This window comes from Camelina sativa, chromosome 7 (genome assembly GCF_030686135.1).
Source record: "Camelina sativa cultivar CO46 ecotype springtype chromosome 7, ASM3068613v1".
Classification (NCBI taxonomy): domain Eukaryota; kingdom Viridiplantae; phylum Streptophyta; class Magnoliopsida; order Brassicales; family Brassicaceae; genus Camelina; species Camelina sativa.
Genome location: NC_141886.1, coordinates 13,999,058 through 14,115,051, shown reverse-complemented (window position 1 = coordinate 14,115,051; position 115,994 = coordinate 13,999,058). Strand labels below are relative to the sequence as shown.

The window sequence follows — 115,994 nt, the reverse complement described above, 5'->3', positions numbered from 1 at the left end:
TACAGTAACCCCTCACAGTTAGTCCAGGTATCCAAATGTACATGTTTTTGTTGATACCGTGACAATTGACAAGTACGATTGCTCAGCTCCTGTACCTTATTGATTCGCGGCTTAGTATAACATATATCCAAAACCATATCATATATCCACGTATATCCAGGTGGTCAGACATCTGTGGATATTCTTACTGCTTAACTAGTTACCAGTTTTCACTAGGCCTCAAACTTTATCTACAATGCAACAAAGCAATAGTTTACCTTTCATTAACAGCCCGTATCCAAATATACATGTTGTTGTGGATAACCTGAAAATCGATTTTCTTTAAAACAAGTATGATTGATCAGCTCCCCCACTTTGTTGATTCGAGAGTGTAGATTCAAAAAATGGTGTCACTGTCTACGTATCAATATTATATCCCAAACCTGGACTTTAGTTCCTTTTTATATCCACTTGGTCAATCACTTTCCGGTAAATAAAACTTGAACGTTGATCGATGATAGGACTAGAACATTGAATGTTATTTGTTTAAAAGATTACCCAACATATATGAATAAACAAAAACCCTAAGCCCTAAACCCTAACCCCTATAACCGAAAGCTTAAACCCTAAACCCTAAACACTAAACCCTAGACCCTAAACCCCAAACCCTAAACCCTAAACCCTAAACACTAAACCCTAACCCCTAAACCTTAACCCTACCCCATGAACCCTTAACAGTAAACCCTAAAACATGACATAACAAACTAAACCTTAGATCAGGAAATGTTAGAGTAAGGGCAAATGTTAATACGTATATACTACCAAAGTATATATTGGACCTCTAAACCTTTTAAAATACAGTCCACATATTTAGTATCCACATCCACCTATCAAATGGATGTCCACTTATTAACATCTATCCACCTATACCCACGTGGCCATACCTGTTTGGATATCCTTGCCCCTAATATTTTACTGTTAGCATTGACATTGGAGTACCATTGAAATAGTCATAAGATAGATACTGTTATCTGACATCAGGGTTAACCGAACCAAAAAATAGGTGGATTTCAGATTTCGACCTAATTAGGGAAACCGAACCAATATTAAGTGAGATTGTAGTCGAAACGTTGTCATCGTTTTGATAACTCTAAATTACTCTCAAACGTTGTATCGTTTAGCTTCCCCATAATTCATTGTATCGATTGGATCTGTCTAAATGCATTCAATCGTCTCATTCTCTTTATCTGCGTATTCGATCATGACCCCTATAAAACTCCTCTCCTTCCAGCAACGATTTCATTCCAATTTCATTGCAGCAATGGCCGGAGAGGGTTCAAGAGGACGTCCTAAACGCTTCGCAGAGGAGCCAACCGCAGGAGCCAGTTCGAGTAAACGCCCCAAACCGAATTCTGATTTCGAATGGGAAGGGGAGGTTCTGGAGGCCATGAGAGCCATGCTACCTAAGACACGAGTGGTGACCGACGAGAAGACTAGGGATCACTACATGGCAATAATTCATATGATGCATGATCATATGAAGAAAAAGGAAGAAAAAACAGCCCTCCTTCATCAAGTGGAAATAATCGATGCAAAACTCTCTCAACTCAATGAAATATTGTGTCAGGAAGTTGAAGATTTGGTGGGAGAGCTGCAGAGGATTGAGGAGATGCGAGAAGTGGTGGCCGCCGATGCCGTAGAGTGTCGGGTTCCTCCTCCAATTGATTGGTTGAAACTGAAAGTGAAATTCAAAGATGAGTAGTGTTATGTCATGTCTTTTTGTTCTCGTTTTTAATTTCGAACTCTGTAATCCACGTTCTTTCTCACCACATCCTCACAATTTATAACATTGTTCTCCGTTTTTAATTTACCTTTCCTCCATTTTTTACACAGAAGTTATACAGTCCCATTTTAGCAAACACTGAAATGGATACACAAACATGTCAACCGTCCATATGGATATATATATTTGGATACTGTTACATACATATCCATGTGGCCACGTACAATTAACCCCCGTTATCCTAAACTTCGCTCATCATATGGACAACATTTAAGAAATAACTTGTTGATACGATCATAAAAAAAATAAACACAGAATCCAATAAAAAAATATAGAGAATAATTAAGGGATTGGATTACATCTCCGGGCCACAATAACATCTCCTAACAGTCCACAACCACCAACCATATTACAACCTTCACGTAAAACATAATGTTTAGTTGAGTTTAAAAGGAGTATCCCAATACAAATTAAACAACCCTAGACGTTATATCATATAAGAAGCTGTTTCGCTCACCTAGAGGTGGAAATGATGAGAACATTCTGATGCATCTGAAAAATGATAGTTAGGACTCTTCGCTCCTGCACAACGGGGACATCTAGGACGACCCACTTCACACTTCTTCTTCGGTGGTGCTAATTTATGATCCACCATTACTGAAGGTACATCACTTGATCCCCCATTCACATATGAGAGAGACCAGTTTTGAGCACTATAACAAGCACGGACGAAATCTCTATAAACAAGTCCCTTGTTATTATTCGCCCACATTGCATACGGATTGTCGTTTTCAAGACATTTGGAAAAGAAGAAATAGTATTTCGAGTGTTGCTTTGACCACCACACGAGATCTTCGGACTTGTCGAGTCGCACGGTTGCAAGACATTCCTTGGATTAAACAGCATTCAAACCTTGTTTACCAGCAATTAACAAGTTCTTCAACGCGTCCACACCTTCTTCCCCCAAAAAAACAGCAACTTTGGCAAGCAGCTCGGGTGGCATGTCAAACTCGTTTTTGGAAGCAACCTAAACAGAATTAATGTGTCGTATATTAAAGTTAATAAGTAAGATGAATGTTATTTCCCAAGAACTAAAACGGAACTTACTATAACAGCTTCTTCATAACGCTGAGTATTTTCCATGACCAACAACAAATAATTTTCCTTCCACAAAGTTTGTGTCGCCTACGGAGGTTCATAAGCTTTAAATACAGTCACAACTTTAGGTAGGTGTTATTTTAAAGATGTGTATACCAGCGGAAATAAATTTAGGCACCACTTTAAACAATACTTTTTGCCACACAATACTCGTCCACGTGGATACGAACTTTGTTCTTGTAATCTTTCAAAAAGTCAGTGCCACTACGATATTAAAATCCGTGTGGTTAATCCCATGTGGATACCTAATTCCTAGTACTGTCGTTTTCCGTACACCATCTATAAATGCTTCCCGTACACCATTTTTTAAAGATTTGTCAGAACTTTAAACGTGTTCACAATATTCCCTCTCTCCCCTTACTGTCTCCTCTGTTACCTACCCATTAAATGCTCCTTTAAAAGCACTGTCGTGATGTAACATTTCAGGGCCTACAACCATAGGATCACTGATGTCTTCCTTGGAGTTCTCTGTCTGTTAGCTCAGCTTTTAAAGATGTCTACACCAACTGCAATAATTTTGTCACGACCATTAGCCTTCTAACAAATAATCGATAAGAAGTTATATGACCACAATATACTGTCCACGTGGATTAATTTGATTAGACCATGGTATGCTATTAAGGTTATATCTTTATAATCATGCAGATAATTTACAACTCTCCAACATATAAATCTACAACAAACCATCCACGTGAACAGTTTCAATCAGAAAATATTAGAGTATTGTATATTTGATATATAACACAACTATCACACATTCTAAAAACACTTTCCTTTCAAACATGTGGAATTGAACATTATCTACTATCCACTTAGATGCTTAGAAATAAAGTTTTCCCTGGATACGTCCACATGGTTAGGTTTTTGAAGTCAATTACAGTTACTATTTAGGGCTACGTGTTAGTGATTTCGTAGACTGATTCTATATAAACAGAGTATGTCTCTGTTATGAGATAGTTGAAAATGGTTCCGACGTACAAAATCGTATGTGAAAACTGCTCTCAGGGAAAATGCAGACATGGTCGAATTTTACCTAAAAGACATTTCCCTCGTCCTCACAGTGCACGGACACCGGTGACTGAACGCCAACTAGCGGAAGAACCTACCACCGAACCTCTGGTTCGCCTGAATCATGAGGTTTGTTTCCTTCTTTTTAGAGTACGAATCCAAATAGATTTTTAAGCATTGGGAGATATCATATTTCTACTTGTTCTCGCTATTACAGATCCCAACACGTAAAGATCTACACTTCTTAGCACCAATTCTGTCGAAAATTGTCAGCTTCGTAGCTCAGGATGGCATCAAACATTTGAGGAACTGGCTTGTCGCAGGGCGTGCAGGTATAGTAACAGTTCACTCGTTGGACACACTTTCATCGGTTAGGTTGGATCGCCATTCCAAATTCGTTAAGTGGTCAAGACCGGATTCTGTGTACTATGATTTTTTTGGGATGTGTTTATACGCTAAAAATCTTTACGCTTTGTATGTGAAAAGTTTATTCTTAGCTTTCCAATGTTGTGATCTGAAGAGGCAATCGCATTGGTGAGTACCATTAAACATGTTTACCCAGTTGCTGAGTTGTTCTGGATTATGTTGAAGAGCTGCGAAGGGACGTTGGATTCGGATTGTTACTGGACCTACAAGAAAAAGTATCGTTTTGGTGATGTTGATAGGATGGCTGACTCTTTAATGTACCACATCTGCACCATGCGGCCAAATCAATGGGGGACTTATTCTAATACTTGGCGCTTTGAAGATGTGCCAATGTGCTGTTTTGAACACGAAGCGCTGCAGGAATTCAATGGGGAAAGGTGTATGGACTGTATCTTTTACTATCTATCTAGAGATATAATGCTTATGTCTTAGGTTTATAATTGCTTTAAATTGTTCTCTGTATTTTGCATTTAAATCCTCTCAAACTCATGCCCTATAAGATCTGCTTTAGATGTGCTACTCTAGTATGAATCCTCCTTTCAGCATTTGAATCTTGTAAAATCAGCCGACCATCTAATGATGTCCATTTTAACTCGACTCAAACAAGGGTATCTAAACACCCATATCCACAGCAAACCTATCTACGCATATCCTCAGGGTATCTCTACCCACATATCCAATACTATCCATAGGTTATCTCTACTAACCTTTACACACCTATCCACAAGCTATCTCTACCTAGATTTCCTATAAAGACAAAGGTTTCTATCCACAATTTGATACGGGGTCTATATGGCCAAACTGGTTACTAGTTAAATAGCAAGAATATCCTAGCATGTCTGTCCATGTGGATACTAAATATATGTATTACAATTTGCTAGATCATACGTCTTTGAGTTTACTGCATTGACACATTATTCCACAAACTGTTAAGATTAATAGTCGGAAACAACAGCATAATAGTGTAACGATAATTAGTAAATGAAAGTGTTATCGACGAAAGTGTTAACAACATAATAGTGTTAACGAAAGTGTTAGAGTTTGACCATGTCACAAACAAGGGATCTCAGTTCAACTTTACCGACGAAAGTGTTTCGGGGGAAAAAACAGCTACTCTGCCCTCGTGACCAGCGAGTATCTAGTTTTTCAGCGCCATCAGGCCATCTTTAGATACCAAACTCACGATTTTGGCAAGTATAGGGGCTGGGATGTGCAGATCTCTTTGCTGAGGTACCTTCAAATAAATCCCAAAAAAAGGGGCTGAGATACATATTTATTCGCAGATCTGGAACAGTATATGTAAGAAAACGAACCTGTAAATTAAGTTGCTCAATAGCCTCGCCGATTGGCTCCTCTTCAATTTTACGGTCACTTATCCTTGTCAAAGCACTCATAGGGCGAGGGTCATGTCCACGGCTACTCAAACGTTTTCCAGCGTCGGCGGTGTTGTATGTTGGAACCATGTTCTCCCTTGCTTTGTGCTCTTTTTCCGAGCCCTTACAATTTACAACTTTTATGTTTCTACGTTTATAGTCAAAAAAACTTATCTATCCACATTATATTAACCACATGTTCGTGGTTAATTTATAGACAAAAAAACTGTTGTTAATTTCAATTAATTCCCTTCTATCATTATTGATGTAAAATATCGAATTGTTGACCCGATACCATAATCCATTTCAATTTAACAACGTCATTTCAAGTTAAGGTTAACTTCCACACCGTCTCTTCTTGCTCCAATTGATATTGCCAATGTATCCACCCCATGCCTAATTCAATTCTAGGTTCACCAACAAGTCCCCTTCATGCGACGCTAACCACGCCATTGTTCTCGGTAGATAGTAAATACATCCATCAATATTTTACCTGTCAGGATGACGAATACTTACATGATATTCAAATAGAAGGCACATTCGATTTTTGGGTAACTAACACAGATATCCTCATTTTACACGAAAATGTAAGTTCTGTCCACATAATATAATCCATGTGGATATTAAAATGTGGATATCTGTTCATCTCGATTACATCCACAGATATCCACATTTTAATATCCACATTGATTATATTCTGTGAACAAAACTCACATTATCGTGTAAAACCCTAACCTCAGCTTATTTTACTTTCATTTACACATCAAACCATAACAAACTAACCATGTGGTTACTAACCTTTCATCTCGACTACATTCCAATAGAGTTCACCACAAAAATCCGTTCATGTCGTCCAAAAAAAAAACCATATCCATAAAAACAAGATGGAATGGATACCTAATGTATTTTCTAAGATAGCAATGTAACCAATAGTGTTCCCAATTACATCCACAAAAAAAAAGCAAATCAGGACACATCCTATTGAATACTATCCGCTCCTAATCCGGTTAGCTTCACGCCAAGAATAACCCAAAATCAGTGCTCTCCCACACTACCACCCAACTGTCTACCTTCATCCTCATGGCAACGGGTTCGAACAACTTGTTCGATTGTATCCCGTCTCTTTGCACCTACCACAACGATTAACTTTTGTTTTCACGAGTCCATTATTCTACAAACAACATAACATATCCAAATAGAACGGGAACGTTACAAAAATGTTTATGTGGATACCAACACCAAACATAAAAAAAGAAAACACACATTGAGCCCACTTACACGAAATTCACCAACAGAAGGAACCCTGCTCTCTTTTGGACGGCCAGCTGGACGTCGCGCCTTAGGAGGGTATAAAACACGGTTCTTTATTTCAACAGGAACTTTAGCATCACAGATCTTAGGATTAATTATCCCTTCGTAAGTCTTTCTCCATGTTTCTGTCTTGTAACAGTCACCCACCAAAGTCCCATAAGGGATGCCTTGCGTATCAGCTGCTAGCAATGCATGCCCGCATGGTATTTTCAGCCTATCGTACTGCTTACAAGAACACTGCTTCATATCAAGGAAAACATGGTGCTTTCCGTTAAGTAAACCAACCATTTCATAACTCCAACTAGATAGACTGCCTACTTTGCTACCACAAACACCAACCACGTTCTTCTGCATCTGTTTATCAACCTCTGGCATAGTCAAACCTCTATGCTTTTCAGCTTTCTTACGCCTCGCACTAAACCACCTACTTAACATCGCACGAATGTACTTAAGTAGTTCAATAATATGACAGGATCTACCCTTTCCTAACACATTGTTCAAAGACTCTGCAGTGTTGGAGGTCATCAAATTGTAACGGTTCCCTTGGAAATAAGCCCTACTCCAATGAGCAGCTCCAATTTTATCTAGAAAAGCAGCACATTTGGCATTTTTAGCTTTGATTTGTCTATAGATTTCGAGGTAACCAGTTACCTTATAGGCAAACGCTGCATTCGTCACAAGTTTTGCAAGTCCTTTACTATGAAACTTCGATTAACATTCTGGGCTATATGTACTATGCAAGCTCCATGATGTTACAAAGGAAACACCGTCTTTTTCGCTGTGTATATTGAGCTGCACCTATATGAAATTATGGTCAGGCTCTTACTATCAGCAACGATTCGTTCTAATTTCTCAAAAAACCAAGTCCATGAGTCCTCGTTCTCACTGTCCACAACAGAAAAAGCAAGCGGCAACACCTGGAAATTAGCATCTTGTCCACTTTCTGTCAAAAGAACTCCATTATACTTCCCATTCAAATGAGTCCCATCCACAACAATAACATGCCTAAGCTTCTTAAAACCTTCTATGGAAGCCCCAAAAGCCAAAAACATATACAGAAACCTTTCTCTGCCATCTTCAACCACTTCAGTTTTAATATTGGTTATAGTACCAGGATTCGCTTCTTCTAGAACATGGAGATAACAGGGAAGATCCTTGTAAGACTCATCATCAGAACCAAATATTCCTTCTAGAGCCTTCCCCTTCGCCCTCCAACATTTGCGGTAGGACGCATCGACCCTCAATTCTTCTAATATCATCTGCTGGAGATCCAAAGGAGCCGGTCCTTTAGTAGGATCACTGTACTTCGATCTGTACACTGCTGCAATCACCCTCGAGGTCGCTTTCTTTAGGTAATTGTTCCTAGTCTCTATTGGGCATGTGTGTTCTAGATTAGCTTTCCTGATCACATAGTACCCGGATTCTTTCATTTCATAAGCTAGTATCCTCCAGTCACACCTCTCCCCAGAACAACTAACTACAAACGACTCTTTCTTGGTCGTCGTCTGCGTGAAGTGAAACCTGTTCTTGATGACGTATATAGCTAAAGCTATCTGGCAATCCTCTTTGTTTGCAAACACCTTACCCTTATAGATACCTTTCCATCATCCTCACAATCCATATCCGGTAATTCATCCCTAACATACTCTGTGTCGTCAAACATAGGAGGAATATCAAACTCCTCGTCATTTATATCTTCTAGTCTGCGACCATCCACTGCAGGTCCAAATGCCAGTCCACGACCACCTGACCACGTGGTTACATCAACATATTCGCCATCAACTACTCCGACCTGTTCCAACCCACCAGTTGTCCTCACTTTATTCTCCTCTTTTAAAGGAACAACTCCATTAACTAACACAGTGTGATCAAAACAGGAGTTTGTGTTACACATAACCTCCACCACGTTCACCTGATCAAACTGATCGCCAATGAAATTCCCCCAAAACTCTTTATCATAGCTCCTTGGGCTCACAGCTACATCGATTACTACAGATTCTTCTTCCTCGTCTACATCTTCAAAAATATCTTCCAATCCGTCAAATTTTTCAACACAACCTAATTGTGTACATGTCATCCCACGACCAATTCCAACTTCTACACCCTTACTGCCCTTCATCTTTCCCTCAATTTCTGTCAACTCAGCCATATATTCTTCATCAACCTGGCTTGTTTCAAAAACAAATGGCTTCGAACCGGCTGTTGATGCTTCCCCTAAAAACCCTTCTTCACTACCGTTGTTACTAAGGGCAAATGAAGACCCCGACCTACGTCTCTTCCGACTTTCCTCTCTGCAATCGGAATCCTCAGCGTCGTTACCCATTCCTCTCTTCTTAACCTCCTCAAATGTTACAAACAAATTCAACCCATAGTTCTTACTAAGCATATGAATATAATAAACAAGTCCTAAATTCGTTGTCACAACGACCGGAAGCGTCCTCACCCCCGTCGTCAATTCCATAAACGTTGGGATGCAGTAACTCAGATTAGCCTTCTTCTCCACTAAACCGAATTCACCAACAACAGAAACTTCTAACTCTCCTAACGTTGTGGTCGAAGACAGTGAAACAACACGCGAGAGAAGTTTATTGTCAACTTTGAATCCCCAAACGCCGTCGTCAGAACAGCTCCAGCTACCGGATATTACCACACAGAAACTCGGATCTTCACCCTGCATTACAAATCAAAGGAAAATATCACACCCATCCACGAACGACAAACAGAGTTGCATTTATACAAGCCTATCCACACAACATAAACCCTACCTGCGCAGCCATGTTTCGTTCACGGAGACACAAACCCTACACTCAACTTATGTCTCTTATCCACAAACAATCTTCAAATCTAATAAGGAGCACACATCCAACGGTGGAGAATAAAGAGAGGTAAGTAAGGTAAGTTTTTACTTGAGAAAGAGAGGTAAGTTGTATCAAAGGTCAATAATGTAAAAGGTAGATGGACACATAAGCCAAAAACTTGAGAAAGTATAGGGAGTGTGTAAAGTGGGTTTTGGTGAAACAACAGTGGGTTTTGGTGTCATTTACCCTAGTTTTATTTTTTTATATCACAACTGATGTACATGATTGTTCTCTACACATTTATTGATGGATGGTTGTTAATCCGTACACTCGATTGTTTTGATTAGTAAACATTTATGGTTGTATGGTTTTGATCTGTACACGTTTATGGCTGGATGGTTATTATACATGTTTTTTGTTGGAATTGATTTGTATACGTTTATGGCTGGATGGTTTTGTTGGAATTGATATATCTAACAATCCAGTGTACGGATTCTAAAATTATTTTCTACAATTTTTTTATAGTTTGATATGCATTTTGTATTATTTTATACCAAAAGTGGTATATATAATATAAAAAAATCATAGTTTTTTTTTATAATTTGATATGCATTTTGTTTTATTATTTTTAAGTTTTTTATATCACAACTAATGTATATGATTGTTCTCTACACATTTATTGTTGGATGGTTGTTAATTCGTACACTAGATTGTTTTGATTAGTAAACATTTATGGCTGTATTGTTTTGATCTGTATACGTTTATGGCTAGATGGTTATTATACATGTTTTTTGTTGGAATTGATTTGTATACGTTTATGGCTGGATGTTTTTGCTGGAATTGATATATCTAACAATCTAGTGTACGGATTAAAAACCATCCAACAATAAATATGTACAGAACAGTAATATATATTAGTTGTGTTATAAAAATATTTAAAATAATAATATAAAATGCATATCAAACTATAAAAAAAACATAGACAAAAATTTAGAAGAAAATATATCTTACCAAATATTTGTATCTCTCACAAGTGGTCCTACGTCTAATTATCCTATTATGAATAGTGAACATACAACTATATTCCTAAATAAATTTTGGAAACATACTAAAATTACAATTATTCCGAGAAATAAGTTTTGTAAAAAATATTTAATATTATCAAATAAAATCATCAAACAAAAAACATATCAAATTAAAAAAAACATAGGTTTTTTGCATCAGATAAATTGCATCAGATAAATTACATCAGTATACTTAATAATGTGTATAGACATTTATAAAGAACTATTGCATATATCACTTTTGATATGAAAATATATTTGAAATTACTAAAACAAAATGCATATCAAATTGTAAAGAATAAAATATAGATTTTTATGTAGTTGAAAATTTCAAAAAAAACCTAATTTATACTAGAATGTATTTCAAATTTAGATTAAGAGGTGTAATAGTAAAATGAAAGAAAAAAAAACAAAAAAAAAAAAGTAAAAGGGAAATTGGCAAAAATAACTAAGAAAACAACTATAATTAAATCCATAACTACTCTAACCATATAACTATAATATAGTGTATATAAACTACAATATATATAATCTTACCCTTCCACCATCACCCCTATCTACTCCTTTACCATCACCTCCAGCCACCACCTTTATCCCCTGCCACCACCATCACCACCACCTCTTTACCACCATTCCACTTTGGTTCTCAATGTAATTTTTAGGGTTTAGATTTCCTCCAGCCACCATCTCCGATCACCGTCACCTCCGATCTCCGGCCTCTGGCCACCGCCATTTCCGGCCTCCGGCCACCGCCACCTCCGGCGACCAATTCTGGCGAACTTCTCCAGCAACTTTCGCCGGCGACCTTCTCCGGCGACTTTCTCCGGTGACTTTCGCCGGCGGCCTGTCCGGCGACTATCTCCGCTGGCCACCTCCGCCGGCCATCCCGCCGGCCGGCCACCATCACCACCATCAACCAACCCTAAATTGGTAATTTTTTCTGCTCTTGATTCTAAATCCCTAATTTTTTCAAATAGTTGGTTATTTCCTTCTATAATTTTTTTGTTTTGGTCAGTGAGCCAATTCACCCAAAGTAAAATATGTCGATGGAAAAAAGAAGGAGAAAAAAAAAGTTGCTTCTGACCCTACATTGCCTTCTGCTTCTCACTCATCCACCTACATTTTTCTCTCTCACTCACGTCACTTTATTTTCTTTATCTAACAAAACAAAGTCAAATATACTACTTTTATAATTTTGAATAGTGAACGTATTAAAAACCTAATTTTTTTAACGTACTAAAATTACAAATACCTCTAAGAACAAATAGTTTATGTAGCAAAAACAAGAACTAAGAATTAAAGAGAACGAGAGTTACCCTTTATTATTTGCGAAACATGTAAAATCGAGATCCTTGCGAACATTGTTAGTAAAGATGATTGTATCATTCTGAATAAGTATATATGTATGAGTATGATCAGTCAGAAGAGAGAGAGAGAGTGTGTGTTAATGTGGAGACTGTTTTATGTTTTATGAAAAAAGTACAGTAAAAATCTCTATAAATTAAAGAACATGTATATATAAATTGAACCAAACGAGTATTAATTAATTTAATCTGAGTAGGGGCTATAGATTGTTATTATCTATTGTAGTGTTACCTGCCGATCGCTTCACTCATAGATGTATTAAGAGACGCACCCATCATGGCAGAATTTACCTCATACTGCGCATGCAACAACAAGTAAACTCTTCTCATTTGTTTGCCCATCAGAAGCAGCAAAGGTACGGTACGGTGTGTGTGTTTGAACCCGTGAATTGAACACAAGCCCCATTCACCACGCTATACACGTGGATAAGGCCTGCATGCCAACAAAAAGAGATAGCTAAAACGGATTGAAAACGCGAAACAAATGAATAAAAGAAAAAGAAAAAGAAAAAAAGAGCAAACACAAACAGTTAAAATCCCTTTCGAAGTAGTGAGTAATTTGTAAGACAGCTGTGTATTCCAAATCCTTTGCAACCATCAACAGCTGCCAAATAATTAAATTACAAACAAATGACATTTGGAACAAACTGAACCTTTTTTAAATACTAGAAAGAAAGAGAACCTACCTGGGCAATGTTAAGATTAGTAATGGAATCGTCATAGCCTGTAGAATTCGGGTCATAGTATGTAGAATTCGGGAATAGCGAGAGAAAATCTTTTAGAAAACCATCTCTCCACTGAAGGCAATATTAATAATCAATAAGAAGAGAATTAAGCATGATACAGAGTATAATCCTCAATTGTACGTGACTTAATTAGCATGCAAGTAACACCCTCTCTTACCTGAGGATCCATATCTGGAGTGGCAAGCGTGATCAAGATTTTGGGAGCAATTTCACCTCGCAGGATCCGATCATATGCCTCAAATTTTTCCAGAAGCTGCAAAAAATAAAAAATAAAAATAAATTAAAATAAAAAATAAAAAAAGATATTATAAAAATATAATGGGAAGACCTGTCCGAACCCAAGGAAAAAAAATAAAATAGACGAATTTAAATCACCACCGGTGTGACATCAGCCTACCTCTTCGTCACTGAAGACTCTGGTAAACGAACCCTTCCGGCGGCGTGCCTTATCAACAAGCACCTCGTTGTTGCCGTAGAATCTGTCAAATCTTCTCGCGGCGATTTCATTAGCTACTTTCGTGACAGCGGCGACGGCAGCTTCACTACCTACTTTCGCTGCGGTGGCTTCGGCTTTATGAGTCGTTTGGTTCACGCAATTCTCCTTGTTCGTCATCTCCCCCAATCTTTAGGGTTTCCCTCCGTATCCTCTCTCGCACGCAACTATATTATTAACAAACTGTACTTTGGTTTAACTAATTTAGTTTGTATTCGGTTTATAGTCTTAAACCGATCACAAAACATTTGGTAGTCGGTTCACCAAAACAATCTTTAGTAAAAAAAATTATTGATTAGAGAATTTGGTAGTCGGTTCACCAATACCAAAGTTTTGTTTAAACAAATTTTAAAATTAAAAGTCTAAAACATTTTTAAAAATATAAAACTATATAATTCTAAATTTCTAATACGTATATATATTAAACAATGTTGTACACACTACACACTAAATTGCATACTGTTGAGGTTGCGTTTGCTAAGGTTCGAGCTCGTTGGCAGATTCTTGATACGAAATGGAAACCAGAGACGATGGAGATTCTGCCGTTTGTCATAACTACGGGTTGCTTGTTGCATATATATATGCTTCTCCTTCGACACTCCGAGTCTCTTCCTCCTCATCTTTTTCATATTTCCTCATCCCATGCACCATTATCACCATTATTCACACATTCCTCCATTGAATCATCATCATCATCATCATCTTCAGATTTCACAATAAAATTATGCAACAAGCAACCCGCAGTTCTCATCTTGTAAAATATGGATTCTGCTAGTTTTTTTGCTGTGTACATCTGTTTTGATATGCAGCTTAGGGCTTAGAATGTCAACTAGATAACTTAGTGTTGATCGTTTATTAAATGGATTATGGTTATAGGTTCTTGGAACCTTTCTTATGAAGAAGAAACAGACATAATAAGAAGTTAAGCCTAATCCGTCTATACAGTAGAGAGTCTAATTCTTGGGAAATTGTTAATGTGGTTGGTTATATACCTCTATATAGAGAATCAATCATATTGATCACGTATCAATCACGTATCAATCACAATGATCACGTATCAATCCCAATGTCGTGATTTGATATCAATCTTCCTCCTATGTAAAGTTGTATATTTGTCTTTATTACACTTAGACATCCTGTATAAATACTTGTCTTCATCGATCAATATGAATCATCCTTCTCATTATTCTTACATGGTATCAAGAGCAAAGATCTGGAAAAAAAATCTCCTTTTTTCTTTTCACGCAAACACAGTCTCAGCATGAGTTCTTCCCCAAATATCTCTGCTGCCACTATCTCCGACATCATAGTCGCTGATGCCCATACCTACCTCAACATCAACATGAGTAATGTCTCCAAGCTTACTCCGTCAAACTATCTCATGTGGCTTCGTCAAGTCCATTCTCTCCTTGCTGGGTATGGTCTTGTCGGTCACCTTGACGGCACTACTGCCGCCCCACCCACCACCATCACCGTTGACAACGTCTCCGCTGACAATCCCGAGTATCAGATCTGGCTTTGTCAAGATCGCTTGATCTATAGCGCTCTTCTTGGCGCTATCTCTATCTCTCAACAACCCATTGTTACTCGCGCCAACACTGCCCACGAAGTCTGGCAAACCTTGGCCTCCACCTATGCGAATCCCAGCCGTGGCCATATCCGCCAATTGAAGACTCAACTTAAGCACTGGACCAAAGGTGACAAGTCGATTGAGACTTATCTTCAAGGTCTAGTTACCCGCTTTGATCAACTTGCCATTCTAGGCAGACCTGAGGAGCTTGAGGATCAGATCGAAAAGATCCTTGAGGGCCTTCCGGAGGACTACAAGCCTGTCATTGACCAAGTTGAGGGTCGAAACACACCGCCGTCCATCACCTACCTCCATGAAAGACTCATTAACCATGAGTCGAAACTCCTTGCTGCTGCCTCTCACTACTTGCCTCATGCTCCCACCTCTGCAAACGTTGCTCAGCATCAATCCTCAAACTCGCATCGCTCTTCGAACCGCAACAAAGCCGCTAACACCAACTAGAACTCCTCTTCCCAGTCCTCTCGTTCGTCTGCTCCACCGTCGTTCCCACCAAACAATCGTCCCTCTCGTCCTTACCTTGGCCGCTGTCAACTTTGTGGCACACAAGGCCACAGTGCTCGTCGTTGTCCTCAGCTACACACCGTTGCTCCACAATCCTCCCACAGTCCGTTCACGCCATGGCAACCACGTGCAAATCTAGCGGTTGGTGCTCCATACACCGCCAACAACTGGGTTCTCGACAGTGGTGCCACTCACCACATCACATCCGATCTCGAGAACTTAGCTCTCCATCAACCGTATATGGGGGTGATGATGTTATTGTTGCCGATGGCTCCACCATTTCGATAACACACACTGGTTCCCTTTTTCTACCTTCCTCTTGTCGTCTTTTAGAAATACATAAAGTGCTATGTGTTCCCAACATACAGAAGAATCTAATTTCTGTGTATCATTTTTGTAATGACAACCAAGTCTCAGTTCACTTTTTCCCTACTTATTTTCAGGTGAAGGATCTCAGCACGGGGTTCCGTTTCTGTAAGGCAAAACCAAGAATGAGTTATATGAATGGCCTATGACCGCTTCTCAGGCTTTGGCAATGTCGGCTTCCTCTACTTCAAAAGCAACTCTCTCTTCCTGGCACTCTCGTTTGGGTCATCCCTCTGCGTCAGTCCTAAATAAAATTGTTTCTCAATTTTCTCTTTCTGTTTCATCTCCTCTACTATCCAAACAGTGTCATGATTGTTTGCTCAATAATTGTCTCTACAAGACCTCTTGAATACCTTTTTACAGATGTCTGGAGTTCCCCACTCCTCTCTATAGACAATTTCAAATACTACCTTCTCATCTTTGATCACTTTACCCGATACACTTGGTTGTACCCTGTTAAACTCAAATCCCAAGTTAAATCAACCTTCATTGCCTTCGTCTCATTGGTGGAAAATAAATTTCAAACTCGTATTGGGACATTATATTCTGATAATGGAGGTGAATTTCTTGCATTAAAAGAGTTCTTAACGAGTCATGGCGTCTCTCATCTCACCACTCCTCCGCACACTCCAGAACATAATGGCTTATCTGAAAGGAAGCATCGACACATTATAGAAACTGGTCTTACTTTACTCTCGACGGCTTCGATCCCAGTCTCCTACTGGACTTATGCTTTTGCAACAGCGGTTTATCTAATAAATCGTATGCCCACGCCAGTCCTCTCCATGCTCTCACCGTTTCAAAAACTGTTTGGTACTCGACCACATTACGAGAAGCTCCGTGTATTTGGTTGCGAGTGTTACCCATGGCTTCGTCCCTATGCCAGTCACAAGCTTGATAGTCGATCTCTACCGTGTGTGTTTATTGGGTACTCACCAACTCAAAGCGCCTATCACTGTCTTCACCTGCCTACCGGTCGATTATATGTCTCCCGCCATGTCACGTTCGTTGAAGAGTCTTTTCCTTTTGCGGTCCCTGTCATCTCTCCACGAATCTCTACTCTGTCACCCGAATTCTCTGCTACGCCACATATAACTCCGATTCGAGGTCGGGTTTTGCCTGTTGCAGCGTCGCCACCATCCCCGTGCTCAGACCTTCACCGTGATTCCTCACCGTCACCAGATTCACAACCTCCGTCTCCAGCTCAGGTATGTCCTCGCACTCCTTCTTCCTCCTCTTCTTCTATGCTTCCGTCTGAGCCCACTGCTCCTAGAGAAAATGGGCCGCAGCCCACGGCCCAGCCACATTCCCCACAAATAAGCCCAGTTCGTATCAATAACTCTCCTCCTCACCCGACACCTTCAACAAACAACTCCCGTACGACTCACGAAAACCAGTCCCCCTCTCCTTCACAATCCCTAAATACGACCCCAACCGAAAACTCAACCAACTCCCAAAATACAAACCATTCACCCTCTACATCTTCCTCCTCTACGTCTTCGTCTTCTTCGACATCACAACAACAACCCGCACCTGTAGTGGTTCTTCCAGCGAATGCTCATCCGATGACGACAAGAGCCAAGTCCGGTGTTGCTAAACCAAATAAGAAGTACCTCCTTACCTCCACCATTGCCTCTTTCCGTGATTTTGAACCTCGAACCGTCCAACAAGCACTCACTGATGAACGATGGCGACGAGCCTTGTGCGGAGAGATGAATGCTCAACTTCATGAACATACATGGGATCTTGTCCCTCCACCACCACCCAATGTCTCTATAGTTGGCTGTCGATGGGTCTTTACAACAAAATATAATTCTGATGGGTCCATCAGTCGCCACAAAGCACGCCTGGTCGCTAAGGGGTATAATCAACAACATGGTTTAGACTATGAGGAGACGTTTAGCCCTGTCATCAAGTCCACCACCATTCGTATCGTTCTTGATGTCGCTATTCGCTGTGGCTGAACGATCCGTCAACTCAATGTCAACAATGCTTTTCTTCAAGGCACATTACAAGAAGAAGTTTATATGTCTCAGCCTCCTGGGTTCGTCGATGCAGACAGACCGGACTATGTGTGCAAGTTACGCAAAGCTATCTATGGTGGTATATGGAATTACGAAATTTTTTGTTAGCTGTTGGTTTTGTGAATTCCATTGCAGACACCTCTCTCTTCATCCTTCGTCGTGGTCGCGCCATTGTCTACATGCTTGTCTACGTTGATGATATACTGGTCACTGGTAACGACACATCTCTCTTGAATTACACTCTTGATGGTCTCGCAAAACGTTTCTCCGTCAAGGATCATGAGGAACTGCATTACTTCCTTGGTGTTGAAGCGGTCAGAGTTCCCACGGGCTTACATCTTCATCAACGGAAATACATATTGGACCTTCTGAGACGCACCAACATGCTTGATGCGAAACCAGTTCAAACACCCATGGTTACGTCACCAAAGCTTACACTCAAGTCTGGTAGTGCTCTACCCGATCCAACAGAGTATCGTAGTGTGGTTGGTAGTTTTCAATATCTTGCCTTTACACGTCCGGATATATCGTTTGTGGTTAATCGTCTCTCTCAGTATATGCATTCTCCGACTGATCTTCATTGGCAAGCGGCCAAGAGTTTATTACGTTACCTCAAGGGTACTACAACACATGGTATTTTCTTCAAACAGAACAATCATCTTTCCTTACATGCTTACTCTGACGCAGACTGGGCTGGAGACTCGGTTGATTATGTCTCTACCAACGGATATATTACTTATCTTGGTCATACACCGGTGTCTTGGTCGTCAAAGAAACAGAAAGGGGTCACACGATCTTCGACAGAGGCAAAGTATCGGTCTGTCGCTAACACTTCGTCGGAGCTTCGTTGGGTCTGTTCATTGTTACAAGAGCTTGGCATCACTTTACCGTCCATTCCTACCATTTATTGTGACAACATTGGAGCAACATACCTTTGTACAAACCCAGTTTTTCACTCGCGCATGAAACATATAGCTGTTGACTATCACTTTGTACGACAACAGGTACAATCCGGCGTGCTTCGTGTGGTTCATGTCACTACTAAGGACCAACTGGCTGATGCTCTAACCAAACCACTTTCCCGTATTCCATTCACTACATTCCTCCGCAAGATTGGAGTTACGTCAAGCCCCTCCATCTTAGGGGGCGTATAGAGAATCAATCATATTGATCACGTATCAATCACGTATCAATCACAATGATCACGTATCAATCCCAATGTCGTGATTTGATATCAATCTTCCTCCTACGTAAAGTTGTATATTTGTCTTTATTACACTTAGACATCCTGTATAAATACTTGTCTTCATCGATCAATATGAATCATCCTTCTCATTATTCTTACACTCTATACATGGGATTCCATTTGAATGTGAATCATGATATGGTATATAACCTACCACATTAACAATGAACAGTTTTCTTGAGCCCTACTCCACCACACAATGTTACAACATGATTACTAAATTGGACCCGGAAATTCCAATAGTTGCTGTCCAACAAAAGTAAAAGATTAATTAATGCACATAACCAAGTCTCGCCGGTCCATAAGGGAAGTAAAACATTTGCTTTAGGCCACACAATATAAACATAATCGAAAGACCATGTGTTGCAAAATTATATGTTTAGTCTAGTGGTAGATAGTCGTTTAATATGTATTAAGTATTGACTATTGAGAGTAGTCGTTTGATTATTCTTTTTTATTTGGCAAAACATCTTTCAATATTTGGTTTATATAAATAAGAGATTTGTTGTTTATTCAAAAAATAGCAAATCCTCGTAAAATCAATAAATTTGCTGCTAATACATTTGGAAGAGTTAATTTTCATAAGTAGTATTTTCATTCACTCTTAAATTTATGTCGTATTTTTCTTAAAATTCTTGTTAGCATTATTTAAAAGAAAAAGAATTTTCGTATTTTCAAACCTTTTCCACGTATTAAGTTTTTGATTTGATTAAGGGCAAGCAAAAGCTAAATATGGGAGAAATGATATATCATGGTTTTTAGGTATTTTTAGCCATGATAAAAATATTATTTATAGAGTTTTTTTAGGTGTTTTTGGAGTCTTTTTAAATCTTTGCAGGTTTAAGTACGCCTTGGACTTATTTGTAGAAGTTATACCGAGGAAACAAACTCAGAGACCAAAATTGATGTATGTATCGATCGATGCCACCTTGGTGTGAGTGACACATCATTCTAACAACAATTGAATTGCGACATGAGAGTGTTATTGATTTCTTGAAATAATCTTAGATGAGCAAAATTCCTATTTACAAAGAGATTTGGTTTAGAGATTTTGTGAACTTATCAAACTTGAATTTAATGCTAGTTTAATCATTAGGATTTACAAAGAGATTTGGAATTTTAGTTTTTAGAATTAGAAAATTTTCGCAGCGACAGCTGGTTAATTTTACCATTGTGATTTGAGTTCTAGAATTGTTCTTAATAAATCCTAACAATTGTTTAATTTGATTTTCTGAATTTTCTGAGAATTTTCCTGAACATATCTTCTCTCTTATTGAATTCACTCTTGTTTTTTATTGCTTTTCTTGCTCTTTTTATTTTAATACAAATTATTTGGTTTAGCATATATAATTAAATGGCTAATAATCTATTGGGTGAGTCTAGGCTCCTTGTGGATTTGATTCCTAAATACCACAATAATTTCTTAATTTGAGAGAGTAGTTCTAGGGTAAATTTGAGCTTATCAAAGGAATTGATTATATGAACGTGGATGGCTTGTACATAGCTACAAGTATTGTCATTTCAGAGGGTGTTGCCTCCAACGATACATGCAGTTCTGATCTTGTGATTTACTGTGGTGAATGTGACTATTTGAAGAAAAAGAATTTGAAAGCAGCAGAAGACCAGAAAATGAAAAAAAAAAGTAATCTTGCTTTAGCTAACAGCATGAGAGCACAGAGACATGTGGGAATGATCATTGGTTCGAAGAACCAAGGTGAAAAAGAATATATATATATATATATATATATATATATATATATATATATATGCAGGCTTATATTCAGTTGAGAAGCATTGGCATAAGAAAGGACCTCTAGGAAATAAGGTCTTTATGTTTAGAGCTTCTTAGACTTCATGGTCAAGCTTTTTTTAATTTGAATTATTAGATGTTCTTATATTGTTTCATCAATTTCACTAGTTGTGTATGCATCTGCTAAGGAACTGATTTTATGAGCCATATTTTGATAGAAGTTAGTAGTCACTAATGAGGATTTATGAAACTGATATTTTAAATTTTCTCAACATAGTCAATGATTTTGTTAATAATTTCTGATAAGTTTGATATAATTTATCAACTAGTTAAGGAATATTTTAAAAAAATCATTGATGTAATAACCAATAAAAATTGTAATTAAGAAATATTCGTCTATACAGTAGAGAGTCTAATTCTTGGGAAAATTGTTAATGTGGTTGGTTATATACCTCTATACATGGGATTCCTTTTGAATGTGAATCATGATATATGAATCATAATATGGTATATAACCTACCACATTAACAATGAACAATTTTCTTGAGACCTACTCCGCCACATAGTGTTGCAACATGATATGTTGCAACATGATTACTAAATTGGACCCGGAAATTCCAATCGTTGCTGTCCAACAAAAGTATAAGATTAATTAATGCACATAACCAAGTCTCGCCCGTCCATAAGTGAAGTAAAACACTTGCTTTAGGCCAAACAATATAAACATAATCTAAAAACCATGTTTGCAAAATTATATGTTTAGTCTAGTGGTAATTAGTCGTTTAATATGTATTGAGTATTGACTATTGAGAGTAGTCCTTTGATTATTCGTTTTTATTTGGCAAAACATCTTTCAATATTTGGTTTATATCAATAAGAGATTTATTGTTTATTCAAAAAATAGCAAATCCTCGTAAAATCAATAAATTTGCTGCTAATACATTTGGAAAAGTTAATTTTCATAAGTAGTATTTTCATTCACTCTTAAATTTATGTTGTATTTTTCTTAAAGTTCTTGTCAGCAGGCTCATTACAATTCCCGACCGTTCATAATCATAATAAAGCGCTAGAAAGGACAATTTTATTTTATTTATAGAAATTAAAAACATACAAGCGGGTAATTATCTCGATCCGTTCTTTTTGGCCTTAGATGAGTCTGAGGCTTTATAAATAGTTAGTATATGATTTTGATCACTTTGACCAGTTTACTAGTAGAGAGGGAACATCCGTAGACCTAACTTCTCAACCCGAGAAGTAGAAGTAGTAGCCGTAGTAGCATCATCCGCTGAATTTGACGACTAAAGTCTTAGCCATATCACTTTACGCATTACAATTAATTAAAATTTGCAAGGAACTGTATTCGCTTGTAGTTTAGCAGTTGAGGATTTCAAGAAAAGCTCTCCTATTTAGCTTTAAGGTAGCGGATACGCAGCTTGATAATGTCTTTTCCATTAAATTATTTTTTTTGTTTTGCTTTAGGAAACAAAATAATTAAGGGCCCGCCTGCTCACAATTCTCATGACCAGTAAGTGTCAAAACCGTTCGGCCTGCGTCCATCTGAGCTGTCCGTAGCTGGCAATTTCTATTTTTTGAACAGTAACGGACCGGTCTGCTAAACCCACGAATATAAAAGTTATGTTCAAACCTGTTTTACTAAGCCCAACGAATTAGCGGGCTAGTTCGCAAGTCTAAATTATATATTAAAAATAAAATAAAATTAATAAAAATATATTAAAATAAATTAAAAGTAATAAATAATAATTTTAAAAAACAACTTTAAATAAAATCAATGTTTATATTAATTTTTTTATAAATTTTTTCATTTTTTACATTAAATTATTTGTGTTATCACATATTTTTAAAAGATATATATTTAAAATTATATAAAAATAATTATGTATCTATATTATAAAATTATTTTTTATTTAATATTTGAAGACCGCGGGCTGATCCGCCAACCCGCGGATATAACCCGCTAAAACCTGCAATTCGTTTGGGCTAGGCAAGCAAGACCTGCTTTTTAACGGGCTTAATATTTAGTGTTCATGCCCGTCCCGCTAAGGTACTATTTGGTCTAGGTCCGCGGACATGGAGCCCGCTTGACACCTCTAGTGACCACTAAGTTTTTTCCTTATACGTAAAACACCTTTCATTAATCAATGAAAAATACTTAGGTTCAACCCTAGGGGTGAACCTTTGTATTCAGCCCTTTCCCTCTCAACCAATCAGAATGATCTATCTAATATTTTATATAAAAAATAAATCAAAATTAAATTAAAAAGCAAAAACTAATTATGGAAACAAATTTTGTATACTTTTATTTAAAGAAAGTTAAATATTGTCTTGGTTTAGATTTTACAATTAAACGAGGTTATATATCGATTTGGGTTTATAAATGAGAATTAGGATTTAGATTTTATAATTAAAACGAAATTATATGTCAATATCAATAAGACCTTCAAAGATACAAAAACTGTTTTGCAGTTAACCAAGCCACGAGATTATCGTAGAGGGCTTGTTTCTTCTATTGATGATTTTGCAGGACATAAAAGAAGACCCGTCCCTAAATTCCGCCCTGGTCTTGTTCCTCACATCCTTGGCAGACCTCATATACCTAAAGCTTATACACCACCTTGGATGATGAGACATTCCTTTCGGCAGCATTCACTGCCACTTTCCAATCCACCGGAAGCTTGAGCTTAAACACAGTCAAGCTAATGACTGAAAACAAGCGCTTAGTGAGAGGCAACCCACTCTTAGGTTTTTCTTTTCTACTTTAAATCATTTTTTTATTTTTGCTTTGAGTCAGTTTGAATTAGTGTTGAATTATGAACCTCCATCTATCATGTTGCGTTTAATCTTGTGTTTGAGTGATTCTTAGCAGTGCTACCATCCAAGGATCGAGAGGGACACAAATTAACAGCAACTAACATTGGGATTTCTGGACGTAACACACTGCAGATGCAGAGGGTGTCGATCGACACCATTCACATATGAGTTAATCCGATTTTGGTTCATACTTTTAATACTCATTCATTTTTGTTTATTTTTCTTTTTGCCTTTCCCTTGCTTGAAAACACTGGGGACAGTGTCGTGTAAGTCTGGAGGAGGTTAGTACTAACTGCTAACATAGTTTTTGTGTTTAGTGTGTCAAAGCCGTATTTTTGTTTTATTGAGTCAAATTTTTCAAAATTTTGTTGGAAACTATGATTTTTCTTTTTAGTGTATTGTCTTGGTTGATTAATGTTGCAGATTGAATCCACAAATCCGACTAATGAAAAATCCAATGGCTAACCAGTAAACCAGAGACGTCCAAATTTCCAACAGAACCCATAAAAGCCTGAGGTAACTTTTGAACTGTTCTTTTTACCTTATCAAGGAGATTGATGTTCATAGAGCTTGACTCATTGTTCATACCTGACAAGTAAGATTTCAGAAGAAAATGGTACTCCTCTCCCTTATTCAAGTAAAAAAAAAAAGATTTTCTGAGAGCTTTGTTTTTTTAAAAAAAAAAAAAGTGAATACAATATGAGATGATTTTGATCATTTTAGAGAAGTAGGTAAATTATCTGTGACCTCATTATTCTACTCTTGAGACAAATGATCACACAAAGCTTGAAAGCGAGGGGTAGGTAAATTACCGATGACCCCATTATTCGCCTACAACTTTGAGAAAAAAAGGATAGTAAAAAAAAAACAGCAAAGCAAAGCTCAAAGGAAGATAAGAATAGAATAAGTCTGTGGGAGAGAAAGAGTACCACATGTTGTACAAGTTATATCTTGCTTGTTATGGTATAGAATAGGAATGAGTCTAGAAGGTTCTTGACATTTATCAAATTGATGAGACCCACCGATGAAGGCTTAATGGAGGAAGTAGTGGAATTTGGTTTGAATTTGGGATGCTACTAATATTAACGGAGAAGTACATGGTGGTTCAATTTGGATTTGTCTGCTAAGCATATGAATTATGGTTTGAATGATCAAGGCTTTACCTTAGAAAGAAAATGAGTTTCTGTGTTTTCAAACCTCTTTCACAAGTCTAAGTTTCTGTTTTGCTTGAGGGCAAGCAAAGGCTAAGTCTGGGGGAGTTGATATATCATAGTTTTTACGATTTTAACCATGATATAAGTGTGCTTTTTTAGTCTTTAGATTTGTTTTCTATGTTGTTTTTGTGTCTTTATAGGTTTTCTAGGATTTTGGCACGGATGGAGCGAAATGGAGCAATTTGGATCATTTTGGAGCATTAATCCGGAGGAAATCAACTTGGAATCGATTTAAAGATATGGTGTCGATCGACACTGCCTTAGCATCGATCGACACCCCGTTTAGCCGAGATAGAAGCCAAGTTTTGGAAGATTTACAAAAGTTGCCCAAATTTTTCCATAATTGCAAGATTAGTCCCTGACGTGTTTTAGGATACATATATATATATATTGTTTTTGAGTTTAGAAACCCTTAAGTTTTATTCTAGCAAGTTCTTTTCTAAGTAGATTTTTGAGAGAGATATTGAAGGCTTTTGGGAGAGAGATATGAACTCCTTCGAGAGAAAAATTCATAAACTCCTTCTTTTTACTTTTAATATCTATTGCATGTTATTCATAATTATGTCTTGTTCTTGGTTAAACATATCTGAGTAATTTGCTTGTTAGGTTTAGGGTTTTTCACAGGGTTTTTATGACTTATTAGATCTGTTATTTTTAGGGTTCTTAATCTTTTATGATCTTCATCCTTGGTTGTTCTTCACAATAATTCTTGATTGATCACCTAGAAATATTATCATAGGGAAATAAATTGATATGAGAATAGAATTGTTTTCCTGATTAAAACCTTTGATGAGCAAAATTACTTTTTACAAAGAGATTTGATTTAGTAATTTTGTGAACTTATTTAAACCTGAATTTAAAGCTGATTTTTAACCTAGAATTTTACAAAGATATTTGGATTTTCTGGTTTTAAATTTAGATAATATTTGCAGTGAGAACTGGTTTATTTTACAAATTGTGTTTAGAGTTCTAGATCTGATTTTAAATTGCTTGAACCTTAATTAATTTACTGATTTAATATTTCATAATTTCCTGAGAAATTTTCAAGGCTTAACCTTTTGATTTTCTGATTTAACAACACTTTTATTTGAATATTTGATTGCTTTTTCAATAATTAAATTAACTTGTTTAGCCTAATAACAAAACTCTATAATCTATTGTGTTTGATCTTGAGTCTCTGTAGATTCGGCCCTTAAGTACTACAGTGATCTCTTGTTTAAGAGAGTAACTCCAAAAATTAATTTGAGCTTATCATCCGCCAACATTTTGAGGTTAGAATCTCAAATATTCTACTTAAGTTGTATTATTTCTATGAACACCATTTATATGTTAATGTAGGAAAGGATTGCAAAATATGTGGTAAAAAAAAAATCCAACGTTTGATAATTCAAATAATATGCAAGTATGCAGTCTGATTGCATACCAAATATTGTACTTATAGTTTGTTAAAAGATACAAAATTACAAATGCTCAATTTTGATAGATATATTAGTCACATCCAAAAATAACTAATCAATCAAAAATAGCCAAGGAAATTAAAATTTGGGAAATTCTTGGTTTGATTTGATAACCAAAATTTCCCACAACTAAAACAAATCCGGCAAAAACACAACCGATTGTGGTTTATCGACGAAATATTTATAAATCTGAAAACCGGATTTAATCCAGGTGAGTCTTTAACCAGATTTACTCTTTTGGTTCACGCAACTGTTTTAGTAACAAACTATTTTGGGCCAAGACCCAAACAATTTCTAGCCTACGATTTCATTTTGATCGGCTAGCAAAATAAAAATTTAAAGAAAATCAGAACTATGAGCTTCAATCAAACGTTAAAAGGTTAGAGACAAGTTGGTTGAAACGAAGAAACACAAAAATCACGTTTGTAACTACTTGACTTTTTCCTTTTCTCATGTCCTAACTAACTAAATTCTCGTCACAATGTTTCCCAGTATTTAAGCAAGTCTGGTATCAAGACCACTTCATCAATACAAGTAAACAAGCTTATAAGTGTTTTCTTTATACGTATAAACATCTTGTGATCAAAACAAGTAACCATTCAAAAAAGATGAAAGGAAAAACTATGATTTTCAGTTTGCTCATAATGAGTCTGCTCATGGCACAAATTCAAGTAGAAGCAAGGAGCTGCTGCCCGTCCACCAAAGCTAGAAATGTTTATAATATATGTCGTCTCAAACAGTCCAGGAAAAGGTGTGTTTCACTGAGTGGATGTCAAGAATCTGATACATGCCCTCCTGGCTGGGAAAACGACATTCTGGAAAACTCAGGTAAATGGGAACATGTCTTTGATATTATTTGTTAAAAGATCGATCAAGGTTTTATTTTTGATGCATATATATATATATATATATATTTTTTTTTTTTCTTGACTCAGGTGATGTTGTTAATGAGTACTGCAAGTTAGGTTGTGAAACTTCTGTTTGTGGTGCCATGAACACTCTCAAAAACTCTGGTAAAGCGAACTCCCCAAGTCATTTTTATTATTATCTCGTAAGAATAATGGACAAGAAACATTAATCCATTCTAATGTTTGTTTTGGTGACTAGATGCAAGTGAGATTGTGAAAGGAGCCCTTGAACAATGTGCTAAGGCATGTTCTACTTTCTGCACCAAGAGCTCTAAAGCCACACTTGTAACAGCCTAGACTGTTCTAATTGTCGTGTATGTGACAAAAATAATGCTAGCCTCTTTGAAGAATTTGTACTTCTGGTATGTGTGTGTGCATGTGTCGTAAAAGGCTGTCGATCTCTAGATTGTACATGCCCTCTACTTCCCTATCATCTTAATAAAGAATAACCTGTCTTTTATTAATCTTCTTCTCTCGAAACATTTTTATTTGCTTTCCACTAATTAATATTAACTATTCCACATAAACATTTTTAGTGCGGACTCCTTGGCACGCGAAGCGTGTACACAATTTTCCTCCCCATTGGCTGGTTTGAGCTGATATTTTGTTGACAAAAAAAAAAAAAAAAAAAAAAAAAAAAAAAAAAAAAAAAAAGGTGAGTATGAGATCTCACAAGACCAAGATTAATATTTACTAGCCTTCTTTGTTTTAGCCTCATCTTGAAAAATTGTGGATTCTGTTTGTTATTTTTGTGTACATCTGTTTTGATATGCGGTTTATGGCTTAGAATGTGAACTACACAGTGTATATGTTGATAGGTTACGGTTATAGGTTCTTGAAACCTTCCTATGTAAAAAAGAAATTGAACGAGTGCACAAAAGCCAAAACCATCTTTACAATAGGGTCAAACCAAATCCACAAACGCACACGAAACTAGTCAAACTGGAAGATGATAAAATATCAATCATCCTCCCAAGAAATCAAATTGAATGATAAGTTAAGTCATATCAGGTCAGTTAATAGATGATTTAGATCCATCGCTCTTGTTTCTGCAGTGTCTCCTTCAGACCTACCTTACGAGCATTGGTAAGCAAAACTCTGTGAGCTAACCTTCCTCTGCTTCCTATAGACAGCCTAACTCTCTCCATCCCGACATTAATGCCACCACCTCTTCTCAACGGTTGCTGCCTCGGGGAACATTTCATTTGCATTTTCTTTTGTATGCTTCGTCTCAGTAACGTCTTCCCGTTACTTCTATGTAGCTTGGGGCTGGTGCAGAGCACTTGGTTAGCGCCACTCTTTTCATCATGCGAGTTTGTAAAAGCTTGGCATGGTGGCAATAATGACAAAGCTGATGTTGATGTGGTTGGAATGAAAGGCATTGGAGCAAGAGTCTTCCTTCTTGGAGCTGGTGGAATACCACGTTTTGCGCAGTTAGAGGATCTTCTTGTTCTCTTAGGTATTTGCACTTGCTCAGCCAATTCTGGATTGTTCACCTTCTCAATGAGGTCACTGTACTTGAGGCCACCATTGGGTAAAGGAGGTAGATCATAGCTGGTGGTGCTCTCTGAGAGTGGTGGTCGGGTCAGATTCATCATTTCTTTCGAAGTTGATGTGGTTGGGGCAAGAGAACTTCTTCTTTGAGCTGGAGCTGATGGAATACGTTTTAAACAGATAGAGAATCTTCCTGTTCTATTAGGTATATGCACTTGATCAGCCATTTCTGGATTGTTCTCCTTCTCAGAGATGTCATTGTACTTTAGGCCACCATTAGGTAAAGGAGCTAGATCATAGCTGGAACACTCCAAGAGTGATGGTTGTGTTAGATTTACCATTTCTTTTGAAGCTGATCCCAACAGTATGTTTGCCAGCGGCGGCCTCTTTGATATATTCTTTTCATCTTCAGTCTGCTGTTTTGTCTGCTGTTCAGCAATCTTTGTGTCTACATGTTGACGTGCAAGCTTCCTCTCTACCAGCAGTTGCGATTCAAGTTCTTTAACCTAACCGGAGAAAGGTGATATGTAATGAATTCAGCAAGCTGAAATTATATAACATGTATTTTTGGTGTGGTTATGATGAATTAAGTATTGTTTACCTTGTCCTGAAGGGTTTTGTTCTTAGTGTCTCGTTCCTTAATCTTTGCTTCTAAACCGTACATTGTTTCCTCCATTTTCCTAATCTGTTCATCTTTTCCATTCATATCTTGCTTCCATTTCTCAACCTGATAAAGAATTGACACAGCTCAGAACACTAGATGAATGATTCGATAAACATACATGTGGACATGTAGCTTACCATTTGCTTGTATTTCAAGAGTTCGGTATTGTCTAGCTGCTTCTTAGCAGGTCCCAACTCTATCCCTCTCACTCTGCTAGCAAAATTGAGTGAGCATAGTGTCTCACTTTGGTCATTCTCGTTAGGACTGATTTGAACAAACATGAGGGTCTTTGAATCTCCTCCTGTCATATGCCAATCATTTTTCATCGTAAGCTCCATAATAGATTAACACAATAGTTAATGAAACATATATAAGCAAAAAGGAAGTGGTTGGCTTCAGTTTGTTGATGTTAGTCTATACCTAGAGAATCCTGAAGCAAGTGTGTGAGTTTTGAATTTCTGCAAAAGGTAATTAAACGTCAAGTTGGATAAAAAAAATGGTGACTGTAACTCAAGGTAAATAGATGTATCATATGAACCTGAAAGGAATGTGAGAGCTTTTGTTAGCGAGAGCGAATATGACATCCCCGAGAGCAGATAATGATTTGTTGATGCTTTGAGTCTCCTTGAGCCGTTCTCCTTGCACTTCTGTCTTTGCAACCCGTTCGCTTCCTGCTAAATCAACTAACCACAGTTTGCTCTTTGTGCATTCTCCATTCAACAAGTTCTCCCCTTTTACCATCACACAGTGAATGCTGGGCAAAGAAAGAAGAAAAAATACATTCAGATAGTTTCCAATTGTAAAAAAAGGATACTACTACAGATCAAATCAGATAAGCAGACCAGTGAGATCGGCTGCTGTGCTCATTAGCCGCCGTTTTCCCAACAGCCCTTGCATTACTTCCTGTTTTCAACACATCCCAGACCTCATCTAAGCTTTTTACAGGTGCTTCAACCAATCCTGGTACGTGGTGGTTTCCTTCACTCACTTGCCTTATTTCAAATCTGCAAAGAAAGGAGTATCGAGCTACAATTAGTGATAGCAGAAACCAATTAGCTGAATTTTAGCTCAAAAGCAGAAAGAAGTTACTTATAGTCCTAACTGAAGCTCCAAGTAATAAAGAACGAGTCTAAAGAACCATGGACCTTGCATGGTTAACTTCATAAAATAAAACACCAAGGAGGAAGGCATACAAAACTAGCCAGTACCTTTTAGGCGCAGATGCACTTTGTGAAGCTGGAACTAATAAATCTCTTATCTGCTCGTTGTAAACTTCCAAGACACTGACCGAGATCTCATAATTGTAGCGGTTTTCCCGTTCTTTTGTGATTTTAAACAGATTCTCCAATGTTCTATAATTTACACCACGATCATGTTGAGTTCCCTCCATGGTAAAAGTTTTCCCAGTACCAGTCTGGCCATAGGCAAAAATGCAAACGTTGTATCCATCAATGACCGACGTAGCAAAGGGAGCAGTATCTTCAAAAACATCAGCTGTAGAAGTATAAGAAACAACATGTCGATTGGTGAGATGAGATTTCCTACAAGGCAAGTACCAAAGGTGATAACTGTAACTGATGCCAAATATCACCTTGGGAAGCGTTTGGACCAAAAACAGAATCGAACTTGAAACTCTTTTTGGGAAACCCATTTGACATGACCATGACCTCCCCATTTTTCGCTGACTCAACATCAATTCCCATTGATACACCTGCTTCAATTTCTTCAAAGTTTAGAGGTCGACATCTGCAAAAGACCCTGATGTTACCTGTAGGAAAGAAATCAAAGAATGATCGCTGTAAGTTGTTAGGCTATCAATTTTTGCCAAGGAGATCCCTCTAGAAGTTGTATTGGATATAAACACAAACCTTTTAGCTCTAGTATCTTGTTGTATAGTTCTTTCCTCTCTTTTTCTCCAGCTACAAATTTGGCTTTGAGATTTTCATGCAGTTCTGCGTCCTGCTTTACTGTTGATTACAGATGTCAACGGATTAAAAGTCAGAGATACACGTTTTAGAAACCTTTCTAGTGCTAATGGTAAGTTCAGATGATAGCAAGACAAAGACTCACCTCTGGACTGTATGTGATAGCTGAACTCGTTGATATCTTGGGCTAGCAATTTATATGAGGATGCCTCCTCCAACAGCTTAATTTGCTCCAGTTTCATGATCTACGAATACGAATTAAAATGAGGCACAAGAGTTTGCGGTTGTTGATCGTATTTGAAGTTTGCTTCTCTGTACCTTCAATTTTCTTGTCAAATCTCTTAATGAAGAGAACCATCTGCTCTTCTCCTTGACTTGTCCCTCAACAGCAAACGCTAGATATGAACAAGCAACGCAATGTCAACTTTCCCGCTTGCAATGCAACACAAAACAGAAAGAAGGATGTACATACCCAAAGAACCAACATGCATCGACTTGCGCATTAGTTCATTTTGAATCTCACGGAGAGAATCCAATGCTTCTTCACATTCTCTACTCTTTTTATGGTTCTCCTGTTTAAGTTCCTCAATCATTCTCTTCATATCCTCCATCTCTCTCTTCTGCTGCCCACAACTTCTTATCCCTTCGGTCTCTTCTTCTGTCCTGCAGTCAACATTTTCCTAAAAAAAGCATGACAGTTTAACTATCTGCAGTATATGTAATTACCCCCAAAGTAAAGTAGAAATATCAAAATCTCTCACTTGAATTGGCCGAGACAAAACAGTGTCAGTTGTTCCTTTAACCGCTAGCATTCCAGTATCCTCAACATCTAAAAGAAGAAAAAGTGTGAATAGCTCCATGATTTTCAAATATCTCACAAGGAAGTGGAAAAAAAAAAAAAAAAAAACATACAAGTAGAAGTTGTCTCTTTTCTTATAGAAATGCCACATAGAATTGCAGTTCCTGTCACTCCTTCTAATAGTATAGACAACTCCCCTTCCCGTCCAACGAGCATTCTTAGATCAGCAATCACAAAAGGTGTGTTTGCTCCTACTTGCGAAAACAAATCAAGACCGGATATGACCTGCAAAATAGTTTTTTTTCAATTCAAATCATAATGGATATGTGATAAATAACAAGACAAGAAAAAAGAAAAGCTCAAAACGCAACGATATGCCTTGCCTTTGCTCCTTGAATAAATATATCGAAAACTCTAACTCCCGGAGGACCCTCAGTGAACTCAATTTCAGCAAAATGCAAGTCAATAAAGTAATCCCCAGGTTGCAACAACTGAAACTTGTAAGCGAAGTTACCAAGCCGAGCTGTTTGATACAAGAAAATCTCATCTTCATCACCAACAACAGCATCAGTGGTGATAGTTTCACCTCCACTGTAAAACTCATCCTTCAAGAAAGTTTCATCAGCGAGAGTCACATCCGTGGTTGTAGAACCAGAGTTAATACTAATAACAGGAGTTGTAGTCTCCCGAAAGTTTCCAGGTGGAGAAGGTAACTCGAAAGAAGACTCAGGAGACAACTCAAATCCAAACGTTTGACAGACTGCTGAGAACTTCACAACTTGGCTTTTACGTCCACCTCTTGTATTAGTAGTCGTAGTAGCAGTGGAACCATCGATTCCATTCTCTAGTGAAAGCTCAGTTGAGAATCTTATCTTCTTAGCAAATTCTGGAGAATCTTTGTAACAAACTCTCGGTAACTCTGGTGAAGCGCCACAGTTAACTAGATCAGGAGATGCTAATGGGAACCCTAACACAAGTTTGCCTGAAATCAAAAACCCAATGTGAACTAGAGTGAAGCAATTGATTTCTCAAAAGAGAGAGGAGAAAAAAAGAAAAGTTGGGTTACCATCTAAAGCTACGGGATCAGGATCACTAGATTGTTCCGATTTCATCAATTCGGGGCTTGATTGTTTCATATGAACATCTTCAAATTTAAAATCCAGAATCAATAAAGCGAAAAAGAGAAAACTCAAAACTCTTTCTTAAGATTTCGAATGACTTACCGTTACTCAGTTCGCAATTAGAATCCAGATCTACCAAATTCATAGCCGTTGAGCTCGATACAATAGCCTTTTCAGCTGCTCCTAAGGTTTCAGGTCGCGAAGAAGCATCCGTTGCGAGAATAACTGGATCACAACAATCCGCCATTAACAAAAAAAAAAAAAAAGGTTTCGCAGAGAAACGAGTAAAAGAGGAGGGGGAAGAGATTTCAAATTTTTGGTGAAGAGAAGAAAGAAAGAAGAAGAGGAGAATATTTCTTTTGTGGGGTTAATTAAGGTTAGTAAATAATAATAAGACCCGAATCGGATTCTCTTTTTTTCGCCGTTGCGGTTATTTTAACGTTTTATCAGTCGACCGTTGTTGATCCTTTTTTACTTACTGACTTTGAATTTTGAAATTGATTTCCCGGTCAGCCGGGCAATGATTAAATTTTAAAACCTTCTTTTTTACGGGCAGGGGGGGTTGTACTGACACGTGGCTATGTATGTAACCGCCGTATTCAGAGAGGACATAACTAAATCAAAAAAAAAGTAACGATGGGACACATAGACCAAGTATGGATACACATGGAGGATGTTTATCTGGTTAGTTACCAATCAGGTTATTATGACCAATTCTGAAAGGCAGAGGCGGCACTTAAGTGACTCAAGGGTTTGCAAGGTTGGTGAGGAAACTGTTATGCATGTCCTACGCGACTGTCCAGAGGGTTCTGTTTTTCAGCCAAACCTTATTGGAATGGATATATGGGAGTCTCAGGGATATGGGAGTGCAGTATAATGCTTCTTGGACTACGGTTTTTGGCATCACAGTTTGGTGGGAATGGAAGTGGTGGTGTGGGAATGTTTTTGGTGAGAATGAAAAGTGCAGAGACTGAGTAAAATTTGTGAAAACATGGCCAGTGAGGTATATCTTGCACATTCTCATTTAAATAATGAAGGCTCGCAGGTTGAACGAGAGGTACAACAGATAGCATGGACCCTGCCCTACGGTGGTTGGGTGAAACTTAACATTGATGGTGCATCTCGGGGTAATCCGGGGATGGCTACAGCGGGTGGAGTGCTGCGTGATGGAGAGGGACAGTGGATTTACGGGTTTGCTTTTAATATAGGATTTTGCTCTGCTTCGTTGGCTGAACTTTGGGGTATCTATTATGGTTTGGTTATTGTCTGGGAGAGGCATATTCCGTTTTTGGAGGTGGAGGTGGACTCTGAACTTGTGGTTGGTTTTCTCAAGACAGGAATTCAGGATACTCATCCCCTGTCATTTTTAGTACGTTTGTGCTATGGATTGCTTTCGAAGGATTAGTCTGTCCGGATTATCATGTGTATAGGGAAGCGAATCGTCTTGCAGATAGATTGGTTAACTATGCTTTTTCTTTACCGTTTAGTTTGCAGTTGTTAGATGTTTGTCCTATTGACGTTTCTTCTTTGTTGTCTGATGATGCGAACGGGTCTGCGTACCCTGTCGTGTTCGCATGTAATTTATTTTTACTTTAGTTTAATAATTTAAGAGAGTTTTTGCTTTCTTTTCACACAAAAAAAAACACAGAAGAATATTTATTTACTAAAAATAACCGGAGATTAGAGTTTTAAGAGCATTTTCATCCCTCATCTTATTGAAAGGGGTCTTCTCACAATTATAAAAACGAAAAATAGTATTTTAATGTATGAGTGTCTTTAAACTAAGACATGAGGTCTTTTAATGTCTTGTTGGAGACATTTTTTTGGAAAGATGTCTCCATTTTAAAACCATTCATAATTAAATACTAATATTTTTTGTAACTTGAATTTTTTAATATTGTTATAGACACTCACCAAATATATGGGATGGAGATGCCCTAATTGCTTGTCATTCATTGGGGTGGATAAATCCTATTTATTGTTTGTAAATTATATTGTACTAGTATTTGACCCCTGCTATAGCATGGGACAGTTTTATGTTATTAAATTTATTTTTTTTAAATTAAAATTATTTTTCTTCAAAATCTTACATAGACCTAAAAAAAATCCAAATTTAATTTGTAAATATGTAAACAATATTATTCTATCATCACAAAATAAAAAATGTATGAAAAACACTTACAAATTTATGATGCAACTAATTTCTGCAAAACTAAAATCTACATCTTTAATTAAACTACATACAATTTTCAGATTTTGTTCTCAGTGATTATTTCACATATACCATAAAAAATAGTACTCAACGTTAATTAGATTAAGTATAATGGTAGATTTCTGTATATAAAAAAATCATTACGTATAGCTTGTTAATATAATTTAAATGGATACACATTGGCATGTTTTCATTAGTAGTTATATATACACAGAATACATGCATAGTAATAATTTACTATAATATGACATTCTAAATTTTAATATTTTTAGTTAAAAGACGAAGTTTCCCACGAAGAAAGTTTTCTTGCTCTCTTGCCCAATATAAAGGATGATTACAATTATGTTATTTGGCATTGCAATCAAGAACAAACAATCTTATCAAATTCAATTTCTACAGAATCATTAGACTACAACCTTATCTAAATATATGGCAAGAGAGCAAAAAATAGAATCAAATGCTACAGAATCGGATGATTGAAACAAACTATATCATCCAAAGTTTTTTTTTTTTTTTTCAAATGTAGTACTTAATTAAAAAGAAATGGGAGTGAGTTATATACAGAGTAAATTAAGAAGAACGAAATATAGAGCATCACAACAAAATAATAATGTCTAGAAATACAGAGCCACACCTCTCGGTCGAAGATGGTTTTAGGGAGCAGTTGAAGCTTCTGGTTGGAGACGGTTGGAGAATGTGTATGAGTGTATGAGGCAAGTTTTCGATTGACAGTGTCCGCGATGAGTCTCGATGTACCGAAATGGGTGGCTGGATTGTTGACGTCGGACGTTCGTTTCGTGGCCAGAACCATGTCGAAACGATGAAAAGGTAATGACTATATTGAGGCTGTGAAGCGTGGTAGTCCACAATCCGGATTAGTTTTTGTGCCAACTAATTTGTCTTGGATTACATCCGGTTCACCACAAAGAGTACATGCCTAGACTTGACCCCATTGTCATGGGGAGGATCTTGCATAAGATATGTATAGAAGATTCAGAAACAGAACAAACTAATAAAAAGTAACAAAAGAACTAATAGGATATTAACACAAAATTGTGAATAACGATAATTTAAATGTAGACATATTCACTAACTAAAGAGTTATCGTTGTTTTACCTCGAGGAATTTGTTTGAGAGTTTCTCAACTAAAAAAGTCTAACGCAAGAAAAGACTGTACTACGACGTATATAATTGCGAGTATTTATAGAAGGTTAAACCTGTAACATGTCAGTTGAGTGGGGGAGTTAAGAAAGATCACGGAAAGAAGTTTTTTTTCATGATAGTGTAGGAGTTAAATTCGGAGTTTTTGAACATACAAATAAACGACTTGTGTATATGCATTTTTCAAGATAGCTTTAAATTAGAAGTTGTTAATTTCTCGTAATAACTATGTTAAATGGCAGTTACTTTTGTTTCTGTATTATTATTTATTTAATTTTCCAACTGAAGTTACTTTTGTAAAAAATGTTCAATTGGACTTTTTAGTTTTGTCCAACAGAATGAACGTGATCTTCCTTTTTTTTTGTTTTCCCCTTTCTTTTTAGCATTAAACGTGTTTTTTTGGAAAGAAATATTTTTTTTACATGTTACTTATTGATTTTGAAGAATAGATGTTTTTATAATAATTAATTAGTTTGAAGAAGTAAATAATTAATAACTCATAAATTTAAAATATATTTGTGGAATCTTGTTAAGAAAATATTTTCAAATTAAATGGTGGAAAACGTAAAATTAATAATCATGAGTTGTTAATTGAGAGTATTTTTAGGACTCTTTAATTAAAATCATGAGGTATGTTAAAGTATTAAGGGATTTATAGCAAAAATATTATATTTTTAATATTTATTTTTTTAGTAAAAGTATGTTTTAATATATGTTTGAAAACTAAAAATTACTAATATATATTTTTTACGGTAAATTAGATATTCATTTTTTTTGAATAATTCTTGGGTTCACTCCTAGGGTGAACCCATTCATTCACTTCTCCTTGTATTATCCAATGAAAACATGACATGTCACCTTGCATTTAAATTGTAAATATTTTGAAAGATCTAAAATAAAGGAAACAAAATAAACAAACAAAAACTAATAAAAAAAAATCATTAATAAACGTAACATTGCGTTAACGGCGTTGCAGTCTTTTCTTTTTAGGTTTTTGACGAACAATTATAATGGCCATTGATACATACTACCTTCTCTGCCTATGGGTATTAGCATGAACTTCTCCAATCTCTACCCTCCACTCTCTTTTCTGTGTGTATGTATAAAGAGGAGGACGATGGTGGTTCATTTAATTTGGATTCAGAGGACGAAACGTGAAGACATTCGTTGGGAACAGAAGAGATACGACGATCCCTTTTTAATTAGATAAACTCATACTGTGAAGTGTGAATTTCCCACTTGTGTACTCCAGATAGACACACATATGCATATATCAGTATTCACACCAAAAAAGAATTCAGAGATGATCGTTACCTACAATTAATTTCTTATTTGGTGTTGCTCTTAATTCTGAGTAAAGGCAGATATTAAATGATAAAAGTCAACCATATCCCATCGTGAAGTTTAAATGGTTCTTGTTTTGGGTTTATAATTATGTTAGCTTAACTCTCTCGTCATGTGTTAAAAAATGTGAAGCTTGCTGACTTCGTTACTCTTTTTTTTATTTTTTATAAGTTTTATGGAGATAGAAAGTGTTTTACAACAAGTGTTTTTTTTGCAGAGTTTTGATCTCTGGAACTAAAACATAGTTATAAAAACAGAGTATGAACTATTAGACTCTTGAAGCAAATGAAACTTGGAAGCCGGTCTCATAGCTCTTGTCTCCTATTTTCCAAATGGTAGATAGTTGATTTCAAACTTACTTGTCTATAAATTTGACTAGGCTAGCTGCTGGTTTCGGGTCCTCTTAAACCACATCGTGGAAGGCAACCAGACCACCACAAAATTCAAGCTCCAACCTGGTTGGTTTACTTAAACATATATAGGAACAAAAGAGTCTTGAGTTTTCTAATGGGTTTTCTTCTTCGGGCATATAATTTGATTAAAAGCTTCAAGATTCTGTTCTACTTAGCTATCTTGCAATTTTTTCATCTTGCTTTACGCTTGTACAGTGTCTAAAATGTGGAAACGAGTTTTAGATATTCAAGTAAGGATATAACAAAGTTGCAAAACCTTTTTTTAATAGAAAGCATAAACGTTAGCAAAACCAAAAGAGACAAATGAACTATCACCAAAATCACTCGTACAATTTCTTGGCCTAAAGAGTTCTGAGAGTTTTGGTTTGGTTCTTTGTAGCTTTCTCTTCATACTTTGTTATTTTCATCGGTATTCCTATCCTCTTGCTTGTCCTAAAAGAAAACAGGAAATGTCATATGGATTATAGGAAAGCAAAGCATAAGGATAAATCATTTACCTGCAACACTTGTGAGCCAAATGACGTATTATATAAGGTTGGACTAGTAGTAGCAACAGATAATTGAGTATCCAGAGTAAGACTTGAGTCCTGAAACATTTAATCAATTTAATCTTGTCATATTTGGATCAAAATTGGACATAAAAAACAAAGAAAATGATATATGAAATACCTGAAATGATAACTTTTTCTTTGTTGTAGCATTAGTTGATGTTTTTGATGTACTACGTTTTTTTGTTTCAAGAACATTCAAATATCGACCATGGGGTCCGACTGTTTTGTTCTTTGGCCGTCCAACAGTTGCTTTTCTTTTAATTCCGCGAGCATTTGAAACTTCCACGTCTTCTTCTTCTCCTTTCACAGGTTCAACATTTGAAGTTGGGAGCATCCATTCATTAGTTTTCACAAGTTCTTTTTTCTTTTCCTCCAGCTTTTTAAGCAATTGACATGCAGCTTCATTTGCACACATCGTCAATTCTACATGTTCAGCAGCAGCAGATGCAATCTCACGGAAGTTGCGACATAAATGGCTATAACGCTTTCCAATCGATTGTGTTATTGTTCCACTAGGTGCCTCTAAACGATAAGAAGAAATGCTTCATGATTTTGCCTCTTTACTCCATCGAGTCAAGATGTAGCTAGATGGGATTCTTCTAACATCCTTTTTATCCAACACTTTCAATGTATGACGACATAAGATTCCAGCAAAAGAAAAATTCATGCAACTACACTGTATCGTTTGGTTTGTAGCATCATAACTAACCAAATGTTCTCGCGGTCCACCACGATAAGATACTTTGTATTCATACACCATTTCAGACTTACTAACCTTTTTGGCAACGTAATCACCGATAACTATGTATTGCTTCTGAAACAACCTGAAAATTTCGGGTGTATACACTTCCTCTGCATGTTGCAACATCTCTACAGTAGCAAATAATACCGACGAGGTATGCATCATTTTGAAGTCAGTAGTTAATTCATTATATCTCCGATCATCCAACACTCTCTCATAGTGTTCAAAGAAGGACAATAAGTCATAACTACTCTTCAAGTATCTTTTCAAGATATTATTCATACTTTCACTACGCTGTGTGCTCACCATATCTGCTGTAAAACTATGACGTCCATATACCATAGCCCACTTTTCTCTCACCTCAAAAACATTTTTCAACCATTTATTCTCTGTCAAATTATGCTTCTTGAGCATATTACTCCATGCCAATAACCAATCTTCTTCTTCCTCATGGTCATATACACACTTCCCAAAGTCTATGGCAAACTGTCCTGGCCCATGAAATACATGGCTTAACTTCTTTGCAGCATTTTGGTATATATGCCAAACACATAACCTGTGTTTTGTGCCAGGGAACACCTTCACTATCGCATTCGCCATTGCTGCAGATTGGTCAGTAAAAATTGTTTTTGGTTGTTTTCTAGACATTGCTCCAAGAAAAGTCTCGAAAAGCCACTTATATGACTCATTGGTTTCATCATATAACAAAGCAGCACCGAACACAACAGTTTGCTTGTGATGATTAACCCCAACAAATGGAGCAAATGGTCTATCATATCTGTTGGTCTTATAAGTTGTGTCGAAGCAAACAACATCTCCGAAAAGATTGTAATCACTTATAGACCGATCATCTGCCCAAAAAATATTAGTGATCATATCTTCCTCATCAAGTTGCATTGAATAAAAAAAAGATGAATTCTCCTCTTTTTTTTTTTGAAAGTACTCTAAAACTGCTCCAGCATCTCCTTTTTCCATTTTTGTCATTCGCTTGCGGTATATGTAATTTCGATAGTCTTTCTCCATAAAACCCAGATTTCCTCGCCCCCCAACTTCTCTGCTCATCATTTCAACAGTTTGTTTTGCTGAAATTCCTGACATGTCGGCATCATGAGCATGTTGTTTTTGAGAGTCAGAGATTTCCCGATTGACCTTCAACAAATGCTTCATAGGTGTCCTCACTAAATTATGGTTATGGTTCGGCTCGAAAGACACAATCTTATATTTTTCGTTCTTCTGAAGGTAACAAGCCATATGAGCATTACAGCCACACCGTGTGACTGGGTGTGAATAAGATTTTTCAACCTCAAGTTCTTTCCTATACCCTTGTTTTGAGCAAACATAAACAAGCCTTACTACCTTATCTTTTTTCTTCTCTCTCCGTTGTTTCCTTACATCGAAACCATGATTGCCGCCATAGTTTTTATAAGCTATATATGCAGCCTCATCAGAACTAAACTCCATTCCAATACATATTTCATCTTTCTTCTCATTTTTTTCCTTTGCTTCCAAAGTAGCAACCTCTTCAGTTTGAACATAATCCTCTTTATTGGCTATGTCACATTCTTCTTCAAATTCATCATTTGTAGCTAAAAAGTCAATCGAATTCTGACTTAACAAACCAAAATCACCCGAGACTTGCAAACTAGATTCACGACCATCAAGAACAATTTCATGACCACTTAGTTGACTTTCCATTGCAATCTGCACTAACCATATATATATATAGATATTATGTCTACCGAACAATGGCAACGTCTTCCTTATATTTGAAGCAGTGAACACAAAAATTGATGTGGATGAATCCAAGATTGAACATATATATAATCATGATCATCGTACCTCTCTTGATGCAAGAACTTCTTCATTGTCTTTGTCATCCATGGATGTAGTTTTCATGTTAATGCTCGTGGAAAACTTAGTACCACAAATATCTTTTAGTTATTTAGATCTGCACATAAAAATCATTTATGAAAAAAGTCAAGCAAAAAAAAAAAGTTTGAACTCAATTAAAGTACTCATCGATGATCATAAAAATCTAACAAAAAAATCTTACTAACACTCCGATGCCTTACGAAAGTGTGTAGTAAGAGGACTACTTTAACTACCAAAAGAATCAGATTTTGGTTTCAAAATTCTATATGCATATGTACACTTTCTTTCTACAGCAAAATTTAATATAGTTTGATATAGTTTAGGTCAGCTAGGTTGACGATCAGCTATACACTTGACGAGGTTAAGATAACATAATTACAAACGAAAAACAAGAAGCACACATAATCCTATACAATTTGATTATGATCTCTTAATTCACGATGGGATATGGTTGAGTTTTATCATTTATAATCTGCCTTCAATCACATATAAAAGAAACATGTAAAGAACAAATATGAAACTAATTGCAGCTGATGAACATCTCTAATTTTTTTTTTTTTTTTTTTTTTGAGAAATTGAAATTTCATGTTTGGATATAGAGATATGCATATGTGGATATAGATTATAGAGTACGCAAGTGAGAAATTTACAGGAATTTGACTGAAAGTGATAGTAGTAGTCTCCTTCTCCGAACCCAATTGACCAAATCAACAATCGTCTGTTGTCGCCATTATAATTGTTCGTCAAAAACCTAAAAAGAAAAGACTGCAACGCCGTTAACGCAATGTTACGTTTATTAATGATTTTTTTTATTAGTTATTGTTTGTTTATTTTGTTTCCTTTATTTTAGATCTTTCAAAATATTTACAATTTAAATGCAAGGTGACATGTCGTGTTTTTATTGGATAATACAAGGAGAAGTGAATGAATGGGTTCACCCTAGGAGTGAACCCAAGAATTGTTCATTTTTTTTTCAGAAGTTGTCTAACCGATTTACTTTTACTTTTTTTTGTTAATTACTTAAATTATGAAAAGAAATCTATGTGGCAATATTTGATTGGTGAAGTGACTTGTGCTTTATAGTATAAAGGATTAGTTTATAGAGTAGTAAACTGAAAAAAAAATTAAGATGAATTATTTACAAACCGTTTTTACATTAAAAAAAACAAATTTGTTTTGTAATGAATTATTATTCGTTCTATGAAAAAAAAAAAATATTCTTCTTTAGTACTGGTTTAAATTTAGTCCTCTCAGTCTGCTATGAAATAAGAAATCAAAATGTACATTCAAATTCATAGTCTACGATGCCGTCTAAGGAAGAAATTAAAAAAAAAAAAAAAAAGTTAATGTAACTGGAATATTCATATGTCAAAGATTTTTATGCTAAGGTCACGAGAATAATACAATTCTCATTCTAGGCAAAAGCTGAAAAGCCTACACTAAAGGTCATAAGATAATATAATACAATTCTACCAAAAAAAAAAAAAAAAAGGGACCCCAAGCCCCACCCCAAAAACTACGGTTTTATTTCAAATTTTATTTGGCTGCATTACATTTGAGTCAACAGAAATTTAGATAAAAATTGGGTTAAATGTCGCAAAAAGTGGTGTATAATTAACGACGTTAGTATAAGTCCGATATATAAACTATGTCGTAAAATATGGAGAGAACAAAAAAGACAAAATAATCTTCAGTTCTAGGAAAATGACCATCTTCAATTCAAGAAACCTATAAGATCCAAATAAAACAAGATATGTGGACGTTTCTATCACTAATGGGAAATTTATGTATCTGGTGTTTTACGTAATCACTCACGTATTAAAAACCTAGGAATCTCAATTTATGCGTATATGTTTCTTCTTGCATTCTTTAAATATATAAGCTACATCTCTAAAATGACAAAAAAAATATTTAAAACATTTTATGAAAAGGTCATAAAAAGTTCCAAATTTTTTTGTTGGGCGGCCTCGTTAGTACTCAAGAGTAAAATGGATCAGGTGTGACGGTGCAATGTTTCTCTTGCTCCATAATTCATAAAATTTTGACTTGAAAATTTTGCAGTTAAAGAAAAAGTATGGGTCCTGAAATCGTCTTATTTTGCATCATTTGTTACAAGAGAAAGCTAGATTTCGGATCATACAGTATGTCACAAGGTATACTTAATTTGTTTTGTACACTCGATTATATTAATGCTTATCATTGACAACTACAGTTTAATGTGGAATAATAATAGGTCTTTAGTTTTGAACATATATAGCTAATAACATTAATTCATCAATGATTGCAGATTAATAATGTTCAAAGAAGTTTCACGGGACTTCATCGGTGTTCATACATAGTATTGGTATCTTCTATGTTCCAAGACGCGCACAACACATGCATTTATCTGACTGGATCAGTATCAAAACATTAGTAGTACGGCTTATTATAAAATCTGACCAGCTGTATATGTTAAATATGAAGTGAATCATATAATATGAAAGTACAACACGTCTTTGTCCTCTAACCGTACATTCACTCTGGCAACTATAGTAATAGTCAAGTGCCAGCCTATCTTGTCATGGCCCGACCCTTATGTGTTGCGCTTGTGCATTCTCTTCTCTTTCTTTTTCTATCATATATTAATTGTTAAGCAAATATTTTTTTTCTTTTCTTTGCTCATATATAATTATATATGCTGTTAAGAGAAAAGAATTGTAATTTTTTTAGAATAAAATAAATACCTATATCTTTAATTTATTTTATAAACATTTTCAAGTCATGCCATTATCATTTAATTAGTTAAAAAAAATTATACAAATAATTATTACTAATAAATTTAGAATTCTATACATTTTATTAAAAAATGAAACGTCAAAGAATGATTTGGTTTTCAACATTTAATAAGTGTTGATTCTAGCTAGAATAGTGTAACATAAAATTTTGAATGCATTGATCATTGAAGATGGTAGTTGTTTTACGCAATTAAGAACACATTTTAGTGGTAGCTAGTCCATATGAATTTAATCTCAAAAAGAAAATTGTCCACACAAATTTTGGACCAAGGACCATATATCAAGTTCGATCGTGAAATAATGTTTTATTTGATGTAACACCAAGGGTGAATTTTGAAATTTGATAAAATTGGAAAATGGTTTTTACAAAATTTACAAAAACAGATGCACCATCCATCATCATCAATATAATATTAATATACAGTCAGAGACTTGTGAGCAAATGTATGAAAAAAATCATTTTATTAACTTCTTTTATTTGGTGACGAACAATTTTAAAAATACAAATTTGTGGGTATAAAAAACTTATTGCATTTTTGGTTGATCTTCTGCATTGGCCGAGTGACCAAAAAAAAGTATAGAAGAATAATGAATTTTATAGAAAGTAGTAAGATGAATAAACAAACTATAGTATATGGAAATAAAATTAAGAACTAATCTACAATGGATCGGAGCAATAATCTGAACAAAAAGCTCTGTTTCTTCCCATCCTTCTTCTTCTCTCTATACCGATATTGCAAAGGAGACGAACAAGAAGAGACCGATGAAGAATAGTAGCAAGACGTGACCGAAGAGGACGAAGATGCTGATGAGCCGCAATACGTCGACGTTTCAGCTGGTTTTTTAGTGTAGTAGTAGTACTCTACAGACAGCTTAGAGAGCCGCTCGGTGAGACAGAGGGAACAGATTCCTGGAGACTGTCGATGTTTTGTGTGCTTCTTGCATGAGAAGTTATTGTCAGATGAACTCGTATTGGATTTGGAGTCTGATCTCTTCCCTTCATCTGTCTTTGATTTCACTGTTCTTCTTGTTCTTCTGTTGATGAGAAAATTCGCCATTGATGATAGATGAAGAGACTGTGTCGTGAGCTTTGGTGTTGAATTTTTTTACTTGTCTTGTGTTTTTTTCCAAACTCTTCGTGTTTGTATTTATATAAGTGCTTCGTGTAGTTAATGCTAAGCTGGTTTTAAATTTCCATGATGTTTCCGAGATCCTTCACTTAGTTTATTATTCTTTCTTTGTTGTTGTATTTTCGTAAAGACTTGAAAAGAGAGAGAGAAAAATCAATATGGAATAGACCCACAATTTGTATTTATTTTCTTTTAAAATGTCTTGTATCTAATTTAGTGAACACTTGTTAGTTTATGATTGGTGAACGTAACTTGTAAGTTTGTTTGAATTTTTATTTATATGTAACCCATTTTCAATTTCACAGTCTTACTAATTTTCCGATTAGTTAAGAACTTAGTATAAGTAGAATTTTTGTTTATGTCTGAATGACAAAAAGTTGGTAGGGTAGATGCAAACATTATTAATTTATACCAAACTTTTTGTTGTCTAGTTTTATGAGATCTTGGAGTGGTTACAGTATGTATTTTCTTAAACGGACGGCTGAGATGTATCAATATCTCCAGTGGGTCCACCTAATTAGGTAAGTCGGTGGGCCGGTGCTATTGGGCCTTTATACTCAAAATGTCCTCCAAGGTCAATGCCCGCCCATCTGGCAGTTGCTAATTACACTTGTCAATTCTTTCTTTATTAGAGACTTTCATAATTTCTTCAAGTGTTCATGGTTTTCACACTCATAAAATTATTGTAATCTCCAAAAGTTATATAGTTAGAAAATTTGATAAGAAAGGATCAAAATTGAAAATACACACCAAACAAAATAAAACTAATTATATTAAAACATTGAAAGAAAAGGGCAGAATTGCCATTTTCTTTACTTTAATTTGCTAGGTGTTAAGCACCATCAAACATAAAACGTACAGCTTATTAGTCAAATATGGATGGTGCTTTAATTTACTTTCTCAGTAAAGGCTTGTACCAATAAAGATTTATAATCATGAGAATGAAACGAAATACCAAGAAAAACATAGGACAAATCATGAGAGATAATTTATAAAAACAAGCACAGTATAATAGCACTGCCTCTAACCTGGTCCTTCAAACGACTCAAACCACAACAAAAACACCTCAGAACCCAACTAATTATGAGAGAGCAAAAGCATACAACAATGCAACTACACAAGTTACAACCAAAGAATCTAACGGCTTCAACACGGCTGTGGCCGAAGCAGAAGGACTAGCCTTTTTGCCTTCCGAAGGTGTAGTTCCGCCTTGTGCTGGCGTAGTTTTGTCAGTGGTACCATCTCCACTGCCGCCTGACGAGGCTTTCGCAACGGTGACAGAGAGCTTCATGCCGCCGGTGCAGTGGCCGGGGATACCACATATGAAGTAGCGAGGACCAGATGTCTTGAGAGCTATGCTTGTGGTTCCGCTACTGTCCGAAGAAATTGCGTTCCCCAGTGTGCAACTCTTGTAGTCACTTTCGCTTACCTCGTCCACCGTGTGACCCGCACCGTAGTTGAACACTATATATGCAAGGGATAAAACGTTTTGTTGGTTGCAAACAAAAACAGATTATAGTTCACACAAAAAAATATTACCAAAAAACTTTAAAAAAAAAAACGTTTTGCTTTTAAAATGTAAAAACTTATAACATGTTAATGCGAATGCATATATTAGTAGTTGAAAGTTGTAACAATTGCAGCATACGTATAAGAGAGACTATGTATATACACATACCGATGGTATCGCCGACAGCGTAGGGCTTTCCGGTAGCCAACGAGCTATAGTCCTTCCCGAGCGACCATTCGATGGGGTGACTGGCGGAAGAAGCAGGTTCAAACATATTGAGGAAGATAATGACAAGAAAACCAACAAGTGTAATCAAGTTTCCCATGTTTGTGTCTCGAGTGTAACAGTAAATATATTTTATTATTGTGTGACTAGTACTAAGGAAATTCCTTGTGAGTTATGAGCAAATATATAGAGAGATTGGAACCAAAAGGGTATGTTGTAGTTAGTAGAGACTGTAGAGTTAGGTCCACTTGCCCTCCAACTAAAGCTCTCATCATTTAAGTTTTGAAAACTTGAATTTCATGTTTAGGGATAAGGACTTGTTCCTCCTCTGCTCTAGCTTTAAACATACTCAACAAAGGGAAATATTTCTACACCTCAAGAAAATGGGTCATGACGTTTGGTGACACATCATAAAGTCACACACTCAATAACACTTTGTAAAAAGATAAATGATGATGCAAACGAAAGTAGTCACGATGTGTCATCAAAGTTCGCTTAATGATTCAATATAATGGACCAAACCAAAAGCAGATGAACTAACTTTTCTTACGAGCAATCACTGAGGCTCTGCAACAACCGAAACCGAGTATGTGACGTAAATTTGATTTGATTTAATTATTTTTTAAAACTAACAAATGTAAGTGGATATGTGACTATGCATGTCCTTAAGTCTAAGTCCTATAACTAATACTACTATTTAGCTATTTAGTATGGTAAAAGAACAAACAGTGGACGCTTCTCCTTTCAAAATCAATTTTCAGCCAAACATATACATTTCCATAAGTTGTACAATAATGCTTAAGACATACTAAATTTAGAATCTAAGTTATTAAAAAGGTGACAGAGTTGAGTTTGTTTGAAAAAACAAAAACTATCTCACCGAAAGATGCAAAACAAAGCATGCATATGATAGAGACGCTGCAACTAATTCTACTGGTCATCAGACTGTTCACAAAAAAGCAATACATTAACTAAATTATCTTGATGTTGACCATATTTGCCTTTAGCATTTGCCAGAAATTTATAGAAATCTCAAAATAATTTAATATCTTAGCAGATTATAGGCCTGTTTAAACAACGAAAATGGGCCTTAAACTAGGCCAATAAACATCTGATATTGACAATTGCTAAGGAAATAACGAAGCAAAGAAAACGATTACTCAAGTAAAGAGTTAATTAACTTTGTCAGCACACCAATTCTTGGTAAGAAAATAGAGTCTTTGGTACAAAGAAAGAACATCCTAAAATGGTTTCACGTACTGTTAAAGAAGGTGCCACAAAACAAAAAACAAAAAATTGTTAAAGAAAGTGCAAAACAAAAAAAATCAGAGAGATTGTGTGAACAAATCTAGTTAAAGTATTTTTAATCTTTGTTTTTTTGGTTTAATTTAATCTCTTTTTATATATACATGTTGCAGTCGCAATATAGTTTTTATATTATGATTCTGCCGAAGCCAACAAAAAGAATTTAACTTAATAAATCTTGGAAAGCCACAGAGTCAAAAGATCAAAGGTAAAATATGGCTTTCATGACTACGACTCTTCACCAATTAAACAATTAGAAGATGCTTCAACTTATCACAGAACAAGTCAATACCAAAGATGACAAGAAATTTTCATCTTTGCCTCTAATATGAAAGAGCAACCCCAAGAGAAATATCAATCTTCTTCTTCTACATTGTCAAAACCTAAAAACAAAACAAAAACTCAAATGAAATATTTCTTGATCTTAATTTCTTCTACTCCAAGCAACAATACTCTTTCTTGAGTGTTCACTAATGGCAAAGAAGAAGCATCGAAAGCTCTTCCCTACCTTAGCATCAGAGACAAACAAAACGTTAGATTGCTCTATAGGAGTCTGCGACCCAAGTTGCCCTTACAATTGCTATCGAGAACCCGATTACTACGCCATATCCCCTCAGCTACCACTACGGTCATCACCACATTTAATCACATCATCATCTCCATCTCCATCAATCTCAGCCGTTTATCAACCATCTCAAAAGCAGCCTTCATCTTCCTTAGACTCCATAACCATCATCTCAATCACTGGTGCGGTCTTAGCCATCCTCTTAACCGGATTATTTCTTGTAGCTAAATTCGTTTCAGACAGCGTAACCCGTGTCGATCACAGAACATACCAATCCAACGACGAAGACAACGACACGGTAGCGGATGAAGATTCTCAATATAGGGAACAAGTGGATCACCCAATCTGGTTAATCAGAACGACAGGTCTACAGCAATCGATCATAAACTCGATTACGATCTGTAACTACAAGAGAGGAGATGGTTTAATCGAGAGAACAGATTGTCCTGTTTGTTTAAACGAGTTTGAAGAAGACGAGAGTCGTAGTTTGTTGCCTAAATGTAACCACGCTTTTCACATCTCTTGTATAGACACGTGGCTTAGCTCTCACACCAATTGTCCTCTGTGTCGTGCTGGTATTGCGATGATCAGTGCCGTCACTCCAAGGTGTTCTGGTCTGGTCGATGTAACGCCTGAAGGATCAGGATCACGTTTGGAGAACGATGGAGTTGGTGAAGAAGATCATGGTCAGGTTGAGAACAGAGTTGAATTAGTAAGAGATGGGGATGAGTCTGATATTAAAGAGAGGGATGATTCAGACAACTCAGATGTCAGAATTGAGATTTATGGATTTATGGACGGTGACGGGTCTGAAACAGAGAGGAAAGAGCAAGTTAGGGTTTTGGTGGAGTGTATGGACGGTGACAACTCCTTAGATTCTCTCTTGCAGACCAAAACCCATATAGAAAGTGTAGATTTTTCGGGAAGATCATGCGAGAAACAGAGTCAGGACTCCGCCAGACACGTCGGAGAATACGAAGCAAGCTGCTCTGAAGAAAACAGTGATGAGCACAAGGTTGCAGCATCACGGAGAAGAAGTTGTGAATCCGCTGAATTGAACGGCGAAGGAACCGAAGAAGTTACAGGGTTTAGTCAGTCAGACTCAGAGATTACATTGAAGACAAATGGAAGCTCCTCTGTATCATCATCATGTTTCAACAAAAACAAGAATTCGGTTTTTCCGCTATAGTAAAACCATTTTTTTCGAATTTTATAAAGAGTAAATAACAAATGCAGAAGTGTTCAAGTGTATGTGTACTCTCAATAGTGATAGGCCTAATAAATTGTGTTCACTCTTTTTTTGGTTTTTCTTTACCTTTTGGTGTGCTCATTTATACAGAAACAATTGTATACAATATACATGCTGAAGTTGAGTGGAAAGATTTGAAAACTTGTCTTCTAAATTCAAAATTACACATGCTCTAGATTTAGTTAGCAGCAACTATTCGAAATCTTCCAACACGACCGACCTATAAGTGGTGGGGATGAGCATAGTTTTGAATACATAAAAGCCCAAATCCATAATTGGCATAACGCTCATTTTAACCCAATCAGTTATGTTAAAACGCCGTCTTGTAGTAGGAGGTTAAAAATTAAAGTTCTGCTATAGGGAATGGGCGAGTGATACAATTTGATATGGACATGGAAAAGTGAAAAAAAAAAAAAAAAAAAAAAAACGTTTGTGTGTGGCTCACACATTGAAAAAGCTATATGTGATGTTCAAATTTGCTTTTCACATTAATTTTTATTCCATTTTAGGTCCATATAAATTTAGCGGTATACAGAAAGATATCGACTTCAATCACATCTAAAACCAATAATATTTACTTAAGGAAAAAGTTGATGATTCTAAATCTCAATCATGAAAAAGATGCTAAAAATCTAACAGTCAAGCTGTATAATGGAGGAGGTCCTTTCTTATTGATAAAAATAGAGGGAATAAATTTTTGATTTTTTTGGTGTAATCACATCGATAGGCTTTACTTTTTACTTTTTCTGGCTTTTGCTTTTTAACCCTAAAAGTGAAAAAAAAAAAAAAAAAAACAGAGATTCGAAAGATCTTTGATATGTCTTCATGATACGACAATCATCATCGTCTTCTTGCATGAATCCCATGTACTGCTGATTCTGTGCCTCCAAGTTTAAATACAAAAAACTTTAAAGAATAATTCAAGCCTTCAAAGGGTCACGAATATCATTATCATCATCATTGATGATTCATGATCGTAAGTTTCTCTACTTTTCTTACTCAATCATTTTCTTAACTTCTTGTCTCTCCTAATTTGTTTGTAAAGGCTTATGTATATCCAATAGGTAATATGGTGATTTAGACTCTGACTGGTGTTTTTATATGTGTTTTTATATGTGTTGATGCATAACGATATAATATGAAAAACAAATTCTCACTAATTGTTTATGGCTATATATTAAGAAAAGAAAATCATAAGTCAGAAAAAACTTTAATCATGTTAAAACGGTGGATTAAGGTGAAATGATAAACCAACAACCATTTTTTTTTAAGTCTAATTAAGAAAGTTTTGCCAAATTTGACATTTAAAAACTTTTATTTACAATTCACCAAACTGTTGTAACTTTGTTTGTAGGGTATATATTTAATGTATAAATTTGTGCAAAATAAATTACTATCTACCTTAACAATAATAAAAATAACCTCCTCGGTGAAATTGAAATTACCAAAACCAAATTTCAACTGATTGGCATGCAAAACAGGAAAAACGGGTAAGAGACTGCATGAGTGCATGAAACTAGCTCATACGAGCAAAGTACTCGCGATGATGTGGAACTGACTCGCTTTGGTATATTTATATTCGAATAATAATCGATGAGACAGGAAATGCCAAAGTAGAATTATCGTTAAAGCGAATGCAAACCATTCAATCAAGTAAACAAACAATCATGAGAAAGCTTTGAAGTCATTGAAGCAAATCATATTACATTATTCTTTACAGAAATTATATTTTCTTACAAAGACATCATTCTCCATGAGACATAAAATAACAAAGCTGTTTTGTTATATTATATGAAACTTATTTTTTATTTGGCTTTAGTTTTAAAGAAATTACTAGGTAACAACTTGCACTATGTGCAGGATAAATTGATTTAAAGAAAATTATTATAAGTAAAATTATTATCCTAGAACCAATATGTATTTGTGTCAAACATAATATGTAACTTAAGTTTTTTATTTATTTATTCAAAGCTGTGTTTTTTCGTGTAAAAAATATGTTTTATTCGTGAAATTTTTGAATGTGTAAGAGATTTTCTGGTAAAAAAAATATTGATAAAATATTACTATTTATTGCAACATGTTTTTTTTTTGTGGTTTAAAAATCAAATTTTTATTTATGGTTTATCAAGTAACTATAACAATTTTGCATAATCTAATAATCACTCATTTTAAATATATTATGATTTTTTTTGGTACTAAATTTATTTATAATGATAAGGGTTATTGTCTCATTCATTTTTAATAACACATAAATGAATATACAATTAGAATGTATATTCCTATTCGGTTATCAATATTTCCATTTTTTAATAAATAATCACACTAAATGTTGAGATTAATTTGTTTACATACTTAGATATATATATATATATATAAATAACCACACATCATGATATCCTCTAATTTGTTGTCATTTTTATATTTATTTATGAATATATATAAATTTATATTTATTAGGAATTAAGTTTCTTTTAATGAGTTAGAGATATTTCAGGAGAATATACTTCTTTTTATAATCCATTTTAATAATTATTGAAAGCTTGTTATTTAAATGATTATGGTAATAATACTAACATATAACATTTCATTTTTATATGATTATGTTAATAAGTTATATGTTTATTAAGTTATATTTCCTATTTTTATTAATTTTATATTAATTGATATGTTTTTATAACGTTTTTAGAATATTTTACTTATATTGATTTTAAGAAATCAATATTTATATTAATTTTAAGAAATCAACATAGTTTTGACTTGTATATTTGTAAGTAAATTTTAGTGAAATTTTGCTTTACTATTAAATTTGTGTAAGAAATGATGACATATCTAATTATTATTCAGTGAATTGTTTTTAAAATAAATATAGTGGCATAAAGCTGTAATTAATTTGGAAATTTAAGGGTACTTTGCTAAAAAATGTCATGAATTCACTCGCGGCGACACATCGGCTTTTTCTTAAACGTGATTCTCTATTAATCACCGATAATGTAGGTTCCATCATCATCAAATTCTAACATATAGGAGTATTCTGTAGTTTTCGAAGTACTTATTATCTGAAACGGATAATACCAGTCTTATATGCATGCTGTATACTATTAGTAGGCTAGATGTGGGCATGTGGCAGTACTAAAATTAAAAAGGAAGACAGTGTTGTTGAAACAAAATCTCGGCTGATGGAGTAGAGCTTAGAACATGGTATACTTAAGCACGTGAGGATTTATTAATCAGAGAAAAAACTGGTATGTGGCAAGGACATAAAATAAGTTTAGAAATTTAAGGAAAAAAAAAGTTACAAATATCAGTGGGCGTTTTTGTTGGATTCAAAATTTGTTGGTTTGGGTGTAAGAAAGAAAAAATATTTGAGAATTTTGGGCAATTTTCATGTGATGTGATAATTAATGCAACTAGGTTTGGTATTAAGTTTTAACTAAGAATAAGCTAGACAGACTTTTCAATGCGTTTCTTTGAAAATGGATTCCTTCTTTTATGAATGCACAAAAATAGCTGAAACTAGTATATGTTTGCTTACCAAAAAACTAGTGGCGGATTCAGTCAGACAAAGTCCCTCCAATTAGAATTAGCCAATTAGGTGTTCGACGACCTCCTTCACATGACTCATACCTCACGGTAATTGGTTGAAATGTTTTCAGCTATATATCTCACAACTAATCAATTGCTTAATTAAGGTTTATAAGCTAGTTCCTCTTTTGTTATTAGGTTGAATTAAGGTCATCACACACAAGTCCTATAAATGTTTTAGTTATTTTTTGCATTACAACGCTAATTAACAAAAAAGAAAGTAGAATTTTATTTTATTTTTATTTAGTTTGATATGAAAAAGAGAGTAAAAAGATCACACATTGAAAAATTAGAGTTTCTGTAAATGTGTCATAACTAAAAGTTCAACTATATTAGCTAAAGGATGACTCTTCTTCGATCCTCCTTAGGATTTGATTCACAGCTGCTGCAATATCTTCCACTGTATTCAATTGGCTACCTTCTTCAACCTGAATAAACCCATTAATTTTTAAGTTAGAAAAAAAAATGATTATTAAGTTACATGAAAAAAGGTTGATATAGTAACTCAAAAAGTAAAAAGACAATAAAAGAAAATGTTATATATTTCGAGGAAGAAGCTTATGAATGTGTCCTAAAACAAGTGGCGTCATTTCGTTCTGCCGTGCACAGTGCATCCACAGTTCTGTGACCACCAAACTTCCACAGTACACACATATATATATACACACACATTCACACATGTGTAGGCATATGTCATCTTTTTGGTCCCTGATTCTTACAAGAATCAATGTTATGATAGTACTCATTGTTTTTAAAAAAAAATAAATAAGAGAAACGATGATTTTGACCCCCCCAATAATTGAGGGCAGCCCTAACCAAGTAAAACAGAACAATTTTTATTATTGTTCCTCGAAAACCTTTTCTGGCCCAGACAAATAAATCACAAAATGTACTAATGAGGGACACATTAAATGAACAAAAAAATTTGTGACTGGGAAAAGAATCATTGAATCATACATTGACCCAAAACTAACAATGAGAAAATAATGATTAGTCTCCCATTAATACCACGTTAATTCGGATATGCAAAATCAACCCACTAACCCTAAAAAACGGTATTATATAATCACTCTAATCTCGTTAGTTAGTAAAAAAAAATGACGAAAAAGAGAGAGAAAAAAACATTGTACCTTGACGCTTATGGAATAGAGGACGGAGTCATCTCGAGTGGTGACGTTGAGATGAAGAAGAGTGAGCCTTAGGCTCTGTATTGATGCGACCAGTTTAAGAAGCTGCTTCGGTCGCTTCTTCGCAAGTATCTTCAGACTTGCATGGCTCTCCACCATCGTCACCTCTATCTCCGCCATCCCCTCAGCCGCTGCCGCTGACGTAGGCTGGCTCGAGTACTGAGGAAATGCAAAGAAATCCGAGAATGGTCCGGATGAGCTAGCAGCGACGATTGTGTTGGTCTGGTCGCGGCCGGTTTCGTTGTTTTCTGCGGCGGTCTTCACTGGAGGCTCAATTGATTGTAAATGATGCTCAAGCTCCTTTAAGTAGCTAATGGCTCCGCCTACGATTGACGCTTGATCTCCCTTTAACCACCAACCATAGGTTAGCTTAGCCCATAGAAATTGCTAAAGGTTTTGCAAAAACAATCAAACATTTCTATATTTCGTACCTTATTTATACATATTTAAATATTATGTCACCATTTCATCATACATCTATAATCTGTATAGTCCTTTTTGGGTGTAATGATGTTCAAGACTTTATTTATGCTCCCACAATTCCACTAACGAAATTTTCATTTTAGAGAGTTACATATCTATAATATTATGAAAAAAGAAATAACGACTAACTTTTTTTTTTTTTTTTTCATCATATATAACGGCTTTCATTCATCCATCATCATTCTCAAATTTATGTTTAAAGCAAATAAACATGCATACATGCATATCTATATGAACATATAGCCTATCTGCCTATGTATGTCCTAATTAGCTAGAAGTCTAGAACATAGGCTTTGCCTTTTTATTTTATTTTTATCTTTGACACGTCAAGAAATTACAGCTAAAGCTAAAGCACTACTGAAGATATCACGCGCTCACACACTTATATACATATAACTGTTGTATGTAGAGACTAACCCTTTGAGCATAAGAAGGTGGCATGAGAGAACGGAGAACGGCGAGGTACTCATTCATCTGTTTCCGGCGATTTCTCTCGACGGCGATGTGAGTCATCCTCTGGTTCTCGATCTCTTCCTTGTTCTTGCAAGACCTCGTCCTTCTCCTCTTCCTCCTCCCTCCTACTGCCACATCCAACGGCGGAGGCTGGTTCTTGGTATCGACGGTAGATCCATAAGGAAGGTCGTCTCGTGGCCATTGAAGATCCTCTTCGTTGTAATTATAATCATCACTGTTATCTCCGCTTTTACCGTTGTAATTATTACTCGCAAACCCATGTTCTTGTCCTTGCCCTAGCTTAATGTTGTTCTTGGTGTCTTGTGGATCTAGATCTTCTTCTTGAAAGTACAAATCGTGAAACGGGAAATCTTTGCAAGAGATGTAAGAGAATGGATCTTGCGGGTAAACAACAGCCTCCAAGGCCATAGTTAGCTAGAAAAAATTATTGAAATATACACTTGAATATGAAAAGGGTCTGAGCGAGAGAAAGAGAGGAAAAAAAAGAAGACAGAAAGTGTTTGTCTTTCTCTTTTTGTCTCGAGAGGGAGACAAGGCAAAAGGTAAAGATACACTAGGGAAATCAAACTTGTTATTATCCCTCTACAAGATTTTATTTATAAAAAAAAATCCAAAAGAATTCAGAAATTGAAGAAGAAAGGAAACAGAAAAACTCAAAAAGTGTGGTTTTGATCTATGGAAGAGACGAGAAGCTTGTGAGGGTTATAAAGCTGATATATTTTTTAACAATAGAAGCTCTGAAGAAAATCGAAAACAATTGAGTTCAGAAAAAGTAGAGATATAGAGAGAGATTGTGTATTATTTGGTTTTGCACGTGAGATTGTAGACCGGTCCACAAAACCAAAGAAAATATTCTGTGTGTTTTTGCAGGCTTTGGGGTTCGTCTTGTTACACTCATGTTCGATGAGAGAGAAAATAATAACATGTTTAAGTCTCAACTTTATACGTTGCCATGTATTTAATGTTTTTTTTCGCCGTATATGATCACATGTGAGTCAAAGTAATAGAGAATGAAAGCTTCATTACCCCTTTTAATCCCAAAGTTTGGAATGATAATTCTGTTGTATATCACTTTTTTAAGTGTTCAAATACTATTTTGCTTCTATACGGTACGGTGCGTGTGTAATGCGTTATTGATCGACAGAGAGAGACGGAGAGAGCTTGATGACAAAGTTTGTTTTTTTATTGTTTCTATGTATCAGCCGACGTCAAAGCTTTATAAATTCGAAATCTTAAAGGCTTATTTATACGAGTATTTTTCCCCGAACCATGCGGAGACAATGACCGCTGATTTATTCTTTTTATGAAATCATATCGTTTATCACATAACCCTACCCGTAATGGAATAACCGTAAAAAACATCAAAAACCATGCATGGGTCCGAAAGCATATTTGCCTTTACAACTCTTGGAAGCTAACGATTTATAGAGTGAAAATTAATTTTAAATGAATACATTTGCTTAATTAATTGTACAATCTAGCTACTTGTTTTGATTTGTAAAATCATGCTGTAGTCACTTTTAGTTTTCGATTTATTTTTTCACAAAACAACAAAGTATTTTTGTTTTTTTTTTGTAAACAAGTATTTTTGTTTTATTTTCGATTATTCATAATATACAAGGTTTCATCGTATGAACGGAAACATTATACATGGGCCGCACTCGTATCTGTAGATAACTACTGTGTATTTCTTTTTCTGTATAAATACACTACATTGCATAAAACGATAACACTTTTTCACTGTAGAACATATATGATTTATACGTGCCATTTTTTAAAACACTGGAGTTATAACAACTTTTGTTAACGCTAGTTTAAAAAAAAACATTCAAAGAGTAGATTAGAAGACATTAAAAATATGTAAATTCGTCTAAAGAGAATATACTTTCAACCATGTCTGGTTCAAACGTCTTTAATAACAAGAAATATTATATATTAGCTAAACCGAAAACAACACTAAAATCATATACCCAGATTGAAACAACCTACTTGCATATTGATTAAGAAAAAAAATTGGGATATAAAACTTACCTTTTCACCGTTTTCGACTCTCTAATTCTGGCCGCCACATACTTCCTTTGTCGTTTTATTATTCATTTTCGAAAACAAAAGCAATATGATTTTTTTGTACATCAAAATTACTCGACTAGCTAAGTTTCGAATGTCCGTAAAACAATTACTCAAATTAAAAACCTATCTTTTAACAAAAAAAATAAAAACGTATCCTCTAAAAGTGATAAGAATTAAACACGTCTCACATTTGCCATCCGATCCATTTACTCGGTCAAATTTAGTCATAGAAAAAATCACGACAAAAAAAAAATAGAAAAACATTTCGGCGTGTGGGGTATATGCTTTATCAATGTAATCATGTCATGTTTTAAACAAAGTATTCTTGATGTTGACATATGTGATAACTAAGAGATGATAGCCCAACTTAATTTGTCTATTAACTAGGTGGCATCTTTCTATTAGTCTGATTAAGCACAGTATCATTAATTATGACCGAACTTTTATGCGGAAGAGAAGATATTAGAGTTGGATGGCTATGATATGACTTAGGGTTGCTGTGTAACAAAGTTGGTTGGTCGCTTGAGCCAATAGAGAGAAACAACAATTTAAATGTGATCCAAAACGTACAAAATCTCAGATAAAAATCATCTGATCAAGAATCCTATTTAGAAACACGGTGGAAAATAAAATCTAAGGCTGTGATACTCTTGTCTCCTTTAAGTCCGTGTAACCTATAGTTTTTTTTTTTTTGGGACATAAAAGATACCACAAATTCGAAACCATCCAAAGGTGTACTATAGTAGGAAAAATAGTCCCTCGACTGTAAATTTCGGCAAAATACTTTAGATACTTTTTCAAGGAAGCATTTACAAGAAATTAGTGCAACGTTAATTTGAAAACAAAAAGAAAGTCAAGTAATAATTTAACTTATAAAGCAATAATAAGGAAAAGACTTCTAGATCTCATACTAAAAAAATAGATTGATTCTATAAGTCCTATGACTCGAAAACAATTACAATTTTAATATATATATATATATATATATATATTTTGGATGACACCGAAACAATGTTAATAGAAAAGTATAAAAAACACTTGTTCCACTCACATATTTTTTCTATCCAACTAATCAATTAGTTGTTTTATTTACCAAATTTAATCAAATGAGAAGAAGATGCCAGTTCCTCTCGCTTGAATTCAGATTACTAGTATTATATTGGAAAATCATACCGATTAAAATTTCATTTTTAATTCATATCTAATTTTTAAATAGTAACCTTTAATCAGTTTCTAATAATTTTTATAATTAAATAACTACTTGTGCTGGTTTTAAAATACCATGACATAAATTAGTTTTTTTTGAGTAATATGTATTGATTAAGTGAATTTAAACAAGTTTTGAATGGTAATAAATTAGTTTTTTATGAGTAATACTATGTACTCTCTCTGTTTTTTATTAGTTGTTTCACACAGATTAAGAAACTATTATTTTTTTTGTTTTATTCTTTTTAAATATATTTTTAATTTTTTGATTGGTTAAAACATTAAAACAGTTGGATAAAATTAGAATATTTATCAAACATTTGCATTGGAAATATAAAACGACAAGTATTATAACACAAAATTTTAACTCTAGAACGACAATTAATAAAAAAATGGCGAGAAGATTGATTAAGTGAATTAAAGCTGATCTTGAATGGCAATAAATTAGTTTTTAATGAGTAATATGTATTGATTAAGTGAATTAAAACTTTGGTAATGACATAATAATGGTACTAGCAATTAAAATAATATACTGGTCAATGCATGAGTACGTAATTTCATGTCAAAACAACTGATAAGGATTTGTCCCGACGATATGGAGGGATGAGTTATTTCTAAAATAGTTTTTCTTCATCTAAGATAAATGATCAGTACGACCAAAAAAAGATAAATGATCAATCTGGCATATAATAAATGCATAAACGATCCAACATATAAAACTTTGGTACTGGCAATAAAAATCCCAAAAATAATTTCAGTCAATGCATGAGTAATTTCATATCAAAACAATTTATAAAGATTTGTCCCATCGATTTGGAGGTATGAATTATTTCTAAAGTAGTACCAAAAAAAAATCGAATTATTACAATCGATTTTGTTATCATCTTTTAGTCATCTAAGATAAATGATCAGTCCGACCAAAAAAAGATAAATGATCAATCCCGGCATATAAAATATGCGTAAACGATCCAACATATAAAATCTAAAAGGGCCCTATGCAAAATCATGACACACAACGACACAATTGAACCCGTGGCATAAAAGAACTTGCAAGAAAAGAACTAAAACAACATACATATAATCATTGTTTACAGATACTAAAATATTATAATGACGCATGCATTAGATATTTTAAACACTTCATATTATATAATTGAGTTAGTGTGTTTTAAATTTATCACAAAACTTTTTTTTTATGAAGTTAAACTAGCTAGATATAGTTATATTATTAATTGATCAATATATGACCTCATTGTTTTTGTATTAGTGTTTCAAGTTGTATTGTAATCCGTTTTAATTTAGTGTCTCGTCATGTTTTTTTCTGTGGATTACAAAACTTCCAAAATGCTAATAATATATCAAATTATTGAATAATATGAAAACCATCCAGAAGTAAATTGAGTTACTTTTGATAATTCAAACCAAAAAAAAAAACCAAAGCATCAATTTAAACTATTCTTTAACAAATGAAGTCTACCTTAATGTAAGAAGGATATGGCGGTGAGGGTCAAAGAAGTAAAATTGAAACAAGAATGGGACGAGACTGAGCCATGTGACCTCACAACACGCTTCGTCTCTCTCTCTCTATTGATCTCAAACATTGGCTTCTCTCTTTTCGATAACACAATCCAAAGCTCTCTCTCTCTCTCTCTCCGATCAAAAAGTTGAGTAGCTTTCTGCAGCAGCAGTACCATTTCCAATGTCTTTGTTTCCCATTTACTTTTATCTCATCCTTCGATTCATTATACTTGATCAAATCATGTTCAGTTATTATTGATTCTATTAAAAGTAAATGTTTTTTCTTTCAGCAAATGGCTTATAAGTATCTCAAAGAAAGATTAATGCCTTCTGCCTTACACTCTCTTGTGTAATTTTTATTTAGATTTTTTCACATATATAAAAAAATGAAAATAGAGTAAAGATTAAGCATGAACGAAAACTTTTACAAATTTTAATTTAATTTTAAATGGAAATTAAGTTATTTGGAAATTCTCAAAATATAATATACGCCACTACAAAAACACAATACATGCTATCATAGTACCAAAACCAGTTGTTTCAGTAATCAGTACATGTAAATATCGTCACCCGACAGCGTGAATACATTATACATATATCGTTTTCAATCGGCTCGATAGATTTGAAATTTCCGATAATGACTCTATTTTCCAACAAGACATTCCATACGGTATTTTGGTTTTCTGATGGTTTTGGGGTTTTAATATTTATAGTATACAATTTCCATGCACATTTTTTTTACTAAGAACGAAGAGGTTTTTTCTTGGAGAATGTAATAGTTTCTGGTATATATGGTGATTACGTTATTAATGCAATTTTATCAGATTCTTGTCCAACTTGAATTAAATTATATACTAGTATGATTTAACCAAAAAAATAATCTAGGGACAAACTCAAATAACACGTCGCAAGTTTTCCTTTGTCGTAATGTAGTTAGATGCACGCTCTTCTACAATTTTTGCATGTCCTTATTAGTGAAATATAACAACGTACTTGATTATTAAAGTTAATTAATACATGTTCGTACATGATTCTTGATGCCCTGGCCATATCTTCGTCGGATTATGGCGCGCATATGTTTACAACTAAATTATTTATTTATCGAGCCTGACTATATGCTTTTTTGTTGGTCTTACTGCACTTTGTAAAAAAGTGAAATGATCTGCTAAAAGTCAAGTTTTACACTAGTCTGATAGGTTTTGACCATTTTTTTTTTTCCAAAATACTTCTTTTTTTTTTTTTTTTTTTTTTTTTGGACAAATTTTTTCCAAAATACTTCTTACGATAAAAGTTTCGTATATACACACCAATGACCTATCAATTTCCAATTCATATCAAGATATGGGTTTAAACTTCTAAAAATTTGAGATAATTTTTCCGTTTAGTAACATTTATTAAGGAAAACAAATAAAATATCGCTGTCTTGTTATAGAAACCTGTGTGTTCAAATCAAAGTTTTGAAGTAGCAAGATAACTCTGGCAACGTCATAAGCCCAAAAATGCTAGAATTTGCAATTTGCTGTCATTGATATATCGGACCATCCATTTTTATATATTTGTGGTGATAATTTAAAAAAAAAAAAAAAAAAAAAACTAAATAGCTTACAACTAAGCAATACTGGCAACAAAATTAACACCCTAATCTACATTTTAAAATAAACCTCTGAAATTAGCATGTGGTTTAAGCGGAAACCCCGCTACCTGAAATTCTAACTCGAGGACTGTACTTGTTCAAAGCATGTGTTCATAATATTCTAAACCTTAATTGTTATTATTATATATATATATCCTTTGTCTCAAGACTAGCTAGATTGCGATAGATATGAATCATCGTGTTAAAGTTCTAATTTGCTCTGGCCCATACGTACTAGAGCGTTTGTTTTTAATTTCGAGATTTTAGAAAAACACATTCTGTATTTCTGAATTTGGTGTTTCGTTTTGTTATTTAAGATACAACAATAGTTCATTCACAATTCCACAACGTATCCCTTTTAAGCTCAAAACAAAAGGAAAACAACAAGAATATTATCGATAGTACGTAAAGTTAAAAACAGTTGCTTGTAGCGAAAATCATCAGCATAACACATATACGAATTCAACTTTTTCCTACCACTTTATTGAATATGATGGATGGTGTGATCGTGGGAAGATTAGGATTCAATGGATCTTAACTTCCTATTATTAAGAGTGAAAATGAATTCAAATGTTAAGAGTTAGGAGGGAACACTAATTATAGTTTTTTTAGAGAGTGTGATGTTATGAAGCTTTTGTGCATATTAATAAAATCTAAAACAGAGAATCTCTCTTATATCTTTAAATATATATATATATATATATATATATATACCATTGTAATCAACTGATATGATTCTCCCAAGGAGTGGACACTCTAAGGTGGTGAAAGGGATAAACTTTGCATCCAAGAGACTGTGAAGTCTAAAGGATCAAAGGATGTGGAGCGAATGGTCGCACAAGAGCTGCGGAAGACTCCTGATATACCGGTGGATCGATTTTTTGGATATTACACACCAAAAGGGATCAAAACCTTGCTGGATATGACACACCAACAAGGAATGAATAGAGCGATGGATCGAGAGACGCCACAAAGATCTGTGAAAGGATCTATGATAAGTCTGAACCAACCATGAACATAGATATGACGCACCATGAACATGGAATTCCAAAAATTACAAGATATCACATCTTGAAAGAGAGAAACTTCTCTGATTTTTACTCAACAACAAAAACTTATTTTTTATTCATGAATTAAGCCTCATTATATAGAGGAGATACAACAATTTCCTATAACAGTCAGCAACTTGGGAATGCAACAACTCGAGAATTGAAATTCAAACTCTAAAGTTAGTGCAAGAGAGAGAAACCCACGTAAATAAATGCTGTTTTGAGAATGGACGAAAATCTCTCTTTTCTTCTTGGTTTTGGGCTGAATCCACTTTTTTGGGTTTCTCTGATGGACCAAGATTCTAGAGCAATTTGATTTGTAGCTTAATTCAATCTGGTCTGGTCAGAATCCTCTTTTGAATGGGTGTATGTCTGAATTCGCGTAAGCTGGAAATCACATGTTTTGTAAATTGCGTAACTCCTTCATCTGAACTCTGTTTGATCTGATTCTTCTTCGAGAAGTTTCGTAATTGAGCTGAGCACATTCTCCAACTGGTTTCATGCACAAATTCTTCTTGGTTAAGCAGATAAGCATCAAACAATGAGCACATGTCCTGACGCTTCCCATTATCATATCATACTCTCCCTCTTGAAAAAGGATTTGCCCTCAAATCCGGATACTGTTCTTTTTTTTAGTTCCTTTTCCTTTTTTTTTTTTTGATAAAAATAAAAGAGAAATAAAGGATGAAGAGATGAGAAAACGAATGAAAGAAGATGGAGAGATGAGAAGATGATAGAATAATAGACCAAGCTTAGAGTGTTGCTCTGATACCACTTGATATGATTCTCTCAAGGAGTGGACACTCTAAGGTGGTGAAAGGGATAAACTTTGCATCCAAGAGACTGTGAAGTCTAAAGGATCAAAGGCTGTGGAGCGAATGGTCGCACAAGAGCTGCGGAAGACTCCTGATATACCGGTGGATCGATTTTTTGGATATTACACACCAAAAGGGATCAAAACCTTGCTGGATATGACACACTAACAAGGAATGGATAGAGAGATGGATCGAGAGACGCCACAAAGATCTGTGAAAGGATCTATGATAAGTCTGAACCAACCATGAACATAGATATGACGCACCATGAACATGGAGTTCCAAAAATTACAAGATATCACATCTTGAAAGAGAGAAACTTCTCTGATTTTTACTCAACAACAAAAACTTATTTTTTATTCATGAATTAAGCCTCATTATATAGAGGAGATACAACAATTTCCTATAACAGTCAGCAACTTGGGAATGCAACAACTTGAGAATTGAAATTCAAACTCTAAAGTTAGTGCAAGAGAGAGAAAACCACATAAATAAATGTTGTTTTGAGAATGGACGAAAATCTCTCTTTTATTCTTGGTTTTGGGCTGAATCCACTTTTTTGGGTTTCTCTGATGGACCAAGATTCTAGAGCAATTTGATTTGTAGCTTAATTCAATCTGGTCTGGTCAGAATCCTCCTTTGAATGGGTGTATGTCTGAATTCGCGTAAGCTGGAGATCACCTATTTTGTAAATTGCGTAACTCCTTCATCTGAACTATGTTTGATCTGATTCTTCTTCGAGAAGTTTCGTAATTGAGCTGAGCACATTCTCCAACTGGTTTCATGCACAAATTCTTCGTGGTTAAGCAGATAAGCATCAAACAATGAGCACTTGTCCTGACGCTTCCCATTATCATATCATAATAATGGAATAATAGACCAAGCTTAGAGTGTTGCTCTGATACCACTTGATATGATCCTCCCAAGGAATCGACGCTCTAAGGTTGGTAGACTGATAATCCTAGATCTCTGAAGGCTCGCGGAGCTGGATGATAAGGCGTGAGATAAACTCGAAAATCCTTATGCCCCAAACTCTCTTAAAACAAACCAAACAAAGCAAGGCGGTGGAACTTTAGATAGAAGCGTCGCGGAGACAGATGACAAGGCGTGAGACGAATCCCAAAAATCCTTGTGCCCTAGACTCTCTTATAACGACTCTTCAATCCTCAGCTAGCGAATGGCAACGTCAAGTGCTGTGGAATCACTTGATATACCGAAAACTCTTTGATGTAACCCACCAAGGAGAAAGAACAAGTTCCAAAGGAACAAAGGAGTTTACCACTCTCAAATAAAAGATAAAAGATTTCTTGATTGTTTGATGCGTATCTACTCAACCACTAATAATTTGTTCCTGAAACCAGTTGGAGAATGTGCTTAGCTCAATTACAAAACTCCTCGAAGAAGAATCAGATCAAACAGAGTTCAGATAAAGGAGTTACGCAATTTACAAAACAGGTGATCTCCAGTTTACGCGAATTCAGACATACACTCATTCAAAGGAGGATTCTGACCAGACCAATTTGAATTAAGCTACAAACCAAATTTCTCTAGAATCTTGGTCCATCAGAGAAGCCCAACAAAGTGGATTCAACCCAAAATCAAGAAGAAAAGAGAGATTTTCGTTCATTCTCAAAACAGCATTTATTTATGTGGTTTTCTCTCTCTTGCACTAACTTTAGAGTTTGAATTTCAATTCTCAAGTTGATGCATTCCCAAGTTGCTGACTGTTATAGGAAATTGTTGTATCTCCTCTATATAATGAGGCTTAATTCATGAATAAAAAATAAGTTTTTGTTGTTGAGTAAAAATCAGAGAAGTTTCTCGCTTTCAAGATGTGATATCTTGTAATTTTTGGAACTCCATGTTCATGGTGCGTCATATCTATGTTCATGGTTGGTTCAGACTTATCATAGATCCTTTCTCAAATCTTTGTGGCGTCTCTCGATCCATCTCTCTATCCATTCCTTGTTGGTGTGTCATATCCAACAAGTTGTCGATCCCTTTTGGTGTGTAATATCCAAAAAATCGATCCACCAGTATATCAAGAGTCTTCCGCAGCTCTTGTGCGACCATTCGCTCCACATCCTTTGATCCTTTAGACTTCACAGTCTCTTGGATACAAAGTTTATCCCTTTCACCACCTTAGAGTGTCCACTCCTTCGGAGAATCATATCACCGACCAATAATCTCTCTTATGAAGCTTACTTTATTAAGAAGTTTCAAAATTGCAATACTAATTGTTTTCCTTGGAGAAACAGTTTAGGTCTCCACCCTACAAACTTTATATGTCATAAGTGAAATTGACACACTTATAGATTTACATGACTACATATATAGACCCTTCAACTATTCGTAAGTAAAATGTTTGTACAAGCGTTTCTTTAGAAAATTCGAGAGCCAAAGTCGATTTTTTTTTACGCTTTATCTATCTTTTTAAGTTCTTATATATAAAAAATAAGAAATTAGCCATTATGAAATTCTCATATTAAGCTTAGTCTATACCAAAAATAAATAAGGGTACTATAGCTTGCTTAGCTGTCTCGGCGATGTGTATCATATATACATAGCAAACAAAAGTACAAGTACATGGAGTCATCACATGCTATAATAAATCCATGGAGTCCAATGATACGATGGTGGACTAATGATCTTCGCCCCAGTTCAGTATTATACAAGCTTAGGAATTGTAGGAATCTTATTCTAAGACTATATGATATATAAATAGCACAGATCATGGTTATAGCATGAGAGTTTAGGTAGCTATAAAGCGAGAGAAAATCATTCTTAATTTATATTATACTAAAAGTAGACTCGCGCATCGCGCGAGATAACTTTATAATAATTTTAACATATCTTAAATTTATTAAAATATTTAAAATTTTGTTTTTTTGTGTTTTGATAAATTATCTTATGTTTGTTTTTTTGTTTTGTTTTTAAATAAGTATTCTCAGTAACTTAAAAATGACTGACTATTGATAAATAAAGCATTAAACTGAAAATTTTTGTTAATATGAAAGACTACTTAAAAATATTTAATCTATAGCCCATAATAATATAATATATAGAGCTTTTCATGTTTTGATGCACAATCAAGACGTACAAACATTTTTCACGTTGGAAAAAAACATTGATTATATAAAAAATAAAATGCGGCTGAGCATGGACATTATGTGTTAGTTTGTCCGTTTTTAACATAATCTATAAAACATCAATATCTTCTAAAACCAGATATCTCCAAGAAGGACGAGACAGTAGCTTGAATTTTTCGAATAACCTCTTCTTGAGCCGAAACTCATGTTTTTCCTTTATTCTCTGTGTAATTAATTTCATTAATTAGATAACTAAAGCTAGCATAAATAATTTTAATATTTATATATTACCAGCATGCTTCACACATGCTTAAAACTTTTATTATTATAATTTGAATGTTTTAGCAATAAAATATTTTAATCTTAATGAATTATACAAATGACTTCAAATGCATTTGTGTTCAAGTGGAATTCTTTTTGTTTCTTAGTTAATTGCATTTGGAAAAGAAAGTATATTGTTAGATACTTCTATATTTTTATCACGTACTTTATATCTATTGAACATACTAAATGCAAACTGAATTTTAGTTTAGAATTGAATATAAAAATGTTATTAATATATATTGATATATTATTATATCAAATAAAACTTGTTTTTTTATGTTATATTTTTCTGTCAAAACCTTTCTCATCAGAAGTTATAACCTATAAATAAAATAAAGGACTATGGAAATGGTTATCGGAAACAAAGTTAATAAATACATACAAACACAGTTGTAACAAATGTAGCATGGGTAATAAGTAGCATAAATATTGTGATTAAGATATAAAATCTATTAGGGTTTATGAATTATGATTAAAAAATAAAAAAATTATATTAAAAATTTATCAAACGGATCAAAAGAAAAACAAATTACAACATTGATATACAAAATAGGCATTCGAAACAACATTTAACAACATTTACAAGTGAGAATGTGTTATGTGCCTAATACCTTCTTCATCTAACTCTTTCTAATAAATAACCACATTTCACGTGTTCACTTCTATATATGCTCCAAAATTTTGACTCAATTTATTTATTTTAAAACCTACAAAGGTCACATAAAGAAAAAGGTTAAATATTACAAAATTTAGAAAATTATGTGAGAGGTAGAGTATGATTTGTGATGAAGACTTTGTCTAGCTATTTATAGATAAATTTGTAGTAGTATGGGAGGTTTTTCAGTTTTTTTGGTCAAACATCACGAGAGTTATGGTTACATTTCGAATAATAAATATACCATAGGTTTTGTATGTGTTTTTTTTTTTTTGTAAAACACTAATTGTATTTTAATTAATACATTAAAGTATATTCATATGATGAAAGATTTGTTTTCCAATTTTTTTCAAACATCATGGGAGTTACATTTTAAAGAATTAATATGCAAACAAATTGTGTTAATGATTACTATTACAAAATATAAAATATCATATTGTTTTATATCTTGAAATTATTTTAGAATAAATTGATTTGATCTTTTGGCTTGACACAAAAACTGTGAAACAAATATTATATTTCTTTTGTCAACATTAGTAAAGCATTTAAATAACCATCATATTATATTTTCTCAAAATTATGATATTAATATTTAAATCTTTAATTATCGGAAATTTAATTTGTCAAAATTTATGATATTAATATTTAATTCTTTCTTATTTGCAAAATTATAATGTTATGGTAATTATATAAAATATTGATAAATGATACCTTTGCAAAATTATAATGTTATATTAATTATATAAAATATTGATAAATAATATCTATATATAATTACTAAAAGGACATTGCATAAATGTCAATATATTTTTCAATATAGAAATATCATTTAAATTTAGTGAATATGAAAAATAATGTATATACTCTTAAGAAAAATAAATTGAAAAAAAATTAATAAATGAGAAGTGAGGACAGGTGTCGAATATATACGCTGTCAAATGTCGTCGTGTTATGCAAAGTTAGGAGAAAACCTTCTCATATTATATAAAATATTTTCCTGAAACAGGACATGTGTAACTATATGTCTATAATAAATAGAATTGTAGGGTTTGTGTTTCTTAGCTGAACAGCAGACCATAGTTCTGCACTTCTATTACACGGTCTTATATAAAAATGAGTGAATCAGTAAGAAAAAGATATTGGTAAATATTATGTGCGTGTCTTCTCTGTGTCACATAATACCATAGATCTATCAGACATCAACCCATGTGAATGTGATTGCAAAAGACGCTAAGCGAGGCTCACACGGTTGAGTAATGGGGCTTGACTGATACAAAATTTAGAACTAAATGGGCCTCAGTATATAATCTGGAACATTTCTTAGGCCATCATTAACGACAGAACTATTGGTATGTTCTTAGCCCAATTCTATTAATAAAAAAGGAATAGTGGTTTTAGATCAATAATTTTGGTCTTGAGATAGAACTGATCTAAAGCCCAGTTCTCCTTTCTTTCCTTTATTCTGATTGGTCGAGACATTTTGGAGAGAAAGAAAAATATTCATTTCTCTCATCTTTCTTCGAAATCGAGTATAGGGTTTGTCTTTCTCTCCAAAACGGCAAAAGCTTCGTTCTCGCCATATTCACCGCCGAAGGTTTGTTTTCCGGCAATTGAAACACCAAAATCGAGAGCTCTTCCATCTAGCAGTCGATTTTTATTCATTAAATAAGATGTTTATCTGCTATAATTAATTAAGTAATATGTTTGTTTGTTTTTTTACATTTTATTTACAAGTTTATAAGTAAGCAATTTAAATGTTATTTTATAAGTTTTTATAATTTGTAAAATGTTTATGAATATTATATTATTAAATCTTATGATCTTAAACATGTTCTCCTAATAACTAGCTTTTTAACAAAAGATCTTAACTACTGATCTTACATTATTTCACTATATCTTTATTCTAAGAACACCATAATTAGTTCTCTCATTTTTTTTACCTATGATCTTAACAACTGATCTAACATTATTTTTACTATATATTTAATCTAAGAACACAAAAAAAAGTTCTTCCATTAATGATGCCCTTATAGGTTCGAATTGAGGGAACATCTGTTTTTTTTATCACATATCCAATCAGTATCCCATTGAAATAGAGGCTCTAAAGTCTAAAAACCTTTTATCATTTTTATAGATAATCTACAACAACGAGATGCAGCCTATAGACTTATTCCCTAGTATACATAAGAAGTTCATAACCTATAATTGGAAAACGACGTGATGACGACATGGGACGACGCACGATGCGAAGACAAATTAGTGATCACTTTCACGTATTAAATTTATTTTGTTCGTCAACGTGAATCTTTCATGCGTGATTGCGCTATAAACCCATAGTGCATAATGCAAAATTCTCTGCCAGACATACAACTTTTAAAAACTTATTTGACCAAATGGCAACCATCTCACACACCCCACTGGTTTTATCTAGCGGTTACCATAATGGTTTTATACGATACAGCAAAATCTCTGTAATGACATTATTGTTCCATATATCGAGTTGATTCACTTATATTATTGTTCGTTTAAAATATTTAAAGGCATTGATTGACATTAAAACTGAGATAAGCTCAAATATTTTGGAATTTAGGAAGGAACTGCAAAACTACGTAGAAATTAGAAACTAAACAATTATAGAACCATCACATTAACAACAAATCTTTGCGATATTTGCACTAACCGGTTGCTTCGTTGAAAGATACATCCCAACTTCTTGACGGAAACATCACAATCACATCATATATTTTAAACAAATCTGTTAATAAAATATTCATTAGTTATGCCGTCAACATAAAAAACCAAAAACATATTCATGTATATGATGCATCATCTTTTAAATAGTGCCATGGTTCAAACTTCAAAGTCAACCTACCAACCCACAAACCGTTTGCAACCATTGAGCAACCTCAAATCACATTGTCTCTTTATGTTCCTAAAGTTTTGATGAGTTCATATCATATCCACTTACTTTGATCATACCTAATAAGAAAAAGAAATATATAGACAAGGTTATTGTTTTTTTTTTCATTGCATGGACCGACGAAAGTTTGGTCCTCATGAACACCAAAGGTATAATTAATCTCAACCGTTCAATCATCGGTGGTCATGATGATCATGGCTCCGTCCTCCAACTACTCCTCCTTTTTCTACTCCTATTCTCCAACCACGGGGGCTTTCAAATCGCCGCGGGTCAAGCCACTCCCGGCGGTTCAGACGTTACCGGGGACAGCTCTCGGTTTGACCCAACCATGGCAATACTCATGATCATCCTCGTCAGCATCTTCTTCTTTCTCGGGTTTTTCTCCGTCTACATCCGAAGATGTCTCGAGCGAGTCATGGGGATGGACTACGGAAACTCCGACGATGCCGCTAACTGGCTTACCCTGAACCGTCAACCGGCGCGTGGGCTGGACGCGTCGGTCATCGAGACGTTTCCTACTTTCCAATACTCAACCGTGAAGACGCTAAGGATCGGTAAAGAAGCGCTCGAGTGTCCTGTTTGCTTAAACGAGTTCGAAGACGATGAAACGCTACGTTTGATACCTAAATGCTGCCACGTGTTCCATCCTGGTTGCATTGACGCTTGGCTCCGCTCTCACGCTACGTGTCCTCTCTGCCGCGCTGATCTTATTCCCGTACCGGGCGAATCTATAATTCAGATACCCGATTTAACCAACGATCCTGCCGGTTCTGATCCGACCGGTGATCGGATTAGAGTTTTGGGTTCACCAGACGCGCGGTTGCTTGATTCAGTGGCGTTGACCTGTAACCAGAGCATGCCACGTAGGTCAATGTCTACCGGATGGAGTTTAGCCGGAATATTTACCAATCCTGATTGGACCGGTCAACATTTGCAAAATCTCGACCGGTTCACACTTAAATTACCGCAAGATATTCACAACAAGATACTGCATCCCAGCCTTTCAAAAGGCCACGCGGCGTTACCGCAGGTAATGAGTTCAGCGAGAGGCTACAGAACCGGAAGCTTAGGAAGCGAGCGAAACTATTTCTATGAACGGTTCGACCACCAAGATGGCCGGTTAGACCGTAGACCATTCTCGATAACTCCTCCGTACCGGACAGGCTCGATCAATAATAGCACGTCTCCTCCAGACGGCAGTAGCGACCAGGTGCGTGCTGGTTCACCCAAAAGTTTGCTTCTAGCGATGAAATCACCGTTCGATCGGTTGTTTCTTGGAAAGAACAACAACAACAACAACGTTGGTGAACGTTCGTCGGATCACCTTCGTTCCGGCGATGCTACTCCGTCACATACTGTGTAAATTGGTTATTAAGAACGTCTCTTGTACATAATTTTTGTTTTTTTCTGCATTCTTCGTTTTCGGTTTTTCAAACGTTACGTTACGGAACAATCGAGCATACGAGGTCCAGTTCTGTTTTTTTTTTCTTTCCCAATTTCATTAGGGTTTAATATGATATTTTATGAAATGTTGGGGTTAAATTGTAATAAACTATTTATACGGAAAACGTATTGAAATTATGTAAAAGTCTTGATCAAAGTATACAATAAGCGTTTGCAAAATTGTGTGTCTGATGAGAGTGATGACGATTATGTACAATATCGCCAAAGCTACCTTACGAAACAGGAACTCAAGCTTCGCTTCGCTACTCTACTCTCTCCAGGCTCGTTCTATCTCCAGGTGAATCAAAAAAAAATTCAACCTTTGTTCTCGAATCTTAACGGCTTCACTATGAATTTGTAGATCTATTACATCAATTTGGATGTTTTGTGATGTTGGTTCAGGCAAAGTAAGCCCGAGAGAATGGTTGAGACAAATGAGATGAATGTAACTCGTGTTCTATGTTGCGGTCCTTATTTTCCTGATGCCTGCAATTTCACCAGAGAATATTTGCAACCTTACCCTTTTGTTCAGGTTTGAACTATTTTGATTTCTTTCTAAAGTCTACCAATTAGTAAAGTTGAAAACTTTAACTTTACTCTCCTAGACTAGTTTATTGTTGTGTAGGTGCTACTGTTTAAGATTTGGTTTTTTAAACTGTGTAAATTAAGCTCCTTTATACTGTGTAGGACCGTGTGTAAGAATCCTTTGTTGGTGTTATTGTAGTGAAAGTTCTTATTTTGAGATGGTTGTTGTTTATTTTTTTGATGCTTTGGTTTGGTTCATATAGGTCGATATTGTCCATTACCGTGATGTCCCGGAGGTTATAAAGAAGTATCATATATGTGTGGCAATGACGATGAAAATGGATTCATATATTATATCTCGAGCGAGCAAGATGAAGCTTATTATGCAGTATGGTGTTGGTCTTGATGGTATCTGTCTCTGTTTTCTTATGCATTATTAATACATGATTAAGCTCAAGTATTATACCTCATAGACGGACCGTTTATTTACATTTTTTTCATGTAATTTACTTCTGGCAGGTGTTGACATTGATGCTGCAACTAAACATGGGATTAAGGTGGCTAGAATTCCCAGTGAGGGTACTGGAAATGCAGCATCTTGTTCTGAAATGGCTATATATCTTATGCTGGGCCTTCTGAAGAAACAGGTGGCTTATTTATTTGATTTGCCTCTGTATGGTTTCCATTAGTATATCTCTTAATTCCCCAAGTGTTAGTTCTGATATTGCTTTCTTAGTTATAATTCATTCGTACGGTATGCTATTTTATTGCAGAACGAAATGCAAGTATCTCTGAGAAGCAGACTACTTGGAGAACCAACCGGTGACACGCTTCTCGGTAAAACAGTGAGTCTCAGTGTGTCAGTGTCTTAAATATGCATTCGGTATCTTTGGTATGTATCCCTTCAAAAAAGGTTTTCTTCTTTGTTTCTATTATTCAGGTTTTTATCTTAGGATATGGAAACATTGGAATAGAGCTGGCTAAACGGTTGAAGCCATTTGGGTCGAGAGTAATAGCCACGAAAAGAAGCTGGCCTGCTTCTATCACTGACTCAGACTGTATGGGCTCTCTGTTAACTCCTCTGTTTGCCTTGACAACCCCATCCTGAGGTCTAGTAATTTGTTAACTTGTATCTTCAGCCACTCTTCTTGATGAGAAAGGTAGTCATGAAGACATTTATACATTCGCGGGCAAAGCTGATATAGTTGTTGTTTGTTTGAGGCTCAACAAAGAAACGGTAAGCATCTCCTTCATTATAAACTTGTCAAGTACATGAATATATTATATATGCAAGAGCTGTTTTGGTGCTGAAAACATCTTGAAATTATTATATATATTGACTATAGTTTCTAAATGATGATCTTATAACTCTCAGGCGGAGGTCGTAAACAAGAAGTTCATATGTTCAATGAAAAAGGTGATTACCCGGGGCTATCCAATACGAAAAGAAACGAGTTTGATTAGATTGTGATGACTGATGACTGTTGATATCTCTTTTGATGTGTCAGGGTGCTTTTCTTGTAAATATTGCCCGAGGTGGTCTGATCAACTATGAATCAGCTTACCAGAATCTGGAGTCCGGTCATCTAGGAGGCCTTGGAACTGACGTGGCATGGTCTGAGCCATTTGATCCAAACGATCCCATCTTGAAGTTTAAAAACGTTATTATAACACCTCACGTCGCTGGGGTTACCGAATATTCATATAGGTCGATGGCCAAGGTAAACTATCCAAGAAAGATCCACTCCTTTTGATACGTCATTTGGTTTGGATATGGATTCTAAACTCTTACTGTTTGTAAAATATAGATTGTGGGAGACCTCGCTCTTCAGTTGCATGAAGGGCTTCCTCTCACTGGAATCGAAATCGTCAATTGATGAGTTTGCAAATTCGTCATAATGTGAATTAACTATATAGTTTATTATGTTTACTGAAGAACTTAATCCATGTCTCTTTATGATAACTCTTAGACATTTCACTGCAAATTTATAAATATGAAAAAACTAGTCTCTCGAGTTTTAAACAAACCCATACTCTTGTGAACAGGTAACCAACTTAACCCGTCTATTATAACTAATTTAACTAACCTATACTGTAATCTTCCCTGTTCTGTCAAGAGAATTGGAAACGCAGGGATCAGCATCATCAAGCTTTCTCACAACCTCTCTCATGCTCGGTCTGAGATTCGGGAGCTTTGTAGTGCAGAGGAGACCCATCTTCAGAACTCTAATCATGCTTTCTTCTACGTAAGACGACAAAACTTGCTTGTCCAAGACGTTTCGGAGGTTCCTCCGATCTTGTTGAATCTGTGAGTAGACATAGTCAACAATGTCTTTCCCCTCTCCAAACTTATCTTCCATCGGCCGAAGACCGGTAACTAGCTCTAGAAGAACCACACCGAAGCTGTATACGTCACTCTTCTCCGTCGCCTTGAAGGAGTAAGCCAACTCTACAGTCATCACATCACATCACAACAAAAAAGAATCAGTTCCAGTTATCATCATGTGAGGCAAAGTTGAAAGAAAGGCAAAACTCACCGGGAGCCATATAGCCATGAGTTCCAGCAACACAGCTCCATTCGTATCCCTTGTCTGCAACTTTAGCAACTCCAAAGTCTGCAATTTTCGACTCGTAGTCTCCATCAAGCAAGATGTTGCTCGACTTAATATCTCTGTGAATGATCGGTGGACAACAATCATGATGCAAATACGTGATTCCTTTAGCCGCACCCACTGCGATTTTGTATCTGTTTATTGACAAAGAAGAGGCAAAACAGTTATAGATGATCCATAACTTGAACCATTTGAAATGGTTAGAGAACAAAACATTTACCTCTTGTACCAATCCAGTTCCGGCAATCCACCTTTGATAGTCTGACGAAGAGCATGATACAAGTTCCCATTCTCCATAAACTCAAACACCAAATAGCTAGAACCTCTTCCAACTAGACAAGCGTAGAGCTTCAACACGTTTCTATGTCTGATCTTCCCAAGAATCTCCATTTCCGCAACAGAGACCTCTGTTCCATCAACTTGTTCATCTCCTCCTCTCCGCAACCACTTAACCGCCACTGTCCCGCGACCCTTTTTCAAATCAACACGGTACACTTTTCCCGCGCTTCCAGCTCCAATCACATGATCTTCATCCAACCTACATATCTCCTCAGCATCAAGCTCCATCTGATGGAAAGACGCGATCTTCCATTTCGCATCCGCCTTGCTAACATCTCCGTTTTCTGATTCAAGCTCACGTATCTTCGCCACTCTGTAACGCAACGCTAACAAACCAGTCACAAGCACTACCACAACAATCGCTAGAGACAAGAACAAGAGTGTTCCGTCCAGTGAACCATTCCTCCGTACATGTTGGTAGCCACTGCAAACACTAAGCCCCAAGTTCTGACTTGTTTTGGTGCTTTGGCTATCAACACAGAGCTTCTCGTTATTAGTGAACGCGGTGGATCCTCCCACCGCTAAAAGATCCGGTGGTATTCTTCCTGAAAGTTGATTTTTAGACAAATCGATGAAACTCAGCTTCAACTTCACAAGACTCGCCGGTATCTCACCCGTTAGCCTGTTCCCTGAGAAGTCCAACGAGTTTAAAGAAGCAACCTGAGATAAACTATTCGGTATCTCTCCAGTCAACAAGTTCTTGGCAAGATTCAGATCAACAAGTTTGACACAACGCGTCAACCCAAGAGGGATAGATCCTGTTAACGAATTGTTTTCAAGATGAAGAGATGACAACTCTTTCAACTCCCCCACTTCTGTCGGAATGTCCCCGGAAAAGTTGTTGTCGCTCAGATAAATCCTCTCTATATTGATCAGTTTACCAAGTTCACGAGGAATCTTGCCGGAGAATCTATTGTTCTGCAAAATGAGCTGGCTCAGTTCCGTTGAACGTCCGATCACCGGAGAAATCTCTCCCGTGAGTTCGTTATCGCTGAGATCAATCATCTTAGCAAGTGGTAGATCCCAAAACCCTTCAACAACATGACCGCTTAGACGATTCTTGTTAATCCTTAGTCTCAAGAGAGACTTACACTCGGCGTATGATCTCGGAATCTCGCCGGAGAAATCGTTCTGCAAGGCGAGCAAGAATAGTAGTTTCTTGTTTTGGCATAAGAATCTTGGAAACGGACCTGTGAACAAGTTCTCGGATATATCAACCGTGTCCAACGGCGAGAACTTGCCGATATTAACAGGGAAGTCACCGGAGAAGTTGTTTCTGTAAATGGAAAGAGAAGTGAGGTGAAGAAGGTCGCCGAAACCAGGAGGGAACTCGCCGGTAAATTTGTTTTCATGGCAGTGGAAAACTCTGAGCTCTTTCAAGATTCCGAGTTCTTGAGGTAAAGAACCGTTTAGCTGATTAGAAGAAACATCGAACTCGCGTAAACGAGTCAAGTTCCTTATCTCCGGAGGGATTTCACCGGTTAATCTGTTGTTGAACAGCTCGATCTTTGTGAGGTTTACTAATCTTGTGATCAAGACTGGGAAATCACCGGAAACTGCGTTGTTGGCGATGTCGAAAGTGTCGAGACCGTTGAGATCAAAGATGGAGTTTGGAATCTGTCCTGTCAAGTTGGAGCGAGCTAAGAAGAGCCAAGTGAGTTTCTTTAAACGTCCAAGACTCTCTGGAATCGTACCTTCGTAGTAGTGGTTGTTGCCGAGACCGAGAGATACCAACTGAGTCATATTCCCAATCCAGCTTTGGAACTCTCCGGTGAGAAAGTTCCCGGAGATGTCGAGAATCTCTAAGGTTTTTAGAGGAGAAAGGTTTGGGATTGTTCCGGAGAGCCGGTTTGAGGTGAGATTGAGGACTTTGAGGTTTGTGCAGTTGGTTATCTCCGGCGGGATTGTTCCGGAGATGAAGTTGGATGGAAGTGATAACGTAGTTAGCTTTGTGAGAGCTGAGATTGATGGAGAAATGGTTCCCGAGAGGTTTGCGTTGGCTAGAGATATACCGGTGACTTCGCCGGAGATCGGATCGCATGTGACGCCGCGAAAAACGCAAGGGGAATCGGATGGTTTCCAAGATTGTAGAACGTTGTGAGGGTCGTCGAGGCGGTTTTTGAACCGGAACAGAGCTTGTTTCTCAACGGTCGATTCTACATTTGGCGGGAAAGTTGATAGGAGGAGTGTGACGACCACAATGGTCATCATGCCTCGTCGGAGGTCCGGTCTTTTTGACATTTTACGGTGACTTCCAAGGCCAAGGCTCAAGTCGCAGCTTAGGCCTTCATCATGGTTGATGGACTGTAATCACTCACCTACATTAGAAAAATATATGAAAAATCAACAAACCTTACATATTTCTCTTGATAGTATCATCCACTCAGGGACTCACTTTAAAAATAGATTAAAAAATAACAGTGGGATACAGACAATTTAATAGGAAAATATATCAATGTCTATGTGGGATGGTAATTGTATTATATTGATTTTGCCAATTGTGTTTGTGTGTATTTTTTATATTCCGTACATGCATATATGAATTATTAATTATTATTATGCGATATTAATGATGATTTTGTAAAAAAATGGGGTCACATGATTCTTTCATAATTTTCTATAATTAATAAATAAATTTTGTAATATTTATAGATTAGGTATAAAACAATCATTTCTATCTCAAAAAACTGATTGGTTATACAAGGAATATATAATTATATGTAAATGGACAGATTAGGTACTAAAACATACACAAACTCCATAAGTGAGCTTTGAAGGTACTCATTATAGTGCAGAAAGTTATTTTTATTTTTCTGTTATATGACTAATTAAACAATTTGGTTTGAAAGCAAATGATCTATCTTTCACTCTCTCCTTCTAAAATCTGTGAATAGAAGAAACTTAAAAAGCATTGAACTTTTACTGAAAAAAAAATAAATAAATAAAGAAGAACCCAACATTGAGTATAGATTAAGGATTAATGATTAAAAGTAATTATGTTATTAGTACAACTACTAACTTATACATTTGAAAGTTTGAAATTCATAGTAACTTTTTTCACAGAATCTATCCTTTAAAGAAAACAAAAATTGTGAGGCATAAAGATTCAAAACATAAAACCAAGACAAAAGCAACAAATTAAACAAAAGATTAATGAAGATATGTACCTAATAAAAGTGGAAAACAATCCAGAGTCTCTCAGGTTATGATGAAGGCAAATTTGTGAGGGGATTCAAAGAAACAGAATCCAAAACAGGGATGAAAAGATTTTGATTTGTTTCCAGAGACCTTTTTGTTGTGATTTTCTTGGACCACTTTCTAGGAAAAGATCTCTAGGTAACAACAAAAAGCACAAGAAGTTTTGATCTCGAGGGGATTGCTTCGATTATCAACTGATGTGTACGTAGATAACTTGAATGAGGAATAATAAACTAAAAATCACTTTTGTTTCTCTCAAAAGAACAATTACAGAGAAAGATGTCTCCAAGAAATTACGAGAGAAAGAGAGAGAGAGACTGATCAGAGAAGATGGAGAGAAGAAGAGAGAGGAAGAGACAAGAGAGGAGTTGTCGTTGAGACTTGGAGCCAAAAAGGTTTCATCATTTATCTAATCGACTACTCTCCTTCTCTCACCATACAATTCATGTTTCGTGAATATTATTAATAAATGTTTTAAAAGTTTAATAAAAAAAAATCATCTGACTAATACTGATTTTGACATATGTTGTGATGATCTTTCTTAATTGTCCGATTCTATAGTTAGTTAGTACAAAAGAAAACCCAACGGTGCATATAGTTTAATTTTTATATCAAACAACAGAGATTGACCTTTTTTTAAGAAAAACAAAAAAAAAAAGCAAAATAGTTTCATCGATGTAAAAATATAATAAGTGGAGACTTATTGTAATAAACTTTATTCGTCGTCTGGAAAATATTCTTATATAGTTTGTGTTTTTGTGATAACGATTAATAATCCTATTTGGAATTAGTAACAACAACTACTAGTAGTATATTTCCAAAAAGTATAATACGTGAAACATTTACATTCATATTGTAGTTCCTACTGCTACTAATGGTAACAAGAAACTATGGCAGTAGTTGAAAACTTGTAGAAACCAAAAATGAAGCTTATTAGAGCTATAATGAAGAACGAATCGAATTGATCCATATATAATATATTGTTAGGCAGATAAAAAGAACCATTTGGTTGGTTTCTTATATATGTACTGTTAATATTCCATTATAGCCTGGCAAAAAAGATTAAAGAACCTAAGAAATAAAAGGGAAATGAAATTGTTGTTGCGTGGATTACCCTTTTAAGTGAAGTTTGATAAGAATCGTCTAACCGCATCAATATCCTTTTCTTTCTATATTCCTCGATCTCTCTCTAATAATTGGTATCCTCTTTGATCTGAATCAATTCTAAATTATCTCCAATTTTCTATCACACAATTTAGTTTATTATGAAAACTAATCATTGGTTATTCTCTTTCTTATAGATATCGAAGAATGCCTATGACATAGTTTAACAAAAGTTACAACTTAATTAAATGATTTAACTAACTAGGAAAAATAGATTACGATTAGGAAAATAGTATATATAAAACAAAAATATAAAAATATTCGATGAAATCTTTCTTAGCAATACAAAAATAATATATGGTAATATTACTATCCATATTATCGTTTTCCTTATGTAATTTTGTTTTCATGATTACTCTATTGGATTATTCAAGCGTACACACCTGATCGAAGTTACCAATTATAGTAATAGTCCTTTAGAGAGTTATTATTTATCATACATGATATTTTTATATATTTTTACGACAATATGATATTTCTTATTTTATCGAAAAAGATCTAAGATAACTATTTCAAAGTGAGACAATCCACGAGAAAGAAATCAGAGAAAATAAAAATTTATATTAAAAAAAAAAGACAATAATTGTAGGAGAAACACTAAAAAGAACCTCTCCCCATACTATTTGGCCAAAATCAATAATGGTACTAGTATATTTGATAATCAATAATAATTTTGTTTACGTAAATGATTTTTAATGAAACACTAATGTATATAAAACGTTGCATTATATTTATAGAGTCCAATGTATGAAATTTGATAGTTTTCAGTGTTTTTGCTCTATACATAACACATCAGTATTTTTGCTCTATACTTACAGTACTTTCTAGCTAGTTTAAAATTTAAATTAGAGAATGCTGTATTGGCCGTGAGGAAGTTACCTACTAATAAATTATCTTGCGATATGTAGTAGGTGTCGGTTTAATGGGAAGAGATACGGCTTAATAAACAACTATGCAAGTGAGAATCAACGAAAGATCTTGGATTTGGATGTTGACTTCCCCAGCTGTATCCCTTCCCCTTTCTCATTTGGGTCCTTTCTTCGCCCAGTCTCTTTCCATATGACAAAAAAAATTCTATTGGTGGAGACATTTGAGAAGTTTAAAGTTAATGTCACTAGATACAAACACTAGACTATATTTTACTCATTCATCTTGGACTAAAACATTATTTTTGTATACTATACTTAGATATTCATTAAAAGATCGACACTTTACAAAAGTTCACGAAACTTTTATCTCGATATCAATCTACAGAATTACAACAATACAGAGTACAGTGATCCTTACAAACATATACATACATCAAGTGAAGGTGTGTTTCCGTTAGAACATTTTTTTTGTGTACCAAAATAATGAAATATATGTTCATATTCTATCAAACATAACATTGAATTGTTGAGGTCTCAGTTTGAAGAATAGCTAAGCTAATAGTGAGAGTAGGTCCTGAAGGTAGCTAATAATAATATAAATATTTACAATAATGTAAACGTGGGTGTCTATAATTTGTCGAGTAGGACCGTCCAGCAATGATAATAATATTGATCGGACGAGAGAAGCTGATAAGAAGAGCATATATGTCCTCCATACCTGTATATAATAACTCAACGTCACGTCAAAACATTATTATACATTTGTTCACAAGACAAGAAGATTATGCAACTTCATGGGCAATTTTGCGTATTTTACTATTTATATACTTTTGTGTAATACCCCATAACACCAAATTCAACTCCTTTAACATTCTTTTTGTTTCTTTCTGAAAATGTGTTTGCCTTAAAGTGACAAGGGATGCTAATGAAGCTGAATGATGAAGAAGAAAAATAAGCGAGAATTTGGTAACCAGTGCATTTATATTAATTTGATGGCCAGGACAAACATTTTGAAGATGGATTTAGGCGTTGGGTTCTCAGTGGAGCAACGTCAATTTCGGAACATCACATGAAAAAGATGAGTCTATCACGCGTATGTGTTTTTGGGTGTATACATGTGAATAGAATCCACGAGCTGTACGTGTCTACGCACGTGTGACCGTGTTAAGACAAAAAAATTGTGGTTCTATCTTGTGGTCCACTCATCTATGACACATTGTGTTGTCTCTCTATGAATGGAAAATGTGTTCAACGGTTCAACACTAGGGAGACTACTAATGGCAAGTCCACTTTTAGTTTTGGGCGAAACCATCAAAAAGACCTTTTGAAAATAACCTAAATTTTATACGTAGCTGAAACTTGTGGACCAGTAGTTTACCCATTGATTCTTGAAATACCAAAAAAAAAAAGAATCAATTGCAAAGTTGCGTGTGAGGAATTCCTAATGAACTACTTAAATCTACAAAACATCAGTTTTGGCCAATAGAGATTATGAGATTCAACTATCAACGAATGTGAAGATCGTAATAACCCGTGAAGACTTTTCAGCAGCTACTGAGTTAAATTAAAACCTATCACGGTTTAGAAACGAGGACCACTCAATTACTGATCTGTGGCTGCTGAGAGAATTGAGATTGAAATAAATTTTCTGTTCCAGTCGTATGATGCCATCACCATCACCCATCTCAGGGTTTCTCAGTCAAATGGTCAAAACCATAATTAACAAATTTGAGTGGAAGGGTCAAAAAGACTAGCGTAGAGGAAGCGGTAGGAAGATGATTGATATATGGTTCAAACCTTTTTTTGTGCTGTGATCCTACCATCACACATTTCAGTTTTCCTTAGCCAAACAGAACAATTGTGTATTTGTAAAGAGAAGGGATAAACACACAAGAAAAGGTAAGCACATCTCTTAAGTGTGACACAAAACGAAAACATTCTTTGATTTACGAACCGGCATGACGGAAGTAGAGAACCGAGCGGTACAGGGCAGCAACATGGAGGAAACAAATCAGGGCTATGAGTAGATCATCAAGCAAACCGACTATCCCCAAAACTCCTATAAGAAATTAGATAAAGAAAGGATTTGTGAGAAGACAGTGAGACAAAACTAAGATAGGATATTCTGGGATTAGAAAGATGAATCACCTTCTGGAATGATATCTATTGGACTGATTATGTAAATAGCACTGAGAAACATCTGCATCCAATGCAAAGAAACTGTGTTAGTCCCAGCAGTTTAACTCCACACGGAACAGTAACAACTTAAAACATGAATAATCTTTGTAAACAGAGAGAGATCAAGGTCGAACTTAACTGCGATATAAACCCGAGCCCGAATCACAAGTGGAAGCGTTCTTTGTGGATCCATCATTTCTCGCAACAACCTTCGTAGTAAGAAGGGAAGGTCTTGCATCCTCTGCCAAGTAATAAGGAATTCCTTATGAGAGATTTGACATTACAGCTCTAAATATTTCGAGTTAAACCAAACTTATCTGGATTCATTCCATGGATCTCTTATCTATCCAAAAAGTTCAAAACAAAGAAACTTTAAAACACAGAGATAGAAAGACACACCTGAAGTAAACTACTTGAATGCCCGCCAAAGAGTCGGTTGTACGTTTCAAGCTTACCAAGAACCTCCGCAACTGAACGGTCTCTGATTGTGTCCTCTGAAGGAACCAGTAAACTAATTGGACGACGACACAAGGGGCATTTACATGGCAGTAATGTAGATCCATGCGTCCACACCAGCATAATGCAATCTCCTAAACATAAATTGAAAAAGAGTTAGAGAGAAAGAACAACCCAAAAAAAAAAATCTCCCCATGCTGCAAATGCAATGGAACTGTGAACATGAAGAACACACAAACCACAAAGATCATTTGCCTCACAAACTCAGGGTAAACAAAACACACAGAATCGACCATAAAGAGATTGAAACCAAGATACAAAGTAAAGGCTATGTAGATAAAGGTCCAAAAACTCTGAAACCACAGAGTCAACCCACATACAAGAATCTGTTAAAGCAGAGAGAGGGTTAACAAAAATTGTTAAAAGTTTGGAAATTTAAGGATTTAGGATAAATCCCAGTTGAAATAATCATATTTCATTCCAAATTCTGCAGTTGGATTCTAAAATGCAAAACGATCAGGATAGAGCTCGTAGGCAATAACGGTTAATAACGGATAAGTTCAGGTCAAAATCGTCCGATCTCATTGAACCGACTTAGCAAAAACACAAGAGAAACCTAATCAAGATACTAAGGAAAATAAAAAAGACTGGTAAGGATTGATTCAAGGAGAGAGAGAGAGAGAGTGGTGACCGCAGAACCAATGGGAGCAATTGGCTTGACAAGGAGCGGTGAAGTGGGAATGACATATCGAACAAAGATCGTTCTCCGGTGGACTATTCATCTCTGACTCTTTTGAGTTTCTTCTTCTTCTTCTTCTCCTCTTCGTCGTCGTCAATGATTACGTGCTCGCAGGCTTTTTGTTTAGTCGGTGACTATGGCGGTCCATCGGAACTCGGATTGGTTCGCTCTTTTTTTAGTTAGCAACTTCTTCGCATGTAGGACCGACCGGTTATTTCCGGTTTTGCAAATTTTCAACGCGGAAGAGAACGACAACGATTGGCTTGTGAATAACAGAAAAAGAAACGAAGGACGCCCAAATCAGAGTAAACCAACCTTTTTGATGTAACATCTTGAATTTAGTTGTTCAAAACCACTGTGAGTGAGAGATAGAACAATTTTTTTAAAAAGGAAGGTGTTTACATGTGAAATCATTTAAATCACTTGTCCTTGCAGGTTTAAGGAAACAATTTAACAATCATTGCGTGATTCAAAAGCTCTCTGTTTCAAGATACCCAGATCTTTGCATGCGTTTACTAACTTCCGCTTTTATAGTCATTTATTTGTCTACTCGTCCGCAGCCTGCAACAAGAAGTACATAAGATTTGATTGGTCAGAGATAAACCAGACGAACGGTATCTATATCTTTACTCAATGGACACTGATCATTAATGAACCATTAGGAGGTCTGCACCTGCCACGCATCAGCCATCACCCACATTCAAAACTAAATTTATCCTTCTACTTTTTGTTGTTGTTGTTTTATTCTACTTAAATCGCACATTACAAATTTGTGGAAATTAATAATGGAAGTTGCCAGTCCTGGAAGTTGCAAGAGAGAACTGCTTTTGTACCAAAGTTACCACTATATGCAAAGAAGGGTAGAAACCTAAGCTCCATATGTTGTATTCACCAATCTTTAGTTCAATAGCAATCACTACGAAAACAGCTAGTCATGTATTTGTTTTTATCTAATGGGAAAACCACAACACTGTCACTATGAACAATGCTCAGAATGTGGAATTTAGCGACCCCTGCTCGATTTACTATTACTGTCACAACCATAAGCAAAGATATTTGGTTCTTCTATCCTTCAGCTACACTCAAAACCTTTGCTTCTTCCTAGTATCAGTTTTGTACCCAAACTAATATAATGTATTGATTCCCTCAAAACAAATGCCATATAACAAAAGAGATTACAACTAACCTGAGATACAGAAGTCTCAGTAGTAGTAGTACTCTTGGGAGCTGCGAAATTGGCTGAAGGCGAAGAAGGTGCGTCGAAAGAACGAGAGCAATCAGTGTAAGCAGAGCCAATACCGATTCCAGCACCCAAAGCTATCGATGCCCATCTTGTCACAGGACTCCCTTAACAAATCAGAAACCAGATTATGATATATATATACCAAACTATGTCTAAGGGGAATGAATACTAACTCAAACAACAACTGCGACAACATATGATTCAAACTAGAGAAATTAAACACTCTTAAAACCCTATTTAATCTGTGTATTTCGTTCAACTCATTCTCAGAATCTAACTCCGTAATCACACTATCTAATCCTCAAACAATCACAAGTTATCAGAATACGACTCAAACAACAATTGGGAAAATTATATGATTTCGAAATTGGGGGAATCAAACACTCTATACCCTAAGTAATCATACTAAGAATCTGACTACGTATCAATTCTGAAAACAGATAAAAAGAGTTATCAGAAGACTAGAATCGAGTAATAAGGGGATAATGAAACACCGAACTGAAGAGAAGAAGACCGGCGAATGCGCCGCCGAGGGAAGAGTAAACGAAGCGGCGGACGGTGAGATCGATACATGCGTCCCACTTAGCATTCACATCGTACTCCGGTGGCACAGTTTCCTTTTTCTCTGTCATATCTTCTTCTTCCGATTGATTTGGTCGCTCTCCGAGATTTTTTTTTCTTCTTCCGTTTGTTCGTGAAGTTTCCTTTCTCAGCCTTTTTACACACAAGAAACTTGGGCTTCTAATTGGGCTCACTTGATTACACAGTATCACTATTAGACCCAACCCATTTTTTTAAACTTTACATTCGATTGTGTTTTTTTTTTTTTTTTTTTTCTGTTTGGTGAGAGACTGAAAATAAATAGTATTTACAGAGAGACAAAATAGAAGAATTTTTTACAGTGTTTGATAGATACGTGGAGGCGGTGTCAGGTACGTCAAAAGAAACAAACGAAGATATATATAACCAAAAATATGAAATTTTCACGTGGATCTGTTTTGTTTTTATTCTTCTTTCAAAAAAATTAACAAAGGCATTATTCGTGAATTATCATTGGATTCCAATTTCAGCCGGATTGTTTTGTCTTTGTCACTCTAAAACAAGAAAATGAATCAATGTTTAATATATATATATATATACTTTTAATTAAAAAATTAAAAAATCAAACCACAGTTGAACTAGTGTCGCATACTGTAAATGTCGCATGCTGACGACAACAACAAAAACAAAACAAAACAACCCGGTTCAATCGGCGTGACCAATATACCCTTTTGTACTTCGACTAGTCTCATCATGTAATCAACAATGCTATAAACCCAAAACTCAATCTGGCCCAAATTAGGAACAATCACAGAACAGAACAAAGACGGCAAAGTAAAAAAAAAAAACATGGCGGAGGAACCTATTACCACCACCACCACCACTCTCGTTACACCGGAAAAGGAACCATCATCAGAAGCATCTGCCTCTACTCAAGAAGTCCTACCGAAAGAAACCGAAGCTCCGAAGAGTGTGACTGAGACTGATCTACCGGAAACGGCCACCAAGCCGGAAGAGCATCATCCCCCGACGGTTACACAAACAGAAACTGCGTCGACGGAGAAAAAAGAGCTCGGAGACGAAGAAGCATCGAAGAAGGAAGTAGCTGAAGAGAAGAAGAATATGATTCCACTGAATCTTGGTTCATTCAAAGAAGAAAGCAGCAAACTTTCCGATCTATCGGACTCCGAGAAGAAGTCACTCGACGAACTCAAGCGTCTCGTGCGAGATGCTTTAGACAATCACCAATTCGGCTCAACACCTAAACCCGAAGACGCCGCTAACACCACCACACCAGAAGAAGTCAAGATTTGGGGAATCCCGTTACTGGAAGACGATAGAAGCGACGTCGTTCTGCTGAAGTTCCTTAGAGCTAGGGATTTCAAAGTGAAAGACTCGTTGGCTATGCTCAAGAACACGATTAAGTGGAGAAGAGAGTTCAAGATCGATGAACTGGTCGAGGAAGATCTCGTGGATGATCTTGACAAGGTTGTGTTTATGCATGGACATGACCGAGAAGGTCACCCTGTGTGTTATAATGTCTATGGTGAGTTTCAGAATAAGGAGCTTTACAACAAGACGTTTTCTGATGAGGAGAAGAGGAGAAATTTCTTGAGGACTAGGATTCAGTTCTTGGAGAGGAGTATTAGGAAGCTTGATTTTAGCTCTGGTGGGGTTTCTACTATTTTTCAGGTTAATGATATGAAGAACTCACCTGGATTAGGGAAGAAAGAGCTTAGATCGGCTACTAAGCAAGCTGTTGAGTTGCTTCAAGACAATTACCCTGAGTTTGTCTTCAAACAGGTATACATTCTAGATTGGTTTCCTTAGGATCTGTACTTATGGAACAAGGAACATGGTTCTGCTTGTTCTGTTTTATTGTCTTTCATTGGTATCTGAGCATCTTGTCTTTTGGCCCTTTTTACTAAGGCATGATTGAATTTTGTTTCAGGCTTTTATCAATGTTCCTTGGTGGTACCTTGTGTTTTACACTGTGATTGGTCCGTTCATGACACCACGATCAAAGAGCAAGCTAGTGTTTTCTGGTCCTTCAAGTTCTGCTGAAACCCTCTTCAAGTAACTTTAGAAATATTTTTATTGAGCCTTTACTTAAACCATTTATGTTTAGTCTCTTAACTCTGTTTGGAAAATGTGGACTGTAGATATATTTCACCCGAGCAAGTTCCTGTACAGTACGGAGGGTTGAGTGTGGATCCTTGTGACTGCAATCCAGACTTTTCGTTGGAAGATGCAGCTTCAGAGATCACTGTTAAGCCCGGAACAAAACAAACTGTTGAGATCATAATCTATGAGGTTAGTCTTGTCCTTATAACAGCAATATCCAGTTCTCAAAACATTTAACAATTGCAAGTTGAAACCAAAGGTCATCATTAAGTCATGATGCTTAGTAAAATCCTGTGAAGTCTGATTTCAAGTTGTTGTTGGCGCAGAAATGTGAACTTGTGTGGGAGATAAGGGTAATTGGATGGGAAGTGAGCTACAAAGCAGAGTTTGTGCCAGAAGAGAAAGATGCTTACACGGTGGTTATACAAAAACCGAGGAAGATGAGACCATCCGATGAACCGGTGTTAACCCATAGCTTCAAAGTGAACGAGCTTGGTAAGGTTTTACTCACAGTAGACAACCCAACCTCTAAAAAGAAGAAGCTCGTTTACAGGTTCAATGTCAAACCTCTCTAAATCTTTCCAAACTTTTTTTAAATTTACAAAAAAATGTTTGTTTCTAGACTTTTGTTTTTCTTTAAACAGAAGTGAGATACGTCTTATGTGTGGTTGTTGTATATGTGGGAGTGTTTGCTTTATCATCATATATCATGTAATTTATGTGTGGTTTATAATACAATGGAGCTGCTGCATCTTTTGCTCTTGTAATCATTTGAGGAGAATAAAATTTACATGACTTTCTGAAATAAATATTTCTTTTTAAAAAAAAATCTCAACCAATTTATTGATTGTGTCTGTTTATGAAATCAACTGTATACGTCTTATTAGGTGTCGTGCAAACATCAAGTGTATAAATCACGAGGTTTATTATATATTCAATTTCACTTCAAATAAAAGATTCGTAAAGGCTGTTGATTTACACGTTGGAACAACTTCTGCGACACTGACATAATGTTGTTGTCTCTAGACTGGAGTGGGTGGAAGAGGTTCCATTTGTGTCTTGTTTACACTAAATCTGTTGGCTGTTGCATCATTCAAAATAACAATTATGGATTGGGAATACTAATTCAAGATTTCAAAGAGCTTTAGTTATGAATAAAAACTATTATTTCCACCTATTAATTAAAACACACGAAATGTAGGTTTTCTTTAATTACTTATCAAGATTTAACAGAGTTTTGAAGAATCATATCGATGATGATTTTAAAACAATACTTATCATCGTTGCTAAAACTAAAAATGGTCAAATGAACAACCTTTAAGTAGTATGAATGAACATGCTTGCAAACCCTTTTTCACACTCATAAACATTTGTATATGTATAACTATAAACACATACTTTACCTCTATTTATGGAAGTGAAGTGAACAACCAACCACAACTACTGTGTAATTCAATTGTGTGAAAGTGATATATTATTATTTTCTTTTTAAGAATTATATAAGAGAAAAAAGCAAATAGAAAGTGAATGAGGAATTGATGAAGAAGCACATGCGAAGACTAGGGCAGTAGTGAATATGTTCAAATTGCATTCATGGCTGTTTTTGTTGTGTCGGTCCACGCATGTCCCTCCCTTTTCTAGTGTAAGATTATTTATGCATTTTTTTCATATGAACTCCGAACTGTCTTCGGACCAGACATTATGATCACTCCCATTTCTTTGTACATCATATTTTAATATTTACATATTATTCAATTACGTAAAACCATTACAAATCCATGCTTTCTACCAAACAATAAAACCAACTTTAGCTGTTTTCAGGTTTGACACTCTGTATTCTTTTCAACTTGCAATGTTGTTGGTTGATCTTGTTAAAAAAATCCAAGTTCTAAAGACACGATGTTGGCATCTATTTTTGGTGGTAGCTTTCAGCCTTCTAGTAATGAAATTTACTTGTAAATTAAAGTTTCAAAATTAGATGATATTCTATTTAGAATATTTCGAAGAAAAAACTGGCCATTTTTAGTATCCTCATCTCATTATGAATATATTACTATCATTTTCAAAATGAATGACGCAAGTTGACGAAGAAAAATAAATAAATAAATAAATAAAGGAAAATGACATGTATACAGTTTAGTTTATAAATTAAGATGAAAAGATTTGTTTTGATCATCAGGGTAATAAGGGCCGTGGTTGATATTTGATTAACTATAACTTTGATAAAACATGCGGATTAGACTTGACAAGTCTTGATGTTAACTTTAGACTTATTGGGTTATTAAAGAATGAGTAGGCCATGGCCAATTAGCCATTATTAGTTTGCATTTTGTCAACATTCACACCTATCCCAGCTATTATTTATGTGTGTTTTCTTATGTTTTAAGTAATATTCCAATTTCCACGATATGAACTACTTGTTAATCTCCAATTGCTTGTCAATGGTTTTTGTTTCTTACTTGCTTCATTATCCTTTTTCCAAAAGATATTTATAAACCCATATCGTGAAGATGATAATCAACTGGCATATGAAACGAATCTATCCAAATCAGCCACTTTTACTAGCGGTTTATATTCGTTGACTAAATTGGGCAACTTGAAATGATAAAAAAACTTTGTATACATTGAGATATTTATGTTTAGGTCAATTCGAAGTTCGACCATAAATCAACATTTCATTTATTACAAACTTATTTTTTTTTTTAAATTGTCATACGTACGGACCATTGTTCTGTTGGACTAACTCTTTTAACATGTTAGACTCAATCTAGAGGTCAATATTCTGAACAGACTAATTATTTCATTCTAATCCGATCTTTATAGGTTAATTCACAAATTTCTGTTAGTGTGGTTATGTTTGACGAGTCTTAGTAGTGGTCAATCATGTCCTAGTTTGTAGGAGTTGTTGATTAGAAGTCGTGGTCAAGTAGTTTCCTATTTTTCAGTTGCTTCAGTTATCGTGTAAGGCTATATAGCCATTGTTTCCTTTATGAATGAAGTATCCTTTTAGCATTCTTAAGTTTCTGCATTTACATTTGGTATTAGAGCTTACGAAAAAGGCAAAACTGTGTGAAAAGAGTTACTTAAAGAGAGAGAAGATGTCGACCTCAGACAAGTTTGTTCAGCCTGCTATTCTCAGATTTGATGGTCATTACGACTACTGGTCAATGACAATGGAGAATTTTCTGAGAAGCAAGGAGATGTGGAGTCTGGTGGAAGAAGGGATTCCTGCTGCGGCAATCGGATCAACACCAGCAAGTGAAGCCCAAAGGAAGTTGGTTGAAGACGCGAAGCTTAGAGATTTGAAGGTCAAGAATTTTCTCTTCTAATCAATTGATAGGGAAATCTTGGAAACAATTCTTGACAAGGGGACTTCAAAAGCTATTTGGGATTCAATGAAGCAGAAGTATCAGGGGTCTACTAAGGTGAAACGGGCACAGCTTCAAGCGTTGCGGAGAGAATTTGAGCTGTTGACCATGAAAGAAGGAGAAAAGATCGACACTTTTCTGGGAAGAACGCTGGCAATCGTGAACAAGCTGAAATCGAATGGTGAGAAGATGGAGCAGAGCACGGTGGTGAGTAAGATACTCAGATCTTTGACAAACAAATTCAATTATGTCGTGTGTTCGATTGAAGAGTCAAATGATCTAAATATGTTGAGCATTGATGAATTGCACGGGAACTTGCTTGTTCATGAACAACGAATGTTTGGCAGTCACGAGGAAGAACATGTCCTCAAAGTTGTTCACGATGACAAAAGTGGAAGAGGACGAGGCAGAGGAATGTTCAGGGGAGGACGTGGTCGGGGCAGAGGAAGACAACCCCTGAACAGAGATTTAATCGAGTGCTTCAGATGTCACAAATTGGGACACTTTCAGTATGAGTGTTCCGAAGGAGATAAGAGAGTTCACTACGCAGAGATGGAAGAAGACGTGTTGTTAATGGCCTATGTGGAGGAAATCAACACGAGGAAAGAGGAGATATGGTTTCTTGATTCAGGCTGCAGCAACCATATGACAGGAAACAAGGAATGGTTCGTTAAGATGGAGCATGATCTCAATCAAACGGTGAAGCTTGGTAATGACATAAGGATGGATGTGGTGGCAAAAGGGAGCATACGAGTGCAAGTCGACGACATAAATCAGATGATCTCAGATGTGTATTACGTTCCGGAGCTTAAAAACAATTTGTTAAGCATTGGGCAACTTCAAGAGAAGGGGCTAACCATCTTGATTCAAAGTGGAGTTTGCAAAGTCTTTCATCCTGAGAGGGGACTGATTATGCAAACCAATATGAGTGGGAACATGATGTTCTACTTATTAGCGTCAATGCCACACAAAAATCCCATGTGCTTTCAAGTCGAGGAGGAGGAGAAAGCAGCTCACATGTGGCATTGTCGTTTTGGTCACTTGAATCATCATGGATTAAGGATGTTGTCTCAGAAACAGATGGTTATTGGCTTACCCTGTCTAAAGCCAACCAAAGAAATCTGCACCACCTGCTTAGTTGGGAAGCAGCATCGAGAGGTCATGTCAAAAAAGAGTTCGTGGAGAGCATCAAAGCAGCTCCAGCTGGTGCATTCAGACATATGTGGACCCATTAAACCAGCATCACACAGTGGAAAAAGGTACTTTCTGAGTTTTATTGATGATTTCACTCGGAAAACTTGGGTTTATTTCCTGCATGAGAAATCAGAAGCTTTCACTGCATTCAAGACGTTTAAAGCGAGTGTGGAGAAGGAAGTTGGTGTCTTCATAACATGTTTGAGGACAGATAGGGGTGGTGAGTTTAATTCAAAGGAGTTTGAAGAATTCTGCAAAGCTCACAACATTAGTAGGCAACTGACTACAGCCTATACACCGCAGCAAAATGGAGTTTCAGAAAGGAAGAATAGGACAATCATGAATGCAGTTCGCTCCATGCTGAATGAGAGAAGATTTCCCAAAGCCTTCTGGTCTGAGGCTGTAAGATGGTGTGTGCACACTCAAAATCGAAATCCAACAGCAGCGCTTGAAGATAAAACACCAGAAGAAGCTTGGAGTGGCCAGAAACCAGTGGTGGAGTATTTTCAGATTTTTGGGTGTGTGTCACATGTTCACATACCAGATCAAAGGAGAAGCAAATTAGATGACAAAAGCAGAAGATGTGTTCTTCGTGAGTGATGAATCGAAAGCATGGAGATTATATGATCCAGTCTCGAGAAAGGTGATTGTCAGCAAAGATGTTGTCTTTGAAGAGGATAAGCCATGGGACTGGGATATGTCTGAGGAGGAAACAAATAAGGATGTGTTAGAGTGGGGTGATAGCAACGAATCAGATGAAGAAACTAATGAAGAGAGTCAAGACGAAGAAAGCCGAGAGGGATTAAACAATAGCTCCAACAATTTGGCCAGTCCATCAGGCTCACCTGTTGCACCATTGCGTAATGAAGAAATTTCTGGAGATGGTGGCCAATTTGGAGGGAGAAATACGATGGTAGTCCGAGAAAGAAAAGCACCAGGGTGGATGGCAGATTATGAGACAGGGGATTTCTCAGAAGAAGGTCTGAATGCGATGATGATGGTGATGATGGTAGCAGAGGAGGATCTAATCTCATTCGCAGAAGCAATAAAGCACTCAAAGTGGGAGGATGCGATGATGAGTGAGATTGAGGCCATTGAGAGGAATAATACATGGGAGCTTACAGTGTTGCCAAAGGGATCAAATCCATTGGAGTTAAGTGGGTTTATAAAACAAAAGTGAATGAAGTTGGGGAAGTGGAGAAATATAAAGCGAGACTTGTTGCGAAAGGGTACACACAATGTTATGGTGTAGATTACACTAAAGTGTTTGCTCCGGTGGCAAGGCTGGACACCATTTGTGCTATACTTGCTGTGGCGGCTCAGTCCAACTGGGAGGTATTTCAGCTTGACGTGAAGAGCGCCTTTCTCCATGGAGAGCTAAAAGAGGAGGTGTTTGTGCAACAACCTAAAGGGTTTGTAAAGGAGGGAGAGGATGAGAAGGTTTACAAACTAAGAAAGGCTTTGTATGGTCTCAAACAAGCACCAAGAGCGTGGTACAGTAGAATTGAAGCTTACTTTATGCGGGAGAAGTTTGAAAGGTGTCCCACCGAGCACACGTTGTTCACAAAGACAAGAGGAGGTAAATTCATCATTGTTAGTCTCTATGTTGATGACCTGATTTACACTGGGAATGATAAAGATATGTGTGAGGAATTTAAGAAGTCGATGATGTTGGAGTTTGAAATTTCTGATTTGGGAAAGATGAAGCATTTTCTTGGAGTTGAAGTGAAGCAATGCGATAATGGAATTTTCATTTGTCAAAGGCGGTAGGCAAGGGAAGTGCTAGCAAGGTTTGGCATGGAAGAGTGCAATCCTGTGAAAAACCCAATGGTGCCAGGGACGAAGTTGCACAAAGATGATGAGGGTACTAAAGTGGATGAGACGTTGTTCAAGCAGCTAGTTGGAAGCCTTATGTACCTAACGGTGACGAGGCCTGACTTAATGTTTAGTGTCTGCTTGATAAGCAGGTTCATGAGAAGTCCTCGAATGTCACATTGGCTCGCAGCAAAGAGAATTTTAAGATACTTGAAAAGGTACAATCAGTTTGGGAGTTTTTTACAAGCCTGGAGAAGGTGGTCTGAAGCTAGTGGGGTTCACCGATAGTGATTATGCCGTTGATCTCGACGAACGGAGGAGCACATCTGGATTTGTGTTTATGTTAGCTTCAGGAGCTATTTCATGGACGTCGAAGAAACAACCAGTCGTTGCTCTCTCCACTACTGAAGCAGAATATATAGCTGCAGCCTCTTGTGCTTGCCAAGGTGTCTGGCTCAGGAGAGTCTTGGCAAAGATTGGTTTTGAAGATGAAACAGAAACAAAGATCATGTGTGACAACAGCTCCACCATTCAGCTATCAAAAAATCCGGTCCTTCATGAAAAGAGTAAGCATATTGAAGTAAGGTTTCACTATCTCAGGGAGTTGGTGAGCAGAGGAGTTGTTAAGGTGAATCACTGCCCGTCAAAGGATCAGATTGCAGACGTGTTTACAAAGCCATTGAAGTTGGACCAGTTTGAGAAGCTTCGTGGAATGCTTGGAGTGCTTGATGAGTGAAGTAAGCTAAGCTAAATTCAGAGCCGGATTTAGCTTAAGGGAGGGATTGTTAGTATGGTTATGTTTGAACGAGTCTTAGTAGTGGGTCAATCATGTCCTAGTTTGTAGGAGTTGTTGATTAGAAGTCATGGTCAAGTAGTATTCTATTTTTCAGTTGCTTCAGTTATACTATAAAGCTATATAGCCATTGTTTTCCTTATGAATGAAGTATCCTTTTAGCATTCTTAAGTCTCTGCATTTACAATTTCAAACTATACACACATTTTTATATTGAAATAACTCTCCTAAGAGATCGTCTTTGCCTCTTTTGTCTTCCCAATCTAAAGAGAATTAGATTCGTAAAAGAAAATATACAAGTAAAATAGAGTTTACAGTTGAATATCGTTGTTTCTCTTAATGGCCAAATCTAATATGTGCTTTGGTTCCGTGATCCGTGTCTAATCCACGACTTATTAGTCCATATTTTTCAACAAAGAGGGTCCATTCTCATAATATCTCGTCCTTAATGTCTCATTCAGTGTTATCCACTTCAATCTATTTATACACAGGGGGATCTTTTTCGTATTTATATTCATATATCTCTATCAATATTTGATATAACAACAAATCTACAAATCAGGCTTGACACGTCTCTTCTTATCTCTTAAACTATATATATCCACTGAATATTATCTATAAACAATATGGTATGAACAATAATATCCAATGTAACTTTCAACTCTACTTTTTTTCCGAATGCTTTACCAAGAAAACATTTGTTTCAGAATCAATTTCATGAACAGAAGTTAAAGAGAAAAGACGGAAGAAGAAAAAAGTAATTATGAATATTGAATACATAAAAGATTTACACGATTTTACAAACGAAAGTAAGGAACAAAAAAGTTAAAGGTAAAAAAATAATAATAACGAAACAAAGAGTTCTTTTTCTTTTGAACTGTAATCACATATTCTTCACACACAAAAACAACCCCCAATACCAAAGCAAAGCAAAAACACAACCACTTCTTGAGATTTCAAAATTACATAATAAATAAACAAACTAAATTAATAAATTAAAATTTGTTTTCCCCAAATAACAAAATAACATTTCTTTCCTTTTTTTGCTTCTTCCTTGGATTTGGATAGATCAGACCTTTGGTTGAGTTTTGAACCTGTAAAGCACTTTCTTCTTCTTGGAAGTCTGGTTATCGATTGTGATCACAATCTTACCCGGTTCACCCACCTTAAAAGAATCGGTTATCACCGGTTCGTCAGTTGACACAATCTTCCGGGTTTTAGAGACGATCACAGCATAGCTTCCTTCGGTGGTTGGCTCAAACTGAGCTCCGTAGCTCACGTCTGCACCCAAAACCCTAAGCTCCCACGAGAGCGTACATGCCTGCCATACAATTAACATTCTTAATCAACAACATGTTTTATAAAACCAACTCATAAATTAGTAATCAAATTCTGAATGTGTATATATACCTCAGAAGCAGGCAATTCAATGGTGTAGTTTCCTGCCGGTTTAACGATGGCCTCGGTTACGGTTTCTACAGTGTTTGCAGGAACCTCTTTGCTAAGTCCACCATATTTAACCGGGACTTGTTCGGGAGCTATGTATCTGTAATTTCAACCAACATGTAAAAGCCTTTTTGAGAAATACTCCGAGACCATATATATGTTTTACGTGCCAGAATCATCATTAAATGGTTAAAGTAAATTAATGTTTAATTACTTAAAAATTGTATCGGCCGATTTGGATGGACCAGCAAGGACCATCTTGCTCCTAGTCCTTGGCGATGTGATGATAGATCCGAATGTTTTGTAGTATGGAATGTACCACCATGGGACATTGATGAATAGCTGCAATAATAAAAAAAATCAATTATAAATTAAAAAGTTAAAGAAAAAATACAACTTATAATATGCAATTAACGAAGAATTAATTTGACTGTGCAGCAATTTCGGCGTGACTAAATTGTACTATATCTTTAATTATTATTCTAAAATTATAATGTTATTGTTATAATAATCACAATCTGCATATTGCATGTTGTACCTCTCTAGCGGCGAATTCAGGATAATTGTCTTCAAATTGTTTAACAGCGCGTCTGATGAATTGCCACAACGCTCTCTTCCCAAGTCCTGGAGCGTTCCTGAAGTCACTGACGAAAACGAACGAAGATTTAGCCTCAGGGTTGCTGAAGTCAATAGCTCTCACACACTTCTCTTGCAGCTGAATCCTCCAGTTAAGGAACTTGTTAAGCTTCTCCTTGTCGGAGAATAGCTCTTTGTTCTGGAACTCACCGTAGGAGCTGTATATCACGGCGTGTCCTTCTTTATCGACACCGTGAGCGAACACCATCTTCTCGAACTCGCTAGCTTCTTCTTCTCCTCCTGATTCGACGAGCTCGTCGATCTTGTTTTCTTTACGCCACTGGACTGTGTTTTTGAGCATGGTTAAAGCTTCTTTGACCTTGAAGTCTCTTGCACGGAGGAATTTCGTGAGGATCACGTCGGATCTCTCGTCTTGGAGGAGTGGGAGGAGTGGGACTCCCCAGATCGAGACTTCTTCTGGCTCAACCGGCTCAGCCTCGGCGACGGCTATGGTCTCTTCTACGACCGGTGCGGCGGCTGATTCAGGTGGTGAAACTGAGACGATCGATTCTTCGATGGCTTCAACGGTCTTTGTTCCATCTTCGTCAGCACCAGAGGCTTTCTCGGTTGTTTCAGTTGCTGCTTTCTCTTCGGTTTTTGTCTCTGCCGGAGCCGCCGCTGGAACCACAGGTTTCTCTTCTTCAGCCTTCACCTCAGTCGAGGTCTCTTCTTTCTTTTCCTCTGTTTTCTTTTCCTCTGTTTTAGTTTCCTCCTCTGGTTTCTTCTCTTCAGGTTTCTCTTCATTCACCGGCGTCGGGGGAGCAGTGAACTCTCGTTTGTTCAAAGCCTCCCTGACAAGCTCCTTGAACTCTTCAAGTGACTTCTTCTGAACTTCCTCAGCCGTTAGAACAATCACCTTCTCAGCTACAACAGCCGTCTCTTCTTCCTTCACTGGAACAGATTTCTCCGCTTCCACCACCGGAGACTCCTCCTTCTCCGGAACCGCCTTCTCATCCGAGGCAGGAGGTGCATCCTTCTGCTCTGCCACAGGGGTAGGAATAGTATTAACTTCCTTATCAGTCATAGGTTTCTTCGTCACCGGAACGGCCACATCAGCTGATTTCTGTACCTCTTCTTGAGCCATCTTTCAAAATTCAAGAGAGAGAGAGAGAGAGAGAGAGTTGGGAAAAGTGAAAGAGAGAGAGAGAGAGGGTTTGTGAGGAGAGAGAAGAGAAGGAAGGAGAAGTTTTTATAAGGAAAAAAAGAAACAGAGGAATTTGGCAAAAGGGAACAGACTGGTCGGAGCTGTTTTGACAGCTCATTCGAACACACCTCTCTCTCTCTTTCTCTCTCTCTCTCTCTCTCTCTCTCTCTATGGGTCCTCCTTGATTTCTCCCAACGGCCGTCTTTTGTTTTCACTGTAAACCTCTCTTTTAAAACTTCCATTTCTAACTTTCCTTAATTTACCTTACTATATGGTTTTCCTCCATAATTAACGTTACATTAGTTACTAAATCTACATATTTTGATGATTCTCCTTGATTTGAAGATTTTCTACAGCTTTTCTCCTCTTTAGTCGTCAAGATTCTTCTTTTCTATGTGCCTAATTTATGTTTTCTTTAGTCATTTAATTTTATCAAATCTTTACATTTAAAAAAGAAAATTTCAAATTTACAGAAAGCAATGGAAAAAAAGGTGGAGTCATTTGCTTAAACGGTAAAGAGAAAGGGCAGTAGCATGCTAGTCATGTTTTTAATAATTTGAATGTGAAAAGTAAAGTGTGTTTCAAATCATGACACCATGTTATATATCACCACATCAGTTATAAACAATTAAACATACAAATTTTTTATTACATGTTTAAAGAAATTTGTTCTCTACTTTTTTTTTTTTTTGCTTTTTTTGTTCTCTACTTATATTTCAAAGGATATAATTTTATCATTAACAAATAAGAAATCTAAACGTATAATATCAGTCTAAACCAATTAAAGTATTCTTTTAAAAAAGGATTATAGATTTCAAGTTGAGTCTGATCGTATTTTTCTCATGATATAGATATTTTGGTACATGTATCTATATATACATTTTTTGAGATATTTATGAAATAAATCCTGAAGTTCATACATGTTTACAAGCATGCCATTGACATTAATTATTAATTTATTTTTTATTTAATTAATTAATATTAAGTTTCTATTTTTGAAAACAAGATTTCCCATCCTAAATAAATTTCCAAAACAATTGGAACCACTCTCTTTAACATTAAGTATTAAGTTTATAATTAATTTAATTAATATTAAGTTTCCAATTTTACAAAACAATATTTTCTCCATACACAAATTTCCTAAACAATCGGCCTAATCAATAAACGAATTGATTTTCGATCTTGGAGGAGGATCCGTGGCCGAGATTTTTGATCTCAACGCATTGATGTCAACGTATTTAAAACTAATTTTTACTTTTATGGGTTTCATATGATGAGTTTTTGCGGATTAAAAATCTTTGAACATGTTGTCTGACCTGCTTAGCATGGCGGGTTCGAACTATAGAACCAACACTAAAACTATTAGTTTATCTCATATACACTATAGATTTGTAATCATAGGTTTGAAAATTAACTTATAAATTATTTAGTATATGAACTACAAAATATTATACATACTATAACACATTCTTAATATTCAAAAAAAAAAAATTCTAAACAAAATTCTAAATTGATTAGACAAAATTTAATTAATTGAGGATTTGAAAACTAAATAAATTAAAATTTACTATTTAAAATACAATAATCTATAATTTAGTTCCGCGGTGTACCGCCGGTGAAATCCTAGTTTAGTACACAATTCAAACTTAAATTATTAATTTTTGCATGTCATTCTAGTACAAAAGCAATAAGTTCCTGATGATTTCAAATCTTAATTCAAAAAAATGCTATTTAATTTGTGGAGTATTAACTAACATTAATAATAACAATAAAATCTCTAACCGCGCTTGAAATGAATAGTTAATACAATAATACTTAGTCACGATAGTTTTGTTATTTTACACTCTTCAAAAATTTGACCGATATTGTAACCGCCATAATATCGAGTCCCAGTGCCAGAGAGTGTTGAGGCACGAGAATCCATTCCAACTAGTGATGAATGATGTAGACGTTTGATTATGTCAGGTTTTTCCAGAAGGATTAAACCGCAATTATATAGATATCAACGTACTTAGTGTGATGATGCCTATCCAAAATAAACATTTTTATCACCTGTTCTTACTTTTTCAGTTGTAACGTATCTATAGAAATAGAACGTTACACTATCTCCATAAACCATAAACACTAATAAGTAATAACCCCTCTTTCAAACATTTAGAATCAATTAATTATAAAAAATGTTTAAAACACCTATATTAAATATTACCAACAAAAATACTTTTAGATTGTATTATGATTGATACGAAAAATCAATATAATAAAAGAAGAATGAGTTGCATTTCTGGTGTGACACATTAACCTCAACATTGAAGTTGGTGTTGATAAATCACTTAAAATGGTTAGCCAATTAAAACATTTCAATTAATACACCTAAGATTTATTTTCTTCCACGTCATTCTCTTTATTCACTCTCTCTCTCTAACCATGGTTGTTGCAATTAAAAAAGAGGGGTTGCAAAACGCGAGATCTAAATAACTAGAATAAGGTGTTTGAGATTATCGATAAGTACACGAAATCGAGCTCAGAAAACTTTGATAAATAATAAAAAGGAGAGTATATTGAACTCAAAGAAATCCATAATTTAATTAAACAAATCAGAGACTTGCTGTTGGAATCAAAATCAGACTCAGAAAAAAAACAAGAAAGAACAAAGAAGCTTAAGTTGCAGAGCCGTTTGGAATCTACTGCACTTGAGCGAAAAACTGTCAAATCCCGGTGCAAAATAACCAAGACATATCTGAAACTAGTGGTCTCATACCCACTAGCCACCTAACCACAATCACAATCAACAGCGGAAATAACCAACAACAATATCCAATAAATAATCAATAATAATCCAGTAATAAACCAATACCATAACATAACAGAAAACAAGGAACCAGCAACCTAGCAAGTTCTAAAGACCCAACTCTAGCAACCTAACAATGCCAGACAACATCCAACCGAGTCCCTAGAACATCATCCTCTTCATTGCCTTGATTCCACGTTCACACTTTGCCTTTACCTGCACCACAAATACATATTGCAATGCATGAGTATTTAATAAACACTAAGTAAGGCAATTCTCCCATCTAATGGGCTATACACACAAGCAATAGAGTCATCTCTAACCATCAAACAACAATCAACAAACAGCAAATAACAAACCAGGACTCTGCATCGACCGACACCACATGGGGATGCATCGACCGACACAAAGGTTGCATCGACCGATGCAAGTCACACTTGCATTGACCGACACTCGCACTGCATCGACCGACGCATGCTCGACATAACACGAAAACCCTAAAGTTTTACGCGCCGTCCTCGCACTTGAATCGACCGACGCAAGATATGCATCGACCGATGCAATGCCGAGCATCGTGTTTTCCCGAAGCTTCTCGCCGGATCTTCGTTCCTGCAACCACAAGACTCGATCCCAAGCCACAAGAAAGCTTCCTAACGTCCCAATTATCAATCTAACAAGTCTAACAACACACAAAAAGCAGATTAAAGAGTTCTCTAGCTTAGATAAGCTATGGTCCTGCACTTACCTTTGCCAAGACGATTCTGAACCGTAAACACGCAAGACAACTCTTCTAGGAAGTTCCTACAACGATCACAGCTACAGATCTCCACAAGAACAGCTTGAAATCTCCCAAAAACCTCAAGAGCGCTCAAGAACTCTTTCTCTCTTCTCTTTTCTCTCAAAAACAACTAAAGTCGTCTAATGAGACAAAAGGAACGACTTAAGGGTTTCCTTTCCCTTTTTGCCCAAAACGCAGCGTTTAACTTAAGTCAAAACACACGAAATTGAGTCAGCATCGACCGATGCTCCACCTGCATCGATCGATGCACATCCTAAACCGGATTCCGGTTCGCGGATGTTACAATTCTCCCCCACCAATTTAGATTCGTCTTCGAATCTCGAACAACCATCAGCCAAGGACTCCCGGACAACCGTCTCCACGGCTCGCACTCCTCCGACCAATCTACAGAAGGTCACCTCTAGGCGATAGACTCACGCTCCATGCGTCATTTGCTCTCAACTTTTGGACTTTCCTTTTTACTCATAAGTCTAAACCTTGAGTTTTTATTGGCTCCTCATCAGACCTAAGTCTGCATGCCATAATGTTGGCTCCTCGTCAGACCTAAGCCCGCATGCCATAATATATAAGGAAAAATCCAAACTCGTCTCTCGGGTCGTCACCCTACAGCGCGCCTCCGGATCGTCATCAAAAGTCGATATACCAACCATACTCCCAAGTCACAAAGTCTCCGAATATGGCAGTACTAGGAGAACCAAAGTCCCCCAAGAGTCGCGAGCAAACAATTCTGAACACGTCTGAGTCCTATCCCTATCCAGGTTTCCTTCCTGTGGCTCGCGTAAGACATCTCAATGTCCTACCAACCACATATCCCTTCACTAGGATACCTAATGACCACACAAGGATCATCTCACTGCCACAAGGGCCAAACAAATGTCCTAAACAGGACCGCCACCAAGGCCAAAAAAATGTCCTAAACAGGACCGCCACCAAGGCCAAACAAATGTTCTAAACAGGACCGCCACCAAGGCCAAACAAATGTCCTAAACAGGACCGCCACCAAGGCCAAACAAATGTCCTAAACAGGACCGCCACCAAGGCCAAACAAATGTCTTAAACATGACCGCCACCAAGGCCATCTGTCCCGAAGGACCGCCTAAACAGGCACTCTGGCTAAACAGCCCGCCACAAAGGCCACACATCTGGCTAAACAGCCCGCCACGAAGGCCACACATCTGGCTAAACAGCCTGACACAAAGGCCACACATCTGGCTAAACAGCCCGCCACAAAGGCCACACAATGTCTCGAAAGACCGCCACTAAGGCCACACGATGTCTCGAAAGACTGCCACTAAGGCCACACAATGTCTCAAAAGACCGCCACTAAGGCCACACAATGACTAAAAAGTCCGCCACTAAGGCCACACAAGCCCCTCCACGGCTTCTTCCACTAAAATGGACAAATTTTAACTCCCCTAAAACTTTCCACTTTTACCACTTTCCACTTTTGGAAACTTTCCACTTTAGGAAACTTCTATTTCAAGAAACTTTCCTCCAAAAACTCCGCCTCACGGAAACTTTGTACCCCGAGCACCACCTTATCTTGTTACTTAGTCGCACAACCAACCATCCCAAGCGACAAAGTAAACAAGAGAGATGGGCTGGAATACTCCATTTCCGCTCCAGCCACAGATTACAGATGGGACCAGGCTAGACAAGCTCAAGTCACGACTTGCTTCTCATACCACTTCTTAAACCTTTCCTTCATCCTCGCCTCAGGCTCCCAAGTCTGCTCCTCAACACCATCACAGTCCCAAAGGACTCTCATCAAAGGAATTTCTTCTTCCGAAGTTCCTTAATTCTCCTCTCGAGAACCCTCACTGGTCTTGCCTCCAAAGTCATGTTAGGCTGAAGATCCTCAGGAATCTTAGCTAACAACTGATCATCCTCACGGAGACACTTTCTCAACATAGAAACATGGAAAACTTTATAGAATGCACGCATAACCTCAGGTAACTCTAGTTTATAAGCCCCTGGTCCGACACGCTCAATCACTCTGAACGGACCCATATACCTCGGACTCAACTTAGTCTCAGTCAATGACCTGTTCGGACCCCGCAACATGGCTATCTTGAGGTACACTCTGTCTCCTACCGGAAACTCAAGATCTCTCCTCCTCCTATCGGCATAGCTCCTCTGCCGATCCTGAGCCTCCTTCATGTTTAGCTTGAGAACCCGAATCTTCTATGAGATCTCCTGAACAAAATCTGCCCCATAAATGCTCCTCTCCCCCACCTGAGTCCAGCATAACGGTGTACGACACGGCCTCCCATACAAAGCCTCATAAGGAGCCATCTTAATACTTGCCTGATAACTGGTTTTGTAAGCAAACTCTACCAAGCTCAAATGATCTGCCCAATGGCCTCCCCAATCCAACACACACATCCTCAGCAAATCCTCCAGCGTCTGAATCGTCCTATCTGACTGTCCATCTGTCTGGGGATGATAAGCTGTACTCATATGCACCTTAGTGCCCATCTCTGCCTGAAACGCTCTCCAGAACACCAAAGTGAACTTAGAATCCCTATCAGACACAATGCTCGCTGGCACCCCATGCAACCTGACTATCTCTTTCACATACTTCTTAGCCAAGACCGCTGCTCCATCAGTCTTCTTAATGGCCAGAAAATGTGCCGACTTAGTCAACCGGTCCACAATGACCCAAATAGCATCAAACATCCTGGACATTGGCAAACCTACCACGAAGTCCATAGTAATCATATCCCACTTCCACTCCGGAATGGGAAGACTCTTCAGTAACCCTCCTGGAACCTGATGCTCCGCCTTCACTAGCTGGCACACATCGCACCTCACGACCCAACTAGCTTCATCCTTCTTCATCCCGACCCAATGAAAGTACCTCTTGAGATCACGGTACATCTTAGTCGCTCCTGGATGAATAGAAAAATTGCTCCCATGAGCCTCTCTCAGGATCTCCTGCCTCAACTCCTCATCCTTGGGCACACAAACCCGATCGTGCACCAAGATAGTACCATTATCTGAGACCTGATACTCTGAATCAACATCTTTAGAGGCATTCACCAACCCCAAATCCTTCTCCTGAGCCAACCGCACCCTGCTCAGAAGGTCTGCTCTATCAACCGCCTCCAAACCCAATGGTTCCTGAGACACATCACACAAACTTAACGCACCGATCTCTCCTACCAGAAACTCTATCTCCTGCTCCTGAGCTGAAGCTGCCCGCTTCCGACTCAAAGCATCTGCAACCAAGTTAGCCTTACCAAGGTGATAAGTTATCACCAAATCATGAGTAGGATAGTTGCCCTCATGCTTCCGCAACTGCCGCGAAGCATAGGCAATCACCTTCCCATGCTGCATCAACACACACCCCAAACCAACTCTGGATGCATCAGTATAAACCACATAGGGTTCTCCCTGCTCATGCAAAGTCAAAACTGGAGTAGTAGTCAACATCTCCTCCAGGCTTGCAAGGCCTTCCTCACACTCCTGTCACCAACAAAAGGAATATCCTTTCCTGTCCACTTAGTCATAGGACGTGCTCTGCTTGCAAAACCCTGCACAATCTCCTATAGTAACCTGCCAAACCAAGGAAACTCCTAATCTCTGTGGCATTCTGTGGTCTAGGCCAAACTCGGATAGCCTGGATCTTCTCCGGATCTACAGAAATCCCATCTGGAGAAACAATGTGACCCAGAAACCCATCTCACGCTCCAAAAACTGCACTTGCTCAACTTAGCAAACAACTTCTGCTCCCGCAGCTTCTCCAGAACTGCCCTAAAATGCACTGCATGCTCCTCAGGACTATTAGAATAAACCAGGATATCGTCGATGAAAATGATGATAAATAGATCCAGAAACTACTGAAACACACTGTTCATCAATCTCATAAATGCTGTTGGTGTGTTAGTCAACCCGAAAGGCATCACCACGAACTCATAAACCCATACCTCGTCCTTCTACTTGACGAACACCACCGACGCTCCCCACGGTGAAGTGATAAGACGAATGAATCCTCTGCTCAACAAACCTCTTGTTACTTCTTCAGCTCTACTAGACTAATAATCAAGTATGCTGACATCAACTCACCACCATCTGAAAATTAACCCCTCTTGCCAGGCCAAGAACCTCTAGTAACTTGCCTTTAAGGGAAACTTCCTCAAGATAGCTTATTACAAAATTAGCTTTGCGCTTAGCAATTCTCCACAGCTAATCATCAATACGAGCGTAATAAAACAAACAAGTACCATACGTTCGCATATTATGATTCACCGCATCGATTGCTTTGCAAGCCGCCAACTCAAACTACTTGCCTTGTTTCCCTCAACAAGCTTACCAAAACCTTGAATCTAGCAATCCTATCCATCTCCAATGAACTTAATCCAACATCGTCGCAACGATTAGATTATCCTGCCATGAAGACTTCTCGTGAACGTATGTACCTGGCAAACATGCCTTTCTCGGCACACACCTGCTGTAACTCCCCTTCCCGGGACTCCAGCACCACCAGCCGCACAATCCTGGCGCAACAGCCACACATTCATGACCGCTCCGGTCATAAAACCCTGACCCACTGGTCAAGACATCCAAACCCGAGATTAAACCACCATCACTCTCTCGAGGTCTATATTCAGTCGTTATATTTATACTCACGTCCTAGGCATTGCTTGCTCCCAACTTGCCACTCTTAGGTCGCAACCTTCGAGCCATACTGATCTCACTCTCAGACCACCGTCTTCGAGTTATACCGTCTCACTCTTGGACCACAATCCTCAAGATCTCGGTATCAGGGGAACTACTCACCCCCTCAGGAGAACATCATCCCCTCTGCCACTCTCAGAGCCCACAGCCCCTCAAGCTATCGGTATTCTGGGAAAACCACTGTCCCCTCAGGAGCAACAATCCTTAAAGACTATAAACATCTTTCGACCAAAGGTACTTCCCGTGGTACGAGTATAACATTACAATGTTACACCTACCCACACAACTTCTAATATCCAACTGGATTACCCACCAAACATAGAAATATCTGCTCCACCTACATATGTCCATCTATCCGCCGCTCTAGGCTCGATACCTCTCGCGAAGAATCTCGCACCGATCAACTACCACTGCTCCATCCTCCTAACATAAGATGGAAAATCCTCAACATCCGCAGCCCTCGGCTGCACCCCGCCACATGCGGCACAACTGGAGCCTGCACTGGTACCCCTCTCGGTAACCGCTCCAACAACACGTCAACAGGTCCACCAAGCGATCATCTCGACCCTGGGCTTCACCCGCTGCAACCCCACACCTGGGTTCCCAGCACATCCGACACGCTCACCGGCTGAAACCCTCTCTGGTCCCTCCTAATACGTTTGCGACTCTCTGACATACCTCCTCGTGGAACTCTGGACCACACACTCACTGGCCTCGGGAACTCGCCCGACCACGGCCACGACAACGCCCACGTCCACGACCAGCAACTCAACCACCTTTAACCACTGATCTTCCAAGAACAGAGGCTAACAAGCATAGAACAAAACAAAACCACACAAAGAAACATAACAATAACTCACCGTGGAATCTCATTGAAGGCTCGAAGAGGATGTTCTAGGACTCCATGCCACACACAATTGACTAACTCACATAATCAATCAAACATGCAATCCCAAACATCACGACCCGACCTGTTTTTTTTTAAATAATAAATAATAAATATATAATATAATAATAATAAACTACAACTAGTGGTCCCATACTCACTAGCCACCTAACCACAATCACAATCAACAGCGGAAATAACCAACAACAATATCCAATAAATAATCAATAATAATCCAGTAATAAACCAATACCATAACATAACAGAAAACAAGGAACCAACAACCTAGCAAGTTCTAAAGACCCAACTCTAGCAACTTAACAATGCCAGACAACATCCAACCGAGTCCCTAGAACATCCTTCTCTTCATTGCCTTGATTCCACGTTCACACTTTGCCTTTACCTGCACCACAAACACATATTGCAATGCATGAGTAAAACTGACTTTCTTTGTGGTGTATGAATGAATGATATATGGAATGATGACGTATGGAATGAATAGAAGTCAGGGTGTTTCAATTCTCCTTATGCAGTTGCAGTATAAGAGGTGTCAATCCTATCTGAGTGATTGTGAACAATTAAGATGTGCATATGAGTCTAGGTCAAGCCAATTGTAAAGATTGTTTGTCACTAACAATCCTAAAATGAGATATGAAATGCAGAAAGTAAAATCAACTAGAACAAGATACTAAATGCAAACAGAACAGACAAATTAAAGCTATAATGAAACTAGAGCAGAGATAGAAACTATGCTAATGAACTAATGCAAGACAAGTAATGAACAGGAAACTACGTGAATGCAATGGAAATGAAACATGAATGAAACAAGACAATCACAAATCAAAAACACAAGTTCTGGGGATGAACTCGAGCAGCACTCGACCGAGTGTAGGTCGAGTACGTGGTCGAGCTAGACTTAAACGTGAAAACAAAGCAACACAAGAAAAACAGAGCAATGCTAAAACTAATCAAACAACAAGCAAGCAATGATATTTAGACTAAGATTTCAATAAACAAAGAAGGCCTTGAGGAGGGATTCATGGGCTGAGCTAATCATTGTGGTTATCTAACTTGGTCAACAAATCTCAAGCAAACATTGAGCTGATCTCTAGACATACTATTCTAAGACATGTTTAATCCATTCTCATGGCAAGAAACAATCAAACCTATGCATTTCTAGACTTGTTCTCACAAAGAAAAGAATCTACACAAGCAGGCATTAAGCAATACATCTCAAACCAAGCAAGACTTCTAATCTCTTAGCAAGCCTAATGGTAAGCTCTAGATCTAGCCTTATCTATGCTCCTTAGACATTGGTGTGATGCTAAGATGCTTGAAATCAAACCCTACCTTCTCAGATATAGGATCAGCATTAAGATCATCTAGCCTAGAAGAGATCTACAACAATCAAGCTTGACCAAATCAAACAAACCACAAGATCAACCCAGCCTAACCCATCCTCAAGGTCCTAAGCAAACTACTCACAAGAACACATGGTGAAATATGTCAAAAACCCAGAAAATATTGAAACTTGCATCATTAGAAAGATGAAACAGAGATCTACAATGTTGATGAAGAAATAAAACTCGAAATCTTAATATTTTGAAAGTTATGAAACAAAACAAAATACAAGGATCTAGTCTTTCTTTCTTAAACAAGTACAAAATCTAAAATAAAAGAAAGTGCAAAAGAAATAAAATCTAAAAAAGGTAAAAACTAGGTTTTAGACTCTCTAAAAAGCTGGACTCTTTGGTGGCTGCAAGTACAAGGGCTTTTTATAGGAGATGAGGTGGAAGCCCTAAAAATACAAAAAGTCAAAGCAGTCAACGGCTCGGTCAACTCGACCAGTGCTCGGTCGAGTGGCTGGTCGAGCTGGCTTTTCTCGTGCATTCTCCACTCGGTCGAGTCCTTCTCAGCACACGGTCGAGTGGTGCGGTCGAGTTGGACTCCGGACCTTGATTCTACAGCCTTAACCCTCTTGTTTTCTCCTCAGGATTGCTTCACTTCTCCTCAGCATTGCTTCCATGCTCCTTAAGCTCCAAAATCACCTGTTTATGCATGAAAAGATGCAAATGCAATGCAACTATACTCTAATGCATGATTAGTCCTAAAGCTACACAATAATGGCCTAAATGGATAGCAAAAGATGCAAAAGTTGTGAATAAACTAAGGGAAAACAAGGTAAAATATATGAACATCAACACCCCCAAACTTAGTCTTTGCTTGCCCTCAAGCAAATAATCAAGACAAAAGAAGGTAGGTGAGGTTTGAAAGTGGGATCTCAGCTCCTAAAGCTTGCAAATAGACTATCTAGAATCAATGTCCAAGTTACTAGTACTATGATGCAAGTTGAATGAGCTATACTTAAAGACTTTAGACAAGCATATCACAACCTTCACTGATTTGAGCCTTAGACATCCACATGCATTCAAATCAACCATTTCCTTTAACATTCATTAATCAAGAACATGAATCAATTCTATGCAATGCATAAACTCATTTGGCTTGGCAGTAAAAGGTTTAGAGACAATGATGGTCTCTTTTTAGAGTAGGGCTTATCAATATCAAGGTTCTCTCATAAAAAATGGATTGAGCTTTAGAAGAATGCTAAAGGTAAGAACACTTAGACACATACAAGAACAAAACCTTGTCTACCCAAAGGCATCCAAAGTGTTTATCCTATCAATCTAAACCCAATTGATCCTAGTGCTACCCTTTAACTTCTTTTCTTCTTTTTCACCCTTTTCTCTTTTGGTTTTAAAGTCTTAGGAGAGGTTTCTTATTTGATCTTTCTAGTGGAATGGGGGATTCTTACTTATTTGCTATGGTTCTCTTTTCTTCTTATTCTTAAGACATATAAGCATTTTGCTAGACTTCTTTTTTCTTTCTTTCTTTTCTTTAACTAGAACCATCTTTAAACAACCTTATTCTTCCCATTCTTTCACTAGACTTTAAATTTACTTAAACACATTCCCCTCCTAAAGACTCTAACCTTTTCTTTCTCTTTTTCCTCTTTTCTTTTCATGACAGCCAAGTCCCAAACCCAACAAGTGAACCACCTAGTCCTATCTAGTTTGAAAAATGCAAACTAGAACTACACAAGGCTTTACTCTTGTCAGTTCAAACCTAACACTTTCTACCAAGCTCAATCCCAAAAATAGGCCTCACACACACAAGAATAAACATGGCTTGAAAGAAGGTTTGGTTTAGGGGTAGGGGAACTGATTCTTAATGAGGAAATCAGCTACTTGGATCAACAAGAGTGGTAAAAAGGAAGAAGATGATCCAAATATGTATATGGTATCCATGAGTTTAAAGCAATGCACACATTGATAATTGAAAGTCAATATTAGGTTCTTATAAATAGGAAATGGTTTCAAATCTCAACATGCTTCAATTTAGACCAAATGCAATGTAGGAATTCAAGGCTTGGTTCAATCTTATTCTTCTAACCACTCAACTAGCATCAAAGTACTATTAACTTGGGCACTGATCCTAGTCTAGTGAATAAACAAGCTAACAAGGGAATACTCATCATAGATCCCTAATGCAAATACTATACAATCCTACATGAAACATGCTAAACAAGATCCTAATGTGCAGTGCAAACTACATGAACACTCTTTTTTATAAAGATTTTTGCAAAAAAATTTCAAATTTTTAGGGTTTTTCTATGCCTTAGATGCTATGCAAGTATTAACATGATGATGCTAAAAATTTGAAATAAGAATCACAAAACACAATGTCAAATGCTATCTCAAACCCTCCCCCAAACTTAAATCACACAGTCCCTGTGTGAAAGAAATTTGATTGAGGATTCAAGATGAAAAACAAAAAACAAAACACAATGTCAAATGCAATGATATCTACAAGTGAAGGTGATAGTGGTACCTTAGGGATTGTGGAAGTAGTTGTCCACATCCATCTGCATGTTGTCATAGGAGTAGTTGGGGTCTTGCTGTTGACTTGGAGGTGGAGATTGGGGCAGCTCGACGATGGGAATCGACCGGGACTCGGTCGAGTACGTGCTCGAGTGGGGGGTCGAGCTGGACCACAAGTGTCAAAATGTTGACCTTGCTGCTGGTAGAACTGCTGGTAGAGTGCTGGATCCATGAAGTACTGGGGTGGGATGGGAGGGTAACCTTGATATCCTGGATAAGCAGCTGGAGGTGGGAAGCCATAGGTTGATCTGGGCTGGAACTCGGCCGAGTGCATTGGAGGTGCTCGGTCGAGTGGGTGCTCGAGTGACCCGGTCGAGTACCTTGAAAATGGTTGTTCTCGGGTACTTGAGCTCCTCTTCCTCTGATTTGGCTCATACATTGAGGCCCTAGCTGGTTCCACAGGATTCACAACTCTAGAAAGTGCTCTAGTTGAGCTACTCCTCCTCAAAGGGCTTGATGGTGTAGGTGAAGAATTTCCACTCTTCAACTCAGCAATCTCCTTCTTTAAGCCCTTGATGGACTTAGCCATGTTGGTCACCTTCTTCTTCAGCTTATCAAACCTCTTCCCATGCCATTTGTTCCATTTTTGCAGAAGGGTTAATCTCTTGGTAGCCTCCCTCACTCCTCTACTATCTCTTGGGTTGAGCTCATAATCCTCAAAGTAAAATTGCTCCTCCCCATCAGCCATTTGCACATCTCCAGCTTCATCAACTCTAAGTTGAACTATCCCATCAAACAAATGCTCCTCAGCTGGCCAAAAGTCAATGTTGGCTCCTTCTTGAATGGTGGTGAGCTCTTGGTTAGGCAAAATCAGTTGCTTTTTCCCAAGTGTTGGAAGTTCAAAGTTGAAAATGTGATTCCCTTGATGCATCTCCTTGGCTAGGATGAGAGTAGAGGTGAGGTAGCTAGAATCAATCCATCTTGGTGAAACCCTTTCTCCTCTAAGTGGAACCTTAGCAGCTTGTAGGATTGGAGTAATGATGCCTCCAATGGTTAGTGCTCCTCTTGATCCTTTGTTCTCCAACTTGCCTACCCAACTTCTCAAGTAAATCATGTGGTCAATGAGCACCATTGTTAGGTCAGTCTCCACAATGCACCCAAGAATGATGGTGCCATTTCTTTCTTGGAAGATGACTCCATTGAGAGCCAAATCAATCATCTTTAGCTCCCCCTCATTAATATTCCCAGTTTCCTTCCTAGCAAAGAAGGTGTTGGCAAGAGCTTTGTGGAAGTACCTTAGGACTGGGCTCCTTATCCTTGAACTCTTGGAATTGGAGGATGAGTAGTATTTGTTGTCCCCAATGGTTTCCCACACAGCATAGAGCTCTTCTCTTGGAATCATCAAACTCCTATTGCTCCCAACCTCAAAACCAAACACATTGGCTATCTTCTTCATTGAAAGTTCATACCTTTTCCCTTTGATTGTGAAAGCAATGTGACCAGCTCCAAACTCAGCATCCTTCCTTGCATATGTATGCAGCTTGACTGTGGCTAGAAACTCACAACTCTCTTCTTTGTATCCCTCCATGCAAAGCCCCATAAACTTAGTTAGGTTGCTCTTCTCAAAGAGATACTCCACATCTTCACCAATGGCTAGCTTCTCCATGGTTTCCTTGTGTGGATATCTAGTCCCTAAGAACTCCATTCTCATGAAAGCATCATAGAGTTGCTTCTTTGACAACCCACAGGACTCAGCTTCTCCATCATCCTCTATCTCTTCTTTTTCACTTTCTTCCTCACTCTCATTCTCACTCTCCTCTTGTTCAACCTCAACTGCTGGCCTCTTCCCTTTGGCCTTGTGTCTCCTCATGAACTCATTGAGAGTTGACTCCCTTTCCTCCTCACTTTCAGTCCTCTCAGGATCTTCCTCAACTCTCTCTCTCCTTTGACACGACATCTGGCTCGACCGGCTGCTCGAACCACCACTCGGTCGAGTGCATGATCGAGTGGGGCGTCGAGTGCCCCTTCCAGCTTCTCCTCTTGATTCAAGGCTAGCATCATGACGTTCCATGGAGGTTGCAGCAGTTTGTTGAGACTTCCTAGTGATTCTTGAAGACATTTTTCAAATAGAACTGAAGGGAATAGACTCAAAGCTCAAAGTTAATAGGTTAGTGAACCAAAAACTTGAAAGAACTAAGCTTGAGCAAAAGATAAGCTATGAGAGAGACTTTAAAACTTGAATTTAATGGTTTTGAGCAAATGAGAGAATGTGAGAGGTATAATTTCGTGCAAGGTCTATATAAAGAAGCTAAGGGGACAAAGAGACAAGGGTGGAGCGTCCATACCATTCAAATTTGAAATGGGAATCTTTGACCTGCTTTTTGCTGCCACTCGACCCCACACTCGACTGTACACGGTCGAGCACCTTGACCAAACTTTGAAATTTCAAAATTTTTCTTCTTGTTCTTCCCTCCACTTGATCGTTCTAGCGATTTGAAGATCAAATGGGCCTCAATTCCTTTCCAGCTCGGTCGAGTACCTCTCGTGGGTAGGTCGAGTGGGCTTGCGAGTCTCCTTCTCCAAGTCTAATTCCCTCCTTACCCAACTACATTCTCACCTAAAGGCCTGTCCAACACAAACAAAAAAGAAAACACATCAAAACTACAAGGAAAATAAACCATATTTACAAATGATACCTTAGGGACTTCCTCCCTAGTGAGCTTGTTTAAAGTCACTAAGCTTGACTTTGGTGTCCTTTTTAGACTTGGTTTAGATACCAAGGAGGTGATGAAATCCTCCCTGGAACCTTTTGATCACTGTGAAGTTGATCCTTGATCACTGTGAAGTTGATCCTTGATCACCTCACCCTTAACACACAAACCATGTTTCTTCTTGATTTTGAGCCTTGGTCTTGCCTTCCTTAAGGACCTCTTGTTCAGCTTAACTTGAAGATCCTCAACCATACTAGTCAACTCTTGAACTGACCTCTTAAGCTTTTCCACAGAATCATCTTGAAAGGAGAGCTTAGCCTTTGGAGTTGCTTCACCACTTGAACCTTCTTGACCTCCTTTGTCCTTGATAGTAAAAGGTTGATCATCAATGGTAGGAAGGTTGGTTGGGTTATAGATGTTAAACTTCATGGCTATATCTTCAGCAATGTTCAAGGTCACAAGACCCTCTTTGACATCAATAACTGCTCCAACTGTGGCTAGGAATGGCCTTCCAAGAATGATTGGATCTTCAGGTTCCTTGTCCATCTCCAACACCACAAAATCAGTGTGAACCCTTGCCTTCCCTATCTTGACTGGGACATTCTCCAACCTTCCAACTATCTCCTTGTTTGACCCATCAGCTAAACATATATGAAGGTTGGTGGACTTGAAATCAGTTCTCCCAAGCTTTTGTGCTATGGAGTATGGCATCACACTTGTTGAAGCTCCCAAATCACAAAGGCATTGGTTGTAGTGAAGATAGCTAAGTGTGCAAGGCAGATAGAATGGACCTGGATCCTTAAGCTTGATTGGGATGATAACTCCTCCAAGGTCCTCAAGATCCTTCTCATCTTGAGCTTCAGCCTTCTTCTTTGACAAATCAAGCAAAAAGTCTTTGTAGAGAGGATATGGATCATACTATTCCAAGGCAGGTCCTCTCTCTTCTTCTTGGTAAGCAATGGTGATCTCTTGT

At 36.6% G+C, this 115,994-nt stretch overlaps 11 protein-coding genes, 1 non-coding gene and 3 pseudogenes across 18 annotated transcripts; 5 read left to right on the top strand and 10 right to left on the bottom strand.

Moving 5' to 3' along the window:
- Nucleotides 1-6,805: 6,805 nt before the first annotated feature.
- On the bottom strand, nucleotides 6,806-9,815 carry LOC147941182 (uncharacterized; annotated as a pseudogene).
- A 17,191-nt stretch (nucleotides 9,816-27,006) lies between these two features.
- On the top strand, nucleotides 27,007-27,853 carry LOC104700944 (thionin-2.1). Its single transcript, XM_010416555.3, has 3 exons — nucleotides 27,007-27,309; nucleotides 27,417-27,494; nucleotides 27,589-27,853. Exons 1-3 carry the CDS (start codon nucleotides 27,090-27,092, stop codon nucleotides 27,684-27,686), a joined length of 396 nt encoding a protein of 131 aa, XP_010414857.1. The 5' UTR covers nucleotides 27,007-27,089; the 3' UTR covers nucleotides 27,687-27,853.
- A 385-nt stretch (nucleotides 27,854-28,238) lies between these two features.
- LOC104700941 (kinesin-like protein KIN-14Q) lies at nucleotides 28,239-34,037 on the bottom strand. Of its 2 annotated transcripts, XM_087458191.1 has the most exons (17): nucleotides 33,495-34,037; nucleotides 33,338-33,415; nucleotides 32,655-33,253; nucleotides 32,385-32,556; nucleotides 32,234-32,301; nucleotides 31,945-32,152; nucleotides 31,791-31,867; nucleotides 31,618-31,717; nucleotides 31,416-31,514; nucleotides 31,139-31,315; nucleotides 30,756-31,041; nucleotides 30,390-30,551; nucleotides 30,086-30,301; nucleotides 29,968-30,005; nucleotides 29,685-29,848; nucleotides 29,485-29,610; nucleotides 28,239-29,389 (listed from the first exon to the last, which is right to left on the bottom strand). In XM_087458191.1, the coding sequence occupies exons 1-17, from the start codon at nucleotides 33,637-33,639 to the stop codon at nucleotides 28,418-28,420; spliced, it is 3,687 nt and encodes a 1,228-aa protein (XP_087314317.1). In that variant the 5' UTR covers nucleotides 33,640-34,037; the 3' UTR covers nucleotides 28,239-28,417. The 2 variants fall into 2 exon arrangements, with proteins under 2 accessions (XP_087314317.1, XP_087314318.1); XM_087458192.1 differs by lacking the exon at nucleotides 33,338-33,415 and having other exon boundaries at nucleotides 33,495-33,832.
- A 4,724-nt stretch (nucleotides 34,038-38,761) lies between these two features.
- Nucleotides 38,762-42,456, bottom strand: LOC104704529 (protein FAR1-RELATED SEQUENCE 5-like). 2 transcript variants are annotated; one of them, XM_087458189.1, is made up of 5 exons: nucleotides 42,338-42,454; nucleotides 41,655-41,763; nucleotides 39,192-41,516; nucleotides 39,020-39,109; nucleotides 38,762-38,954 (listed from the first exon to the last, which is right to left on the bottom strand). In XM_087458189.1, the coding sequence occupies exons 2-3, from the start codon at nucleotides 41,709-41,711 to the stop codon at nucleotides 39,618-39,620; spliced, it is 1,956 nt and encodes a 651-aa protein (XP_087314315.1). In that variant the 5' UTR covers nucleotides 41,712-41,763; nucleotides 42,338-42,454; the 3' UTR covers nucleotides 38,762-38,954; nucleotides 39,020-39,109; nucleotides 39,192-39,617. The 2 variants fall into 2 exon arrangements, with proteins under 2 accessions (XP_087314315.1, XP_087314316.1); XM_087458190.1 differs by having other exon boundaries at nucleotides 38,762-39,109; nucleotides 42,338-42,456.
- A 2,448-nt stretch (nucleotides 42,457-44,904) lies between these two features.
- Nucleotides 44,905-45,648, bottom strand: LOC104700940 (protein SALT UP-REGULATED GENE D). Its single transcript, XR_015561866.1, has one exon. It is a non-coding gene; the product is annotated as a protein SALT UP-REGULATED GENE D (transcript).
- An 854-nt stretch (nucleotides 45,649-46,502) lies between these two features.
- Nucleotides 46,503-47,680, bottom strand: LOC104700939 (blue copper protein). Its single transcript, XM_010416547.3, has 2 exons — nucleotides 47,270-47,680; nucleotides 46,503-47,055 (listed from the first exon to the last, which is right to left on the bottom strand). The coding sequence occupies exons 1-2, from the start codon at nucleotides 47,424-47,426 to the stop codon at nucleotides 46,673-46,675; spliced, it is 540 nt and encodes a 179-aa protein (XP_010414849.1). The 5' UTR covers nucleotides 47,427-47,680; the 3' UTR covers nucleotides 46,503-46,672.
- Nucleotides 47,681-48,911: 1,231 nt separating this feature from the next.
- LOC104700938 (RING-H2 finger protein ATL54 pseudogene) lies at nucleotides 48,912-50,586 on the top strand (annotated as a pseudogene). The gene has a single exon (XR_015560818.1). The product of XR_015560818.1 is annotated as an RING-H2 finger protein ATL54 pseudogene (transcript).
- Nucleotides 50,587-54,232: 3,646 nt separating this feature from the next.
- Nucleotides 54,233-57,096, bottom strand: LOC104700936 (transcription factor bHLH96-like). Of its 2 annotated transcripts, none has more exons than XM_087456367.1 (3): nucleotides 56,115-57,096; nucleotides 55,158-55,559; nucleotides 54,233-54,735 (listed from the first exon to the last, which is right to left on the bottom strand). In XM_087456367.1, exons 1-3 carry the CDS (start codon nucleotides 56,577-56,579, stop codon nucleotides 54,721-54,723), a joined length of 882 nt encoding a protein of 293 aa, XP_087312493.1. In that variant the 5' UTR covers nucleotides 56,580-57,096; the 3' UTR covers nucleotides 54,233-54,720. The 2 variants fall into 2 exon arrangements, with proteins under 2 accessions (XP_087312493.1, XP_010414846.2); XM_010416544.3 differs by having other exon boundaries at nucleotides 54,233-54,455.
- A 14,490-nt stretch (nucleotides 57,097-71,586) lies between these two features.
- LOC104700933 (RING-H2 finger protein ATL11 pseudogene) lies at nucleotides 71,587-73,073 on the top strand (annotated as a pseudogene). Its single transcript, XR_015561865.1, has one exon. The product of XR_015561865.1 is annotated as an RING-H2 finger protein ATL11 pseudogene (transcript).
- On the top strand, nucleotides 73,033-75,445 carry LOC147941181 (uncharacterized). 2 transcript variants are annotated; one of them, XR_015561864.1, is made up of 10 exons: nucleotides 73,033-73,191; nucleotides 73,296-73,425; nucleotides 73,682-73,826; nucleotides 73,938-74,065; nucleotides 74,192-74,255; nucleotides 74,359-74,476; nucleotides 74,558-74,655; nucleotides 74,794-74,835; nucleotides 74,927-75,139; nucleotides 75,227-75,445. XR_015561864.1 is itself a non-coding variant. In XM_087458188.1 (10 exons), exons 1-10 carry the CDS (start codon nucleotides 73,085-73,087, stop codon nucleotides 75,293-75,295), a joined length of 1,122 nt encoding a protein of 373 aa, XP_087314314.1. In that variant the 5' UTR covers nucleotides 73,058-73,084; the 3' UTR covers nucleotides 75,296-75,445. The 2 variants fall into 2 exon arrangements, 1 of the variants encoding a protein (XP_087314314.1); XM_087458188.1 differs by having other exon boundaries at nucleotides 73,058-73,191; nucleotides 74,192-74,263.
- LOC147941180 (receptor protein-tyrosine kinase CEPR2-like) lies at nucleotides 75,315-80,556 on the bottom strand. The gene is made up of 4 exons (XM_087458187.1): nucleotides 79,537-80,556; nucleotides 76,251-78,687; nucleotides 75,956-76,164; nucleotides 75,315-75,867 (listed from the first exon to the last, which is right to left on the bottom strand). The coding sequence occupies exons 2-4, from the start codon at nucleotides 78,608-78,610 to the stop codon at nucleotides 75,506-75,508; spliced, it is 2,931 nt and encodes a 976-aa protein (XP_087314313.1). The 5' UTR covers nucleotides 78,611-78,687; nucleotides 79,537-80,556; the 3' UTR covers nucleotides 75,315-75,505.
- A 2,800-nt stretch (nucleotides 80,557-83,356) lies between these two features.
- LOC104700932 (uncharacterized) lies at nucleotides 83,357-85,275 on the bottom strand. The gene is made up of 5 exons (XM_010416537.3): nucleotides 84,926-85,275; nucleotides 84,178-84,368; nucleotides 83,918-84,019; nucleotides 83,749-83,800; nucleotides 83,357-83,659 (listed from the first exon to the last, which is right to left on the bottom strand). The coding sequence occupies exons 1-5, from the start codon at nucleotides 85,014-85,016 to the stop codon at nucleotides 83,547-83,549; spliced, it is 549 nt and encodes a 182-aa protein (XP_010414839.1). The 5' UTR covers nucleotides 85,017-85,275; the 3' UTR covers nucleotides 83,357-83,546.
- Nucleotides 85,276-85,335: 60 nt separating this feature from the next.
- LOC147941179 (MICOS complex subunit MIC10-like) lies at nucleotides 85,336-87,069 on the bottom strand. The gene is made up of 3 exons (XM_087458186.1): nucleotides 86,716-87,069; nucleotides 86,160-86,320; nucleotides 85,336-85,534 (listed from the first exon to the last, which is right to left on the bottom strand). The coding sequence occupies exons 1-3, from the start codon at nucleotides 86,846-86,848 to the stop codon at nucleotides 85,520-85,522; spliced, it is 309 nt and encodes a 102-aa protein (XP_087314312.1). The 5' UTR covers nucleotides 86,849-87,069; the 3' UTR covers nucleotides 85,336-85,519.
- Nucleotides 87,070-87,286: 217 nt separating this feature from the next.
- LOC104700931 (patellin-3) lies at nucleotides 87,287-89,689 on the top strand. The gene is made up of 4 exons (XM_010416535.3): nucleotides 87,287-88,559; nucleotides 88,708-88,832; nucleotides 88,919-89,069; nucleotides 89,207-89,689. Exons 1-4 carry the CDS (start codon nucleotides 87,606-87,608, stop codon nucleotides 89,453-89,455), a joined length of 1,479 nt encoding a protein of 492 aa, XP_010414837.1. The 5' UTR covers nucleotides 87,287-87,605; the 3' UTR covers nucleotides 89,456-89,689.
- Nucleotides 89,690-96,798: 7,109 nt separating this feature from the next.
- On the bottom strand, nucleotides 96,799-99,479 carry LOC104700930 (patellin-1). Its single transcript, XM_010416534.3, has 4 exons — nucleotides 98,035-99,479; nucleotides 97,711-97,838; nucleotides 97,461-97,596; nucleotides 96,799-97,371 (listed from the first exon to the last, which is right to left on the bottom strand). The coding sequence occupies exons 1-4, from the start codon at nucleotides 99,214-99,216 to the stop codon at nucleotides 97,120-97,122; spliced, it is 1,698 nt and encodes a 565-aa protein (XP_010414836.2). The 5' UTR covers nucleotides 99,217-99,479; the 3' UTR covers nucleotides 96,799-97,119.
- Between the last annotated feature and the right edge of the window lie 16,515 nt (nucleotides 99,480-115,994).

Excerpts from the sequence above, each read along its gene's own strand:
- LOC147941179 (XM_087458186.1), bottom strand. The coding sequence starts at position 86,848 with ATGACAGAGAAAAAGGAAACTGTGCCACCGGAGTACGATGTGAATGCT. Across the intron at positions 86,321-86,715 it reads CGCCGGTCTTCTTCTCTTCA|GGAGTCCTGTGACAAGATGG; the intron begins GTTCGGTGTTTC and ends TGATTTGTTAAG.
- LOC147941180 (XM_087458187.1), bottom strand. The coding sequence starts at position 78,610 with ATGTCAAAAAGACCGGACCTCCGACGAGGCATGATGACCATTGTGGTC. Across the intron at positions 76,165-76,250 it reads GAACTGGATTGGTACAAGAG|ATACAAAATCGCAGTGGGTG; the intron begins GTAAATGTTTTG and ends GTCAATAAACAG. Across the intron at positions 75,868-75,955 it reads TCATGGCTATATGGCTCCCG|AGTTGGCTTACTCCTTCAAG; the intron begins GTGAGTTTTGCC and ends TGATGACTGTAG.
- LOC104700944 (XM_010416555.3), top strand. The coding sequence starts at position 27,090 with ATGAAAGGAAAAACTATGATTTTCAGTTTGCTCATAATGAGTCTGCTC. Across the intron at positions 27,310-27,416 it reads CGACATTCTGGAAAACTCAG|GTGATGTTGTTAATGAGTAC; the intron begins GTAAATGGGAAC and ends TTCTTGACTCAG. Across the intron at positions 27,495-27,588 it reads GAACACTCTCAAAAACTCTG|ATGCAAGTGAGATTGTGAAA; the intron begins GTAAAGCGAACT and ends TTTGGTGACTAG.
- LOC147941181 (XM_087458188.1), top strand. The coding sequence starts at position 73,085 with ATGAGAGTGATGACGATTATGTACAATATCGCCAAAGCTACCTTACGA. Across the intron at positions 73,426-73,681 it reads AACCTTACCCTTTTGTTCAG|GTCGATATTGTCCATTACCG; the intron begins GTTTGAACTATT and ends TGGTTCATATAG. Across the intron at positions 74,656-74,793 it reads TGAGGCTCAACAAAGAAACG|GCGGAGGTCGTAAACAAGAA; the intron begins GTAAGCATCTCC and ends TATAACTCTCAG.
- LOC104700930 (XM_010416534.3), bottom strand. The coding sequence starts at position 99,216 with ATGGCTCAAGAAGAGGTACAGAAATCAGCTGATGTGGCCGTTCCGGTG. Across the intron at positions 97,597-97,710 it reads TCGGCCGATACAATTTTTAA|ATACATAGCTCCCGAACAAG; the intron begins GTAATTAAACAT and ends TTGAAATTACAG. Across the intron at positions 97,372-97,460 it reads TTGAATTGCCTGCTTCTGAG|GCATGTACGCTCTCGTGGGA; the intron begins GTATATATACAC and ends ATTGTATGGCAG.
- LOC104700936 (XM_010416544.3), bottom strand. The coding sequence starts at position 56,579 with ATGGCCTTGGAGGCTGTTGTTTACCCGCAAGATCCATTCTCTTACATC. Across the intron at positions 55,560-56,114 it reads CACCTTCTTATGCTCAAAGG|GGAGATCAAGCGTCAATCGT; the intron begins GTTAGTCTCTAC and ends TGGTGGTTAAAG. Across the intron at positions 54,456-55,157 it reads TCTATTCCATAAGCGTCAAG|GTTGAAGAAGGTAGCCAATT; the intron begins GTACAATGTTTT and ends GGGTTTATTCAG.
- LOC104700932 (XM_010416537.3), bottom strand. The coding sequence starts at position 85,016 with ATGAATAGTCCACCGGAGAACGATCTTTGTTCGATATGTCATTCCCAC. Across the intron at positions 84,020-84,177 it reads ATTCAAGTAGTTTACTTCAG|AGGATGCAAGACCTTCCCTT; the intron begins GTGTGTCTTTCT and ends ATTACTTGGCAG. Across the intron at positions 83,660-83,748 it reads AATAGATATCATTCCAGAAG|GAGTTTTGGGGATAGTCGGT; the intron begins GTGATTCATCTT and ends AATTTCTTATAG.
- LOC104704529 (XM_087458190.1), bottom strand. The coding sequence starts at position 41,711 with ATGAAAACTACATCCATGGATGACAAAGACAATGAAGAAGTTCTTGCA. Across the intron at positions 41,517-41,654 it reads AAGTTCTTGCATCAAGAGAG|ATTGCAATGGAAAGTCAACT; the intron begins GTACGATGATCA and ends TGGTTAGTGCAG.
- LOC104700939 (XM_010416547.3), bottom strand. The coding sequence starts at position 47,426 with ATGGGAAACTTGATTACACTTGTTGGTTTTCTTGTCATTATCTTCCTC. Across the intron at positions 47,056-47,269 it reads CGCTGTCGGCGATACCATCG|TGTTCAACTACGGTGCGGGT; the intron begins GTATGTGTATAT and ends TTGCATATATAG.
- LOC104700931 (XM_010416535.3), top strand. The coding sequence starts at position 87,606 with ATGGCGGAGGAACCTATTACCACCACCACCACCACTCTCGTTACACCG. Across the intron at positions 88,833-88,918 it reads TCTGCTGAAACCCTCTTCAA|ATATATTTCACCCGAGCAAG; the intron begins GTAACTTTAGAA and ends TGTGGACTGTAG. Across the intron at positions 89,070-89,206 it reads TTGAGATCATAATCTATGAG|AAATGTGAACTTGTGTGGGA; the intron begins GTTAGTCTTGTC and ends TTGTTGGCGCAG.
- LOC104700941 (XM_087458191.1), bottom strand. The coding sequence starts at position 33,639 with ATGGCGGATTGTTGTGATCCAGTTATTCTCGCAACGGATGCTTCTTCG. Across the intron at positions 33,254-33,337 it reads TGATCCCGTAGCTTTAGATG|GCAAACTTGTGTTAGGGTTC; the intron begins GTAACCCAACTT and ends TTTTGATTTCAG. Across the intron at positions 31,868-31,944 it reads GATGCATGTTGGTTCTTTGG|CGTTTGCTGTTGAGGGACAA; the intron begins GTATGTACATCC and ends GTTCATATCTAG.